Raw genomic sequence first — 144,179 nt, 5'->3', positions numbered from 1 at the left:
GAAAGGTTCTTTCCAGTTTTGAACGGAATATATTTCCTTTTTCACCATAGTCCTCTATGGGCTTCCAAATATCCCTTTGCCAATTCCACAAGAACAGCTTTAGCAAAAGGCTTCTTGAAGGGAAAGATGTAACTCGGTGAGATGAATTATCAGAACACAGAACAGTTTCTCAGAAAGCTTCTTTCCTGTTTTGAACGGAAGATATTTCCTTTTTCACCATAGCCCTCTATGGGCTTCCAAATATCCCTTTGCCAATTCCACGAGAACAGCCTTAGCGAAAGGCTTGTTGAAGGGAAAGATGTAACTCTGTGAGATGAATTAACAGAACACAGAGCAGTTTCTCAGAAAGGTTCTTTCCAGTTTTGAACGGAAGTTATTTCCTTTTTCACCATAGCCCTCTATGGGCTTCCAAATATCACTTTGCCAATTCCACAAGAACAGCCTTAGCGAAAGGATTCTTCAAGTGAAATATGTAACTCTGTGAGATGAATTAAGAGAACACAGAGCAGTTTCTCAGAAAGCTTCTTTCCAGTTTTGAACGGAAGATATTTCCTTTTTCACCATAGGCCTCTATGGGGTTCCAAATATCCCTTTGCCAATTCCACAAGAACAGCCTTAGCGAAAGGCTTCTTGAAGGGAAAGATGTAACTCTGTGAGATGAATTAACAGAACACAGAGCAGTTTCTCAGAAAGCTTCTTTCCAGTTTTGAACTTAAGATATTTCCTTTTTCACCATAGCCCTCTATGGGCTTCCAAATATCCCTTTGCCAATTCCACAAGAACAGCCTTAGCGAAAGGCTTCTTGAAGGGAAAGATGTAACTCTGTGAGATGCATTAACAGAACACAGAGCAGTTTCTCAGAAAGCTTCTTTCCAGTTTTGAACGGAAGATATTTCCTTTTTCACCATAGGTCTCTATGAGGTTCCAAATATCCCTTTGCCAATTCCACAAGAACAGTCTTAGCGAAAGCTTTCTTTAAATGAAAGATGTAACTCTGTGAGATGAATTAACAGAACACAGAGCAGTTTCTCAGAAAGCTTCTTTCCACTTTTGAACGGAAGATATTTCCTTTTTCACCATAGCCCTCTATGGGTTTCCAAATATCACTTTGCCAATTCCACAAGAACAGCCTTAGCGAAAGGCTTCTTGAAGGGAGAGATGTAACTCTGTGAGATGAATTAACAGAATACAGAGCAGTTTCTCAGAAAGCTTCTTTCAAGTTTTGAACGGAAGATATTTCCTTTTTCACCATAGCCCTCTATGGGCTTCCAAATATCCCTTTGCCAATTCCACAAGAAGAGCCTTAGCGAAAGGCTTTTGAAGGGAAAGATGTAACTCGGTGAGATGAATTAACAGAACACAGAGCAGTTTCTCAGAAAGCTTCTTTCCACTTTTGAACGGAAGATATTTCCTTTTTCACCATAGCCCTCTATTTGCTTCCAAATATCCCTTTGCCAATTCCACAAGAACAGCCTTAGCGAAAGGCTTCTTGAAGGGAAAGATGTAACTCCGAGAGATGAATTAACAGAACACAGAGCAGTTTCTCAGAAAGCTTCTTTCCAGTTTTGAACGGAAGATATTTCCTTTTTCACCATAGCCCTCTATGGGCTTCCAAATATCACTTTGCCAATTTCACAAGAACAGCCTTAGCGAAAGGCTTCTTGAAGGGAAAGATGTAACTCTGTGAGATGAATTAAGAGAACACCGAGCACTTTCTCAGAAAGCTTTCCAGTTTTGAACGGAAGATATTTCCTTTTTCACCATAGCCCTCTAAGGTCTTCCAAATATCCCTTTGCCAATTCCACAAGAACAGCCTTAGCGAAAGGCTTCTTGAAGGGAAAGATGTAACTCTGTGAGATGAATTAACAGAACACAGAGCAGTTTCTCAGAAAGCTTCTTTCCACTTTTGAACGGAAGATATTTCCTTTTTCACCATAGCCCTCTATGGGTTTCCAAATATCCCTTTGCCAATTCCACAAGAACAGCCTTAGCGAAACCCTTCTTGAAGGGAGAGATGTAACTCTGTGAGATGAATTAACAGAATACAGAGCAGTTTCTCAGAAAGTTTCTTTCCAGTTTTGAACGGAAGATATTTCCTTTTTCACCATAGTCCTCTATGGGCTTCCAAATATCCCTTTGCCAATTCCACAAGAACAGCCTTAGCGAAAGGCTTCTTGAAGGGAAGATGTAACTCGGTGAGTTGAATTAACAGAACACAGAGCAGTTTCTCAGAAAGCTTCTTTCCACTTTTGAACGGAAGATATTTCCTTTTTCACCATAGCCCTCTATTTGCTTCCAAATATCCCTTTGCCAATTAGACAAGAACAGCCTTAGCGGAAGGCTTCCTGAAGGGAAACATGTAACTCTGTGAGATGAATTAACAGAACACAGAGCAGTTTCTCAGAAAGCTTCTTTCCAGTTTTGAACGGAAGATATTTCCTTTTTCACCATAGCCCTCTAAGGGCTTCCAAATATCCCTTTGCCAATTCCACAAGAACAGCCTCAGCAAAAGGCTTCTTGAAGGGAATGATGTAACTCCGTGAGATGAATTAAAAGAACACAGAGCAGTTTCTTAGAAAGCTTCTTTCCAGTTTTGAACGGAGGATATTTCCTTTTTCACCGTAGCGCTCTATGGGCTTCCAAATATCCCTTTGCCAATTCCACAAGAACAGCCTTAGCGAAAGGCTTGTTGAAGGGAAAGATGTAACTCGGTGAGAGGAATTAAGAGAACACAGAGCAGTTTCTCAGAAAGCTTCTTTCCAGTTTTGAACGGAAGATATTTCCTTTTTCACCATAGCCCTCTATGGGCTTCCAAATATCCCTTTGCCAAATCCACAAGAACAGCCTTAGCGAAAGGCTTCTTGAAGGGAAAGATGTAACTCTGTGAGATGAATTAACCGAACACAGAGCAGTTTCTCAGAAAGCTTCTTTCCAGTTTTGAACGGAAGATATTTCCTTTTTCACCATAGCCATCTAAGGGCTTCCAAATATCACTTTGCCAATTCCACAAGAACAGCCTTAGCGAAGGCTTCTTGAAGGGAAAGATGTGACTCTGTGAGATGAATTAACAGAACACAGAGCAGTTTCTCAGAAAGCTTCTTTCCAGTTTTGAACGGAAGGTATTTCCTTTTTCACCATAGCCCTCTATGGGCTTCCAAATATCCCTTTGCCTATTCCACAAGAACAGCCTTAGCGAAAGGCTTCTTGAAGGGAAAGATGTAACTCTGTGAGATGAATTAACAGAACACAGAGCAGTTTCTCAGAAAGCTTCTTTCCAGTTTTGAACGGAAGATATTTTCTTTTTCACCATAGCCCTCTATGGGCTTCCAAATATCCCTTTGCCAATTCCACAAGAACAGCCTTAGCGAAAGCCTTCTTGAAATGAAAGATGTAACTCTGTGAGATGAATTAAGAGAACACAGAGCAGTTTCTCAGAAAGCTTCTTTCCAGTTTTGAACGGAAGATATTTCCTTTTTCACCATAGCCCTCTATGGGCTTCCAAATATCCCTTTGCCAATTCCACAAGAACAGCCTTAGCGAAAGGTTTCTTGAAGGGAAAGATGTAACACTGTGAGATGAATTAACAGAACACAGAGCAGTTTCTCAGAAAGCTTCTTTCCAGTTTTGAACGGAAGATATTCCCTTTTTCACCATAGCCCTCTATGGGCTTCCAAATATCCCTTTGCCAAATCCACAAGAACAGCCTTAGCGAAAGGCTTCTTGAAGGGAAAGATGTAACTCGGTGAGATGAATTAACAGAACACAGAGCAGTTTCTCAGAAAGCTTCTTTCCAGTTTTGAACGGAAGATATTTCCTTTTTCACCAAAGGCCTCTATGGGGTTCCAAATATCCCTTTGCCAATTCCACAAGAACAGCCTTAGCGAAAGGCTTCATGAAGGAAAAGATGTAACTCTGTGAGATGAATTAACAGAACACAGAGCAGTTTATCAGAAAGCTTCTTTCCACTTTTGAACGGAAGATATTTCCTTTTTCACCATAGCCGTCTATGTGCTTCCAAATATACCTTTGCCAATTTCACAAGAACAGCCTTAGCGAAAGGCTTCTTGAAGGGAAAGATGTAACTCTGTGAGATGAATTAAGAGAACACCGAGCACTTTCTCAGAAAGCTTTCCAGTTTTGAACGGAAGATATTTCCTTTTTCACCATAGCCTTCTAAGGTCTTCCAAATATCCCTTTGCCAATTCCACAAGAACAGCCTTAGCGAAAGGCTTCTTGAAGGGAAAGATGTAACTCTGTGAGATGAATTAACAGAACACAGAGCAGTTTCTCAGAAAGCTTCTTTCCACTTTTGAACGGAAGATATTTCCTTTTTCGCCATAGCCCTCTATGGGTTTCCAAATATCACTTTGCCAATTCCACAAGAACAGCCTTAGCGAAACGCTTCTTGAAGGGAGAGATGTAACTCTGTGAGATGAATTAACAGAATACAGAGCAGTTTCTCAGAAAGCTTCTTTCCAGTTTTGAACGGAAGATATTTCCTTTTTCACCATAGTCCTCTATGGGCTTCCAAATATCCCTTTGCCAATTCCACAAGAACAGCCTTAGCGAAAGGCTTCTTGAAGGGAAGATGTAACTCGGTGAGATGAATTAACAGAACACAGAGCAGTTTCTCAGAAAGCTTCTTTCCACTTTTGAACGGAAGATATTTCCTGTTTCACCATAGCCCTCTATTTGCTTCCAAATATCCCTTTGCCAATTAGACAAGAACAGCCTTAGCGGAAGGCTTCCTGAAGGGAAACATGTAACTCTGTGAGATGAATTAACAGAACACAGAGCAGTTTCTCAGAAAGCTTCTTTCCACTTTTGAACGGAAGATATTTCCTTTTTCACCATAGCCCTCTAAGGGCTTCCAAATATCCCTTTGCCAATTCCACAAGAACAGCCTCAGCAAAAGGCTTCTTGAAGGGAATGATGTAACTCCGTGAGATGAATTAAAAGAACACAGAGCAGTTTCTTAGAAAGCTTCTTTCCAGTTTTGAACGGAAGATATTTCCTTTTTCACCATAGCCGTCTATGTGCTTCCAAATATACCTTTGCCAATTTCACAAGAACAGCCTTAGCGAAAGGCTTCTTGAAGGGAAAGATGTAACTCTGTGAGATGAATTAAGAGAACACCGAGCACTTTCTCAGAAAGCTTTCCAGTTTTGAACGGAAGATATTTCCTTTTTCACCATAGCCTTCTAAGGTCTTCCAAATATCCCTTTGCCAATTCCACAAGAACAGCCTTAGCGAAAGGCTTCTTGAAGGGAAAGATGTAACTCTGTGAGATGAATTAACAGAACACAGAGCAGTTTCTCAGAAAGCTTCTTTCCACTTTTGAACGGAAGATATTTCCTTTTTCGCCATAGCCCTCTATGGGTTTCCAAATATCACTTTGCCAATTCCACAAGAACAGCCTTAGCGAAACGCTTCTTGAAGGGAGAGATGTAACTCTGTGAGATGAATTAACAGAATACAGAGCAGTTTCTCAGAAAGCTTCTTTCCAGTTTTGAACGGAAGATATTTCCTTTTTCACCATAGTCCTCTATGGGCTTCCAAATATCCCTTTGCCAATTCCACAAGAACAGCCTTAGCGAAAGGCTTCTTGAAGGGAAGATGTAACTCGGTGAGATGAATTAACAGAACACAGAGCAGTTTCTCAGAAAGCTTCTTTCCACTTTTGAACGGAAGATATTTCCTGTTTCACCATAGCCCTCTATTTGCTTCCAAATATCCCTTTGCCAATTAGACAAGAACAGCCTTAGCGGAAGGCTTCCTGAAGGGAAACATGTAACTCTGTGAGATGAATTAACCGAACACAGAGCAGTTTCTCAGAAAGCTTCTTTCCAGTTTTGAACGGAAGATATTTCCTTTTTCACCATAGCCATCTAAGGGCTTCCAAATATCACTTTGCCAATTCCACAAGAACAGCCTTAGCGAAGGCTTCTTGAAGGGAAAGATGTGACTCTGTGAGATGAATTAACAGAACACAGAGCAGTTTCTCAGAAAGCTTCTTTCCAGTTTTGAACGGAAGGTATTTCCTTTTTCACCATAGCCCTCTATGGGCTTCCAAATATCCCTTTGCCAATTCCACAAGAACAGCCTTAGCGAAAGGCTTCTTGAAGGGAAAGATGTAACTCTGTGAGATGAATTAACAGAACACAGAGCAGTTTCTCAGAAAGCTTCTTTCCAGTTTTGAACGGAAGATATTTTCTTTTTCACCATAGCCCTCTATGGGCTTCCAAATATCCCTTTGCCAATTCCACAAGAACAGCCTTAGCGAAAGGCTTCTTGAAATGAAAGATGTAACTCTGTGAGATGAATTAAGAGAACACAGAGCAGTTTCTCAGAAAGCTTCTTTCCAGTTTTGAACGGAAGATATTTCCTTTTTCACCATAGCCCTCTATGGGCTTCCAAATATCCCTTTGCCAATTCCACAAGAACAGCCTTAGCGAAAGGTTTCTTGAAGGGAAAGATGTAACACTGTGAGATGAATTAACAGAACACAGAGCAGTTTCTCAGAAAGCTTCTTTCCAGTTTTGAACGGAAGATATTTCCTTTTTCACCATAGCCCTCTATGGGCTTCCAAATATCCCTTTGCCAAATCCACAAGAACAGCCTTAGCGAAAGGCTTCTTGAAGGGAAAGATGTAACTCGGTGAGATGAATTAACAGAACACAGAGCAGTTTCTCAGAAAGCTTCTTTCCAGTTTTGAACGGAAGATATTTCCTTTTTCACCAAAGGCCTCTATGGGGTTCCAAATATCCCTTTGCCAATTCCACAAGAACAGCCTTAGCGAAAGGCTTCATGAAGGAGAAGATGTAACTCTGTGAGATGAATTAACAGAACACAGAGCAGTTTATCAGAAAGCTTCTTTCCACTTTTGAACGGAAGATATTTCCTTTTTCACCATAGCCGTCTATGTGCTTCCAAATATACCTTTGCCAATTTCACAAGAACAGCCTTAGCGAAAGGCTTCTTGAAGGGAAAGATGTAACTCTGTGAGATGAATTAAGAGAACACCGAGCACTTTCTCAGAAAGCTTTCCAGTTTTGAACGGAAGATATTTCCTTTTTCACCATAGCCTTCTAAGGTCTTCCAAATATCCCTTTGCCAATTCCACAAGAACAGCCTTAGCGAAAGGCTTCTTGAAGGGAAAGATGTAACTCGGTGAGATGAATTAACAGAACACAGAGCAGTTTCTCAGAAAGCTTCTTTCCACTTTTGAACGGAAGATATTTCCTTTTTCACCATAGCCCTCTATGGGTTTCCAAATATCACTTTGCCAATTCCACAAGAACAGCCTTAGCGAAACGCTTCTTGAAGGGAGAGATGTAACTCTGTGAGATGAATTAACAGAATACAGAGCAGTTTCTCAGAAAGCTTCTTTCCAGTTTTGAACGGAAGATATTTCCTTTTTCACCATAGTCCTCTATGGGCTTCCAAATATCCCTTTGCCAATTCCACAAGAACAGCCTTAGCGAAAGGCTTCTTGAAGGGAAGATGTAACTCGGTGAGATGAATTAACAGAACACAGAGCAGTTTCTCAGAAAGCTTCTTTCCACTTTTGAACGGAAGATATTTCCTGTTTCACCATAGCCCTCTATTTGCTTCCAAATATCCCTTTGCCAATTAGACAAGAACAGCCTTAGCGGAAGGCTTCCTGAAGGGAAAGATGTAACTCTGTGAGATGAATTAAGAGAACACAGAGCAGTTTCTCAGAAAGCTTCTTTCCAGTTTTGAAGGGAAGATATTTCCTTTTTCACCGTAGCCCTCTATGGGGTTCCAAATATCCCTTTGCCAATTCCACCAGAACAGCCTTAGCGAAAGGCTTCTTGAAGGGAAAGATGTAACTCGGTGAAATGAATTAACAGAACACAGAGCAGTTTCTCAGAAAGCTTCTTTCCAGTTTTGAACGGAAGATATTTCCTTTTTCACCATAGGTCTCTATGAGGTTCCAAATATCCCTTTGCCAATTCCACAAGAACAGCCTTAGCGAAAGCCTTCTTGAAATGAAAGATGTAACTCTGTGAGCTGAATTAACAGAACACAGAGCAGTTTCTCAGAAAGCTTCTTTCCACTTTTGAACGGAAGATATTTCCTTTTTCACCATAGCCCTCTATGGGTTTCCAAATATCACTTTGCCAATTCCACAAGAACAGCCTTAGCGAAAGGCTTCTTGAAGGGAGAGATGTAACTCTGTGAGATGAATTAACAGAATACAGAGAAGTTTCTCAGAAAGCTTCTTTTCAGTTTTGAACGGAAGATATTTTCTTTTTCACCATTGCCCTCTATGGGCTTCCAAATATCCCTTTGCCAATTCCACAAGAACAGCCTTAGCGAAAGGCTTCTTGAATGGAAAGATGTAACTCTGAGAGATGAATTAACAGAACACAGAGCAGTTTCTCAGAAAGCTTCTTTCCACTTTTGAACGGAAGATATTTCCTTTTTCACCATAGCCCTCTAAGGGCTTCCAAATATCCCTTTGCCAATTCCACAAGAACAGCCTTACCGAAAGGCTTCTTGAAGGGAAAGATGTAACTCGGTGAGATGAATTAACAGAACACAGAGCAATTTCTCAGAAAGCTTCTTTCCAGTTTTGAAAGGAAGATATTTCCTTTTTCACCATAGCCCTCTATGGGCTTCCAAATATCCCTTTGCCAATTCCACAAGAACAGCCTTAGCGAATGGCTTCTTGAAGGGAAAGATATAACTCTGTGAGATGAATTAAGAGAACACAGAGCAGTTTCTCAGAAAGCTTCTTTCCAATTTTGAACGGAAGATATTTCCTTTTTCACCATAGGCCCCTATGGGCTTCCAAATAACCCTTTGCCAATTCCACAAGAACAGCCTTAGCGAAAGGCGTCTTGAAGGGAAAGATGTAACTCGGTGAGATGAATTAACAGAACACAGAGCAGATTCTCAGAAAGCTTCTTTCCAGTTTTGAACGGAAGATATTTCCTTTTTCACCATAGGCCTCTATGGTGTTCCAAATATCCCTTTGCCAATTCCAGAAGAACAGCCGTAGCGAAAGGCTTCTTGAAGGGAAAGATGTAACTCTGTGAGATGAATTAACAGAACACAGAGCAGTTTCTCAGAAAGCTTCTTTCCACTTTTGAACGGAAGATATTTCCTTTTTCACCATAGCCCTCTATGGGCTTCCAAATATCCCTTTGCGAATTCCACAACAACAGCCTTAGCGAAAGGCTTCTTGAAGGGAAAGATGTAACTCTGTGAGATGAATTAAGAGAACACAGAGCAGTTTCTCAGAAAGCTTCTTTCCAGTTTTTAACGGAAGATATTTCCTTTTTCACCCTAGGCCTCTATGGGCTTCCAAATATCCCTTTGCCAATTCCACAATAACAGCCTTAGCGAAAGGCTACTTGAAGGGAAAGATGTCACTCGGTGAGATGAATGAACAGAACACAGAGCAGTTTCTTAGAAAGCTTCTTTCCAGTTTTGAACGGAAGAAATTTCCTTTTTCACCATAGCCCTCTATGGGCTTCCAAATATCCCTTTGCCAATTCCACAAGAATAGCCTTAGCGAAAGGCTTCTTGAAGGGAAAGATGTAACTCTGTGAGATGAATTAACACAACACAGAGCTGTTTCTCAGAAAGCTTCTTTCCAGTTTTGAACGGAAGATATTTCCTTTTTCACCGTAGCCCTCTATGGGCTTCCAAATATCCCTTGCGAATTCCACAAGAACAGCCTTAGCGAAAGGCTTCTTGAAGGGAAAGATGTAACTCTGTGAGATGAATTAACAGAACTCAGAGCCGTTTCTCAGAAAGCTTCTTTCCACTTTTGAACGGAAGATATTTCCTTTTTCACCATAGCCCTCTATGGGCTTCCTAATATCACTATGCCAATGCCAAAAGAACAGCCTTAGCGAAAGACTTCTTGAAGGGAAACATGTAACTCTGTGAGATGAATTAACAGAAGACAGAGCAGTTTCTCAGAAAGCTTCTTTCCAGTTTTGAACGGAAGATATTTCCTTTTTCACCATAGCCCTCTATGGGCTTCCAAATATCCCTTTGCCAATTCCACAAGAACAGCCTTAGCGAAAGGCTCCTTGAAGGGAAAGATGTAACTCTGTGAGATGAATTAACAGAACACAGAGCAGTTTCTCAGAAAGCTTCTTTCCAGTTTTGAACGGAAGATATTTTCTTTTTCACCATAGCCCTCTATGGGCTTCCAAATATCCCTTTGCCAATTCCACAAGAACAGCCTTAGCGAAAGCCTTCTTGAAATGAAAGATGTAACTCTGTGAGATGAATTAAGAGAACACAGAGCAGTTTCTCAAAAAGCTTCTTTCCAGTTTTGAACGGAAGATATTTCCTTTTTCACCATAGCCCTCTATGGGCTTCCAAATATCCCTTTGCCAATTCCACAAGAACAGCCTTAGCGAAAGGTTTCTTGAAGGGAAAGATGTAACACTGTGAGATGAATTAACAGAACACAGAGCAGTTTCTCAGAAAGCTTCTTTCCAGTTTTGAACGGAAGATATTTCCTTTTTCACCATAGCCCTCTATGGGCTTCCAAATATCCCTTTGCCAAATCCACAAGAACAGTCTTAGCGAAAGGCTTGTTGAACGGAAAGATGTAACTCGGTGAGATGAATTAACAGAACACAGAGCAGTTTCTCAGAAAGCTTCTTTCCAGTTTTGAACGGAAGATATTTCCTTTTTCACCATAGCCCTCTATGGGCTTCCAAATATCCCTTTGCCAATTCCACAAGAACAGCCTTAGCGAAAGGCTTCTTGAAGGGAAAGATGTAACTCTGTGAGATGAATTAAGAGAACACAGAGCAGTTTCTCAGAAAGCTTCTTTCCAGTTTTGAACGGAAGATATTTCCTTTTTCACCGTAGCCCTCTATGGGGTTCCAAATATCCCTTTGCCAATTCCACAAGAACAGCCTTAGCGAAAGGCTTCTTGAAGGGAAAGATGTAACTCGGTGAAATGAATTAACAGAACACAGAGCAGTTTCTCAGAAAGCTTCTTTCCAGTTTTGAACGGAAGATATTTCCTTTTTCACCATAGGTCTCTATGAGGTTCCAAATATCCCTTTGCCAATTCCACAAGAACAGCCTTAGCGAAAGCCTTCTTGAAATGAAAGATGTAACTCTGTGAGCTGAATTAACAGAACACAGAGCAGTTTCTCAGAAAGCTTCTTTCCACTTTTGAACGGAAGATATTTCCTTTTTCACCATAGCCCTCTATGGGTTTCCAAATATCACTTTGCCAATTCCACAAGAACAGCCTTAGCGAAAGGCTTCTTGAAGGGAGAGATGTATCTCTGTGAGATGAATTAACAGAATACAGAGCAGTTTCTCAGAAAGCTTCTTTCCAGTTTTGAACGGAAGATATTTCCTTTTTCACCATAGCCCTCTATGGGCTTCCAAATATCCCTTTGCCAATTCCACAAGAACAGCCTAAGCGAAAGGCTTCTTGAAGGGAAAGATGTAACTCGGTGAGATGAATTAACAGAACACAGAGCAGTTTCTCAGAAAGCTTCTTTCCACTTTTGAACGGAAGATATTTCCTTTTTCACCATAGCCCTCTATTTGCTTCCAAATATCCCTTTGCCAATTCCACAAGAACAGCCTTAGCGAAAGGCTTCTTGAATGGAAAGATGTAACTCTGAGAGATGAATTAACAGAACACAGAGCAGTTTCTCAGAAAGCTTCTTTCCACTTTTGAACGGAAGATATTTCCTTTTTCACCATAGCCCTCTAAGGGTTTCCAAATATCCCTTTGCCAATTCCACAAGAACAGCCTTACCGAAAGGCTTCTTGAAGGGAAAGATGTAACTCGGTGAGATGAATTAACAGAACACAGAGCAATTTCTCAGAAAGCTTCTTTCCAGTTTTGAACGGAAGATATTTCCTTTTCCACCATAGGCCCCTATGGGCTTCCAAATAACCCTTTGCCAATTCCACAAGAACAGCCTTAGCGAATGGCTTCTTGAAGGGAAAGATATAACTCTGTGAGATGAATTAAGAGAACACAGAGCAGTTTCTCAGAAAGCTTCTTTCCAGTTTTGAACGGAAGATATTTCCTTTTTCACCATAGCCCTCTATGGGCTTCCAAATATCCCTTTGCCAATTCCACAAGAACAGCCTTAGCGAATGGCTTCTTGAAGGGAAAGATATAACTCTGTGAGATGAATTAAGAGAACACAGAGCAGTTTCTCAGAAAGCTTCTTTCCAGTTTTGAACGGAAGATAATTCCTTTTCCACCATAGGCCCCTATGGGCTTCCAAATAACCCTTTGCCAATTACACAAGAACAGCCTTAGCGAAAGGCGTCTTGAAGGGAAAGATGTAACTCGGTGAGATGAATTAACAGAACAGAGAGCAGATTCTCAGAAAGCTTCTTTCCAGTTTTGAACGGAAGATATTTCCTTTTTCACCATAGGCCTCTATGGTGTTCCAAATATCCCTTTGCCAATTCCAGAAGAACAGCCTTAGCGAAAGGCTTCTTGAAGGGAAAGATGTAACTCTGTGAGATGAATTAACAGAACACAGAGCAGTTTCTCAGAAAGCTTCTTTCCACTTTTGAACGGAATATATTTCCTTTTTCACCGTAGCCCTCTGTGGGCTTCCTAATATCACTTTGCCAATTCCACAAGAACAGCCTTAGCGAAAGGCTTCTTGAAGGGAAAGTTGTAACTCTGTGAGATGAATTAACAGAACACAGAGCAGTTTCTCAGAAAGCTTCTTTCCAGTTTTTAACGGAAGATATTACCTTTTTCACCATAGCCCTCTAAGGGCTTCCAAATATCCCTTTGCCAATTCCACAAGAACAGCCTTAGCGAAAGGCTTCTTGAAGAGAAAGATGTAACTGTGTGAGATGAATTAACAGAACACAGAGCATTTTCTCAGAAAGCTTCTTTCCATTTTTGAACGAAAGATATTTCCTTATTCACCATAGCCCTCTATGGGCTTCCAAATATCCCTTTGCCAATTCCACAAGAACAGCAATAGCGAAAGGCTTGTGGAAGGGAAAGATGTATCTCGGTGACATGAATTAACAGAACACAGAGCAGTTTCTCAGAAAGCTTCTTTCCAGTTTTGAACGGAAGATATTTCCTTTTTCACCATAGCCCTCTATGGGCTTCCAAATATCCCTTTGCCAATTCCACAAGAACAGCCTTAGCGAAAGGCTTCTTGAAGGGAAAGATGTAACTCTGTGAGATGAATTAAGAGAACACAGAGCAGTTTCTCAGAAAGCTTCTTTCAAGTTTTGAACGGAAGATATTTCCTTTTTCACCCTAGGCCTCTATGGGCTTCCAAATATCCCTTTGCCAATTCCACAATAACAGCCTTAGCGAAAGGCTTCTTGAAGGGAAAGATGTCACTCGGTGAGATGAATGAACAGAACACAGAGCAGTTTCTTAGAAAGCTTCTTTCCAGTTTTGAACGGCAGATATTTCCTTTTTCACCATAGCCCTCTATGGGCTTCCAAATATCCCTTTGCCAATTCCACAAGAACAGCCTTAGCGAAAGGCTTCTTGAAGGGAGAGATGTAACTCTGTGAGATGAATTAAGAGAACACACAGCAGTTTCTCAGAAAGCTTCTTTCCAGTTTTGAACGGAAGAAATTTCCTTTTTCACCATAGCCCTCTATGGGCTTCCAAATATCCCTTTGCCAATTCCACAAGAATAGCCTTAGCGAAAGGCTTCTTGAAGGGAAAGATGTAACTCTGTGAGATGAATTAACACAACACAGAGCTGTTTCTCAGAAAGCTTCTTTCCAGTTTTGAACGGAAGATATTTCCTTTTTCACCGTAGCCCTCTATGGGCTTCCAAATATCCCTTGCGAATTCCACAAGAACAGCCTTAGCGAAAGGCTTCTTGAAGGGAAAGATGTAACTCTGTGAGATGAATTAACAGAACTCAGAGCCGTTTCTCAGAAAGCTTCTTTCCACTTTTGAACGGAAGATATTTCCTTTTTCACCATAGCCCTCTATGGGCTTCCTAATATCACTATGCCAATGCCAAAAGAACAGCCTTAGCGAAAGACTTCTTGAAGGGAAACATGTAACTCTGTGAGATGAATTAACAGAAGACAGAGCAGTTTCTCAGAAAGCTTCTTTCCAGTTTTGAACGGAAGATATTTCCTTTTTCACCATAGCCCTCTATGGGCTTCGAAATATCCCTTTGCCAATTCCACAAGAACAGCCTTAGCGAAAGGCTTCTTGAAGGGAAAGATGTAACTCTGTGAGATGAATTAACAGAACACAGAGCACTTTCTCAGAAAGATTCTTTCCAGTTTTGAACGGAAGATATTTCCTTTTTCACCGTAGCCCTCTATGGGCTTCCAAATATCCCTTTGCCAATTCCACAAGAACAGCCTTAGCGAAAGGCTTGTTGAGCGGAAAGATGTAACTCGGTGAGATGAATTAACAGAACACAGAGCAGTTTCTCAGAAAGCTTCTTTCCAGTTTTGAACGGAAGATATTTCCTTTTTCACCATAGCCCTCTATGGGCTTCCAAATATCCCTTTGCCAATTCCACAAGAACAGCCTTAGGGAAAGACTTCTTGAAGGGAAAGATGTAACTCTGTGAGATGAATTAAGAGAACACAGAGCAGTTTCTCAGAAAGCTTCTTTCCAGTTTTGAACGGAAGATATTTCCTTTTTCACCATAGCCCTCTATGGGCTTCCAAATATCCCTTTGCCAATTCCACAAGAACAGCCTTAGCGAAAGGCATCTTGAAGGGAAAGATGTAACGCGGTGAGATGAATTAACAGAACACAGAGCACTTTCTCAGAAAGCTTCTTTCCAGTTTTGAACGGAAGATATTTCCTTTTTCACCATAGCCCTCTAAGGGCTTCCTAATATCCCTTTGCCAATTCCACAAGAACAGCCTTAGCGAAAGGCTTGTTGAACGAAAGATGTAACTCGGTGAGATAAATTAACAGACCAGAGAAGTTTCTCAGAAAGCTTCTTTCCAGTTTTGACCGGAAGATGTTTCCTTTTTCACCATAGGCCTCTATGAGGTTCCAAATATCCCTTTGCCAATTCCACAAGAACAGCCTTAGCGAAAGGCTTCTTGAAATGAAAGATGTAACACTGTGAGATGAATTAACAGAACACAGAGCAGTTTCTCAGAGAGCTTCTTTCCACTTTTGAACGGAAGATATTTCCTATTTCACCATAACCCTCTATGGGCTTCCAAATATCCCTTTGCCAATTCCACAAGAACAGCCTTAGCGAATGGCTTCTTGAAGGGAAAGATATAACTCTGTGAGATGAATTAAGAGAACACAGAGCGGTTTCTCAGAAAGCTTCTTTCCAGTTTTGAACGGAAGATATTTCCTTTTTCACCATAGGCCCCTATGGGCTTCCAAATAACCCTTTGCCAATTCCACAAGAACAGTCTTAGCGAAAGGCGTCTTGAAGGGAAAGATGTAACTCGGTGAGATGAATTAACAGAACACAGAGCAGATTCTCAGAGAGCTTCTTTCCAGTTTTGAACGGAAGATATTTCCTTTTTCACCATAGCCCTCTATGGGCTTACAAATATCCCTTTGCGAATTCCACAACAACAGCCTTAGCGAAAGGCTCCTTGAAGGGAAAGATGTAACTCTGTGAGATGAATTAACAGAACACAGAGCATTTTCTCAGAAAGCTTCTTTCCATTTTTGAACGAAAGATATTTCCTTTTTCACCATAGCCCTCTATGGGCTTCCAAATATCCCTTTGCCAATTCCACAAGAACAGCAATAGCGAAAGGCTTGTGGAAGGGAAAGATGTAACTCGGTGACATGAATTAACAGAACACAGAGCAGTTTCTCAGAAAGCTTCTTTCCAGTTTTGAACGGAAGATATTTCCTTTTTCACCATAGCCCTCTATGGGCTTCCAAATATCCCTTTGCCAATTCCACAAGAACAGCCTTAGCGAAAGGCTTCTTGAAGGGAAAGATGTAACTCTGTGAGATGAATTAAGAGAACACAGAGCAGTTTCTCAGAAAGCTTCTTTCAAGTTTTGAACGGAAGTTATTTCCTTTTTCACCCTAGGCCTCTATGGGCTTCCAAATATCCCTTTGCCAATTCCACAAGAACAGCCTTAGCGAAAGGCTTCTTGAAGGGAAAGATGTCACTCGGTGAGATGAATGAACAGAACACAGAGCAGTTTCTTAGAAAGCTTCTTTCCAGTTTTGAACGGAAGATATTTCCTTTTTCACCATAGCCCTCTATGGGCTTCCAAATATCCCTTTGCCAATTCCACAAGAACAGCCTTAGCGAAAGGCTTCTTGAAGGGAAAGATGTAACTCTGTGAGATGAATTAACAGAACACAGAGCACTTTCTCAGAAAGATTCTTTCCAGTTTTGAACGGAAGATATTTCCTTTTTCACCATAGCCCTCTATGGGCTTCCAAATATCCCTTTGCCAATTCCACAAGAACAGCCTTAGCGAAAGGCTTGTTGAGCGGAAAGATGTAACTCGGTGAGATGAATTAAGAGAACACAGATCAGTTTCTCAGAAAGCTTCTTTCCAGTTTTGAACGGAAGATATTTCCTTTTTCACCATAGCCCTCTATGGGCTTCCAAATATCCCTTTGCCAATTCCACAAGAACAGCCTTAGGGAAAGACTTCTTGAAGGGAAAGATGTAACTCTGTGAGATGAATTAAGAGAACACAGAGCAGTTTCTCAGAAAGCTTCTTTCCAGTTTTGAACGGAAGATATTTCCTTTTTCACCATAGCCCTCTATGGGCTTCCAAATATCCCTTTGCCAATTCCACAAGAACAGCCTTAGCGAAAGGCTTCTTGAAGGGAAAGATGTAACGCGGTGAGATGAATTAACAGAACACAGAGCACTTTCTCAGAAAGCTTCTTTCCAGTTTTGAACGGAAGATATTTCCTTTTTCACCATAGCCCTCTATGGGCTTCCAAATATCCCTTTGCCAATTCAACAAGAACAGCCTTAGCAAATGGCTTCTTGAAGGGAAAGATGTAACTCTGTGAGATGAACTAGGAGAACACAGAGCAGTTTCTCAGAAAGCTTCTTTCCAGTTTTGAACGGATGATATTTCCTTTTTCACCATAGCCCTCTATGGGCTTCCAAATATCCCTTTGCCAATTCCACAAGAATAGCCTTAGCGAAAGGCTTCTTGAAGGGAAAGATGTAACTCTGTGAGATGAATTAACACAACACAGAGCAGTTTCTCAGAAAGCTTCTTTCCAGTTTTGAACGGAAGATATTTCCTTTTTCACCGTAGCCCTCTATGGGCTTCCAAATATCCCTTTGCCAATTCCACAAGAACAGCCTTAGCGAAAGGCTTCTTGAAGGGAAAGATGTAACTCGGTGAGATAAATTAACAGACCAGAGAAGTTTCTCAGAAAGCTTCTTTCCAGTTTTGACCGGAAGATGTTTCCTTTTTCACCATAGGCCTCTATGAGGTTCCAAATATCCCTTTGCCAATTCCACAAGAACAGCCTTAGCGAAAGGCTTCTTGAAGGGAAAGATGTAACTCGGTGAGATGAATTAAGAGAACACAGAGCAGTTTCTCCGAAAGCTTCTTTCCACTTTTGAACGGAAGATATTTCCTTTTTCACCATAGCCCTCTATGGGCTTCCAAATATCCCTTTGCCAATTCCACAAGAACAGCCTTAGTGAAAGGCTTCTTGAAGGGAAAATGTAACTCTGTGAGATGAATTAACAGAACACAGAGCAGTTTCTCAGAAAGCTTCTTTCCAGTTTTGAACGGAAGTTATTTCCTTTTTCACCGTAGCCCTCTATGGGCTTCCAAATATCCCTTTGCCAATTCCACAAGAACAGCCTTAGAGAAAGGCTTCTTGAAGGGAAAGGTGTAACTCTGTGAGATGAATTAACACAACACAGAGCAGTTTCTCAGAAAGCTTCTTTCCAGTTTTGAACGGAAGATATTTCCTTTTTCACCATAGCCCTCTATGGGCTTCCAAATATCCCTTTGCCAATTCCAAAAAAACAGCCTTAGCGAAAGGCTTCTTGAAGGGAAAGATGTAACTCTGTGAGATGAATTAAGAGAACACAGAGCAGTTTCTCAGAAAGCTTCTTTCCAGTTTTGAACGGAAGATATTTATTTTTCACCATAGCCCTCTATGGGCTTCCAAATATCCCTTTGCCAATTCCACAAGAACAGCCTTACCGAAAGACTTCTTGAAGGGAAAGATGTAACTCTGTGAGATGAATTAAGAGAACACAGAGCAGTTTCTCAGAAAGCTTCTTTCCGGTTTTGAACGGAAGATATTTCCTTTTTCACCATAGACCTCTATGGGCTTCCAAATATCCCTTTGCCAATTCCACAAGAACAGCCTTAGCGAAAGGCTTCTTGAAGGGAAAGATGTAACTCGGTGAGATGAATGAATAGAACACAGAGCAGTTTCTCAGAAAGCTTCTTTCCAGTTTTGAACGGAAGATATTTCCTTTTTCACCATAGCCCTCTATGGGCTTCCAAATATCCCTTTGCCAATTCCACAAGAACAGCCTTAGCGAAAGGCTTCTAGAAGGGAAATATGTAACTCTGTGAGATGAATTAAGAGAACACAGAGCAGTTTCTTAGAAAGCTTCCTTCCAGTTTTGAACGGAAGATATTTCCTTTTTCACCATAGCCCTCTAAGGGCTTCAAAATATCCCTTTGCCAATTCCACAAGAACAGCCTTATCGAAAGGCTTCTTGAAGGGAAAATGTATCTCTGTGAGATGAATTAACAGAACACAGAGCAGTTTCTCAGAAAGCTACTTTCCAGTTTTGAACGGAAGATATTTCCTTTTTCACCGTAGCCCTCTATGGGCTTCCAAATATCCCCTTGCCAATTCCACAAGAACAGCCTTAGCGAAAGGCTTCTTGAAGGGAAAGATGTAACTCTGTGAGATGAATGAACAGAGCACAGAGCAGTTTCTCAGAAAGCTTCTTTCCAGTTTTGAACGGAAGATTTTTCCTTTTTCACCGTAGCTCTCTATGGGCTTCCAAATATCCCTTTGCCAATTCCACAAGAACAGCCTTAGCGAAAGGCTTCTTGAAGGGAAAGATGTAACGGTGTGAGATGAATTAACAGAACACAGAGCACTTTCTCAGAAAGCTTCTTTCCACTTTTGAACGGAAGATATTTCGTTTTTCACCATAGCCCTCTATGGGCTTCCAAATATCCCTTTGCCAATTCCAAAAGAACAGCCTTAGCGAAAGGCTTGTTGAACGGAAAGATGTAACTCGGTGAGATGAATTAACAGAACACAGAGCAGTTTCTCAGAAACGTTCTTTCCAGTTTTGAACGGAAGATATTTCCTTTTTCACCATAGCCCTCTATGGGGTCCCAAATATCCCATTGCCAATTCCACAATAACAGCCTTAGCGAAAGGCTTCTTGAAGGGAAAGATGTATCTCTGTGAGATGAATTAATGAACACAGAGCAGTTTCTCAGAAAGCTTCTTTCCAGTTTTGAACGGAAGATATTTCCTTTTTCACCATAGCCCTCTATGGGCTTCCAAATATCCCTTTGCCAATTCCTCAAGAACAGCCTTAGCGAAAGGCTTCTTGAAAGGAAAGATGTAACTCTGTGAGATGAATGAACAGAACACAGAGCAGTTTCTCAGAAAGCATCTTTCCAGTTTGGAACGGAAGATATTTCCTTTTTCACCATAGCCCTCTATGGGCTTCCAAATATCCCTTTGCGAATTCCACAGGAACAGCCTTAGCGAAAGGCTTCTTGAAGGGAAAGATGTAACTCTGTGAGATGAATTAACAGAACACAGAGCAGTTTCTCAGAAAGCTTCTTTAAAGTTTTGAACGGAAGATATTTCCTTTTTCACCATAGCTCTCTATGGGCTTCCAAATATCCCTTTGCCAATTCCACAAGAACAGCCTTAGCGAAAGGCTTCTTGAAGGGAAAGATGTAACTCTGTGAGATGAATTAAGAGAACACAGAGCAGTTTCTCAGAAAGCTTCTTTCCAGTTTTGAACGGAAGATATTTCCTTTTTCACCATAGCCCTCTATGGGCTTCCAAATATCCCTTTGCCAATTCCACAAGAACAGCCTTAGCGAAAGGCTTCTTGAAGGGAAAGATGTAACTCGGTGAGATGAATTAACAGAACACAGAGCAGTTTCTCAGAAAGCTTCTTTCCAGTTTTGAACGAAAGATATTTCCTTTTTCACCATAGGCCTCTATGGGGTTCCAAATATCCCTTTGCCAATTCCACAAGAACAGCCTTAGCGAAAGGCTTCTTGAAGGAAAAGATGTAACTCTGTGAGATGAATTAAGAGAACACAGAGGAGTTTCTCAGAAAGCTTCTTTCCACTTTTGAACGGAAGATACTTCCTTTTTCACCATAGCCCTCTATTTGCTTCCAAATATCCCTTTGCCAATTCCACAAGAACAGCCTTAGCGAAAGGCTTCTTCAATGGAAAGATGTTACTCTGTGAGATGAATGAACAGAACACAGAGCAGTTTCTCAGAAAGCTTCTTTCCAGTTTTGAACGGAAGATATTTCCTTTTTCACCATAGCCCTCTATGGGCTTCCAAATATCACTTTGCCAATTCCTTAAGAACAGCCTTAGCGAAAGGTTTTTGAAGGGAAAGATGTAACTCTGTGAGATGAATTAACAGAACACAGAGCAGTTTCTCTGAAAAGTTCTTTCCACTTTTGAACTTAAGATATTTCCTTTTTCACCATAGCCCTATAGGGGCTTCCAAATATCCCTTTGCCAATTCCACAAGAACAGCCTTAGCGAAAGGCATGTTGAAGGGAAAGATGTAACTCGGTGAGATGAATTAACAGAACACAGAGCAGTTTCTCAGAAAGCTTCTTTCCAGTTTTGAACGGAAGATATTTCCTTTTTCACCATAGCCCTCTACGGGCTTCCAAATATCCCTTTGCCAATTCCACAAGAACAGCCTTAGCGAAAGGCTTCTTGACGGGAAAGATGTAACTCTGTGAGATGAATTAAGAGAACACAGAGCAGTTTCTCAGAAAGCTTCTTTCCAGTTTTGAACGGAAGATATTTCCTTTTTCACCATAGCCTTCTATGGGCTTCCAAATATCCCTTTGCCAATTCCACAAGAACAGCCTTAGCGAAAGGATTATTGAAGGGAAAGATGTAACTCGGTGAGATGAATTAACAGAACACAGAGCAGTTTCTCAGAAAGCTTCTTTCCAGTTTTGAACGGAAGATATTTCCTTTTTCACCATAGGTCTCTATGAAGTTCCAAATATCCCTTTGCCAATTCCACAAGAACAGCCTTAGCGAAAGCCTTCTTGAAATGAAAGATGTAACTCGGTGAGATGAATTAACAGAACACAGAGCAGTTTCTCAGAAAGTTCTTTCCACTTTTGAACGGAAGATATTTCTTTTTTCACCATAGCCCTCTATGGGTTTCCAAATATCACTTTGCCAATTCCACAAGAACAGCCTTAGCGAAAGGCTTCTTGAAGGGAAAGATGTAACTCTGTGAGATGAATTAACAGAACACAGAGCAGTTTCTCAGAAAGCTTCTTTCCAGTTTTGAACGGAAGATATTTCCTTTTTCACCATAGCCCTCTATGGGCTTCCAAATATCCCTTTGCCATTTCCACAAGAATAGCCTTAGCGAAAGGCTTCTTGAAGGGAAAGATGTAACTCTGTGAGATGAATTAACACAACACAGAGCAGTTTCTCAGAAAGCTTCTTTTCAGTTTTGAACGGAAGGTATTTCCTTTTTCACCGTAGCCCTCTATGGGGTTCCAAATATCCCTTTGCCAATTCCACAAGAACAGCCTTAGCGAAAGGCTTCTTGAAGGGAAAGATGTAACTCGGTGAGATGAGTTAACAGAACACAGAGCAGTTTCTCAGAAAGCTTCTTTCCACTTTTGAAGGGAAGATATTTCCTTTTTCACCATAGCCCTGTATTTGCTTCCAAATATACCTTTGCCAATTTCACAAGAGCAGCCTTAACGAAAGGCTTCTTGAAGGGAAAGATGTAACTCTGAGAGATGAATTAACAGAACACAGAGCAGTTTCTCAGAAAGCTTCTTTCCACTTTTGAACGGAAGATATTTCCTTTTTCACCATAGCCCTCTATGGGCTTCCAAATATCACTTTGCCAATTCCTTAAGAACAGCCTTAGCGAAAGGCTTGTTGAAGGGAAAGATGTAACTCTCTGAGATGAATTAACAGAACACAGAGCAGTTTCTCTGAAAGCTTCTTTCCACTTTTGAACGGAAGATATTTCCTTTTTCACCATAGCCCTCTATGGGCTTCCAAATATCCCTTTGCCAATTTCACAAGAACAGCCTTAGCGAAAGGCTTCTTGAAGGGAAAGATGTAACTCTGTGTGATGAATTAAGAGAACACCGAGCACTTTCTCAGAAAGCTTTCCAGTTTTGAACGGAAGATATTTCCTTTTTCACCATAGCCTTCTAAGGTCTTCCAAATATCCCTTTGCCAATTCCACAAGAACAGCCTTAGCGAAAGCCTTCCTGAAGGGAAAGATGTAACTCTGTGAGATGAATTAACAGAACACAGAGCAGTTTCTCAGAAAGCTTCTTTGCAGTTTTGAACGGAAGATATTTCCTTTTTCACCGTAGCCCTCTATGGTCTTCCAAATATCACTTTGCCAATTAAACAAGAACAGCCTTAGCGAAAGGCTTCTTGAAGTGAAAGATGTAACTCTGTGAGATGAATTAACAAAACACAGAGCACTTTTTCAGAAAGCTTCTTTCCAGTTTTGAACGGAAGATATTTCCTTTTTCACCATAGCCCTCTATGGGCTTCCAAATATCCCTTTGCCAATTCCACAAGAACAGCCTAAGCGAAAGGCTTCTTGAAGGGAAAGATGTAACTCGGTGAGATGAATTAACAGACCAGAGAAGTTTCTCAGAAAGCTTCTTTCCAGTCTTGACCGGAAGATGTTTCTTTTTTCACCGTAGGCCTCTTTGAGGTTCCAAATATCCCTTTGCCAATTCCACAAGAACAGCCTTAGCGAAAGGCTTCTTGAAATGAAAGATGTAACTCTGTGAGATGAATTAACAGAACACAGAGCAGTTTTTCAGAAAGCTTCTTTCCACTTTTGAACGGAAGATATTTCCTTATTCACCATAAACCTCTATGGGCTTCCAAATATCACTTTGCCAATTCCACAAGAACAGCCTTAGCAAAAGGCTTCTTGAAGGGAGAGAGGTAACTCTGTGAGATGAATTAACAGAACACAGAGCAGTTTCTCAGAAAGCTTCTTTCCAGTTTTGAACGGAAGATATTTCCTTTTTCACCATAGCCCTCAAAGGGCTTCCAAATATCCCTTTGCCAATTCCACAAGAACAGCCTTAGTGAAAGGCTTCTTGAAGGGAAAATGTAACTCTGTGAGATGAATTAACAGAACACAGAGCAGTTTCTCAGAAAGCTTCTTTCCACTTTTGAACGGAAGATATTTCCTTTTTCACCGTAGCCCTCTACGGGCTTCCAAATATCCCTTTGCCAATTCCACAAGAACAGCCTTAGCGAAAGGCTTCTTGAAGGGAAAGATGTAACTCTGTGAGATGAATTAACAAAACACAGAGCACTTTCTCAGAAAGCTTCTTTCCAGTTTTGAATGTAAGATATTTCCTTTTTCACCATAGCCCTCTATGGGCTTCCAAATATCCCTTTGCCAATTCCACAAGAACAGCCTTAGCGAAAGGCTTCTTGAAGGGAAAGATGTAACTCGGTGAGATGAATTAACAGAACACAGAGCAGTTTCTCAGAAAGCTTCCTTCCAGTTTTGAATGGAAGATATTTCCTTTTTCACCATAGCCCTCTATGGGCTTCCAAATATCCCTTTGCCAATTCCACAAGAACAGCCTTAGCGAAAGGCTTCTTGAAGGGAAAGATGTAACTCTGTGAGATGAATTAACAGAACACAGAGCAGTTTCTCCGAAAGCTTCTTTCCACTTTTGAACGGAAGATATTTCCTTTTTCACCATAGCCCTCTATGGGCTTCCAAATATCCCTTTGCGAATTCCACAACAACAGCCTTAGCGAAAGGCTTCTTGAAGGGAAAGATGTAACTCTGTGAGATGAATTAAGAGAACACAGAGCAGTTTCTCAGAAAGCTTCTTTCCAGTTTTTAACGGAAGATATTACATTTTTCACCATAGTCCTCTAAGGGCTTCCAAATATCCCTTTGCCAATTCCACAAGAACAGCCTTAGCGAAAGGCTTCTTGAAGAGAAAGATGTAACTCTGTGAGATGAATTAAGAGAACACAGAGCATTTTCTCAGAAAGCTTCTTTCCATTTTTGAACGAAAGATATTTCCTTTTTCACCATAGCCCTCTATGGGCTTCCAAATATCCCTTTGCCAATTCCACAAGAACAGCAATAGCGAAAGGCTTGTGGAAGGGAAAGATGTAACTCGGTGACATGAATTAACAGAACACAGAGCAGTTTCTCAGAAAGCTTCTTTCCAGTTTTGAACGGAAGATATTTCCTTTTTCACCATAGCCCTCTATGGGCTTCCAAATATCCCTTTGCCAATTCCACAAGAACAGCCTTAGCGAAAGGCTTCTTGAAGGGAAAGATGTAACTCTGTGAGATGAATTAAGAGAACACAGAGCAGTTTCTCAGAAAGCTTCTTTCAAGTTTTGAACGGAAGTTATTTCCTTTTTCACCCTAGGCCTCTATGGGCTTCCAAATATCCCTTTGCCAATTCTACAAGAACAGCCTTAGCGAAAGGCTTCTTGAAGGGAAAGATGTCACTCGGTGAGATGAATGAACAGAACACAGAGCAGTTTCTTAGAAAGCTTCTTTCCAGTTTTGAACGGAAGATATTTCCTTTTTCACCTAAGCCCTCTATGGGCTTCCAAATATCCCTTTGCCAATTCCACAAGAACAGCCTTAGCGAAAGGCTTCTTGAAGGGAAAGATGTAACTCTGTGAGATGGATTAACAGAACACAGAGCACTTTCTCAGAAAGATTCTTTCTAGTTTTGAACGGAAGATATTTCCTTTTTCACCATAGCCCTCCATGGGCTTCCAAATATCCCTTTGCCAATTCCACAAGAACAGCCTTAGCGAAAGGCTTGTTGAGCGGAAAGATGTAACTCGGTGAGATGAATTAAGAGAACACAGATCAGTTTCTCAGAAAGCTTCTTTCCAGTTTTGAACGGAAGATATTTCCTTTTTCACCATAGCCCTCTATGGGCTTCCAAATATCCCTTTGCCAATTTCACAAGAACAGCCTTAACGAAAGGCTTCTTGAAGGGAAAGATGTAACTCTGAGAGATGAATTAACAGAACACAGAGCAGTTTCTCAGAAAGCTTCTTTCCACTTTTGAACGGAAGATATTTCCTTTTTCACCATAGCCCTCTATGGGCTTCCAAATATCACTTTGCCAATTCCTTAAGAACAGCCTTAGCGAAAGGCTTGTTGAAGGGAAAAATGTAACTCTCTGAGATGAATTAACAGAACACAGAGCAGTTTCTCTGAAAGCTTCTTTCCACTTTTGAACGGAAGATATTTCCTTTTTCACCATAGCCCTCTATGGGCTTCCAAATATCCCTTTGCCAATTTCACAAGAACAGCCTTAGCGAAAGGCTTCTTGAAGGGAAAGATGTAACTCTGTGTGATGAATTAAGAGAACACCGAGCACTTTCTCAGAAAGCTTTCCAGTTTTGAACGGAAGATATTTCCTTTTTCACCATAGCCTTCTAAGGTCTTCCAAATATCCCTTTGCCAATTCCACAAGAACAGCCTTAGCGAAAGCCTTCCTGAAGGGAAAGATGTAACTCTGTGAGATGAATTAACAGAACACAGAGCAGTTTCTCAGAAAGCTTCTTTCCAGTTTTGAACGGAAGATATTTCCTTTTTCACCGTAGCCCTCTATGGTCTTCCAAATATCACTTTGCCAATTAAACAAGAACAGCCTTAGCGAAAGGCTTCTTGAAGTGAAAGATGTAACTCTGTGAGATGAATTAACAAAACACAGAGCACTTTTTCAGAAAGCTTCTTTCCAGTTTTGAACGGAAGATATTTCCTTTTTCACCATAGCCCTCTATGGGCTTCCAAATATCCCTTTGCCAATTCCACAAGAACAGCCTAAGCGAAAGGCTTCTTGAAGGGAAAGATGTAACTCGGTGAGATGAATTAACAGACCAGAGAAGTTTCTCAGAAAGCTTCTTTCCAGTCTTGACCGGAAGATGTTTCTTTTTTCACCGTAGGCCTCTATGAGGTTCCAAATATCCCTTTGCCAATTCCACAAGAACAGCCTTAGCGAAAGGCTTCTTGAAATGAAAGATGTAACTCTGTGAGATGAATTAACAGAACACAGAGCAGTTTTTCAGAAAGCTTCTTTCCACTTTTGAACGGAAGATATTTCCTTATTCACCATAAACCTCTATGGGCTTCCAAATATCACTTTGCCAATTCCACAAGAACAGCCTTAGCAAAAGGCTTCTTGAAGGGAGAGATGTAACTCTGTGAGATGAATTAACAGAACACAGAGCAGTTTCTCAGAAAGCTTCTTTCCAGTTTTGAACGGAAGATATTTCCTTTTTCACCATAGCCCTCAAAGGGCTTCCAAATATCCCTTTGCCAATTCCACAAGAACAGCCTTAGTGAAAGGCTTCTTGAAGGGAAAATGTAACTCTGTGAGATGAATTAACAGAACACAGAGCAGTTTCTCAGAAAGCTTCTTTCCACTTTTGAACGGAAGATATTTCCTTTTTCACCGTAGCCCTCTACGGGCTTCCAAATATCCCTTTGCCAATTCCACAAGAACAGCCTTAGCGAAAGGCTTCTTGAAGGGAAAGATGTAACTCTGTGAGATGAATTAACAAAACACAGAGCACTTTCTCAGAAAGCTTCTTTCCAGTTTTGAAGGGAAGATATTTCCTTTTTCACCATAGCCCTCTATGGGCTTCCAAATATCCCTTTGCCAATTCCACAAGAACAGCCTTAGCGAAAGGCTTCTTGAAGGGAAAGATGTAACTCGGTGAGATGAATTAACAGAACACAGAGCAGTTTCTCAGAAAGCTTCCTTCCAGTTTTGAATGGAAGATATTTCCTTTTTCACCATAGCCCTCTATGGGCTTCCAAATATCCCTTTGCCAATTCCACAAGAACAGCCTTAGCGAAAGGCTTCTTGAAGGGAAAGATGTAACTCTGTGAGATGAATTAACAGAACACAGAGCAGTTTCTCCGAAAGCTTCTTTCCACTTTTGAACGGAAGATATTTCCTTTTTCACCATAGCCCTCTATGGGCTTCCAAATATCCCTTTGCGAATTCCACAACAACAGCCTTAGCGAAAGGCTTCTTGAAGGGAAAGATGTAACTCTGTGAGATGAATTAAGAGAACACAGAGCAGTTTCTCAGAAAGCTTCTTTCCAGTTTTTAACGGAAGATATTACATTTTTCACCATAGCCCTCTAAGGGCTTCCAAATATCCCTTTGCCAATTCCACAAGAACAGCCTTAGCGAAAGGCTTCTTGAAGAGAAAGATGTAACTCTGTGAGATGAATTAAGAGAACACAGAGCATTTTCTCAGAAAGCTTCTTTCCATTTTTGAACGAAAGATATTTCCTTTTTCACCATAGCCCTCTATGGGCTTCCAAATATCCCTTTGCCAATTCCACAAGAACAGCAATAGCGAAAGGCTTGTGGAAGGGAAAGATGTAACTCGGTGACATGAATTAACAGAACACAGAGCAGTTTCTCAGAAAGCTTCTTTCCAGTTTTGAACGGAAGATATTTCCTTTTTCACCATAGCCCTCTATGGGCTTCCAAATATCCCTTTGCCAATTCCACAAGAACAGCCTTAGCGAAAGGCTTCTTGAAGGGAAAGATGTAACTCTGTGAGATGAATTAAGAGAACACAGAGCAGTTTCTCAGAAAGCTTCTTTCAAGTTTTGAACGGAAGTTATTTCCTTTTTCACCCTAGGCCTCTATGGGCTTCCAAATATCCCTTTGCCAATTCTACAAGAACAGCCTTAGCGAAAGGCTTCTTGAAGGGAAAGATGTCACTCGGTGAGATGAATGAACAGAACACAGAGCAGTTTCTTAGAAAGCTTCTTTCCAGTTTTGAACGGAAGATATTTCCTTTTTCACCATAGCCCTCTATGGGCTTCCAAATATCCCTTTGCCAATTCCACAAGAACAGCCTTAGCGAAAGGCTTCTTGAAGGGAAAGATGTAACTCTGTGAGATGAATTAACAGAACACAGAGCACTTTCTCAGAAAGATTCTTTCCAGTTTTGAACGGAAGATATTTCCTTTTTCACCATAGCCCTCTATGGGCTTCCAAATATCCCTTTGCCAATTCCACAAGAACAGCCTTAGCGAAAGGCTTGTTGAGCGGAAAGATGTAACTCGGTGAGATGAATTAAGAGAACACAGATCAGTTTCTCAGAAAGCTTCTTTCCAGTTTTGAACGGAAGATATTTCCTTTTTCACCATAGCCCTCTATGGGCTTCCAAATATCCCTTTGCCAATTCCACAAGAACAGCCTTAGGGAAAGACTTCTTGAAGGGAAAGATGTAACTCTGTGAGATGAATTAAGAGAACACAGAGCAGTTTCTCAGAAAGCTTCTTTCCAGTTTTGAACGGAAGATATTTCCTTTTTCACCATAGCCCTCTATGGGCTTCCAAATATCCCTTTGCCAATTCCACAAGAACAGCCTTAGCGAAAGGCTTCTTGAAGGGAAAGATGTAACGCGGTGAGATGAATTAACAGAACACAGAGCACTTTCTCAGAAAGCTTCTTTCTAGTTTTGAACGGAAGATATTTCCTTTTTCACCATAGCCCTCTAAGGGCTTCCTAATATCCCTTTGCCAATTCCACAAGAACAGCCTTAGCGAAAGGCTTGTTGAACGAAAGATGTAACTCGGTGAGATGAATTAACAGAACACAGAGCAATTTCTCAGAAAGCTTCTTTCCAGTTTTGAACGGAAGATATTTCCTTTTTCACCATAGCCCTCTATGGGCTTCCAAATATCCCTTTGCCAATTCAACAAGAACAGCCTTAGCAAATGGCTTCTTGAAGGGAAAGATGTAACTCTGTGAGATGAACTAGGAGAACACAGAGCAGTTTCTCAGAAAGCTTCTTTCCAGTTTTGAACGGAAGATATTTCCTTTTTCACCATAGCCCTCTATGGGCTTCCAAATATCCCTTTGCCAATTCCACAAGAATAGCCTTAGCGAAAGGCTTCTTGAAGGGAAAGATGTAACTCTGTGAGATGAATTAACACAACACAGAGCAGTTTCTCAGAAAGCTTCTTTCCAGTTTTGAACGGAAGATATTTCCTTTTTCACCCTAGCCCTCTATGGGCTTCCAAATATCCCTTTGCCAATTCCACAAGAACAGCCTTAGCGAAAGGCTTCTTGAAGGGAAAGATGTAACTCGGTGAGATAAATTAACAGACCAGAGAAGTTTCTCAGAAAGCTTCTTTCCAGTTTTGACCGGAAGATGTTTCCTTTTTCACCATAGGCCTCTATGAGGTTCCAAATATCCCTTTGCCAATTCCACAAGAACACCCTTAGCGAAAGGCTTCTTGAAATGAAAGATGTAACTCTGTGAGATGAATTAACAGAACACAGAGCAGTTTCTCAGAAAGCTTCTTTTCACTTTTGAACGGAAGATATTTCCTATTTCACCATAACCCTCTATGGGCTTCCAAATATCACTTTGCCAATTCCACAAGAACAGCCTTAGCGAAAGGCTTCTTGAAGGGAGAGATGTAACTCTGTGAGATGAATTAACAGAACACAGGGCAGTTTCTCAGAAAGCTTCTTTCCAGTTTTGAACGGAAGATATTTCCTTTTTCACCATAGCCCTATATGGGCTTCCATATATCCCTTTGCCAATTCCACAAGAACAGCCTTAGCGAAAGGCTTCTTGAAGGGAAAGATGTAACTCGGTGAGATGAATTAAGAGAACACAGAGCAGTTTCTCCGAAAGCTTCTTTCCACTTTTGAACGGAAGATATTTCCTTTTTCACCATAGCCCTCTATGGGCTTCCAAATATCCCTTTGCCAATTCCACAAGAACAGCCTTAGTGAAAGGCTTCTTGAAGGGAAAATGTAACTCTGTGAGATGAATTAACAGAACACAGAGCAGTTTCTCAGAAAGCTTCTTTCCAGTTTTGAACGGAAGATATTTCCTTTTTCACCGTAGCCCTCTATGGGCTTCCAAATATCCCTTTGCCAATTCCACAAGAACAGCCTTAGCGAAAGGATTCTTGAAGGGAAAGATGTAACTCTGTGAGATGAATTAACACAACACAGAGCAGTTTCTCAGAAAGCTTCTTTCCAGTTTTGAACGGAAGATATTTCCTTTTTCACCATAGCCCTCTATGGGCTTCCAAATATCCCTTTGCCAATTCCAAAAAAACAGCCTTAGCGAAAGGCTTCTTGAAGGGAAAGATGTAACTCTGTGAGATGAATTAAGAGAACACAGAGCAGTTTCTCAGAAAGCTTCTTTCCAGTTTTGAACGGAAGATATTTATTTTTCACCATAGCCCTCTATGGGCTTCCAAATATCCCTTTGCCAATTCCACAAGAACAGCCTTACGGAAAGGCTTCTTGAAGGGAAAGATGTAACTCTGTGAGATGAATTAAGAGAACACAGAGCAGTTTCTCAGAAAGCTTCTTTCCGGTTTTGAACGGAAGATATTTCCTTTTTCACCATAGACCTCTATGGGCTTCCAAATATCCCTTTGCCAATTCCACAAGAACAGCCTTAGCGAAAGGCTTCTTGAAGGGAAAGATGTAACTCTGTGAGATGAATTAAGAGAACACAGAGCAGTTTCTCAGAAAGCTTCTTTCCAGTTTTTAACGGAAGATATTACATTTTTCACCATAGCCCTCTAAGGGCTTCCAAATATCCCTTTGCCAATTCCACAAGAACAGCCTTAGCGAAAGGCTTCTTGAAGAGAAAGATGTAACTCTGTGAGATGAATTAAGAGAACACAGAGCATTTTCTCAGAAAGCTTCTTTCCATTTTTGAACGAAAGATATTTCCTTTTTCACCATAGCCCTCTATGGGCTTCCAAATATCCCTTTGCCAATTCCACAAGAACAGCAATAGCGAAAGGCTTGTGGAAGGGAAAGATGTAACTCGGTGACATGAATTAACAGAACACAGAGCAGTTTCTCAGAAAGCTTCTTTCCAGTTTTGAACGGAAGATATTTCCTTTTTCACCATAGCCCTCTATGGGCTTCCAAATATCCCTTTGCCAATTCCACAAGAACAGCCTTAGCGAAAGGCTTCTTGAAGGGAAAGATGTAACTCTGTGAGATGAATTAAGAGAACACAGAGCAGTTTCTCAGAAAGCTTCTTTCAAGTTTTGAACGGAAGTTATTTCCTTTTTCACCCTAGGCCTCTATGGGCTTCCAAATATCCCTTTGCCAATTCTACAAGAACAGCCTTAGCGAAAGGCTTCTTGAAGGGAAAGATGTCACTCGGTGAGATGAATGAACAGAACACAGAGCAGTTTCTTAGAAAGCTTCTTTCCAGTTTTGAACGGAAGATATTTCCTTTTTCACCATAGCCCTCTATGGGCTTCCAAATATCCCTTTGCCAATTCCACAAGAACAGCCTTAGCGAAAGGCTTATTGAAGGGAAAGATGTAACTCTGTGAGATGTATTAACAGAACACAGAGCACTTTCTCAGAAAGATTCTTTCCAGTTTTGAACGGAAGATATTTCCTTTTTCACCATAGCCCTCTATGGGCTTCCAAATATCCCTTTGCCAATTCCACAAGAACAGCCTTAGCGAAAGGCTTGTTGAGCGGAAAGATGTAACTCGGTGAGATGAATTAAGAGAACACAGATCAGTTTCTCAGAAAGCTTCTTTCCAGTTTTGAACGGAAGATATTTCCTTTTTCACCATAGTCATCTATGGGCTTCCAAATATCCCTTTGCCAATTCCACAAGAACAGCCTTAGGGAAAGACTTCTTGAAGGGAAAGATGTAACTCTGTGAGATGAATTAAGAGAACACAGAGCAGTTTCTCAGAAAGCTTCTTTCCAGTTTTGAACGGAAGATATTTCCTTTTTCACCATAGCCCTCTATGGGCTTCCAAATATCCCTTTGCCAATTCCAAAAGAACAGCCTTAGCGAAAGGCTTCTTGAAGGGAAAGATGTAACGCGGTGAGATGAATTAACAGAACACAGAGCACTTTCTCAGAAAGCTTCTTTCTAGTTTTGAACGGAAGATATTTCCTTTTTCACCATAGCCCTCTAAGTTCTTCCTAATATCCCTTTGCCAATTCCACAAGAACAGCCTTAGCGAAAGGCTTGTTGAACGAAAGATGTAACTCGGTGAGATGAATTAACAGAACACAGAGCAATTTCTCAGAAAGCTTCTTTCCAGTTTTGAACGGAAGATATTTCCTTTTTCACCATAGCCCTCTAAGGGCTTCCAAATATCCCTTTGCCAATTCAACAAGAACAGCCTTAGCAAATGGCTTCTTGAAGGGAAAGATGTAACTCTGTGAGATGAACTAGGAGAACACAGAGCAGTTTCTCAGAAAGCTTCTTTCCAGTTTTGAACGGAAGATATTTCCTTTTTCACCATAGCCCTCTATGGGCTTCCAAATATCCCTTTGCCAATTCCACAAGAATAGCCTTAGCGAAAGGCTTCTTGAAGGGAAAGATGTAACTCTGTGAGATGAATTAACACAACACAGAGCAGTTTCTCAGAAAGCTTCTTTCCAGTTTTGAACGGAAGATATTTCCTTTTTCACCGTAGCCCTCTATGGGCTTCCAAATATCCCTTTGCCAATTCCACAAGAACAGCCTTAGGGAAAGGCTTCTTGAAGGGAAAGATGTAACTCGGTGAGATAAATTAACAGACCAGAGAAGTTTCTCAGAAAGCTTCTTTCCAGTTTTGACCGGAAGATGTTTCCTTTTTCACCATAGGCCTCTATGAGGTTCCAAATATCCCTTTGCCAATTCCACAAGAACACCCTTAGCGAAAGGCTTCTTGAAATGAAAGATGTAACTCTGTGAGATGAATTAACAGAACACAGAGCAGTTTCTCAGAAAGCTTCTTTCCACTTTTGAACGGAAGATATTTCCTATTTCACCATAACCCTCTATGGGCTTCCAAATATCACTTTGCCAATTCCACAAGAACAGCCTTAGCAAAAGGCTTCTTGAAGGGAGAGATGTAACTCTGTGAGATGAATTAACAGAACACAGGGCAGTTTCTCAGAAAGCTTCTTTCCAGTTTTGAACGGAAGATATTTCCTTTTTCACCATAGCCCTATATGGGCTTCCATATATCCCTTTGCCAATTCCACAAGAACAGCCTTAGCGAAAGGCTTCTTGAAGGGAAAGATGTAACTCGGTGAGATGAATTAAGAGAACACAGAGCAGTTTCTCCGAAAGCTTCTTTCCACTTTTGAACGGAAGATATTTCCTTTTTCACCATAGCCCTCTATGGGCTTCCAAATATCCCTTTGCCAATTCCACAAGAACAGCCTTAGTGAAAGGCTTCTTGAAGGGAAAATGTAACTCTGTGAGATGAATTAACAGAACACAGAGCAGTTTCTCAGAAAGCTTCTTTCCAGTTTTGAACGGAAGATATTTCCTTTTTCACCGTAGCCCTCTATGGGCTTCCAAATATCCCTTTGCCAATTCCACAAGAACAGCCTTAGCGAAAGGATTCTTGAAGGGAAAGATGTAACTCTGTGAGATGAATTAACACAACACAGAGCAGTTTCTCAGAAAGCTTCTTTCCAGTTTTGAACGGAAGATATTTCCTTTTTCACCATAGCCCTCTATGGGCTTCCAAATATCCCTTTGCCAATTCCAAAAAAACAGCCTTAGCGAAAGGCTTCTTGAAGGGAAAGATGTAACTCTGTGAGATGAATTAAGAGAACACAGAGCAGTTTCTCAGAAAGCTTCTTTCCAGTTTTGAACGGAAGATATTTATTTTTCACCATAGCCCTCTATGGGCTTCCAAATATCCCTTTGCCAATTCCACAAGAACAGCCTTACGGAAAGGCTTCTTGAAGGGAAAGATGTAACTCTGTGAGATGAATTAAGAGAACACAGAGCAGTTTCTCAGAAAGCTTCTTTCCGGTTTTGAACGGAAGATATTTCCTTTTTCACCATAGACCTCTATGGGCTTCCAAATATCCCTTTGCCAATTCCACAAGAACAGCCTTAGCGAAAGGCTTCTTGAAGGGAAAGATGTAACTCGGTGAGATGAATGAATGGAACACAGAGCAGTTTCTCAGAAAGCTTCTTTCCAGTTTTGAACGGAAGATATTTCCTTTTTCACCATAGCCCTCTATGGGCTTCCAAATATCCCTTTGCCAATTCCACAATAACAGCCTTAGCGAAAGGCTTCTTGAAGGGAAAGATGTAACTCTGTGAGATGAATTAACACAACACAGAGCAGTTTCTCAGAAAGCTTCTTTCCAGTTTTAAACGGAAGATATTTCCTTTTTCACCATAGGCCTCTATAGGCTTCCAAATATCCCTTTGCCAATTCCACAAGAATAGCCTTAGGGAAAGGCTTCTTGAAGGGAAAGATGTAACTCTGTGAGATGAATTAACACAACACAGAGCAGTTTCTCAGAAAGCTTCTTTCCAGTTTTGAACGGAAGATATTTTCTTTTTCACCGTAGCCCTCTATGGGCTACCAAATATCCCTTTGCCAATTCCACAAGGACAGCCTTAGCGAAAGGCTTCTTGAAGGGAAAGATGAAACTCGGTGAGATGAATTAACAGAACACAGAGCAGTTTCTCAGAAAGCTTCTTTCCAGTTTTGAACGGAAGATGTTTCCTTTTTCACCATAGGTCTCTATGAGGTTCCAAATATCCCTTTGCCAATTCCACAAGTACAGCCTTAGCAAAAGGCTTCTTGAAACGAAAGATGTAACTCTGTGAGATGAATTAACAGAACACAGAGCAGTTTCTCAGAAAGCTTCTTTCCACTTTTGAACGGAAGATATTTCCTTTTTCACCATAGCCCTCTATGGGCTTCCAATTGTCACCTTGCCAATTCCACAAGAACAGCCTTAGCGAAAGGCTTCTTGAAGGGAGAGATGTAACTCTGTGAGATGAATTAACAGAACGCAGAGCAGTTTCTCAGAAAGCTTCTTTCCAGTTTTGAACGGAAGATATTTCCTTTTTCACCATAGCCCTCTATGGGCTTCCAAATATCCCTTTGCCAATTCCACAAGAACAGCCTTAGCGAAAGGCTTCTTGAAGGGAAAGATGTAACTCGGTGAGATGAATTAACAGAACACAGAGCAGTTTCTCCGAAAGCTTCTTTCCACTTTTGAACGGAAGATATTTCCTTCTTCACCATAGCCCTCTATGGGCTTCCAAATATCCCTTTGCCAATTCCACAAGAACAGCCTTAGCGAAAGGCTTCTAGAAGGGAAATATGTAACTCTGTGAGATGAATTAAGAGAACACAGAGCAGTTTCTTAGAAAGCTTCCTTCCAGTTTTGAACGGAAGATATTTCCTTTTTCACCATAGCCCTCTAAGGGCTTCAAAATATCCCTTTGCCAATTCCACAAGAACAGCCTTATCGAAAGGCTTCTTGAAGGTAAAATGTATCTCTGTGAGATGAATTAACAGAACACAGAGCAGTTTCTCAGAAAGCTACTTTCCAGTTTTGAACGGAAGATATTTCCTTTTTCACCGTAGCCCTCTATGGGCTTCCAAATATCCCCTTGCCAATTCCACAAGAACAGCCTTAGCGAAAGGCTTCTTGAAGGGAAAGATGTAACTCTGTGAGATGAATGAACAGAGCACAGAGCAGTTTCTCAGAAAGCTTCTTTCCAGTTTTGAACGGAAGATTTTTCCTTTTTCACCATAGCTCTCTATGGGCTTCCAAATATCCCTTTGCCAATTCCACAAGAACAGCCTTACCGAAAGGCTTCTTGAAGGGAAAGATGTAACAGTGTGAGATGAATTAACAGAACACAGAGCACTTTCTCAGAAAGCTTCTTTCCACTTTTGAACGGAAGATATTTCCTTTTTCACCATAGCCCTCTATGGGCTTCCAAATATCCCTTTGCCAATTCCAAAAGAATAGCCTTAGCGAAAGGCTTGTTGAACGGAAAGATGTAACTCGGTGAGATGAATTAACAGAACACAGAGCAGTTTCTCAGAAACGTTCTTTCCAGTTTTGAACGGAAGATATTTCCTTTTTCACCATAGCCCTCTATGGGGTTCCAAATATCCCATTGCCAATTCCACAAGAACAGCCTTAGCGAAAGGCTTCTTGAAGGGAAAGATGTATCTCTGTGAGATGAATTAATGAACACAGAGCAGTTTCTCAGAAAGCTTCTTTCCAGTTTTGAACGGAAGATATTTCCTTTTTCACCATAGCCCTCTATGGGCTTCCAAATATCCCTTTGCCAATTCCTCAAGAACAGCCTTAGCGAAAGGCTTCTTGAAAGGAAAGATGTAACTCTGTGAGATGAATGAACAGAACACAGAGCAGTTTCTCAGAAAGCATCTTTCCAGTTTTGAACGGAAGATATTTCCTTTTTCACCATAGCCCTCTATGGGCTTCCAAATATCCCTTTGCCAATTCCACAGGAACAGCCTTAGCGAAAGGCTTCTTGAAGGGAAAGATGTAACTCTGTGAGATGAATTAACAGAACACAGAGCAGTTTCTCAGAAAGCTTCTTTAAAGTTTTGAACGGAAGATATTTCCTTTTTCACCATGGCTCTCTATGGGCTTCCAAATATCCCTTTGCCAATTCCACAAGAACAGCCTTAGCGAAAGGCTTCTTGAAGGGAAAGATGTAACTCTGTGAGATGAATTAAGAGAACGCAGAGCAGTTTCTCAGAAAGCTTCTTTCCAGTTTTGAACGGAAGATATTTCCTTTTTCACCATAGCCCTCTATGGGCTTCCAAATATCCCTTTGCCAATTCCACAAGAACAGCCTTAGCGAAAGGCTTCTTGAAGGGAAAGATGTAACTCGGTGAGATGAATTAACAGAACACAGAGCAGTTTCTCAGAAAGCTTCTTTCCAGTTTTGAACGAAAGATATTTCCTTTTTCACCATAGGCCTCTATGGGGTTCCAAATATCCCTTTGCCAATTCCACAAGAACAGCGTTAGCGAAAGGCTTCTTGAAGGAAAAGATGTAACTCTGTGAGATGAATTAAGAGAACACAGAGGAGTTTCTCAGAAAGCTTCTTTCCACTTTTGAACGGAAGATATTTCCTTTTTCACCATAGCCCTCTATTTGCTTCCAAATATCCCTTTGCCAATTCCACAAGAACAGCCTTAGCGAAAGGCTTCTTCAATGGAAAGATGTAACTCTGTGAGATGAATGAACAGAACACAGAGCAGTTTCTCAGAAAGCTTCTTTCCAGTTTTGAACGGAAGATATTTCCTTTTTCACCGTAGCCCTCTATGGGCTTCCAAATATCACTTTGCCAATTCCTTAAGAACAGCCTTAGCGAAAGGTTTTTGAAGGGAAAGATGTAACTCTGTGAGATGAATTAACAGAACACAGAGCAGTTTCTCTGAAAAGTTCTTTCCACTTTTGAACGGAAGATATTTCCTTTTTCACCATAGCCCTCTAGGGGCTTCCAAATATACCTTTGCCAATTCCACAAGAACAGCCTTAGCGAAAGGCATGTTGAAGGGAAAGATGTAACTCGGTGAGATGAATTAACAGAACACAGAGCAGTTTCTCAGAAAGCTTCTTTCCAGTTTTGAACGGAAGATATTTCCTTTTTCACCATAGCCCTCTACGGGCTTCCAAATATCCCTTTGCCAATTCCACAAGAACAGCCTTAGCGAAAGGCTTCTTGAAGGGAAAGATGTAACTCTGTGAGATGAATTAAGAGAACACAGAGCAGTTTCTCAGAAAGCTTCTTTCCAGTTTTGAACGGAAGATATTTCCTTTTTCACCATAGCCTTCTATGGGCTTCCAAATATCCCTTTGCCAATTCCACAAGAACAGCCTTAGCGAAAGGATTCTTGAAGGGAAAGATGTAACTCGGTGAGATGAATTAAGAGAACACAGAGCAGTTTCTCAGAAAGCTTCTTTCCAGTTTTGAACGGAAGATATTTCCTTTTTCACCATAGAACTGTATTTGCTTCCAAATATACCTTTGCCAATTTCACAAGAACAGCCTTAGCGAAAGGCTTCTTGAAGGGAAAGATGTAACTCTGTGAGATGAATTAAGAGAACACAGAGCAGTTTCTCAGAAAGCTTCTTTCCAGTTTTGAACGGAAGATATTTCCTTTTTCACCATAGCCTTCTATGGGCTTCCAAATATCCCTTTGCCAATTCCACAAGAACAGCCTTAGCGAAAGGCTTCTTGAAGGGAAAGATGTAACTCTGAGAGATGAATTAACAGAACACAGAGCAGTTTCTCAGAAAGCTTCTTTCCACTTTTGAACGGAAGATATTTCCTTTTTCACCATAGCCCTCTATGGGCTTCCAAATATCACTTTGCCAATTCCTAAAGAACAGCCTTAGCGAAAGGCTTGTTGAAGGGAAAGATGTAACTCTCTGAGTTGAATTAACAGAACACAGAGCAGTTTCTCTGAAAGCTTCTTTCCACTTTTGAACGGAAGATATTTCCTTTTTCACCATAGCCCTCTATGGGCTTCGAAATATCCCTTTGCCAATTCCACAAGAACAGCCTTAGCGAAAGGCTTCTTGAAGGGAAAGATGTAACTCTGTGTGATGAATTAAGAGAACACCGAGCACTTTCTCAGAAAGCTTTCCAGTTTTGAACGGAAGATATTTCCTTTTTCACCGTAGCCTTCTAAGGTCTTCCAAATATCCCTTTGCCAATTCCACAAGAACAGCCTTAGCGAAAGCCTTCCTGAAGGGAAAGATGTAACTCTGTGAGATGAATTAACAGAACACAGAGCAGTTTCTCAGAAAGCTTCTTTCCAGTTTTGAACGGAAGATATTTCCTTTTTCACCATAGCCCTCTATGGTCTTCCAAATATCACTTTGCCAATTAAACAAGAACAGCCTTAGCGAAAGGCTTCTTGAAGTGAAAGATGTAACTCTGTGAGATGAATTAACAAAACACAGAGCACTTTTTCAGAAAGCTTCTTTCCAGTTTTGAACGGAAGATATTTCCTTTTTCACCATAGCCCTCTATGGGCTTCCAAATATCCCTTTGCCAATTCCACAAGAACAGCCTAAGCGAAAGGCTTCTTGAAGGGAAAGATGTAACTCGGTGAGATGAATTAACAGACCAGAGAAGTTTCTCAGAAAGCTTCTTTCCAGTTTTGAACGGAAGATATTTCCTTTTTCACCATAGCCCTCTAAGGGCTTCCAAATATCCCTTTGCCAATTCCACAAGAACAGCCTTAGTGAAAGGCTTCTTGAAGGGAAAATGTAACTCTGTGAGATGAATTAACAGAACACAGAGCAGTTTCTCAGAAAGCTTCTTTCCACTTTTGAACGGAAGATATTTCCTTTTTCACCGTAGCCCTCTACGGGCTTCCAAATATCCCTTTGCCAATTCCACAAGAACAGCCTTAGCGAAAGGCTTCTTGAAGGGAAAGATGTAACTCTGTGAGATGAATTAACAAAACACAGAGCACTTTCTCAGAAAGCTTCTTTCCAGTTTTGAATGGAAGATATTTCCTTTTTCACCATAGCCCTCTATGGGCTTCCAAATATCCCTTTGCCAATTCCACAAGAACAGCCTTAGCGAAAGGCTTCTTGAAGGGAAAGATGTAACTCGGTGAGATGAATTAACAGAACACAGAGCAGTTTCTCAGAAAGCTTCCTTCCAGTTTTGAATGGAAGATATTTCCTTTTTCACCATAGCCCTCTATGGGCTTCCAAATATCCCTTTGCCAATTCCACAAGAACAGCCTTAGCGAAAGGCTTCTTGAAGGGAAAGATGTAACTCTGTGAGATGAATTAACAGAACACAGAGCAGTTTCTCAGAAAGCTTCTTTCCAGTTTTGAACGGAAGATATTTCCTTTTTCACCATAGCCCTCTAAGGGCTTCCAAATATCCCTTTGCCAATTCCACAAGAACAGCCTTAGCGAAAGGCTTCTTGAAGGGAAAGATGTAACTCTGTGAGATGAATTAACACAACACAGAGCAGTTTCTCAGAAAGCTTCTTTCCAGTTTTGAACGGAAGATATTTCCTTTTTCACCGTAGACCTCTATGGGCTTCCAAATATCCCTTTGCCAATTCCACAAGAACAGCCTTAGCGAAAGGCTTCTTGAAGGGAAAGATGTAACTCTGTGAGATGAATGAACAGAACACAGAGCAGTTTCTCAGAAAGCTTCTTTCCACTATTGAACGGAAGATATTTCCTTTTTCACCATAGCCCTCTATGGGCTTCCAAATATCCCTTTGCCAATTCCACAAGAACAGCCTTAGCGAAAGGCTTCTTGAAGGGAAAGATGTAACTCTGTGAGATGAATTAAGAGAACACCGAGCAGTTTCTCAGAAAGCTTCTTTCCAGTTTTGAACGGAAGATATTTCCTTTTTCACCATAGCCCTCTAAGGGCTTCCAAATATCCCTTTGCCAATTCCACAAGAACAGCCTTAGCGAAAGGCTTCTTGAAGGGAAAGATGTAACTCTGTGAGATGAATTAACACAACACAGAGCAGTTTCTCAGAAAGCTTCTTTCCAGTTTTGAACGGAAGATATTTCCTTTTTCACCGTAGACCTCTATGGGCTTCCAAATATCCCTTTGCCAATTCCACAAGAACAGCCTTAGCGAAAGGCTTCTTGAAGGGAAAGATGTAACTCTGTGAGATGAATGAACAGAACACAGAGCAGTTTCTCAGAAAGCTTCTTTCCAGTTTTGAACGGAAGATATTTCCTTTTTCACCATAGCCCTCTATGGGCTTCCAAATATCCCTTTGCCAATTCCACAAGAACAGCCTTAGCGAAAGGCTTCTTGAAGGGAAAGATGTAACTCGGTGAGATGAATGAACAGAACACAGAGCAGTTTCTCAGAAAGCTTCTTTCCAGTTTTGAACGAAAGATATTTCCTTTTTCACCATAGGCCTCTATGGGGTTCCAAATATCCCTTTGCCAATTCCACAAGAACAGCCTTAGCGAAAGGCTTCTTGAAGGAAAAGATGTAACTCTGTGAGATGAATTAAGAGAACACAGAGCAGTTTCTCAGAAAGCTTCTTTCCACTTTTGAACGGAAGATATTTCCTTTTTCACCATAGCCCTCTATTTGCTTCCAAATATCCCTTTGCCAATTCCACAAGAACAGCCTTAGCGAAAGGCTTCTTGAAATGAAAGATGTAACTCTGTGAGATGAATTAACAGAACACAGAGCAGTTTCTCAGAAAGCTTCTTTACAGTTTTGAACGGAAGATATTTCCTTTTTCACCATAGCCCTCTATGGGCTTCCAAATATCACTTTACCAATTCCTTAAGAACAGCCTTAGCGAAAGGCTTTTGAAGGGAAAGATGTAACTCTGTGAGATGAATTAACAGAACACAGAGCAGTTTCTCTGAAAAGTTCTTTCCACTTTTGAACGGAAGATATTTCCTTTTTCACCATAGCCCTCTATTTGCTTCCAAATATCCCTTTGCCAATTCCACAAGAACAGCCTTAGCGAAAGGCTTCTTGAAGGGAAAGATGTAACTCTGGGAGATGAATTAAGAGAACACCGAGCAGTTTCTCAGAAAGCTTCTTTCCAGTTTTGAACGGAAGATATTTCCTTTTTCACCATAGCCCTCTAAGGGCTTCCAAATATCCCTTTGCCAATTCCACAAGAACAGCCTTAGCGAAAGGCTTCTTGAAGGGAAAGATGTAACTCTGTGAGATGAATTAACACAACACAGAGCAGTTTCTCAGAAAGCTTCTTTCCAGTTTTGAACGGAAGATATTTCCTTTTTCACCGTAGACCTCTATGGGCTTCCAAATATCCCTTTGCCAATTCCACAAGAACAGCCTTAGCGAAAGGCTTCTTGAAGGGAAAGATGTAACTCTGTGAGATGAATGAACAGAACACAGAGCAGTTTCTCAGAAAGCTTCTTTCCAGTTTTGAACGGAAGATATTTCCTTTTTCACCATAGCCCTCTATGGGCTTCCAAATATCCCTTTGCCAATTCCACAAGAACAGCTTTAGCGAAAGGCTTCTTGAAGGGAAAGATGTAACTCGGTGAGATGAATGAACAGAACACAGAGCAGTTTCTCAGAAAGCTTCTTTCCAGTTTTGAACGAAAGTTATTTCCTTTTTCACCATAGGCCTCTATGGGGTTCCAAATATCCCTTTGCCAATTCCACAAGAACAGCCTTAGCGAAAGGCTTCTTGAAGGAAAAGATGTAACCCTGTGAGATGAATTAAGAGAACACAGAGCAGTTTCTCAGAAAGCTTCTTTCCACTTTTGAACGGAAGATATTTCCTTTTTCACCATAGCCCTCTATTTGCTTCCAAATATCCCTTTGCCAATTCCACAAGAACAGCCTTAGCGAAAGGCTTCTTGAAATGAAAGATGTAACTCTGTGAGATGAATTAACAGAACACAGAGCAGTTTCTCAGAAAGCTTCTTTACAGTTTTGAACGGAAGATATTTCCTTTTTCACCATAGCCCTCTATGGGCTTCCAAATATCACTTTGCCAATTCCTTAAGAACAGCCTTAGCGAAAGGCTTTTGAAGGGAAAGATGTAACTCTGTGAGATGAATTAACAGAACACAGAGCAGTTTCTCTGAAAAGTTCTTTCCACTTTTGAACGGAAGATATTTCCTTTTTCACCATAGCCCTCTAGGGGCTTCCAAATATCCCTTTGCCAATTCCACAAGAACAGCCTTAGCGAAAGGCTTGTTGAAGGGAAAGATGTAACTCTGTGAGATGAATTAAGAGAACACCGAGCAGTTTCTCAGAAAGCTTGTTTCCACTTTTGAACGGAAGATATTTCCCTTTTCACCATAGCCCTCTAAGGGCTTCCAAATATCCCTTTCCAATTCCACAAGAACAGCCTTAGCGAAAGGCTTCTTGAAGGGAAAGATGTAAAACTGTGAGATGAATGAACAGAACACAGAGCAGTTTCTCAGAAAGCTTCTTTCCAGTTTTGAACGGAAGTTATTTCCTTTTTCACCATAGCCCTCTATGGGCTTCCAAATATCCCTTTGCCAATTCCACAAGAACAGACTTAGCGAAAGGCTTCTTGAAGGGAAACATGTAACTCTGTGAGATGAATTAACAGAACACAGAGCAGTTTCTCAGAAAGCTTCTTTCCAGTTTTGAACGGAAGATATTTCCTTTTTCACCATAGCCCTCTATGGGCTTCCAAATATCCCTTTGCCAATTCCACAAGAACAGCCTTAGCGAAAGGCTTCTTGAAGGGAAAGATGTAACTCTGTGAGATGAATTAACAGAACACAGAGCAGTTTCTCAGAAAGCTTCTTTCCAGTTTTGAACGGAAGATATTTCGTTTTTCACCATAGCCCTCTATGGGCTTCCAAATATCCATTTGCCATTTCCACAAGAATAGCCTTAGCGAAAGGCTTCTTGAAGGGAAAGATGTAACACTGTGAGATGAATTAACAGAACACAGAGCAGTTTCTCAGAAAGCTTCTTTCCAGTTTTGAACGGAAGTTATTTCCTTTTTCACCGTAGCCCTCTATGGGCTTCCAAATATCCCTTTGCCAATTCCACAAGAACAGACTTAGCGAAAGGCTTCTTGAAGGGAAACATGTAACTCGGTGAGATGAATTAACAGAACACAGAGCACTTTCTCAGAAAGCTTCTTTCCAGTTTTGAACGAAAGATATTTCCTTTTTCACCATAGCCCTCTAAGGGCTTCCTAATATCCCTTTGCCAATTCCACAAGAACAGCCTTAGCGAAAGGCTTGTTGAACGAAGGATGTAACTCGGTGAGATGAATTAACAGAACACAGAGCAATTTCTCAGAAAGCTTCTTTCCAGTTTTGAACGGAAGATATTTCCTTTTTCACCATAGCCCTCTAGGGGCTTCCAAATATCCCCTTGCCAATTCCACAAGAACAGCCTTAGCGAATGGCTTCTTGAAGGGAAAGATGTAACTCTGTGAGATGAACTAGGAGAACACAGAGCAGTTTCTCAGAAAGCTTCTTTCCAGTTTTGAACGGAAGATATTTCCTTTTTCACCATAGCCCTCTATGGGCTTCCAAATATCCCTTTGCCAATTCCACAAGAACAGCCTTAGCGAAAGGCTTCTTGAAGGGAACGATGTAACTCGGTGAGATGAATGAACAGAACACAGAGCAGTTTCTCAGAAAGCTTCTTTCCAGTTTTGAACGGAAGATATTTCCTTTTTCACCATAGCCCTCTATGGGCTTCCAATTATCCCTTTGCCAATTCCACAAGAACAGCCTTAGCGAAAGGCTTCTTGAAGGGAAAGATGTAACTCTGTGAGATGAATTAACACAACACAGAGCAGTTTCTCAGAAAGCTTCTTTCCAGTTTTGAACGGAAGATATTTCCTTTTTCACCATAGCCCTCTATGGGCTTCCAGATATCCCTTTGCCAATTCCACAAGAATAGCCTTAGCGAAAGGCTTCTTGAAGGGAAAGATGTAACTCTGTGAGATGAATTAACACAACACAGAGCAGTTTCTAAGAAAGCTTCTTTCCAGTTTTGAACGGAAGATATTTCCTTTTTCACCGTAGCCCTCTATAGGCTTCCAAATATCCCTTTGCCAATTCCACAAGAACAGCCTTAGCGAAAGGCTTCTTGAAGGGAAAGATGTAACTCGGTGAGATGAATTAACAGACCAGAGAAGTGTCTCAGAAAGCTTCTCTCCAGTTTTGACCGGAAGATGTTTCTTTTTTCACCGTAGGCCTCTATGAGGTTCCAAATATCCCTTTGCCAATTCCACAAGAACAGCCTTAGCGAAAGGCTTCTTGAAATGAAAGATGTAACTCTGTGAGATGAATTAACAGAACACAGAGCAGTTTTTCAGAAAGCTTCTTTCCCCTTTTGAACGGAAGATATTTCCTTATTCACCATAACCCTCTATGGGCTTCCAAATATCACTTTGCCAATTCCACAAGAACAGCCTTAGCGAAAGGCTTCTTGAAGGGAGAGATGTAACTCTGTGAGATGAATTAACAGAACACAGAGCAGTTTCTCAGAAAGCTTCTTTCCAGTTTTGAACGGAAGATATTTCCTTTTTCACCATAGCCCTCTAAGGGCTTCCAAATATCCCTTTGCCAATTCCACAAGAACAGCCTTAGCGAAAGGCTTCTTGAAGGGAAAGATGTAACTCTGTGAGATGAATTAACAAAACACAGAGCACTTTCTCAGAAAGCTTCTTTCCAGTTTTGAACGGAAGATATTTCCTTTTTCACCATAGCCCTCTATGGGCTTCCAAATATCCCTTTGCCAATTCCACAAGAACAGCCTTAGCGAAAGGCTTGTTGAACGGAAAGATGTAACTCGGTGAGATAAATTAACAGAACACAGAGCAGTTTCTCAGAAAGCTTCTTTCCAGTTTTGAACGGAAGATATTTCCTTTTTCACCATAGCCCTCTATGGGCTTCCAAATATCCCTTTGCCAATTCAACAAGAACAGCCTTAGCGAAAGGCTTCTTGAAGGGAAAGATGTAACTCTGTGAGATGAATTAACAGAACACAGAGCAGTTTCTCAGAAAGCTTCTTTCCAGTTTTGAACGGAAGATATTTCCTTTTTCACCATAGCCCTCTATGGGCTTCCAAATATCCCTTTGCCAATTCCACAAGAACAGACTTAGCGAAAGGCTTCTTGAAGGGAAAGATGTAACTCTGTGAGATGCATTAACAGAACACAGAGCAGTTTCTCAGAAAGCTTCTTTCCAGTTTTGAACCGAAGATATTTCCTTTTTCACCATAGCCCTCTATGGGCTTCCAAATATCCCTTTGCCATTTCCACAAGAATAGCCTTAGCGAAAGGCTTCTTGAAGGGAAAGATGTAACTCTGTGAGATGAATTAACACCACACAGAGCAATTTCTCAGAAAGCTTCTTTCCAGTTTTGAACGGAAGATATTTCCTTTTTCACCGTAGCCCTCTAAGGGGTTCCAAATATCCCTTTGCCAATTCCACAAGAACAGCCTTAGCGAAAGGCTCCTTGAAGGGAAAGATGTAACTCGGTGAGATGAATTAACAGAACACAGAGCAGTTTCTCAGAAAGCTTCTTTCCAGTTTTGAACGGAAGATATTTCCTTTTTCACCATAGGTCTCTATGAGGTTCCAAATATCCCTTTGCCAATTCCACAAGAACAGCCTTAGCGAAAGGCTTCTTGAAGGTAGAGATGTAACTCTGTGAGATGAATTAACAGAATACAGAGCAGTTTCTCAGAAAGCTTCTTTCCAGTTTTGAACGGAAGATATTTCCTTTTTCACCATAGCCCTCTATGGGCTTCCAAATATCCCTTTGCCAATTCCACAAGAACAGCCTTAGCGATAGGCTTCTTGAAGGGAAAGATGTAACTCGGTGAGATGAATTAACAGGACATAGAGCAGTTTCCCCGAAAACTTCTTTCCAGTTTTGAACGGAAGATATTTCCTTTTTCACCATAGCCCTCTATGGGCTTCCAAATATCCCTTTGCCAATTCCACAAGAACAGCCTTAGCGAAAGGCTTCTTGAAGGGAAAGATGTAACTCTGTGAGATGAATTAACAGAACACAGAGCAGTTTCTCAGAAAGCTTCTTTCCAGTTTTGAACGGAAGATATTTCCTTTTTCACCATAGCCCTCTAAGGGCTTCCAAATATCCCTTTGCCAATTCCACAAGAACAGCCTTAGCGAAAGGCTTCTTGAAGGGAAAGATGTAACTCTGTGAGATGAATTAACACAACACAGAGCAGTTTCTCAGAAAGCTTCTTTCCAGTTTTGAACGGAAGATATTTCCTTTTTCACCGTAGACCTCTATGGGCTTCCAAATATCCCTTTGCCAAATCCACAAGAACAGCCTTAGCGAAAGGCTTCTTGAAGGGAAAGATGTAACTCGTTGAGATGAATGAACAGAACACAGAGCAGTTTCTCAGAAAGCTTCTTTCCAGTTTTGAACGGAAGATATTTCCTTTTTCACCATAGCCCTCTATGGGCTTCCAAATATCCCTTTGCCAATTCCACAAGAACAGCCTTAGCGAAAGGCTTCTTGAAGGGAAAGATGTAACTCGGTGAGATGAAGTAAGAGAACACAGAGCAGTTTCTCAGAAAGCTTCTTTCCAGTTTTGAACGGAAGATATTTCCTTTTTCACCATAGGCCTCTATGGGGTTCCTAATATCCCTTTGCCAATTCCACAAGAACAGGCTTAGCGAAAGGCTTCTTGAAGGAAAAGATGTAACTCTGTGAGATGAATTAGCAGAACACAGAGCAGTTTCCCAGAAAGCTTCTTTCCAGTTTTGAACGGAAGATATTTCCTTTTTCACCATAGCCCTCTATGGGCTTCCAAATATCACTTTGCCAATTCCACAAGAACAGCCTTAGCGAAAGGCATGTTGAAGGGAAAGATGTAACTCGGTGAGATGAATTAACAGAACACAGAGCAGTTTCTCAGAAAGCGTCTTTCCACTTTTGAACGGAAGATATTTCCTTTTTCACCATAGCCCTCTATGGGCTTCCAAATATCCCTTTGCCAATTCCACAAGAACAGCCTTAGCGAAAGGCTTCTTGAAGGGAAAGATGTAACACTGTGAGATGAATTAACAGAACACAGAGCAGTTTCTCAGAAAGCTTCTTTCCAGTTTTGAACGGAAGATATTTCCTTTTTCACCATAGCCCTCTATGGGCTTACAAATATCCCTTTGCAAAATCCACAAGAACACCCTTAGCGAAAGGCTTCTTGAATGGAAAGATGTAACTCGGTGAGATGAATTAACAGAACACAGAGAAGTTTCTCAGAAAGCGTCTTTCCAGTTTTGAACGGAAGATATTTCCTTTTTCACCATAGGCCTCTATGGGGTTCCAAATATCCCTTTGCCAATCCCACAAGAACAGCCGTGGCGAAAGGCTTCTTGAAGGAAAAGATGTAACTCTGTGAGATGAATTAACAGAACACAGAGCAGTTTCTCAGAAAGCTTCTTTCCAGTTTTGAACGGAAGATATTTCCTTTTTCACCATAGCCCTCTATTGGCTCCCAAATATCACTTTTCCAATTCCTTAAGAACAGCCTTAGCGAAAGGCTTGTTGAAGGGAAAGATGTAACTCGGTGAGATGAATTAACAGAACACAGAGCAGTTTCTCCGAAAGCTTCTTTCCAGTTTTGAACGGAAGATATTTCCTTTTTCACCATAGCCCTCTATTTGCTTCCAAATATCCCTTTGCCAATTCCACAAGAACAGCCTTAGCGAAAGGCTTCTTGAAGGGAAAGATGTAACTCTGTGAGATGAATTAACAGAACACAGAGCAGTTTCTCAGAAAGCTTCTTTCCAGTTTTGAACGGAAGATATTTCCTTTTTCACCATAGGCCTCTATGGGCTTCCAAATATCCCTTTGCCATTTCCACAAGAATAGCCTTGGCGAAAGGCTTCTTGAAGGGAAAGATGTAACTCTGTGAGATGAATTAACACAACACAGAGCAGTTTCTCAGAAAGCTTCTTTTCAGTTTTGAACGGAAGATATTTCCTTTTTCACCGTAGCCCTCTATGGGGTTCCAAATATCCCTTTGCCAATTCCACAAGAACAGCCTTAGCGAAAGCCTTCTTGAATTGAAGGATGTAACTCTGTTAGATGAATTAACAGAACACAGAGCAGTTTCTCAGAAAGCTTCTTTCCACTTTTGAACGGAAGATATTTCCTTTTTCACCATAGCCCTCTATGGGTTTCCAAATATCACTTTGCCAATTCCACAAGAACAGCCTTAGCGATAGGCTTCTTGAAGGGAGAGATGTAACTCTGTGAGATGAATTAACAGAATACAGAGCAGTTTCTCAGAAAGCTTCTTTCCAGTTTTGAACGGAAGATATTTCCTTTTTCACCATAGCCCTCTATGGGCTTCCAAATATCCCTTTGCCAATTCCACAAGAACAGCCTTAGCGAAAGGCTTCTTGAAGGGAAAGATGTAACTCTGTGAGATGAATTAAGAGAACACAGAGCAGTTTCTCAGAAAGCTTGTTTCCAGTTTTCAACGGAAGATATTTCCTTTTTCACCATACCCCTCTATGGGCTTCCAAATATCCCTTTGCCAATTCCACAAGAACAGCCTTAGCGAAAGGCTTCTTGAAGGGAAAGATGTAACTCTGTGAGATGAATGAACAGAACACAGAGCAGTTTCTCAGAAAGCTTCTTTTCAGTTTTGAACGGAAGATATTTCCTTTTTCACCATAGCCCTCTATGGGCTTCCAAATATCCCTTTGCCAATTCCACAAGAACAGCCTTAGCGAAAGGCTTCTTGAAGGGAAAGATGTAACTCTGTGAGATGAATTAACCGAACACAGAGCAGTTTCTCAGAAAGCTTGTTTCCAGTTTTCAACGGAAGATATTTCCTTTTTCACCATAGCCCTCTATGGGCTTCCAAATATCCCTTTGCCAATTCCACAAGAACAGCCTTAGCGAAAGGCTTCTTGAAGGGAACGATGTAACTCTGTGAGATGAATGAACAGAACACAGAGCAGTTTCTCAGAAAGCTTCTTTCCAGTTTTGAACGGAAGATATTTCCTTTTTCACCGTAGCCCTCTATGGGCTTCCAAATATCCCTTTGCCAATTCCACAAGAACAGCCTTAGCGAAAGGCTTCTTGAAGGGAAAGATGTAACTCGGTGAGATGAAGTAAGAGAACACAGAGCAGTTTCTCAGAAAGCTTCTTTCCAGTTTTGAACGGAAGATATTTCCTTTTTCACCATAGGCCTCTATGGGGTTCCAAATATCTCTTTGCCAATTCCACAAGAACAGCCTTAGCGAAAGGCTTCTTGAAGGGAAAGATGTAACTCGGTGAGATGAATTAACAGAACACAGAGCAGTTTCTCAGAAAGCTTCTTTCCAGTTTTGAACGGAAGATATTTCCTTTTTCACCATAGGTCTCTATGAGGTTCCAAATATCCCTTTGCCAATTCCACCAGAACAGCCTTAGCGAAAGCCTTCTTGAAATGAAGGATGTAACTCTGTTAGATGAATTAACAGAACACAGAGCAGTTTCTCAGAAAGCTTCTTTCCAGTTTTGAACGAAAGATATTTCCTTTTTCACCATAGGCCTCTATGGGGTTCCAAATATCCCTTTGCCAATTCCACAAGAACAGCGTTAGCGAAAGGCTTCTTGAAGGAAAAGATGTAACTCTGTGAGATGAATTAAGAGAACACAGAGGAGTTTCTCAGAAAGCTTCTTTCCACTTTTGAACGGAAGATATTTCCTTTTTCACCATAGCCCTCTATTTGCTTCCAAATATCCCTTTGCCAATTCCACAAGAACAGCCTTAGCGAAAGGCTTCTTCAATGGAAAGATGTAACTCTGTGAGATGAATGAACAGAACACAGAGCAGTTTCTCAGAAAGCTTCTTTCCAGTTTTGAACGGAAGATATTTCCTTTTTCACCGTAGCCCTCTATGGGCTTCCAAATATCACTTTGCCAATTCCTTAAGAACAGCCTTAGCGAAAGGTTTTTGAAGGGAAAGATGTAACTCTGTGAGATGAATTAACAGAACACAGAGCAGTTTCTCTGAAAAGTTCTTTCCACTTTTGAACGGAAGATATTTCCTTTTTCACCATAGCCCTCTAGGGGCTTCCAAATATACCTTTGCCAATTCCACAAGAACAGCCTTAGCGAAAGGCATGTTGAAGGGAAAGATGTAACTCGGTGAGATGAATTAACAGAACACAGAGCAGTTTCTCAGAAAGCTTCTTTCCAGTTTTGAACGGAAGATATTTCCTTTTTCACCATAGCCCTCTACGGGCTTCCAAATATCCCTTTGCCAATTCCACAAGAACAGCCTTAGCGAAAGGCTTCTTGAAGGGAAAGATGTAACTCTGTGAGATGAATTAAGAGAACACAGAGCAGTTTCTCAGAAAGCTTCTTTCCAGTTTTGAACGGAAGATATTTCCTTTTTCACCATAGCCTTCTATGGGCTTCCAAATATCCCTTTGCCAATTCCACAAGAACAGCCTTAGCGAAAGGATTCTTGAAGGGAAAGATGTAACTCGGTGAGATGAATTAAGAGAACACAGAGCAGTTTCTCAGAAAGCTTCTTTCCAGTTTTGAACGGAAGATATTTCCTTTTTCACCATAGAACTGTATTTGCTTCCAAATATACCTTTGCCAATTTCACAAGAACAGCCTTAGCGAAAGGCTTCTTGAAGGGAAAGATGTAACTCTGTGAGATGAATTAAGAGAACACAGAGCAGTTTCTCAGAAAGCTTCTTTCCAGTTTTGAACGGAAGATATTTCCTTTTTCACCATAGCCTTCTATGGGCTTCCAAATATCCCTTTGCCAATTCCACAAGAACAGCCTTAGCGAAAGCCTTCCTGAAGGGAAAGATGTAACTCTGTGAGATGAATTAACAGAACACAGAGCAGTTTCTCAGAAAGCTTCTTTCCAGTTTTGAACGGAAGATATTTCCTTTTTCACCATAGCCCTCTATGGTCTTCCAAATATCACTTTGCCAATTAAACAAGAACAGCCTTAGCGAAAGGCTTCTTGAAGTGAAAGATGTAACTCTGTGAGATGAATTAACAAAACACAGAGCACTTTTTCAGAAAGCTTCTTTCCAGTTTTGAACGGAAGATATTTCCTTTTTCACCATAGCCCTCTATGGGCTTCCAAATATCCCTTTGCCAATTCCACAAGAACAGCCTAAGCGAAAGGCTTCTTGAAGGGAAAGATGTAACTCGGTGAGATGAATTAACAGACCAGAGAAGTTTCTCAGAAAGCTTCTTTCCAGTTTTGAACGGAAGATATTTCCTTTTTCACCATAGCCCTCTAAGGGCTTCCAAATATCCCTTTGCCAATTCCACAAGAACAGCCTTAGTGAAAGGCTTCTTGAAGGGAAAATGTAACTCTGTGAGATGAATTAACAGAACACAGAGCAGTTTCTCAGAAAGCTTCTTTCCACTTTTGAACGGAAGATATTTCCTTTTTCACCGTAGCCCTCTACGGGCTTCCAAATATCCCTTTGCCAATTCCACAAGAACAGCCTTAGCGAAAGGCTTCTTGAAGGGAAAGATGTAACTCTGTGAGATGAATTAACAAAACACAGAGCACTTTCTCAGAAAGCTTCTTTCCAGTTTTGAATGGAAGATATTTCCTTTTTCACCATAGCCCTCTATGGGCTTCCAAATATCCCTTTGCCAATTCCACAAGAACAGCCTTAGCGAAAGGCTTCTTGAAGGGAAAGATGTAACTCGGTGAGATGAATTAACAGAACACAGAGCAGTTTCTCAGAAAGCTTCCTTCCAGTTTTGAATGGAAGATATTTCCTTTTTCACCATAGCCCTCTATGGGCTTCCAAATATCCCTTTGCCAATTCCACAAGAACAGCCTTAGCGAAAGGCTTCTTGAAGGGAAAGATGTAACTCTGTGAGATGAATTAACAGAACACAGAGCAGTTTCTCAGAAAGCTTCTTTCCAGTTTTGAACGGAAGATATTTCCTTTTTCACCATAGCTCTCTAAGGGCTTCCAAATATCCCTTTGCCAATTCCACAAGAACAGCCTTAGCGAAAGGCTTCTTGAAGGGAAAGATGTAACTCTGTGAGATGAATTAACACAACACAGAGCAGTTTCTCAGAAAGCTTCTTTCCAGTTTTGAACGGAAGATATTTCCTTTTTCACCGTAGACCTCTATGGGCTTCCAAATATCCCTTTGCCAATTCCACAAGAACAGCCTTAGCGAAAGGCTTCTTGAAGGGAAAGATGTAACTCTGTGAGATGAATGAACAGAACACAGAGCAGTTTCTCAGAAAGCTTCTTTCCACTATTGAACGGAAGATATTTCCTTTTTCACCATAGCCCTCTATGGGCTTCCAAATATCCCTTTGCCAATTCCACAAGAACAGCCTTAGCGAAAGGCTTCTTGAAGGGAAAGATGTAACTCTGTGAGATGAATTAAGAGAACACCGAGCAGTTTCTCAGAAAGCTTCTTTCCAGTTTTGAACGGAAGATATTTCCTTTTTCACCATAGCCCTCTAAGGGCTTCCAAATATCCCTTTGCCAATTCCACAAGAACAGCCTTAGCGAAAGGCTTCTTGAAGGGAAAGATGTAACTCTGTGAGATGAATTAACACAACACAGAGCAGTTTCTCAGAAAGCTTCTTTCCAGTTTTGAACGGAAGATATTTCCTTTTTCACCGTAGACCTCTATGGGCTTCCAAATATCCCTTTGCCAATTCCACAAAAACAGCCTTAGCGAAAGGCTTCTTGAAGGGAAAGATGTAACTCTGTGAGATGAATGAACAGAACACAGAGCAGTTTCTCAGAAAGCTTCTTTCCAGTTTTGAACGGAAGATATTTCCTTTTTCACCATAGCCCTCTATGGGCTTCCAAATATCCCTTTGCCAATTCCACAAGAACAGCCTTAGCGAAAGGCTTCTTGAAGGGAAAGATGTAACTCGGTGAGATGAATGAACAGAACACAGAGCAGTTTCTCAGAAAGCTTCTTTCCAGTTTTGAACGAAAGATATTTCCTTTTTCACCATAGGCCTCTATGGGGTTCCAAATATCCCTTTGCCAATTCCACAAGAACAGCCTTAGCGAAAGGCTTCTTGAAGGAAAAGATGTAACTCTGTGAGATGAATTAAGAGAACACAGAGCAGTTTCTCAGAAAGCTTCTTTCCACTTTTGAACGGAAGATATTTCCTTTTTCACCATAGCCCTCTATTTGCTTCCAAATATCCCTTTGCCAATTCCACAAGAACAGCCTTAGCGAAAGGCTTCTTGAAATGAAAGATGTAACTCTGTGAGATGAATTAACAGAACACAGAGCAGTTTCTCAGAAAGCTTCTTTACAGTTTTGAACGGAAGATATTTCCTTTTTCACCATAGCCCTCTATGGGCTTCCAAATATCACTTTACCAATTCCTTAAGAACAGCCTTAGCGAAAGGCTTTTGAAGGGAAAGATGTAACTCTGTGAGATGAATTAACAGAACACAGAGCAGTTTCTCTGAAAAGTTCTTTCCACTTTTGAACGGAAGATATTTCCTTTTTCACCATAGCCCTCTATTTGCTTCCAAATATCCCTTTGCCAATTCCACAAGAACAGCCTTAGCGAAAGGCTTCTTGAAGGGAAAGATGTAACTCTGTGAGATGAATTAAGAGAACACCGAGCAGTTTCTCAGAAAGCTTCTTTCCAGTTTTGAACGGAAGATATTTCCTTTTTCACCATAGCCCTCTAAGGGCTTCCAAATATCCCTTTGCCAATTCCACAAGAACAGCCTTAGCGAAAGGCTTCTTGAAGGGAAAGATGTAACTCTGTGAGATGAATTAACACAACACAGAGCAGTTTCTCAGAAAGCTTCTTTCCAGTTTTGAACGGAAGATATTTCCTTTTTCACCGTAGACCTCTATGGGCTTCCAAATATCCCTTTGCCAATTCCACAAGAACAGCCTTAGCGAAAGGCTTCTTGAAGGGAAAGATGTAACTCTGTGAGATGAATGAACAGAACACAGAGCAGTTTCTCAGAAAGCTTCTTTCCAGTTTTGAACGGAAGATATTTCCTTTTTCACCATAGCCCTCTATGGGCTTCCAAATATCCCTTTGCCAATTCCACAAGAACAGCTTTAGCGAAAGGCTTCTTGAAGGGAAAGATGTAACTCGGTGAGATGAATGAACAGAACACAGAGCAGTTTCTCAGAAAGCTTCTTTCCAGTTTTGAACGAAAGATATTTCCTTTTTCACCATAGGCCTCTATGGGGTTCCAAATATCCCTTTGCCAATTCCACAAGAACAGCCTTAGCGAAAGGCTTCTTGAAGGAAAAGATGTAACTCTGTGAGATGAATTAAGAGAACACAGAGCAGTTTCTCAGAAAGCTTCTTTCCACTTTTGAACGGAAGATATTTCCTTTTTCACCATAGCCCTCTATTTGCTTCCAAATATCCCTTTGCCAATTCCACAAGAACAGCCTTAGCGAAAGGCTTCTTGAAATGAAAGATGTAACTCTGTGAGATGAATTAACAGAACACAGAGCAGTTTCTCAGAAAGCTTCTTTACAGTTTTGAACGGAAGATATTTCCTTTTTCACCATAGCCCTCTATGGGCTTCCAAATATCACTTTGCCAATTCCTTAAGAACAGCCTTAGCGAAAGGCTTTTGAAGGGAAAGATGTAACTCTGTGAGATGAATTAACAGAACACAGAGCAGTTTCTCTGAAAAGTTCTTTCCACTTTTGAACGGAAGATATTTCCTTTTTCACCATAGCCCTCTAGGGGCTTCCAAATATCCCTTTGCCAATTCCACAAGAACAGCCTTAGCGAAAGGCTTGTTGAAGGGAAAGATGTAACTCTGTGAGATGAATTAAGAGAACACCGAGCAGTTTCTCAGAAAGCTTGTTTCCACTTTTGAACGGAAGATATTTCCCTTTTCACCATAGCCCTCTAAGGGCTTCCAAATATCCCTTTCCAATTCCACAAGAACAGCCTTAGCGAAAGGCTTCTTGAAGGGAAAGATGTAAAACTGTGAGATGAATGAACAGAACACAGAGCAGTTTCTCAGAAAGCTTCTTTCCAGTTTTGAACGGAAGTTATTTCCTTTTTCACCATAGCCCTCTATGGGCTTCCAAATATCCCTTTGCCAATTCCACAAGAACAGACTTAGCGAAAGGCTTCTTGAAGGGAAACATGTAACTCTGTGAGATGAATTAACAGAACACAGAGCAGTTTCTCAGAAAGCTTCTTTCCAGTTTTGAACGGAAGATATTTCCTTTTTCACCATAGCCCTCTATGGGCTTCCAAATATCCCTTTGCCAATTCCACAAGAACAGCCTTAGCGAAAGGCTTCTTGAAGGGAAAGATGTAACTCTGTGAGATGAATTAACAGAACACAGAGCAGTTTCTCAGAAAGCTTCTTTCCAGTTTTGAACGGAAGATATTTCGTTTTTCACCATAGCCCTCTATGGGCTTCCAAATATCCATTTGCCATTTCCACAAGAATAGCCTTAGCGAAAGGCTTCTTGAAGGGAAAGATGTAACACTGTGAGATGAATTAACAGAACACAGAGCAGTTTCTCAGAAAGCTTCTTTCCAGTTTTGAACGGAAGTTATTTCCTTTTTCACCGTAGCCCTCTATGGGCTTCCAAATATCCCTTTGCCAATTCCACAAGAACAGACTTAGCGAAAGGCTTCTTGAAGGGAAACATGTAACTCGGTGAGATGAATTAACAGAACACAGAGCACTTTCTCAGAAAGCTTCTTTCCAGTTTTGAACGAAAGATATTTCCTTTTTCACCATAGCCCTCTAAGGGCTTCCTAATATCCCTTTGCCAATTCCACAAGAACAGCCTTAGCGAAAGGCTTGTTGAACGAAGGATGTAACTCGGTGAGATGAATTAACAGAACACAGAGCAATTTCTCAGAAAGCTTCTTTCCAGTTTTGAACGGAAGATATTTCCTTTTTCACCATAGCCCTCTAGGGGCTTCCAAATATCCCCTTGCCAATTCCACAAGAACAGCCTTAGCGAATGGCTTCTTGAAGGGAAAGATGTAACTCTGTGAGATGAACTAGGAGAACACAGAGCAGTTTCTCAGAAAGCTTCTTTCCAGTTTTGAACGGAAGATATTTCCTTTTTCACCATAGCCCTCTATGGGCTTCCAAATATCCCTTTGCCAATTCCACAAGAACAGCCTTAGCGAAAGGCTTCTTGAAGGGAACGATGTAACTCGGTGAGATGAATGAACAGAACACAGAGCAGTTTCTCAGAAAGCTTCTTTCCAGTTTTGAACGGAAGATATTTCCTTTTTCACCATAGCCCTCTATGGGCTTCCAATTATCCCTTTGCCAATTCCACAAGAACAGCCTTAGCGAAAGGCTTCTTGAAGGGAAAGATGTAACTCTGTGAGATGAATTAACACAACACAGAGCAGTTTCTCAGAAAGCTTCTTTCCAGTTTTGAACGGAAGATATTTCCTTTTTCACCATAGCCCTCTATGGGCTTCCAGATATCCCTTTGCCAATTCCACAAGAATAGCCTTAGCGAAAGGCTTCTTGAAGGGAAAGATGTAACTCTGTGAGATGAATTAACACAACACAGAGCAGTTTCTAAGAAAGCTTCTTTCCAGTTTTGAACGGAAGATATTTCCTTTTTCACCGTAGCCCTCTATAGGCTTCCAAATATCCCTTTGCCAATTCCACAAGAACAGCCTTAGCGAAAGGCTTCTTGAAGGGAAAGATGTAACTCGGTGAGATGAATTAACAGACCAGAGAAGTGTCTCAGAAAGCTTCTCTCCAGTTTTGACCGGAAGATGTTTCTTTTTTCACCGTAGGCCTCTATGAGGTTCCAAATATCCCTTTGCCAATTCCACAAGAACAGCCTTAGCGAAAGGCTTCTTGAAATGAAAGATGTAACTCTGTGAGATGAATTAACAGAACACAGAGCAGTTTTTCAGAAAGCTTCTTTCCCCTTTTGAACGGAAGATATTTCCTTATTCACCATAACCCTCTATGGGCTTCCAAATATCACTTTGCCAATTCCACAAGAACAGCCTTAGCGAAAGGCTTCTTGAAGGGAGAGATGTAACTCTGTGAGATGAATTAACAGAACACAGAGCAGTTTCTCAGAAAGCTTCTTTCCAGTTTTGAACGGAAGATATTTCCTTTTTCACCATAGCCCTCTAAGGGCTTCCAAATATCCCTTTGCCAATTCCACAAGAACAGCCTTAGTGAAAGGCTTCTTGAAGGGAAAATGTAACTCTGTGAGATGAATTAACAGAACACAGAGCAGTTTCTCAGAAAGCTTCTTTCCACTTTTGAACGGAAGATATTTCCTTTTTCACCGTAGCCCTCTACGGGCTTCCAAATATCCCTTTGCCAATTCCACAAGAACAGCCTTAGCGAAAGGCTTCTTGAAGGGAAAGATGTAACTCTGTGAGATGAATTAACAAAACACAGAGCACTTTCTCAGAAAGCTTCTTTCCAGTTTTGAACGGAAGATATTTCCTTTTTCACCATAGCCCTCTATGGGCTTCCAAATATCCCTTTGCCAATTCCACAAGAACAGCCTTAGCGAAAGGCTTGTTGAACGGAAAGATGTAACTCGGTGAGATAAATTAACAGAACACAGAGCAGTTTCTCAGAAAGCTTCTTTCCAGTTTTGAACGGAAGATATTTCCTTTTTCACCATAGCCCTCTATGGGCTTCCAAATATCCCTTTGCCAATTCAACAAGAACAGCCTTAGCGAAAGGCTTCTTGAAGGGAAAGATGTAACTCTGTGAGATGAATTAACAGAACACAGAGCAGTTTCTCAGAAAGCTTCTTTCCAGTTTTGAACGGAAGATATTTCCTTTTTCACCATAGCCCTCTATGGGCTTCCAAATATCCCTTTGCCAATTCCACAAGAACAGACTTAGCGAAAGGCTTCTTGAAGGGAAAGATGTAACTCTGTGAGATGCATTAACAGAACACAGAGCAGTTTCTCAGAAAGCTTCTTTCCAGTTTTGAACCGAAGATATTTCCTTTTTCACCATAGCCCTCTATGGGCTTCCAAATATCCCTTTGCCATTTCCACAAGAATAGCCTTAGCGAAAGGCTTCTTGAAGGGAAAGATGTAACTCTGTGAGATGAATTAACACCACACAGAGCAATTTCTCAGAAAGCTTCTTTCCAGTTTTGAACGGAAGATATTTCCTTTTTCACCGTAGCCCTCTAAGGGGTTCCAAATATCCCTTTGCCAATTCCACAAGAACAGCCTTAGCGAAAGGCTCCTTGAAGGGAAAGATGTAACTCGGTGAGATGAATTAACAGAACACAGAGCAGTTTCTCAGAAAGCTTCTTTCCAGTTTTGAACGGAAGATATTTCCTTTTTCACCATAGGTCTCTATGAGGTTCCAAATATCCCTTTGCCAATTCCACAAGAACAGCCTTAGCGAAAGGCTTCTTGAAGGTAGAGATGTAACTCTGTGAGATGAATTAACAGAATACAGAGCAGTTTCTCAGAAAGCTTCTTTCCAGTTTTGAACGGAAGATATTTCCTTTTTCACCATAGCCCTCTATGGGCTTCCAAATATCCCTTTGCCAATTCCACAAGAACAGCCTTAGCGATAGGCTTCTTGAAGGGAAAGATGTAACTCGGTGAGATGAATTAACAGGACATAGAGCAGTTTCCCCGAAAACTTCTTTCCAGTTTTGAACGGAAGATATTTCCTTTTTCACCATAGCCCTCTATGGGCTTCCAAATATCCCTTTGCCAATTCCACAAGAACAGCCTTAGCGAAAGGCTTCTTGAAGGGAAAGATGTAACTCTGTGAGATGAATTAACAGAACACAGAGCAGTTTCTCAGAAAGCTTCTTTCCAGTTTTGAACGGAAGATATTTCCTTTTTCACCATAGCCCTCTAAGGGCTTCCAAATATCCCTTTGCCAATTCCACAAGAACAGCCTTAGCGAAAGGCTTCTTGAAGGGAAAGATGTAACTCTGTGAGATGAATTAACACAACACAGAGCAGTTTCTCAGAAAGCTTCTTTCCAGTTTTGAACGGAAGATATTTCCTTTTTCACCGTAGACCTCTATGGGCTTCCAAATATCCCTTTGCCAAATCCACAAGAACAGCCTTAGCGAAAGGCTTCTTGAAGGGAAAGATGTAACTCGTTGAGATGAATGAACAGAACACAGAGCAGTTTCTCAGAAAGCTTCTTTCCAGTTTTGAACGGAAGATATTTCCTTTTTCACCATAGCCCTCTATGGGCTTCCAAATATCCCTTTGCCAATTCCACAAGAACAGCCTTAGCGAAAGGCTTCTTGAAGGGAAAGATGTAACTCGGTGAGATGAAGTAAGAGAACACAGAGCAGTTTCTCAGAAAGCTTCTTTCCAGTTTTGAACGGAAGATATTTCCTTTTTCACCATAGGCCTCTATGGGGTTCCTAATATCCCTTTGCCAATTCCACAAGAACAGGCTTAGCGAAAGGCTTCTTGAAGGAAAAGATGTAACTCTGTGAGATGAATTAGCAGAACACAGAGCAGTTTCCCAGAAAGCTTCTTTCCAGTTTTGAACGGAAGATATTTCCTTTTTCACCATAGCCCTCTATGGGCTTCCAAATATCACTTTGCCAATTCCACAAGAACAGCCTTAGCGAAAGGCATGTTGAAGGGAAAGATGTAACTCGGTGAGATGAATTAACAGAACACAGAGCAGTTTCTCAGAAAGCGTCTTTCCACTTTTGAACGGAAGATATTTCCTTTTTCACCATAGCCCTCTATGGGCTTCCAAATATCCCTTTGCCAATTCCACAAGAACAGCCTTAGCGAAAGGCTTCTTGAAGGGAAAGATGTAACACTGTGAGATGAATTAACAGAACATAGAGCAGTTTCTCAGAAAGCTTCTTTCCAGTTTTGAACGGAAGATATTTCCTTTTTCACCATAGCCCTCTATGGGCTTACAAATATCCCTTTGCAAAATCCACAAGAACACCCTTAGCGAAAGGCTTCTTGAATGGAAAGATGTAACTCGGTGAGATGAATTAACAGAACACAGAGAAGTTTCTCAGAAAGCGTCTTTCCAGTTTTGAACGGAAGATATTTCCTTTTTCACCATAGGCCTCTATGGGGTTCCAAATATCCCTTTGCCAATCCCACAAGAACAGCCGTGGCGAAAGGCTTCTTGAAGGAAAAGATGTAACTCTGTGAGATGAATTAACAGAACACAGAGCAGTTTCTCAGAAAGCTTCTTTCCAGTTTTGAACGGAAGATATTTCCTTTTTCACCATAGCCCTCTATTGGCTCCCAAATATCACTTTTCCAATTCCTTAAGAACAGCCTTAGCGAAAGGCTTGTTGAAGGGAAAGATGTAACTCGGTGAGATGAATTAACAGAACACAGAGCAGTTTCTCCGAAAGCTTCTTTCCAGTTTTGAACGGAAGATATTTCCTTTTTCACCATAGCCCTCTATTTGCTTCCAAATATCCCTTTGCCAATTCCACAAGAACAGCCTTAGCGAAAGGCTTCTTGAAGGGAAAGATGTAACTCTGTGAGATGAATTAACAGAACACAGAGCAGTTTCTCAGAAAGCTTCTTTCCAGTTTTGAACGGAAGATATTTCCTTTTTCACCATAGGCCTCTATGGGCTTCCAAATATCCCTTTGCCATTTCCACAAGAATAGCCTTGGCGAAAGGCTTCTTGAAGGGAAAGATGTAACTCTGTGAGATGAATTAACACAACACAGAGCAGTTTCTCAGAAAGCTTCTTTTCAGTTTTGAACGGAAGATATTTCCTTTTTCACCGTAGCCCTCTATGGGGTTCCAAATATCCCTTTGCCAATTCCACAAGAACAGCCTTAGCGAAAGCCTTCTTGAATTGAAGGATGTAACTCTGTTAGATGAATTAACAGAACACAGAGCAGTTTCTCAGAAAGCTTCTTTCCACTTTTGAACGGAAGATATTTCCTTTTTCACCATAGCCCTCTATGGGTTTCCAAATATCACTTTGCCAATTCCACAAGAACAGCCTTAGCGATAGGCTTCTTGAAGGGAGAGATGTAACTCTGTGAGATGAATTAACAGAATACAGAGCAGTTTCTCAGAAAGCTTCTTTCCAGTTTTGAACGGAAGATATTTCCTTTTTCACCATAGCCCTCTATGGGCTTCCAAATATCCCTTTGCCAATTCCACAAGAACAGCCTTAGCGAAAGGCTTCTTGAAGGGAAAGATGTAACTCTGTGAGATGAATTAAGAGAACACAGAGCAGTTTCTCAGAAAGCTTGTTTCCAGTTTTCAACGGAAGATATTTCCTTTTTCACCATACCCCTCTATGGGCTTCCAAATATCCCTTTGCCAATTCCACAAGAACAGCCTTAGCGAAAGGCTTCTTGAAGGGAAAGATGTAACTCTGTGAGATGAATGAACAGAACACAGAGCAGTTTCTCAGAAAGCTTCTTTTCAGTTTTGAACGGAAGATATTTCCTTTTTCACCATAGCCCTCTATGGGCTTCCAAATATCCCTTTGCCAATTCCACAAGAACAGCCTTAGCGAAAGGCTTCTTGAAGGGAAAGATGTAACTCTGTGAGATGAATTAACCGAACACAGAGCAGTTTCTCAGAAAGCTTGTTTCCAGTTTTCAACGGAAGATATTTCCTTTTTCACCATAGCCCTCTATGGGCTTCCAAATATCCCTTTGCCAATTCCACAAGAACAGCCTTAGCGAAAGGCTTCTTGAAGGGAACGATGTAACTCTGTGAGATGAATGAACAGAACACAGAGCAGTTTCTCAGAAAGCTTCTTTCCAGTTTTGAACGGAAGATATTTCCTTTTTCACCGTAGCCCTCTATGGGCTTCCAAATATCCCTTTGCCAATTCCACAAGAACAGCCTTAGCGAAAGGCTTCTTGAAGGGAAAGATGTAACTCGGTGAGATGAAGTAAGAGAACACAGAGCAGTTTCTCAGAAAGCTTCTTTCCAGTTTTGAACGGAAGATATTTCCTTTTTCACCATAGGCCTCTATGGGGTTCCAAATATCCCTTTGCCAATTCCACAAGAACAGCCTTAGCGAAAGGCTTCTTGAAGGGAAAGATGTAACTCGGTGAGATGAATTAACAGAACACAGAGCAGTTTCTCAGAAAGCTTCTTTCCAGTTTTGAACGGAAGATATTTCCTTTTTCACCATAGGTCTCTATGAGGTTCCAAATATCCCTTTGCCAATTCCACCAGAACAGCCTTAGCGAAAGCCTTCTTGAAATGAAGGATGTAACTCTGTTAGATGAATTAACAGAACACAGAGCAGTTTCTCAGAAAGCTTCTTTCCAGTTTTGAACGGAAGATATTTCCTTTTTCACCATAGCCCTCTATGGGCTTCCAAATATCCCTTTGCCAATTCCACAAGAACAGACTTAGCGAAAGGCTTCTTGAAGGGAAAGATGTAACTCGGTGAGATGAATTAACAGAACACAGAGCAGTTTCTCAGAAAGCTTCTTTCCAGTTTTGAACGGAAGATATTTCCTTTTTCACCATAGCCCTCTACGGGCTTCCAAATATCCCTTTGCCAATTCCACAAGAACAGTCTTAGCGAAAGGCTTCTTGAAGGGAAAGATGTAACTCTGTGAGATGAATGAACAGAACACAGAGCAGTTTCTCAGAAAGCTTCTTTCCAGTTTTGAACGGAAGATATTTCCTTTTTCACCATAGCCCTCTATGGGCTTCCAAATATCCCTTTGCCAATTCCACAAGAACAGCCTTAGCGAAAGGCTTCTTGAAGGGAAAGATGTAACTCGGTGAGATGAAGTAAGAGAACACAGAGCAGTTTCTCAGAAAGCTTCTTTCCAGTTTTGAACGGAAGATATTTCCTTTTTCACCATAGGCCTCTATGGGGTTCCAAATATCCCTTTGCCAATTCCACAAGAACAGCCTTAGCGAAAGGCTTCTTGAAGGAAAAGATGTAACTCCGTGAGATGAATTAATAGAACACAGAGCAGTTTCTCAGAAAGCTTCTTTCCACTCTTGAACGGAAGATATTTCCTTTTTCACCATAGCCCTCTATGGGCTTCCAAATATCACTTTGCCAATTCCTTAAGAACAGCCTTAGCGAAGGGCTTGTTGAAGGGAAAGATATAACTCTGTTAGATGAATTAACAGAACACAGAGCAGTTTCTCAGAAAGCTTCTTTCCACTTTTGAACGGAAGATATTTCCATTTTCACCATAGCCCTCTATGGGTTTCCAAATATCACTTTGCCAATTCCACAAGAACAGCCTTAGCGATAGGCTTCTTGAAGGGAGAGATGTATCTCTGTGAGATGAATTAACAGAATACAGAGCAGTTTCTCAGAAAGCTTCTTTCCAGTTTTGAACGGAAGATATTTCCTTTTTCACCATAGCCCTCTATGGGCTTCCAAATATCCCTTTGCCAATTCCACAAGAACAGCCTTAGCGAAAGGCTTCTTGAAGGGAAAGATGTAACTCGGTGAGATGAAGTAAGAGAACACAGAGCAGTTTCTCAGAAAGCTTCTTTCCAGTTTTGAACGGAAGATATTTCCTTTTTCACCATAGGCCTCTATGGGGTTCCAAATATCCCTTTGCCAATTCCACAAGAACAGCCTTAGCGAAAGGCTTCTTGAAGGAAAAGATGTAACTCTGTGAGATGAATTAATAGAACACAGAGCAGTTTCTCAGAAAGCTTCTTTCCACTTTTGAACGGAAGATATTTCCTTTTTCACCATAGCCCTCTATGGGCTTCCAAATATCACTTTGCCAATTCCTTAAGAACAGCCTTAGCGAAAGGCTTGTTGAAGGGAAAGATGTAACTCTGTGAGATGAATTAACAGAACACAGAGCAGTTTCTCTGAAAGCTTCTTTCCACTTTTGAACGGAAGATATTTCCTATTTCACCATAGACCTCTATGGGCTTCCAAATATCCCATTGCCAATTCTACAAGAACAGCCTTAGCGAAAAGCTTCTTGAAGGGAAAGATGTAACTCGGTGAGATGAATTAACAGGACATAGAGCAGTTTCTCCGAAAACTTCTTTCCACTTTTGAACGGAAGATATTTCCTTTTTCACCATAGCCCTCTATGGGCTTCCAAATATCCCTTTGCCAAATCCACAAGAACAGCCTTAGCGAAAGGCTTCTTGAAGGGAAAGATGTAACTCTGTGAGATGAATTAACCGAACACAGAGCAGTTTCTCAGAAAGCTTTTTCCAGTTTTGAACGGAAGTTATTTCCTTTTTCACTGTAGCCCTCTATGGGCTTCCAAATATCCCTTTGCCAAATCCACAAGAACAGCCTTAGCGAAAGGCTTCTTGAAGGGAAAGATGTAACTCGGTGAGATGAATTAACAGAACACAGAGCAGTTTCTTAGAAAGCTTCTTTCCAGTTTTGAACGGAAGATATTTCCTTTTTCACCATAGGCCTCTATGGGGTTCCAAATATCCCTTTGCCAATTCCACAAGAACAGCCTTAGCGAAAGGCTTCATGAAGGAAAAGATGTAACTCTGTGAGATGAATTAACAGAACACAGAGCAGTTTCTCAGAAAGCTTCTTTCCACTTTTGAACGGAAGATATTTCCTTTTTCACCATAGCCGTCTATGTGCTTCCTAATATACCTTTGCCAATTCCACAAGAACAGCCTTAGCGAAATGCTTCTTGAAGGGAAAGATGTAACTCTGTGAGATGAATTAACAGAACACAGTGCAGTTTTTCACAAAGCTTCTTTCCAGTTTTGAACCGAAGATATTTCCTTTTTCACCATAGACTTCTATGGGCTTCCAAATATCACTTTTCCAATTCCTTAAGAACAGCCTTAGCGAAAGGCTTGTTGAAGGGAAAGATGTAACTCTGTGAGATGAATTAACAGAACACAGAGCAGTTTCTCTGAAAGCTTCTTTCCACTTTTGAACGGAAGATATTTCCTTTTTCACCATAGCCCTCTAGGGGCTTCCAAATATCCCTTTGCCAATTCCACAAGAACAGCCTTAGCGAAAGGCTTCTTGAAGGGAAAGATGTAACTCTGTGAGATGAATTAAGAGAACACAGAGCAGTTTCTCAGAAAGCTGCTTTCCACTTTTGAAAGGAAGATATTTCCTTTTTCACCATAGCCCTCTATTTGCTTCCAAATATCCCTTTGCCAATTCCACTAGAACAGCCTTAGCGAAAGGCTTCTTGAATGGAAAGATGTAACTCTGTGAGATGAATGAACAGAACACAGAGCAGTTTCTCAGAAAGCTTCTTTCCAGTTTTGAACGGAAGATATTTCCTTTTTCACCATAGCCCTCTATGGGCTTCCAAATATCACTTTGCCAATTCCTTAAGAACAGCCTTAGCGAAAGGCTTTTGAAGGGAAAGATGTAACTCTGTGAGATGAATTAACAGAACACAGAGCAGTTTCTCTGAAAAGTTCTTTCCACTTTTGAACGGAAGATATTTCCTTTTTCACCATAGCCCTCTAGGGGCTTCCAAATATCCCTTTGCCAATTCCACAAGAACAGCCTTAGCGAAAGGCTTCTTGAAGGGAAAGATGTAACTCTGTGAGATGAATTAAGAGAACACCGAGCAGTTTCTCAGAAAGCATCTTTCCAGTTTTGAACGGAAGATATTTCCCTTTTCACCATAGCCTTCTAAGGGCTTCCAAATATGCCTTTGCCAATTCCACAAGAACAGCCTTAGCGAAAGGCTTCTTGAAGGGAAAGATGTAACACTGTGAGATGAATTAACAGAACACAGAGCAGTTTCTCAGAAAGCTTTTTCCAGTTTTGAAAGGAAGTTATTTCCTTTTTCACCGTAGCCCTCTATGGGCTTCCAAATATCCCTTTGCCAATTCCACAAGAACAGCCTTAGCGAAAGGCTTCTTGAAGGGAAACATGTAACTCTGTGAGATGAATTAACAGAACACAGAGCAGTTTCTCAGAAAGCTTCTTTCCAGTTTTGAACGGAAGATATTTCCTTTTTCACCATAGCCCTCTATGGGCTTCGAAATATCCCTTTGCCAATTCCACAAGAACAGACTTAGCGAAAGGCTTCTTGAAGGGAAAGATGTAACTCTGTGAGATGCATTAACAGAACACAGAGCAGTTTCTCAGAAAGCTTCTTTCCAGTTTTGAACCGAAGATATTTCCTTTTTCACCATAGCCCTCTAGGGGCTTCCAAATATCCCTTTGCCATTTCCACAAGAATAGCCTTAGCGAAAGGCTTGTTGAAGGGAAAGATGTAACTCTGTGAGATGAATTAACAGAACACAGAGCAGTTTCTCTGAAAGCTTCTTTCCACTTTTGAACGGAAGATATTTCCTTTTTCACCATAGCCCTCTATGGGTTTCCAAATATCCCTTTGCGAATTCCACAAGAACAGCCTTAGCGAAAGGCTTCTTGAAGGGAAAGATGTAACTCTGTGAGATGAATTAAGAGAACACCGAGCACTTTCTCAGAAAGCTTCTTTCCAGTTTTGAACGGAAGATATTTCCTTTTTCACCATAGCCCTCTAAGGGCTTCCAAATATCCCTTTGCCAATTCCACAAGAACAGCCTTAGCGAAAGGCTTCTTGAAGGGAAAGATGTAACTCTGTGAGATGAATTAACAGAACACAGATCCGTTTCTCAGAAAGCTTCTTTCCACTTTTGAACGGAAGATATTTCCTTTTTCACCATAGCCCTCTATGGGCTTCCAAATATCCCTTTGCCAATTACACAAAACAGCGTTAGCGAAAGGCTTCTTGAAGGGAAAGATGTAACTCGGTGAGATGAATTAACAGAACACAGAGCAGTTTCTCAGAAAGCTTGTTTCCAGTTTTGAACGGAAGATATTTCCTTTTTCATCATAGCCCTCTATGGGCTTCCAAATATCACTTTGCCAATTCCAGAAGAATAGCCTTAGCGAAAGGCTTCTTGAAGGGAAAGATGTAACTCTGTGAGATGAATTAACAGAACACAGAGCAGTTTCTCAGAAAGCTTCTTTCCAGTTTTGAACGGAAGATATTTCCTTTTTCACCATAGTCCTCTATGGGCTTCCAAATATCCCTTTGCCATTTCCACAAGAATAGCCTTAGCGAAAGGCTTCTTGAAGGGAAAGATGTAACTCTGTGAGATGAATTAACACAACACAGAGCAGTTTCTCAGAAAGCTTCTTTCCAGTTTTGAACGGAAGATATGTCCTTTTTCACCGTAGCCCTCTATGGGGTTCCAAATGTCCCTTTGCCAATTCCACAAGAACAGCCTTAGCGAAAGGCTTCTTGAAGGGAAAGATGTAACTCGGTGAGATGAATTAACTAGAACACAGAGCAGTTTCTCAGAAAGCTTCTTTCCAGTTTTGAACGGAAGATATTTCCTTTTTCACCATAGGTCTCTATGAGGTTCCAAATATCCCTTTGCCAATTCCACAAGAACAGTCTTAGCGAAAGCCTTCTTTAAATGAAAGATGTAACTCTGTGAGATGAATTAACAGAACACAGAGCAGTTTCTCAGAAAGCTTCTTTCCACTTTTGAACGGAAGATATTTCCTTTTTCACCATAGCCCTCTATGGGTTTGCAAATATCACTTTGCCAATTCCACAAGAACAGCCTTAGCGAAAGGCTTCTTGAAGGGAGAGATGTAACTCTGTGAGATGAATTAACAGAATACAGAGCAGTTTCTCAGAAAGCTTCTTTCAAGTTTTGAAAGGAAGATATTTCCTTTTTCACCATAGCCCTCTATGGGCTTCCAAATATCCCTTTGCCAAATCCACAAGAACAGCCTTAGCGAAAGGCTTTTGAAGGGAAAGATGTAACTCGGTGAGATGAATTAACAGAACACAGAGCAGTTTCTCAGAAAGCTTCTTTCCACTTTTGAACGGAAGATATTTCCTTTTTCACCATAGCCCTCTATTTGCTTCCAAATATCCCTTTGCCAATTCCACAAGAACAGCCTTAGCGAAAGGCTTCTTGAAGGGAAAGATGTAACTCCGAGAGATGAATTAACAGAACACAGAGCAGTTTCTCAGAAAGCTTCTTTCCAGTTTTGAACGGAAGATATTTCCTTTTTCACCATAGCCTTCTATGGGCTTCCAAATATCACTTTGCCAATTTCACAAGAACAGCCTTAGCGAAAGGCTTCTTGAAGGGAAAGATGTAACTCTGTGAGATGAATTAAGAGAACACCGAGCACTTTCTCAGAAAGCTTTCCAGTTTTGAACGGAAGATATTTCCTTTTTCACCATAGCCCTCTAAGGTCTTCCAAATATCCCTTTGCCAATTCCACAAGAACAGCCTTAGCGAAAGGCTTCTTGAAGGGAAAGATGTAACTCTGTGAGATGAATTTACAGAACACAGAGCAGTTTCTCAGAAAGCTTCTTTCCACTTTTGAACGGAAGATATTTCCTTTTTCACCATAGCCCTCTATGGGTTTCCAAATATCCCTTTGCCAATTCCACAAGAACAGCCTTAGCGAAACGCTTCTTGAAGGGAGAGATGTAACTCTGTGAGATGAATTAACAGAATACAGAGCAGTTTCTCAGAAAGCTTCTTTCCAGTTTTGAACGTAAGATATTTCCTTTTTCACCATAGTCCTCTATGGGCTTCCAAATATCCCTTTGCCAATTCCACAAGAACAGCCTTAGCGAATGGCTTCTTGAAGGGAAGATGTAACTCGGTGAAATGAATTAACAGAACACAGAGCAGTTTGTCAGAAAGCTTCTTTCCACTTTTGAACGGAAGATATTTCCTTTTTCACCATAGCCCTCTATTTGCTTCCAAATATCCCTTTGCCAATTAGACAAGAACAGCCTTAGCGGAAGGCTTCCTGAAGGGAAACATGTAACTCTGTGAGATGAATTAACAGAACACAGAGCAGTTTCTCAGAAAGCTTCTTTCCAGTTTTGAACGGAAGATATTTCCTTTTTCACCATAGCCCTCTAAGGGCTTCCAAATATCCCTTTGCCAATTCCACAAGAACAGCCTCAGCAAAAGGCTTCTTGAAGGGAATGATGTAACTCCGTGAGATGAATTAAAAGAACACAGAGCAGTTTCTTAGAAAGCTTCTTTCCAGTTTTGAACGGAGGATATTTCCTTTTTCACCGTAGCGCTCTATGGGCTTCCAAATATCCCTTTGCCAATTCCACAAGAACAGCCTTAGCGAAAGGCTTGTTGAAGGGAAAGATGTAACTCGGTGAGATGAATTAAGAGAACACAGAGCAGTTTCTCAGAAAGCTTCTTTCCAGTTTTGAACGGAAGATATTTCCTTTTTCACCATAGCCTTCTATGGGCTTCCAAATATCCCTTTGCCAATTCCACAAGAACAGCCTTAGCGAAAGCCTTCTTGAAATGAAAGATGTAACTCTGTGAGATGAATTAAGAGAACACAGAGCAGTTTCTCAGAAAGCTTCTTTCCAGTTTTGAACGGAAGATATTTCCTTTTTCACCATAGCCCTCTATGGGCTTCCAAATATCCCTTTGCCAATTCCACAAGAACAGCCTTAGCGAAAGGTTTCTTGAAGGGAAAGATGTAACACTGTGAGATGAATTAACAGAACACAGAGCAGTTTCTCAGAAAGCTTCTTTCCAGTTTTGAACGGAAGATATTTCCTTTTTCACCATAGCCCTCTATGGGCTTCCAAATATCCCTTTGCCAAATCCACAAGAACAGCCTTAGCGAAAGGCTTCTTGAAGGGAAAGATGTAACTCGGTGAGATGAATTAACAGAACACAGAGCAGTTTCTCAGAAAGCTTCTTTCCAGTTTTGAACGGAAGATATTTCCTTTTTCACCAAAGGCCTCTATGGGGTTCCAAATATCCCTTTGCCAATTCCACAAGAACAGCCTTAGCGAAAGGCTTCATGAAGGAAAATATGTAACTCTGTGAGATGAATTAACAGAACACAGAGCAGTTTATCAGAAAGCTTCTTTCCACTTTTGAACGGAAGATATTTCCTTTTTCACCATAGCCGTCTATGTGCTTCCAAATATACCTTTGCCAATTTCACAAGAACAGCCTTAGCGAAAGGCTTCTTGAAGGGAAAGATGTAACTCTGTGAGATGAATTAAGAGAACACCGAGCACTTTCTCAGAAAGCTTTCCAGTTTTGAACGGAAGATATTTCCTTTTTCACCATAGCCCTCTAAGGTCTTCCAAATATCCCTTTGCCAATTCCACAAGAACAGCCTTAGCGAAAGGCTTCTTGAAGGGAAAGATGTAACTCTGTGAGATGAATTAACAGAACACAGAGCAGTTTCTCAGAAAGCTTCTTTCCACTTTTGAACGGAAGATATTTCCTTTTTCACCATAGCCCTCTATGGGTTTCCAAATATCACTTTGCCAATTCCACAAGAACAGCCTTAGCGAAACGCTTCTTGAAGGGAGAGATGTAACTCTGTGAGATGAATTAACAGAATACAGAGCAGTTTCTCAGAAAGCTTCTTTCCAGTTTTGAACGGAAGATATTTCCTTTTTCACCATAGTCCTCTATGGGCTTCCAAATATCCCTTTGCCAATTCCACAAGAACAGCCTTAGCGAAAGGCTTCTTGAAGGGAAGATGTAACTCGGTGAGATGAATTAACAGAACACAGAGCAATTTCTCAGAAAGCTTCTTTCCACTTTTGAACGGAAGATATTTCCTGTTTCACCATAGCCCTCTATTTGCTTCCAAATATCCCTTTGCCAATTAGACAAGAACAGCCTTAGCGGAAGACTTCCTGAAGGGAAACATGTAACTCTGTGAGATGAATTAACAGAACACAGAGCAGTTTCTCAGAAAGCTTCTTTCCAGTTTTGAACGGAAGATATTTCCTTTTTCACCATAGCCCTCTAAGGGCTTCCAAATATCCCTTTGCCAATTCCACAAGAACAGCCTCAGCAAAAGGCTTCTTGAAGGGAATGATGTAACTCCGTGAGATGAATTAAAAGAACACAGAGCAGTTTCTTAGAAAGCTTCTTTCCAGTTTTGAACGGAGGATATTTCCTTTTTCACCGTAGCGCTCTATGGGCTTCCAAATATCCCTTTGCCAATTCCACAAGAACAGCCTTAGCGAAAGGCTTGTTGAAGGGAAAGATGTAACTCGGTGAGGTGAATTAAGAGAACACAGAGCAGTTTCTCAGAAAGCTTCTTTCCAGTTTTGAACGGAAGATATTTCCTTTTTCACCATAGCCCTCTATGGGCTTCCAAATATCCCTTTGCCAAATCCACAAGAACAGCCTTAGCGAAAGGCTTCTTGAAGGGAAAGATGTAACTCTGTGAGATGAATTAACAGAACACAGAGCAGTTTCTCAGAAAGCTTCTTTCCAGTTTTGAACGGAAGATATTTCCTTTTTCACAATAGCCATCTAAGGGCTTCCAAATATCACTTTGCCAATTCCACAAGAACAGCCTTAGCGAAGGCTTCTTGAAGGGAAAGATGTGACTCTGTGAGATGAATTAACAGAACACAGAGCAGTTTCTCAGAAAGCTTCTTTCCAGTTTTGAACGGAAGGTGTTTCCTTTTTCACCATAGCCCTCTATGGGCTTCCAAATATCCCTTTGCCAATTCCACAAGAACAGCCTTAGCGAAAGGTTTCTTGAAGGGAAAGATGTAACACTGTGAGATGAATTAACAGAACACAGAGCAGTTTCTCAGAAAGCTTCTTTCCAGTTTTGAACGGAAGATATTTCCTTTTTCACCATAGCCCTCTATGGGCTTCCAAATATCCCTTTGCCAAATCCACAAGAACAGCCTTAGCGAAAGGCTTCTTGAAGGGAAAGATGTAACTCGGTGAGATGAATTAACAGAACACAGAACAGTTTCTCAGAAAGCTTCTTTCCAGTTTTGAACGGAAGATATTTCCTTTTTCACCAAAGGCCTCTATGGGGTTCCAAATATCCCTTTGCCAATTCCACAAGAACAGCCTTAGCGAAAGGCTTCATGAAGGAAAAGATGTAACTCTGTGAGATGAATTAACAGAACACAGAGCAGTTTATCAGAAAGCTTCTTTCCACTTTTGAAGGGAAGATATTTCCTTTTTCACCATAGCCGTCTATGTGCTTCCAAATATACCTTTGCCAATTTCACAAGAACAGCCTTAGCGAAAGGCTTCTTGAAGGGAAAGATGTAACTCTGTGAGATGAATTAACAGAACACAGTGCAGTTTTTCACAAAGCTTCTTTCCAGTTTTGAACGGAAGATATTTCCTTTTTCACCATAGCCCTCTATGGGCTTCCAAATATCACTTTTCCAATTCCTTAAGAACAGCCTTAGCGAAAGGCTTGTTGAAGGGAAGGATGTAACTCTGTGAAATGAATTAACAGAAGTCAGAGCAGTTTCTCTGAAAGCTTCTTTCCACTTTTGAACGGAAGATATTTCCTTTTTCACCATAGCCCTCTAGGGGCTTCCAAATATCCCTTTGCCAATTCCACAAGAACAGCCTTAGCGGAAGGCTTCCTGAAGGGAAACATGTAATTCTGTGAGATGAATTAACAGAACACAGAGCAGTTTCTCAGAAAGATTCTTTCCAGTTTTGAACGGAAGATATTTCCTTTTTCACCATAGCCCTCTATGGGCTTCCAAATATCACTTTGCCAATTCCACAAGAACAGCCTTAGCGAAAGGCTTCTTGAAGGGAAAGATGTAACTCTGTGAGATGAATTAACAGAACACAGAGCAGTTTCTCAGAAAGCTTCTTTCCTGTTTGAAACGGAAGATATTTCCTTTTTCACCATAGCCCTCTATGGGCTTCCAAATATCCCTTTGCCAATTCCACAAGAACAGCCTTAGCGAAAAGCTTCCTGAAGGGAAAGATGTATCTCGGTGAGATGAATTAACAGAACACAGAGCAGTTTCTCAGAAAGCTTCTTTCCAGTTTTGAACGGAAGATATTTCCTTTTTCACCATAGCCCTCTATGGGCTTCCAAATATCCCTTTGCCAATTCCACAAGAACAGCCTCAGCGAAAGGCTTCTTGAAGGGAATGATGTAACTCCGTAAGATGAATTAACAGAACACAGAGCAGTTTCTCAGAAAGCTTCTTTCCAGTTTTGAACGGAGGATATTTCCTTTTTCACCGTAGCCCTCTATGGGCTTCCAAATATCCCTTTGCCAATTCCACAAGAACAGCCTTAGAGGAAGGCTTCCTGAAGGGAAACATGTAATTCTGTGAGATGAATTAACAGAACACAGAGCAGTTTCTCAGAAAGATTCTTTCCAGTTTTGAACGGAAGATATTTCCTTTTTCACCATAGCCCTCTATGGGCTTCCAAATATCACTTTGCCAATTCCACAAGAACAGCCTTAGCGAAAGGCTTCTTGAAGGGAAGATGTAACTCGGTGAGATGAATTAAGAGAACACAGAGCAGTTTCTCAGAAAGCTTCTTTCCAGTTTTGAACGGAAGATATTTCCTTTTTCACCATAGCCCTCTAAGGGCTTCCAAATATCACTTTGCAAATTCCACAAGAACAGCCTTAGCAAAAGGCTTCTTGAAGGGAAAGATGTGACTCTGTGAGATGAATTAACAGAACACAGAGCAGTTTCTCAGAAAGCTTCTTTCCAGTTTTGAACGGAAGATATTTCCTTTTTCACCGAAGCCCTCTATGGGCTTCCAAATATCCCTTTGCCAATTCCACAAGAACAGCCTTAGCGAAAGGCTTCTTGAAGGGAAAGATGTAACTCTGTGAGATGAATTAAGAGAACACAGAGCAGTTTCTCAGAAAGCTTCTTTCCAGTTTTGAACGGAAGATATTTCCTTCTTCACCATAGCCCTCTATGGGCTTCCAAATATCCCTTTGCCAATTCCACAAGAACAGCCTCAGCAAAAGGCTTCTTGAAGGGAATGATGTAACTCCGTGAGATGAATTAAAAGAACACAGAGAAGTTTCTTAGAAAGCTTCTTTCCAGTTTTGAACGGAGGATATTTCCTTTTTCACCGTAGCGCTCTATGGGCTTCCAAATATCCCTTTGCCAATTCCACAAGAACAGCCTTAGCGAAAGGCTTGTTGAAGGGAAAGATGTAACTCGGTGAGATGAATTAAGAGAACACAGAGCAGTTTCTCAGAAAGCTTCTTTCCACTTTTGAACGGAAGATATTTCCTTTTTCACCATAGCCGTCTATGTGCTTCCAAATATACCTTTGCCAATTCCACAAGAACAGCCTTAGCGAAAGGCTTCTTGAAGGGAAAGATGTAACTCTGTGAGATGAATTAACAGAACACAGTGCAGTTTTTCACAAAGCTTCTTTCCAGTTTTGAACGGAAGATATTTCCTTTTTCACCATAGCCCTCTATGGGCTTCCAAATATCACTTTTCCAATTCCTTAAGAACAGCCTTAGCGAAAGGCTTGTTGAAGGGAAAGATGTAACTCTGTGAAATGAATTAACAGAAGTCAGAGCAGTTTCTCTGAAAGCTTCTTTCCACTTTTGAACGGAAGATATTTCCTTTTTCACCGTAGCCCTCTAGGGGCTTCCAAATATCCCTTTGCCAATTCCACAAGAACAGCCTTAGCGGAAGGCTTCCTGAAGGGAAACATGTAATTCTGTGAGATGAATTAACAGAACACAGAGCAGTTTCTCAGAAAGATTCTTTCCAGTTTTGAACGGAAGATATTTCCTTTTTCACCATAGCCCTCTATGGGCTTCCAAATATCACTTTGCCAATTCCACAAGAACAGCCTTAGCGAAAGGCTTCTTGAAGGGAAAGATGTAACTCTGTGAGATGAATTAACAGAACACAGAGCAGTTTCTCAGAAAGCTTCTTTCCTGTTTGAAACGGAAGATATTTCCTTTTTCACCATAGCCCTCTATGGGCTTCCAAATATCCCTTTGCCAATTCCACAAGAACAGCCTTCGCGAAAAGCTTCCTGAAGGGAAAGATGTATCTCGGTGAGATGAATTAACAGAACACAGAGCAGTTTCTCAGAAAGCTTCTTTCCAGTTTTGAACGGAAGATATTTCCTTTTTCACCATAGCCCTCTATGGGCTTCCAAATATCCCTTTGCCAATTCCACAAGAACAGCCTCAGCGAAAGGCTTCTTGAAGGGAATGATGTAACTCCGTAAGATGAATTAACAGAACACAGAGCAGTTTCTCAGAAAGCTTCTTTCCAGTTTTGAACGGAGGATATTTCCTTTTTCACCGTAGCCCTCTATGGGCTTCCAAATATCCCTTTGCCAATTCCACAAGAACAGCCTTAGCGAAAGGCTTGTTGAAGGGAAAGATGTAACTCGGTGAGATGAATTAAGAGAACACAGAGCAGTTTCTCAGAAAGCTTCTTTCCAGTTTTGAACGGAAGATATTTCCTTTTTCACCATAGCCCTCTAAGGGCTTCCAAATATCACTTTGCAAATTCCACAAGAACAGCCTTAGCGAAAGGCTTCTTGAAGGGAAAGATGTGACTCTGTGAGATGAATTAACAGAACACAGAGCAGTTTCTCAGAAAGCTTCTTTCCAGTTTTGAACGGAAGATATTTCCTTTTTCACCGAAGCCCTCTATGGGCTTCCAAATATCCCTTTGCCAATTCCACAAGAACAGCCTTAGCGAAAGGCTTCTTGAAGGGAAAGATGTAACTCTGTGAGATGAATTAAGAGAACACAGAGCAGTTTCTCAGAAAGCTTCTTTCCACTTTTGAACGGAAGATATTTCCTTTTTCACCATAGCCCTCTATGGGTTTCCAAATATCCCTTTGCGAATTCCACAAGAACAGCCTTAGCGAAAGGCTTCTTGAAGGGAAAGATGTAACTCTGTGAGATGAATTAAGAGAACACCGAGCACTTTCTCAGAAAGCTTCTTTCCAGTTTTGAACGGAAGATATTTCCTTTTTCACCATAGCCCTCTAAGGGCTTCCAAATATCCCTTTGCCAATTCCACAAGAACAGCCTTAGCGAAAGGCTTCTTGAAGGGAAAGATGTAACTCTGTGAGATGAAATAACAGAACACAGAGCAGTTTCTCAGAAAGGTTCTTTCCAATTTTGAACGGAAGTTATTTCCTTTTTCACCGTAGCCCTCTATGGGCTTCCAAATATCCCTTTGCCAATTCCACAAGAACAGCCTTAGCGAAAGGCTTCTTGAGGTGAAACATGTAACTCTGTGAGATGAATTAACAGAACACAGAGCAGTTTCTCAGAAAGCTTCTTTCCAGTTTTGAACGGAAGATATTTCCTTTTTCACCGTAGCCCTCTATGGCCTTCCAAATATCCCTTTGCCAATTCCACAAGAACAGCCTTAGCGAAAGGCTTCTTGAAGGGAAAGATGTAACTCTGTGAGATGAATTAACAGAACACAGAGCAGTTTCTCAGAAAGCTTCTTTCAAGTTTTCAACGGAAGATATTTCCTTTTTCACCATAGCCCTCTATGGGCTTCCAAATATCACTTTACCAATTACTTCAGAACAGCCTTAGCGAAAGGCTTGTTGAAGGGAAAGATGTAACTCTGTGAGATGAATTAACAGAACACAGAGCAGTTTCTCCGAAAGCTTCTTTCCACTTTTGAACGGAAGATATTTCCTTTTTCACCATAGCTCTCAAAGGGCTTCCAAATATCCCTTTGCCAATTTCACAAGAACAGACTTAGCGAAAGGCTTCTTGAACGGAAAGATGTAACTCTGTGAGATGAATTAACAGAACACAGAGCAGTTTCTCAGAAAGCTTCTTTCCAGTTTTGAACGGAAGATATTTCCTTTTTCAACGTAGCCCTCTATGGGCTTCCAAATATCCCTTTGCCAATTCCACAAGAACAGCCTTAGCGAAAGGCTTCTTGAATTGAAAGATGTAACTCTGTGAGATGAATTAACAGAACACAGAGCAGTTTCTCAGAAAGCTTCTTTCCACTTTTGAACGGAAGATATTTCCTTTTTCAACGTAGCCCTCTATGGGCTTCCAAATATCCTTTTGCCAATTCCACAAGAACAGCCTTAGCGAAAGGCTTCTTGAATTGAAAGATGTAACTCTGTGAGATGAATTAACAGAACACAGAGCAGTTTCTCAGAAAGCTTCTTTCCAGATTTGAACGGAAGATATTTCCTTTTTCACCATAGCCCTCTATGGGATTCCAAATATCCCTTTGCCAATTCCACAAGAACAGCCTTAGCGAAAGGCTTGTTGAACGGAAAGATGTAACTCGGTGAGATGAATTAACAGAACACAGAGCAGTTTCTCAGAAAGGTTCTTTCCAGTTTTGAACGGAAGATATTTCCTTTTTCACCATAGTCCTCTATGGGCTTAAAAATATCCTTTTGCCAATTCCACAAGAACAGCTTTAGCTAAAGGCTTCTTGAAGGGAAAGATGTAACTCGGTGAGATGAATTAACAGAACACAGAACAGTTTCTCAGAAAGCTTCTTACCAGTTTTGAACGGAAGATATTTCCTATTTCACCATAGCCCTCTATGGGCTTCCAAATATACCTTTGCCAATTCCACAAGAACAGCCTTAGCGAAAGGCTTCTTGAAGTGAAATATGTAACTCTGTGAAATGAATTAAGAGAACACAGAGCAGTTTCTCAGAAAGCTTCTTTCCAGTTTTGAACGGAAGATATTTCCTTTTTCACCATAGGCCTCTATGGGCTTCCAAATATCCCTTTGCCAATTCCACAAGAACAGCCTTAGCGAAAGGCTTCTTGAAGGGAAAGATGTAACTCTGTGAGATGAATTAACAGAACACAGAGCAGTTTCTCAGAAAGCTTCTTTCCAGTTTTGAACGGAAGATATTTCCTTTTTCACCATAGCCCTCTATGGGCTTCCAAATATCCCTTTGCCAATTCCACAAGAACAGCCTTAGCGAAAGGCTTCTTGACGGGAAAGATGTAACTCTGTGAGATGAATTAACAGAACACAGAGCAGTTTCTCAGAAAGCTTCTTTCCAGATTTGAACGGAAGATATTTCCTTTTTCAACATAACCCTCTATGGGATTCCAAATATCCCTTTGCCAATTCCACAAGAACAGCCTTAGCGAAAGGCTTGTTGAACGGAAAGATGTAACTCGGTGAGATGAATTAACAGAACACAGAGCAGTTTCTCAGAAAGGTTCTTTCCAGTTTTGAACGGAAGATATTTCCTTTTTCACCATAGTCCTCTATGGGCTTAAAAATATCCCTTTGCCAATTCCACAAGAACAGCTTTAGCTAAAGGCTTCTTGAAGGGAAAGATGTAACTCGGTGAGATGAATTAACAGAACACAGAGCAGTTTCTCAGAAAGCTTCTTTCCAGTTTTGAACGGAAGATATTTCCTTTTTCACCATAGCCCTCTATGGGCTTCCAAATATCACTTTGCCAATTACTTAAGAACAGCCTTAGCGAAAGGCTTGTTGAAGGGAAAGATGTAACTCGGTGAGATGAATTAACAGAACACAGAACAGTTTCTCAGAAAGCTTCTTACCAGTTTTGAACGGAAGATATTTCCTTTTTCACCATAGCCCTCTATGGGCTTCCAAATATCCCTTTGCCAATTCCACAAGAACAGCCTTAGCGAAAGGCTTCTTGAAGTGAAATATGTAACTCTGTGAGATGAATTAAGAGAACACAGAGCAGTTTCTCAGAAAGCTTCTTTCCAGTTTTGAACGGAAGATATTTCCTTTTTCACCATAGGCCTCTATGGGCTTCCAAATATCCCTTTGCCAATTCCACAAGAACAGCCTTAGCGAAAGGCTTCTTGAAGGGAAAGATGTAACTCTGTGAGATGAATTAACAGAACACAGAGCAGTTTCTCAGAAAGCTTCTTTCCAGTTTTGAACGGAAGATATTTCCTTTTTCACCATAGCCCTCTATGGGCTTCCAAATATCCCTTTGCCAATTCCACAAGCACAGCCTTAGCGAAAGGCTTCTTGACGGGAAAGATGTAACTCTGTGAGATGAATTAACAGAACACAGAGCAGTTTCTCAGAAAGCTTCTTTCCAGTTTTGAACGGAAGATATTTCCTTTTTCAACGTAGCCCTCTATGGGCTTCCAAATATCCCTTTGCCAATTCCACAAGAACAGAATTAGCGAAAGGCTTCTTGAATTGAAAGATGTAACTCTGTGAGATGAATTAACAGAACACAGAGCAGTTTCTCAGAAAGCTTCTTTCCAGATTTGAACGGAAGATATTTCCTTTTTCAACATAACCCTCTATGGGATTCCAAATATCCCTTTGCCAATTCCACAAGAACAGCCTTAGCGAAAGGCTTTCTGAACGGAAAGATGTAACTCGGTGAGATGAATTAACAGAACACAGAGCAGTTTCTCAGAAAGGTTCTTTCCAGTTTTGAACGGAAGATATTTCCTTTTTCACCATAGTCCTCTATGGGCTTAAAAATATCCCTTTGCCAATTCCACAAGAACAGCTTTAGCTAAAGGCTTCTTGAAGGGAAAGATGTAACTCGGTGAGATGAATTAACAGAACACAGAGCAGTTTCTCAGAAAGCTTCTTTCCAGTTTTGAACGGAAGATATTTCCTTTTTCACCATAGCCCTCTATGGGCTTCCAAATATCACTTTGCCAATTACTTAAGAACAGCCTTAGCGAAAGGCTTGTTGAAGGGAAAGATGTAACTCTGTGAGATGAATTAACAGAACACAGAGCAGTTTCTCAGAAAGCTTCTTTCCAGTTTTGAACGGAAGGTATTTCCTTTTTGAACGTAGCCCTCTATGGGCTTCCAAATATCCCTTTGCCAATTCCACAAGAACAGCCTTAGCGAAAGGCTTCTTGAATTGAAAGATGTAACTCTGTGAGATGAATTAACAGAACACAGAGCAGTTTCTCAGAAAGCTTCTTTCCAGTTTTGAACGGAAGATATTTTCTTTTTCACCGTAGCCCTCTATGGGCTTCCAAATATCCCTTTGCCAATTCCACAAGAACAGCCTCAGCGAAAGGCTTGTTGAAGGGAAAGATGTAACTCTGTGAGATGAATTAAGAGAACACAGAGCAGTTTCTCAGAAAGCTTCTTTCCAGTTTTGAACGGAAGATATTTCCTTTTTCACCATAGCCCCCTATGGGCTTCCAAATATCCCTTTGCCAATTCCACAAGAACAGCCTTAGCGAAAGGCTTCTTGAAGGGAAAGATGTAACACTGTGAGATGAATTAACAGAACACAGAGCAGTTTCTCAGAAAGTTTCTTTCCAGTTTTGAACGGAAGATATTTCCTTTTTCACCATAGCCCTCTATGGGCTTCCAAATATCCCTTTGCCAAATCCACAAGAACAGCCTTAGCGAAAGGCTTCTTGAAGGGAAAGATGTAACTCGGTGAGATGAATTAACAGTACACAGAGCAGTTTCTCTGAAAGCTTCTTTCCACTTTTGAACGGAAGATATTTCCTTTTTCACCATAGGCCTCTATGGGGTTCCAAATATCCCATTGCCAATTCCACAAGAACAGCCTTAGCGAAAGGCTTCATGAAGGAAAAGATGTAACTCTGTGTGATGAATTAACAGAACAGAGAGCAGTTTCTCAGAAAGCTTCTTTCCACTTTTGAACGGAAGATATTTCCTTTTTCGCCATAGCCATCTATTTGCTTCCAAATATCCCTTTGCCAATTCCACAAGAACAGCCTTAGCGAAAGGCTTCTTGAAGGGAAAGATGTAACTCTGTGAGATGAATTAACAGAACACAGAGCTGTTTCTCAGAAAGCTTCTCTCCAGTTGTGAACGGAAGATATTTCCCTTTTCACCATAGTCCTCTATGGTCTTCCAAATATCCCTTTGCCATTTCCACAAGAATAGCCTTAGCGAAAGGCTTCTTGAAGGGAAAGATGTAACTCTGTGAGATGAATTAACAGAACACAGAGCAGTTTCTCAGAAAGCTTCTTTAAAGTTTTGAACGGAAGATATTTCCTTTTTCACCATAGGTCTCTATGAAGTTCCAAATATCCCTTTTCGAATTCCAGAAGAACAGCCTTAGCGAAAGCCTTCTTGAAATGAAAGATGTAACTCTGTGAGATGAATTAACAGAACACAGAGCAGTTTCTCAGAAAGCTTCTTTCCAGTTTTGAACGGAAGATATTTCCTTTTTCACCATAGCCCTCTACGGGCTTCCAAATATCACTTTGCCAATTCCACAAGAACAGCCTTAGCGAAAGGCTTCTTGAAGGGAAAGATGTAACTGTGTGAGATGAATTAACAGAACACAGAGCAGTTTCTCAGAAAGCTTCTTTCCAGTTTTAAACGCAAGATATTTCCTTTTTCAACATAGCCCTCTATGGGCTTAAAAATATCCCTTTGCCAATTCCACAAGAACAGCTTTAGCTAAAGGCTTCTTGAAGGGAAAGATGTAACTCGGTGAGATGAATTAACAGAACACAGAACAGTTTCTCAGAAAGCTTCTTTCCAGTTTTGAACGGAAGATATTTCCCTTTTCACCATAGCCCTCTAAGGGCTTCCAAATATCCCTGTGCCAATTCCACAAGAACAGCCTTAGCGAAAGGCTTCTTGAAGGGAAAGATGTAACACTGTGAGATGAATTAACAGAACACAGAGCAGTTTCTTAGAAAGCTTCTTTCCAGTTTTGAACGGAAGTTATTTCCTTTTTCACCATAGCCCTCTATGGGCTTCCAAATATCCCTTTGCCAATTCCACAAGAACAGCCTTAGCGAAAGGCTTCTTGAAGGGAAAGATGTAACTCTGTGAGATGAATTAACAGAACACAGAGCAGTTTCTCAGAAAGCTTCTTTCCAGTTTTGAACGGAAGATATTTCCTTTTTCACCATAGCCCTCTATGGGCTTCCAAATATCCCTTTGCCAATTCCACAAGAACAGACTTAGCGAAAGGCTTCTTGAAGGGAAAGATGTAACTCTGTGAGATGCATTAACAGAACACAGAGCAGTTTCTCAGAAAGCTTCTTTCCAGTTTTGAACCGAAGATATTTCCTTTTTCACCATAGCCCTCTATGGGCTTCCAAATATCCTTTGCCATTTCCACAAGAATAGCCTTACCGAAAGGTTTCTTGAAGGGAAAGATGTAACTCTGTAAGATGAATTAACACAACACAGAGCAGTTTCTCAGAAAGCTTCTTTCCAGTTTTGAACGGAAGATATTTCCTTTTTCACCGTAGCCCTCTATGGGGTTCCAAATATCCCTTTGCCAATTCCACAAGAACAGCCTTAGCGAAAGGCTTCTTGAAGGGAAAGATGTAACTCGGTGAGATGAATTAACAGAACACAGAGCAGTTTCTCAGAAAGCTTCTTTCCACTTTTGAACGGAAGATATTTCCTTTTTCACCATAGGTCTCTATGAGGTTCCAAATATTCCTTTGCCAATTCCACAAGAACAGCCTTAGCGAAAGCCTTCTTGAAATGAAAGATGTAACTCTGTGAGATGAATTAACAGAACACAGAGCAGTTTCTCAGAAAGCTTCTTTCCACTTTTGAACGGAAGATATTTCCTTTTTCACCATAGCCCTCTAAGGGCTTCCAAATATCCCTTTGCCAATTCCACTAGAACAGCCTTAGCGAAAGGCTTCTTGAAGGGAAAGATGTAACTCTGTGAGATGAATGAACAGAACACAGAGCAGTTTCTCAGAAAGCTTCTTTCCAGTTTTGAACGGAAGATATTTCCTTTTTCACCATAGCCCTCTATGGGCTTCCAAATATCACTTTGCCAATTCCTTAAAACAGCCTTAGCGAAAGGCTTTTGAAGGGAAAGATGTAACTCTGTGAGATGAATTAACAGAACACAGAGCAGTTTCTCTGAAAAGTTCTTTCCACTTTTGAACGGAAGATATTTCCTTTTTCACCATAGCCCTCTAGGGGCTTCCAAATATCCCTTTGCCAATTCCACAAGAACAGCCTTAGCGAAAGGCTTCTTGAAGGGAAAGATGTAACTCTGTGAGATGAATTAAGAGAACACCGAGCAGTTTCTCACAAAGCTTCTTTCCAGTTTTGAACGGAAGATATTTCCCTTTTCACCATAGCCCTCTAAGGGCTTCCAAATATCCCTTTGCCAATTCCACAAGAACAGCCTTAGCGAAAGGCTTCTTGAAGGGAAAGATGTAACACTGTGAGATGAATTAACAGAACACAGAGCAGTTTCTCAGAAAGCTTTTTCCAGTTTTGAACGGAAGTTATTTCCTTTTTCACTGTAGCCCTCTATGGGCTTCCAAATATCCCTTTGCCAATTCCACAAGAACAGCCTTAGCGAAAGGCTTCTTGAAGGGAAAGATGTAACTCTGTGAGATGCATTAACCGAACACAGAGCAGTTTCTCAGAAAGCTTCTTTCCAGTTTTGAACCGAAGATATTTCCTTTTTCACCATAGCCCTCTATGGGCTTCCAAATATCCCTTTGCCATTTCCACAAGAATAGCCTTAGCGAAAGGCTTCTTGAAGGGAAAGATGTACCTCTGTGAGATGAATTATCACAACACAGAGCAGTTTCTCAGAAAGCTTCTTTCCAGTTTTGAACGGAAGATATTTCCTTTTTCACCGTAGCCCTCTATGGGGTACCAAATATCCCTTTGCCAATTCCACAAGAACAGCCTTAGCGAAAGGCTTCTTGACGGGAAAGATGTAACTCGGTGAGATGAATTAACAGAACACAGAGCAGTTTCTCAGAAAGCTTCTTTCTAGTTTTGAACGGAAGATATTTCCTTTTTCACCATAGGTCTCTATGAGGTTCCAAATATCCCTTTGCCAATTCCACAAGAACAGCCTTAGCGAAAGGCTTCTTGAAGGGAGAGATGTAACTCTGTGAGATGAATTAACAGAATACAGAGCAGTTTCTCAGAAAGCTTCTTTCCAGTTTTGAACGGAAGATATTTCCTTTTTCACCCTAGCCCTCTATGGGCTTCCAAATATCCCTTTGCGAATTCCACAAGAACAGCCTTAGCGAAAGGCTTCTTGAAGGGAAAGATGGAACTCGGTGAGATGAATTAACAGAACACAGAGCAGTTTCCCAGAAACTTCTTTCCACTTTTGAACGGAAGATATTTCCTTTTTCACCATAGCCCTCTATTTGCTTCCAAATATCCCTTTGCCAATTCCACAAGAACAGCCTTAGGGAAAGGCTTCTTGAATGGAAAGATGTAACTCTGAGAGATGAATTAACAGAACACAGAGCAGTTTCTCAGAAAGCTTCTTTCCACTTTTGAACGGAAGATATTTCCTTTTTCACCATAGCCCTCAATGGGCTTCCAAATATCACTTTGCCAATTCCTTAAGAACTGCCTTAGCGAAAGGCTTGTTGAAGGGAAAGATGTAACTCTGTGAGATGAATTAACAGAACACAGAGCAGTTTCTCTGAAAGCTTCTTTCCACTTTTGAACGGAAGATATTTCCTTTTTCACCATAGCCCTCTATGGGTTTCCAAATATCCCTTTGCGAATTCCACAAGAACAGCCTTAGCGAAAGGCTTCTTGAAGGGAAAGATGTAACTCTGTGAGATGAATTAAGAGAACACCGAGCACTTTCTCAGAAAGCCTCTTTCCAGTTTTGAACGGAAGATATTTCCTTTTTCACCATAGCCCTCTAAGGGCTTCCAAATATCCCTTTGCCAATTCCACAAGAACAGCCTTAGCGAAAGGCTTCTTGAAGGGAAAGATGTAACTCTGTGAGATGAAATAACAGAACACAGAGCAGTTTCTCAGAAAGGTTCTTTCCAGTTTTGAACGGAAGTTATTTCCTTTTTCACCGTAGCCCTCTATGCGCTTCCAAATATCCCTTTGCCAATTCCACAAGAACAGCGTTAGCGAAAGGCTTCTTGAGGGGAAAGATGTAACTGTGTGAGATGAATTAACAGAACACAGAGCAGTTTCTCAGAAAGCTTCTTTCCAGTTTTGAACGCAAGATATTTCCTTTTTCAACATAGCCCTCTATGGGCTTAAAAATATCCCTTTGCCAATTCCACAAGAACAGCTTTAGCTAAAGGCTTCTTGAAGGGAAAGATGTAACTCGGTGAGATGAATTAACAGAACACAGAACAGTTTCTCAGAAAGCTTCTTTCCAGTTTTGAACGGAAGATATTTCCCTTTTCACCATAGCCCTCTAAGGGCTTCCAAATATCCCTGTGCCAATTCCACAAGAACAGCCTTAGCGAAAGGCTTCTTGAAGGGAAAGATGTAACACTGTGAGATGAATTAACAGAACACAGAGCAGTTTCTTAGAAAGCTTCTTTCCAGTTTGGAACGGAAGTTATTTCCTTTTTCACCATAGCCCTCTATGGGCTTCCAAATATCCCTTTGCCAATTCCACAAGAACAGCCTTAGCGAAAGGCTTCTTGAAGGGAAAGATGTAACTCTGTGAGATGAATTAACAGAACACAGAGCAGTTTCTCAGAAAGCTTCTTTCCAGTTTTGAACGGAAGATATTTCCTTTTTCACCATAGCCCTCTATGGGCTTCCAAATATCCCTTTGCCAATTCCACAAGAACAGACTTAGCGAAAGGCTTCTTGAAGGGAAAGATGTAACTCTGTGAGATGAATTAACAGAACACAGAGCAGTTTCTCAGAAAGCTTTTTCCAGTTTTGAACGGAAGTTATTTCCTTTTTCACTGTAGCCCTCTATGGGCTTCCAAATATCCCTTTGCAAATTCCACAAGAACAGCCTTAGCGAAAGGCTTCTTGAAGAGAAAGATGTAACTCTGTGAGATGCATTAACCGAACACAGAGCAGTTTCTCAGAAAGCTTCTTTCCAGTTTTGAACCGAAGATATTTCCTTTTTCACCATAGCCCTCTATGGGCTTCCAAATATCCCTTTGCCATTTCCACAAGAATAGCCTTAGCGAAAGGCTTCTTGAAGGGAAAGATGTAACTCTGTGAGATGAATTAACACAACACAGAGCAGTTTCTCAGAAAGCTTCTTTCCAGTTTTGAACGGAAGATATTTCCTTTTTCACCGTAGCCCTCTATGGGGTACCAAATATCCCTTTGCCAATTCCACAAGAACAGCCTTAGCGAAAGGCTTCTTGAAGGGAAAGATGTAACTCGGTGAGATGAATTAACAGAACACAGAGCAGTTTCTGAGAAAGCTTCTTTCTAGTTTTGAACGGAAGATATTTCCTTTTTCACCATAGGTCTCTATGAGGTTCCAAATATCCCTTTGCCAATTCCACAAGAACAGCCTTAGCGAAAGGCTTCTTGAAGGGAGAGATGTAACTCTGTGAGATGAATTAACAGAATACAGAGCAGTTTCTCAGAAAGCTTCTTTCCAGTTTTGAACGGAAGATATTTCCTTTTTCACCCTAGCCCTCTATGGGCTTCCAAATATCCCTTTGCGAATTCCACAAGAACAGCCTTAGCGAAAGGCTTCTTGAAGGGAAAGATGGAACTCGGTGAGATGAATTAACAGAACACAGAGCAGTTTCCCAGAAACTTCTTTCCACTTTTGAACGGAAGATATTTCCTTTTTCACCATAGCCCTCTAAGGGCTTCCAAATATCCCTTTGCCAATTCCACAAGAACAGCCTTAGCGAAAGGCTTCTTGAAGGGAAAGATGTAACTCTGTGAGATGAAATAACAGAACACAGAGCAGTTTCTCAGAAAGGTTCTTTCCAGTTTTGAACGGAAGTTATTTCCTTTTTCACCGTAGCCCTCTATGCGCTTCCAAATATCCCTTTGCCAATTCCACAAGAACAGCGTTAGCGAAAGGCTTCTTGAGGGGAAACATGTAACTCTGTGAGATGAATTAACAGAACACAGAGCAGTTTCTCAGAAAGCTTCTTTCCAGTTTTGAACGGAAGATATTTCCTTTTTCACCGTAGCCCTCTATGGCCTTCCAAATATCCCTTTGCCAATTCCACAAGAACAGCTTTAGCTAAAGGCTTCTTGAAGGGAAAGATGTAACTGTGTGAGATGAATTAACAGAACACAGAGCAGTTTCTCAGAAAGCTTCTTTCCAGTTTTGAACGGAAGATATTTCCTTTTTCACCATAGCCCTCTATGGGCTTCCAAATATCACTTTGCCAATTACTTAAGAACAGCCTTAGCGAAAGGCTTGTTGAAGGGAAAGATGTAACTCTGTGAGATGAATTAACAGAACACAGAGCAGTTTCTCCGAAAGCTTCTTTCCACTTTTGAACGGAAGATATTTCCTTTTTCACCATAGCTCTCAAAGGGCTTCCAAATATCCCTTTGCTAATTCCACAAGAACAGACTTATCGAAAGGCTTCTTGAAGGAAAAGATGTAACTCTGTGAGATGAATTAACAGAACACAGAGCAGTTTCTCAGAAAGCTTCTTTCCAGTTTTGAACGGAAGGTATTTCCTTTTTCAACGTAGCCCTCTATGGGCTTCCAAATATCCCTTTGCCAATTCCACAAGAACAGCCTTAGCGAAAGGCTTCTTGAATTGAAAGATGTAACTCTGTGAGATGAATTAACAGAACACAGAGCAGTTTCTCAGAAAGCTTCCTTCCAGTTTTGAACGGAAGATATTTTCTTTTTCACCGTAGCCCTCTATGGGCTTCCAAATATCCCTTTGCCAATTCCACAAGAACAGCCTCAGCGAAAGGCTTGTTGAAGGGAAAGATGTAACTCTGTGAGATGAATTAAGAGAACACAGAGCAGTTTCTCAGAAAGCTTCTTTCCAGTTTTGAACGGAAGATATTTCCTTTTTCACCATAGCCCCCTATGGGCTTCCAAATATCCCTTTGCCAATTCCACAAGAACAGCCTTAGCGAAAGGCTTCTTGAAGGGAAAGATGTAACACTGTGAGATGAATTAACAGAACACAGAGCAGTTTCTCAGAAAGGTTCTTTCCAGTTTTGAACGGAAGATATTTCCTTTTTCACCATAGCCCTCTATGGGCTTCCAAATATCCCTTTGCCAAATCCACAAGAACAGCCTTAGCGAAAGGCTTCTTGAAGGGAAAGATGTAACTCGGTGAGATGAATTAACAGAACACAGAGCAGTTTCTCAGAAAGCTTCTTTCCACTTTTGAACGGAAGATATTTCCTTTTTCACCATAGGCCTCTATGGGCTTCCAAATATCCCTTTGCCAATTCCACAAGAACAGCCTTAGCGAAAGGCTTCATGAAGGAAAAGATGTAACTCTGTGTGTTGAATGAACAGAACACAGAGCAGTTTCTCAGAAAGCTTCTTTCCACTTTTGAACGGAAGATATTTCCTTTTTCGCCATAGCCATCTATTTGCTTCCAAATATCCCTTTGCCAATTCCACAAGAACAGCCTTAGCGAAAGGCTTCTTGAAGGGAAAGATGTAACTCTGTGAGATGAATTAACAGAACACAGAGCAGTTTTTCACAAAGCTTCTTTCCAGTTTTGAACGGAAGATATTTCCTTTTTCACCATAGCCCTCTAGGGATTCCAAATATCACTTTTCCAATTCCTTAAGAACAGCCTTAGCGAAAGGCTTGTTGAAGGGAAAGATGTAACTCTGTGAGATGAATTAAAAGAACACAGAGCAGTTTCTCTGAAAGCTTCTTTCCACTTTTGAACGGAAGATATTTCCTTTTTTACCATAGCCCTCTAGGGGCTTCCAAATATCCCTTTGCCAATTCCACAAGAACAGCCTTAGCGAAAGGCTTCTTGAAGGGAAAGATGTAACTCTGTGAGATGAATTAAGAGAACACAGAGCAGTTTCGCAGAAAGCTTCTTTCCAGTTTTGAACGGAAGGTATTTCCTTTTTTACCATAGTCCTCTAAGGGCTTCCAAATATCCCTTTGCCAATTCCACAAGAACAGACTTGGCGAAAGGCTTCTTGAAGGGAAAGATGTAACTCTGTGAGATGAATTAACAGAACACAGAGCAGTTTCTCAGAAAGCTTCTTTCCAGTTTTGAACGGAAGTTATTTCCTTTTTCACCGTAGCCCTCTATGGGCTTCCAAATATCCCTTTGCCAATTCCACAAGAACAGCCTTAGCGGAAGGCTTCCTGAAGGGAAAGATGTAACTCTGTGAGATGAATTAACAGAACACAGAGCAGTTTCTCAGAAAGATTCTTTCCAGTTTTGAACGGAAGATATTTCCTTTTTCACCATAGCCCTCTATGGGCTTCCAAATATCCCTTTGCCAATTCCACAAGAAAATCCTTAGCGAAAGGCTTCTTGAAGGGAAATATGTAACTCTGTGAGATGAATTAAGAGAACACAGAGCAGTTTCTCAGAAAGCTTCTTTCCAGTTTTGAACGGAAGATATTTCCTTTTTCACCATAGCCCTCTATGGGCTTCCAAATATCCCTTTGCCATTTCCACAAGAATAGCCTTAGCGAAAGGCTTCTTGAAGGGAAAGATGTAACTCTGTGAGATGAATTAACACAACACAGAGCAGTTTCTCAGAAAGCTTCTTTTCAGTTTTGAACGGAAGATATTTCCTTTTTCACCGTAGCCCTCTATGGGGTTCCAAATATCCCTTTGCCAATTCCACAAGAACAGCCTTAGCGAAAGGCTTCTTGAAGGGAAAGATGTAACTCTGTGAGATGAATTAACAGAACACAGAGCAGTTTCTCAGAAAGCTTCTTTCCAGTTGTGAACGGAAGATATTTCCTTTTTCACCATAGCCCTCTATGGGCTTCCAAATATCCCTTTGCCATTTCCACAAGAATAGCCTTAGCGAAAGGCTTCTTGAAGGGAAAGATGTAACTCTGTGAGATGAATTAACAGAACACAGAGCAGTTTCTCAGCAAGCTTCTTTAAAGTTTTGAACGGAAGATATTTCCTTTTTCACCATAGGTCTCTATGAAGTTCCAAATATCCCTTTGCCAATTCCAGAAGAACAGCCTTAGCGAAAGCGTTCTTGAAATGAAAGATGTAACTCTGTGAGATGAATTAACAGAACACAGAGCAGTTTCTCAGAAAGCTTCTTTCCAGTTTTGAACGGAAGATATTTCCTTTTTCACCATAGCCCTCTACGGGCTTCCAAATATCACTTTGCCAATTCCACAAGAACAGCCTTAGCGAAAGGCTTCTTGAAGGGAAAGATGTAACTGTGTGAGATGAATTAACAGAACACAGAGCAGTTTCTCAGAAAGCTTCTTTCCAGTTTTGAACGCAAGATATTTCCTTTTTCAACATAGCCCTCTATGGGCTTAAAAATATCCCTTTGCCAATTCCACAAGAACAGCTTTAGCTAAAGGCTTCTTGAAGGGAAAGATGTAACTCGGTGAGATGAATTAACAGAACACAGAACAGTTTCTCAGAAAGCTTCTTTCCAGTTTTGAACGGAAGATATTTCCCTTTTCACCATAGCCCTCTAAGGGCTTCCAAATATCCCTGTGCCAATTCCACAAGAACAGCCTTAGCGAAAGGCTTCTTGAAGGGAAAGATGTAACACTGTGAGATGAATTAACAGAACACAGAGCAGTTTCTTAGAAAGCTTCTTTCCAGTTTTGAACAGAAGTTATTTCCTTTTTCACCATAGCCCTCTATGGGCTTCCAAATATCCCTTTGCCAATTCCACAAGAACAGACTTAGCGAAAGGCTTCTTGAAGGGAAAGATGTAACTCTGTGAGATGCATTAACAGAACACAGAGCAGTTTCTCAGAAAGCTTCTTTCCAGTTTTGAACCGAAGATATTTCCTTTTTCACCATAGCCCTCTATGGGCTTCCAAATATCCCTTTGCCATTTCCACAAGAATAGCCTTACCGAAAGGCTTCTTGAAGGGAAAGATGTAACTCTGTAAGAAGAATTAACACAACACAGAGTAGTTTCTCAGAAAGCTTCTTTCCAGTTTTGAACGGAAGATATTTCCTTTTTCACCGTAGCCCTCTATGGGGTTCCAAATATCCCTTTGCAAATTCCACAAGAACAGCCTTAGCGAAAGGCTTCTTGAAGGGAAAGATGTAACTCGGTGAGATGAATTAACAGAACACAGAGCAGTTTCTCAGAAAGCTTCTTTCCACTTTTGAACGGAAGATATTTCCTTTTTCACCATAGGTCTCTATGAGGTTCCAAATATTCCTTTGCCAATTCCACAAGAACAGCCTTAGCGAAAGCCTTCTTGAAATGAAAGATGTAACTCTGTGAGATGAATTAACAGAACACGGAGCAGTTTCTCAGAAAGCTTCTTTCCACTTTTGAACGGAAGATATTTCCTTTTTCACCATAGCCCTCTAAGGGCTTCCAAATATCCCTTTGCCAATTCCACTAGAACAGCCTTAGCGAAAGGCTTCTTGAATGGAAAGATGTAACTCTGTGAGATGAATGAACAGAACACAGAGCAGTTTCTCAGAAAGCTTCTTTCCAGTTTTGAACGGAAGATATTTCCTTTTTCACCATAGCCCTCTATGGGCTTCCAAATATCACTTTGCCAATTCTTTAAGAACAGCCTTAGCGAAAGGCTTTTGAAGGGAAAGATGTAACTCTGTGAGATGAATTAACAGAATACAGAGCAGTTTCTCTGAAAAGTTCTTTCCACTTTTGAACGGAAGATATTTCCTTTTTCACCATAGCCCTCTAGGGGCTTCCAAATATCCCTTTGCCAATTCCACAAGAACAGCCTTAGCGAAAGGCTTCTTGAAGGGAAAGATGTAACTCTGTGAGATGAATTAAGAGAACACCGAGCAGTTTCTCAGAAAGCTTCTTTCCAGTTTTGAACGGAAGATATTTCCCTTTTCACCATAGCCCTCTAAGGGCTTCCAAATATGCCTTTGCCAATTCCACAAGAACAGCCTTAGCGAAAGGCTTCTTGAAGGGAAAGATGGAACTCGGTGAGATGAATTAACAGAACACAGAGCAGTTTCCCAGAAACTTCTTTCCACTTTTGAACGGAAGATATTTCCTTTTTCACCATAGCCCTCTATTTGCTTCCAAATATCCCTTTGCCAATTCCACAAGAACAGCCTTAGGGAAAGGCTTCTTGAATGGAAAGATGTAACTCTGAGAGATGAATTAACAGAACACAGAGCAGTTTCTCAGAAAGCTTCTTTCCACTTTTGAACGGAAGATATTTCCTTTTTCACCATAGCCCTCAATGGGCTTCCAAATATCACTTTGCCAATTCCTTAAGAACTGCCTTAGCGAAAGGCTTGTTGAAGGGAAAGATGTAACTCTGTGAGATGAATTAACAGAACACAGAGCAGTTTCTCTGAAAGCTTCTTTCCACTTTTGAACGGAAGATATTTCCTTTTTCACCATAGCCCTCTATGGGTTTCCAAATATCCCTTTGCGAATTCCACAAGAACAGCCTTAGCGAAAGGCTTCTTGAAGGGAAAGATGTAACTCTGTGAGATGAATTAAGAGAACACCGAGCACTTTCTCAGAAAGCCTCTTTCCAGTTTTGAACGGAAGATATTTCCTTTTTCACCATAGCCCTCTAAGGGCTTCCAAATATCCCTTTGCCAATTCCACAAGAACAGCCTTAGCGAAAGGCTTCTTGAAGGGAAAGATGTAACTCTGTGAGATGAAATAACAGAACACAGAGCAGTTTCTCAGAAAGGTTCTTTCCAGTTTTGAACGGAAGTTATTTCCTTTTTCACCGTAGCCCTCTATGCGCTTCCAAATATCCCTTTGCCAATTCCACAAGAACAGCGTTAGCGAAAGGCTTCTTGAGGGGAAAGATGTAACTGTGTGAGATGAATTAACAGAACACAGAGCAGTTTCTCAGAAAGCTTCTTTCCAGTTTTGAACGCAAGATATTTCCTTTTTCAACATAGCCCTCTATGGGCTTAAAAATATCCCTTTGCCAATTCCACAAGAACAGCTTTAGCTAAAGGCTTCTTGAAGGGAAAGATGTAACTCGGTGAGATGAATTAACAGAACACAGAACAGTTTCTCAGAAAGCTTCTTTCCAGTTTTGAACGGAAGATATTTCCCTTTTCACCATAGCCCTCTAAGGGCTTCCAAATATCCCTGTGCCAATTCCACAAGAACAGCCTTAGCGAAAGGCTTCTTGAAGGGAAAGATGTAACACTGTGAGATGAATTAACAGAACACAGAGCAGTTTCTTAGAAAGCTTCTTTCCAGTTTGGAACGGAAGTTATTTCCTTTTTCACCATAGCCCTCTATGGGCTTCCAAATATCCCTTTGCCAATTCCACAAGAACAGCCTTAGCGAAAGGCTTCTTGAAGGGAAAGATGTAACTCTGTGAGATGAATTAACAGAACACAGAGCAGTTTCTCAGAAAGCTTCTTTCCAGTTTTGAACGGAAGATATTTCCTTTTTCACCATAGCCCTCTATGGGCTTCCAAATATCCCTTTGCCAATTCCACAAGAACAGACTTAGCGAAAGGCTTCTTGAAGGGAAAGATGTAACTCTGTGAGATGAATTAACAGAACACAGAGCAGTTTCTCAGAAAGCTTTTTCCAGTTTTGAACGGAAGTTATTTCCTTTTTCACTGTAGCCCTCTATGGGCTTCCAAATATCCCTTTGCAAATTCCACAAGAACAGCCTTAGCGAAAGGCTTCTTGAAGAGAAAGATGTAACTCTGTGAGATGCATTAACCGAACACAGAGCAGTTTCTCAGAAAGCTTCTTTCCAGTTTTGAACCGAAGATATTTCCTTTTTCACCATAGCCCTCTATGGGCTTCCAAATATCCCTTTGCCATTTCCACAAGAATAGCCTTAGCGAAAGGCTTCTTGAAGGGAAAGATGTAACTCTGTGAGATGAATTAACACAACACAGAGCAGTTTCTCAGAAAGCTTCTTTCCAGTTTTGAACGGAAGATATTTCCTTTTTCACCGTAGCCCTCTATGGGGTACCAAATATCCCTTTGCCAATTCCACAAGAACAGCCTTAGCGAAAGGCTTCTTGAAGGGAAAGATGTAACTCGGTGAGATGAATTAACAGAACACAGAGCAGTTTCTGAGAAAGCTTCTTTCTAGTTTTGAACGGAAGATATTTCCTTTTTCACCATAGGTCTCTATGAGGTTCCAAATATCCCTTTGCCAATTCCACAAGAACAGCCTTAGCGAAAGGCTTCTTGAAGGGAGAGATGTAACTCTGTGAGATGAATTAACAGAATACAGAGCAGTTTCTCAGAAAGCTTCTTTCCAGTTTTGAACGGAAGATATTTCCTTTTTCACCCTAGCCCTCTATGGGCTTCCAAATATCCCTTTGCGAATTCCACAAGAACAGCCTTAGCGAAAGGCTTCTTGAAGGGAAAGATGGAACTCGGTGAGATGAATTAACAGAACACAGAGCAGTTTCCCAGAAACTTCTTTCCACTTTTGAACGGAAGATATTTCCTTTTTCACCATAGCCCTCTAAGGGCTTCCAAATATCCCTTTGCCAATTCCACAAGAACAGCCTTAGCGAAAGGCTTCTTGAAGGGAAAGATGTAACTCTGTGAGATGAAATAACAGAACACAGAGCAGTTTCTCAGAAAGGTTCTTTCCAGTTTTGAACGGAAGTTATTTCCTTTTTCACCGTAGCCCTCTATGCGCTTCCAAATATCCCTTTGCCAATTCCACAAGAACAGCGTTAGCGAAAGGCTTCTTGAGGGGAAACATGTAACTCTGTGAGATGAATTAACAGAACACAGAGCAGTTTCTCAGAAAGCTTCTTTCCAGTTTTGAACGGAAGATATTTCCTTTTTCACCGTAGCCCTCTATGGCCTTCCAAATATCCCTTTGCCAATTCCACAAGAACAGCTTTAGCTAAAGGCTTCTTGAAGGGAAAGATGTAACTGTGTGAGATGAATTAACAGAACACAGAGCAGTTTCTCAGAAAGCTTCTTTCCAGTTTTGAACGGAAGATATTTCCTTTTTCACCATAGCCCTCTATGGGCTTCCAAATATCACTTTGCCAATTACTTAAGAACAGCCTTAGCGAAAGGCTTGTTGAAGGGAAAGATGTAACTCTGTGAGATGAATTAACAGAACACAGAGCAGTTTCTCCGAAAGCTTCTTTCCACTTTTGAACGGAAGATATTTCCTTTTTCACCATAGCTCTCAAAGGGCTTCCAAATATCCCTTTGCTAATTCCACAAGAACAGACTTATCGAAAGGCTTCTTGAAGGAAAAGATGTAACTCTGTGAGATGAATTAACAGAACACAGAGCAGTTTCTCAGAAAGCTTCTTTCCAGTTTTGAACGGAAGATATTTCCTTTTTCACCATAGCCCTCTATGGGCTTCCAAATATCCCTTTGCCAAATCCACAAGAACAGCCTTAGCGAAAGGCTTCTTGAAGGGAAAGATGTAACTCGGTGAGATGAATTAACAGAACACAGAGCAGTTTCTCAGAAAGCTTCTTTCCACTTTTGAACGGAAGATATTTCCTTTTTCACCATAGGCCTCTATGGGGTTCCAAATATCCCTTTGCCAATTCCACAAGAACAGCCTTAGCGAAAGGCTTCATGAAGGAAAAGATGTAACTCTGTGTGATGAATGAACAGAACACAGAGCAGTTTCTCAGAAAGCTTCTTTCCACTTTTGAACGGAAGATATTTCCTTTTTCGCCATAGCCATCTATTTGCTTCCAAATATCCCTTTGCCAATTCCACAAGAACAGCCTTAGCGAAAGGCTTCTTGAAGGGAAAGATGTAACTCTGTGAGATGAATTAACAGAACACAGAGCAGTTTTTCACAAAGCTTCTTTCCAGTTTTGAACGGAAGATATTTCCTTTTTCACCATAGCCCTCTAGGGATTCCAAATATCACTTTTCCAATTCCTTAAGAACAGCCTTAGCGAAAGGCTTGTTGAAGGGAAAGATGTAACTCTGTGAGATGAATTAAAAGAACACAGAGCAGTTTCTCTGAAAGCTTCTTTCCACTTTTGAACGGAAGATATTTCCTTTTTTACCATAGCCCTCTAGGGGCTTCCAAATATCCCTTTGCCAATTCCACAAGAACAGCCTTAGCGAAAGGCTTCTTGAAGGGAAAGATGTAACTCTGTGAGATGAATTAAGAGAACACAGAGCAGTTTCGCAGAAAGCTTCTTTCCAGTTTTGAACGGAAGGTATTTCCTTTTTTACCATAGTCCTCTAAGGGCTTCCAAATATCCCTTTGCCAATTCCACAAGAACAGACTTGGCGAAAGGCTTCTTGAAGGGAAAGATGTAACTCTGTGAGATGAATTAACAGAACACAGAGCAGTTTCTCAGAAAGCTTCTTTCCAGTTTTGAACGGAAGTTATTTCCTTTTTCACCGTAGCCCTCTATGGGCTTCCAAATATCCCTTTGCCAATTCCACAAGAACAGCCTTAGCGGAAGGCTTCCTGAAGGGAAAGATGTAACTCTGTGAGATGAATTAACAGAACACAGAGCAGTTTCTCAGAAAGATTCTTTCCAGTTTTGAACGGAAGATATTTCCTTTTTCACCATAGCCCTCTATGGGCTTCCAAATATCCCTTTGCCAATTCCACAAGAAAATCCTTAGCGAAAGGCTTCTTGAAGGGAAATATGTAACTCTGTGAGATGAATTAAGAGAACACAGAGCAGTTTCTCAGAAAGCTTCTTTCCAGTTTTGAACGGAAGATATTTCCTTTTTCACCATAGCCCTCTATGGGCTTCCAAATATCCCTTTGCCATTTCCACAAGAATAGCCTTAGCGAAAGGCTTCTTGAAGGGAAAGATGTAACTCTGTGAGATGAATTAACACAACACAGAGCAGTTTCTCAGAAAGCTTCTTTTCAGTTTTGAACGGAAGATATTTCCTTTTTCACCGTAGCCCTCTATGGGGTTCCAAATATCCCTTTGCCAATTCCACAAGAACAGCCTTAGCGAAAGGCTTCTTGAAGGGAAAGATGTAACTCTGTGAGATGAATTAACAGAACACAGAGCAGTTTCTCAGAAAGCTTCTTTCCAGTTGTGAACGGAAGATATTTCCTTTTTCACCATAGCCCTCTATGGGCTTCCAAATATCCCTTTGCCATTTCCACAAGAATAGCCTTAGCGAAAGGCTTCTTGAAGGGAAAGATGTAACTCTGTGAGATGAATTAACAGAACACAGAGCAGTTTCTCAGCAAGCTTCTTTAAAGTTTTGAACGGAAGATATTTCCTTTTTCACCATAGGTCTCTATGAAGTTCCAAATATCCCTTTGCCAATTCCAGAAGAACAGCCTTAGCGAAAGCGTTCTTGAAATGAAAGATGTAACTCTGTGAGATGAATTAACAGAACACAGAGCAGTTTCTCAGAAAGCTTCTTTCCAGTTTTGAACGGAAGATATTTCCTTTTTCACCATAGCCCTCTACGGGCTTCCAAATATCACTTTGCCAATTCCACAAGAACAGCCTTAGCGAAAGGCTTCTTGAAGGGAAAGATGTAACTGTGTGAGATGAATTAACAGAACACAGAGCAGTTTCTCAGAAAGCTTCTTTCCAGTTTTGAACGCAAGATATTTCCTTTTTCAACATAGCCCTCTATGGGCTTAAAAATATCCCTTTGCCAATTCCACAAGAACAGCTTTAGCTAAAGGCTTCTTGAAGGGAAAGATGTAACTCGGTGAGATGAATTAACAGAACACAGAACAGTTTCTCAGAAAGCTTCTTTCCAGTTTTGAACGGAAGATATTTCCCTTTTCACCATAGCCCTCTAAGGGCTTCCAAATATCCCTGTGCCAATTCCACAAGAACAGCCTTAGCGAAAGGCTTCTTGAAGGGAAAGATGTAACACTGTGAGATGAATTAACAGAACACAGAGCAGTTTCTTAGAAAGCTTCTTTCCAGTTTTGAACAGAAGTTATTTCCTTTTTCACCATAGCCCTCTATGGGCTTCCAAATATCCCTTTGCCAATTCCACAAGAACAGACTTAGCGAAAGGCTTCTTGAAGGGAAAGATGTAACTCTGTGAGATGCATTAACAGAACACAGAGCAGTTTCTCAGAAAGCTTCTTTCCAGTTTTGAACCGAAGATATTTCCTTTTTCACCATAGCCCTCTATGGGCTTCCAAATATCCCTTTGCCATTTCCACAAGAATAGCCTTACCGAAAGGCTTCTTGAAGGGAAAGATGTAACTCTGTAAGAAGAATTAACACAACACAGAGTAGTTTCTCAGAAAGCTTCTTTCCAGTTTTGAACGGAAGATATTTCCTTTTTCACCGTAGCCCTCTATGGGGTTCCAAATATCCCTTTGCAAATTCCACAAGAACAGCCTTAGCGAAAGGCTTCTTGAAGGGAAAGATGTAACTCGGTGAGATGAATTAACAGAACACAGAGCAGTTTCTCAGAAAGCTTCTTTCCACTTTTGAACGGAAGATATTTCCTTTTTCACCATAGGTCTCTATGAGGTTCCAAATATTCCTTTGCCAATTCCACAAGAACAGCCTTAGCGAAAGCCTTCTTGAAATGAAAGATGTAACTCTGTGAGATGAATTAACAGAACACGGAGCAGTTTCTCAGAAAGCTTCTTTCCACTTTTGAACGGAAGATATTTCCTTTTTCACCATAGCCCTCTAAGGGCTTCCAAATATCCCTTTGCCAATTCCACTAGAACAGCCTTAGCGAAAGGCTTCTTGAATGGAAAGATGTAACTCTGTGAGATGAATGAACAGAACACAGAGCAGTTTCTCAGAAAGCTTCTTTCCAGTTTTGAACGGAAGATATTTCCTTTTTCACCATAGCCCTCTATGGGCTTCCAAATATCACTTTGCCAATTCTTTAAGAACAGCCTTAGCGAAAGGCTTTTGAAGGGAAAGATGTAACTCTGTGAGATGAATTAACAGAATACAGAGCAGTTTCTCTGAAAAGTTCTTTCCACTTTTGAACGGAAGATATTTCCTTTTTCACCATAGCCCTCTAGGGGCTTCCAAATATCCCTTTGCCAATTCCACAAGAACAGCCTTAGCGAAAGGCTTCTTGAAGGGAAAGATGTAACTCTGTGAGATGAATTAAGAGAACACCGAGCAGTTTCTCAGAAAGCTTCTTTCCAGTTTTGAACGGAAGATATTTCCCTTTTCACCATAGCCCTCTAAGGGCTTCCAAATATGCCTTTGCCAATTCCACAAGAACAGCCTTAGCGAAAGGCTTCTTGAAGGGAAAGATGGAACTCGGTGAGATGAATTAACAGAACACAGAGCAGTTTCCCAGAAACTTCTTTCCACTTTTGAACGGAAGATATTTCCTTTTTCACCATAGCCCTCTATTTGCTTCCAAATATCCCTTTGCCAATTCCACAAGAACAGCCTTAGGGAAAGGCTTCTTGAATGGAAAGATGTAACTCTGAGAGATGAATTAACAGAACACAGAGCAGTTTCTCAGAAAGCTTCTTTCCACTTTTGAACGGAAGATATTTCCTTTTTCACCATAGCCCTCAATGGGCTTCCAAATATCACTTTGCCAATTCCTTAAGAACTGCCTTAGCGAAAGGCTTGTTGAAGGGAAAGATGTAACTCTGTGAGATGAATTAACAGAACACAGAGCAGTTTCTCTGAAAGCTTCTTTCCACTTTTGAACGGAAGATATTTCCTTTTTCACCATAGCCCTCTATGGGTTTCCAAATATCCCTTTGCGAATTCCACAAGAACAGCCTTAGCGAAAGGCTTCTTGAAGGGAAAGATGTAACTCTGTGAGATGAATTAAGAGAACACCGAGCACTTTCTCAGAAAGCCTCTTTCCAGTTTTGAACGGAAGATATTTCCTTTTTCACCATAGCCCTCTAAGGGCTTCCAAATATCCCTTTGCCAATTCCACAAGAACAGCCTTAGCGAAAGGCTTCTTGAAGGGAAAGATGTAACTCTGTGAGATGAAATAACAGAACACAGAGCAGTTTCTCAGAAAGGTTCTTTCCAGTTTTGAACGGAAGTTATTTCCTTTTTCACCGTAGCCCTCTATGCGCTTCCAAATATCCCTTTGCCAATTCCACAAGAACAGCGTTAGCGAAAGGCTTCTTGAGGGGAAAGATGTAACTGTGTGAGATGAATTAACAGAACACAGAGCAGTTTCTCAGAAAGCTTCTTTCCAGTTTTGAACGCAAGATATTTCCTTTTTCAACATAGCCCTCTATGGGCTTAAAAATATCCCTTTGCCAATTCCACAAGAACAGCTTTAGCTAAAGGCTTCTTGAAGGGAAAGATGTAACTCGGTGAGATGAATTAACAGAACACAGAACAGTTTCTCAGAAAGCTTCTTTCCAGTTTTGAACGGAAGATATTTCCCTTTTCACCATAGCCCTCTAAGGGCTTCCAAATATCCCTGTGCCAATTCCACAAGAACAGCCTTAGCGAAAGGCTTCTTGAAGGGAAAGATGTAACACTGTGAGATGAATTAACAGAACACAGAGCAGTTTCTTAGAAAGCTTCTTTCCAGTTTGGAACGGAAGTTATTTCCTTTTTCACCATAGCCCTCTATGGGCTTCCAAATATCCCTTTGCCAATTCCACAAGAACAGCCTTAGCGAAAGGCTTCTTGAAGGGAAAGATGTAACTCTGTGAGATGAATTAACAGAACACAGAGCAGTTTCTCAGAAAGCTTCTTTCCAGTTTTGAACGGAAGATATTTCCTTTTTCACCATAGCCCTCTATGGGCTTCCAAATATCCCTTTGCCAATTCCACAAGAACAGACTTAGCGAAAGGCTTCTTGAAGGGAAAGATGTAACTCTGTGAGATGAATTAACAGAACACAGAGCAGTTTCTCAGAAAGCTTTTTCCAGTTTTGAACGGAAGTTATTTCCTTTTTCACTGTAGCCCTCTATGGGCTTCCAAATATCCCTTTGCAAATTCCACAAGAACAGCCTTAGCGAAAGGCTTCTTGAAGAGAAAGATGTAACTCTGTGAGATGCATTAACCGAACACAGAGCAGTTTCTCAGAAAGCTTCTTTCCAGTTTTGAACCGAAGATATTTCCTTTTTCACCATAGCCCTCTATGGGCTTCCAAATATCCCTTTGCCATTTCCACAAGAATAGCCTTAGCGAAAGGCTTCTTGAAGGGAAAGATGTAACTCTGTGAGATGAATTAACACAACACAGAGCAGTTTCTCAGAAAGCTTCTTTCCAGTTTTGAACGGAAGATATTTCCTTTTTCACCGTAGCCCTCTATGGGGTACCAAATATCCCTTTGCCAATTCCACAAGAACAGCCTTAGCGAAAGGCTTCTTGAAGGGAAAGATGTAACTCGGTGAGATGAATTAACAGAACACAGAGCAGTTTCTGAGAAAGCTTCTTTCTAGTTTTGAACGGAAGATATTTCCTTTTTCACCATAGGTCTCTATGAGGTTCCAAATATCCCTTTGCCAATTCCACAAGAACAGCCTTAGCGAAAGGCTTCTTGAAGGGAGAGATGTAACTCTGTGAGATGAATTAACAGAATACAGAGCAGTTTCTCAGAAAGCTTCTTTCCAGTTTTGAACGGAAGATATTTCCTTTTTCACCCTAGCCCTCTATGGGCTTCCAAATATCCCTTTGCGAATTCCACAAGAACAGCCTTAGCGAAAGGCTTCTTGAAGGGAAAGATGGAACTCGGTGAGATGAATTAACAGAACACAGAGCAGTTTCCCAGAAACTTCTTTCCACTTTTGAACGGAAGATATTTCCTTTTTCACCATAGCCCTCTAAGGGCTTCCAAATATCCCTTTGCCAATTCCACAAGAACAGCCTTAGCGAAAGGCTTCTTGAAGGGAAAGATGTAACTCTGTGAGATGAAATAACAGAACACAGAGCAGTTTCTCAGAAAGGTTCTTTCCAGTTTTGAACGGAAGTTATTTCCTTTTTCACCGTAGCCCTCTATGCGCTTCCAAATATCCCTTTGCCAATTCCACAAGAACAGCGTTAGCGAAAGGCTTCTTGAGGGGAAACATGTAACTCTGTGAGATGAATTAACAGAACACAGAGCAGTTTCTCAGAAAGCTTCTTTCCAGTTTTGAACGGAAGATATTTCCTTTTTCACCGTAGCCCTCTATGGCCTTCCAAATATCCCTTTGCCAATTCCACAAGAACAGCTTTAGCTAAAGGCTTCTTGAAGGGAAAGATGTAACTGTGTGAGATGAATTAACAGAACACAGAGCAGTTTCTCAGAAAGCTTCTTTCCAGTTTTGAACGGAAGATATTTCCTTTTTCACCATAGCCCTCTATGGGCTTCCAAATATCACTTTGCCAATTACTTAAGAACAGCCTTAGCGAAAGGCTTGTTGAAGGGAAAGATGTAACTCTGTGAGATGAATTAACAGAACACAGAGCAGTTTCTCCGAAAGCTTCTTTCCACTTTTGAACGGAAGATATTTCCTTTTTCACCATAGCTCTCAAAGGGCTTCCAAATATCCCTTTGCTAATTCCACAAGAACAGACTTATCGAAAGGCTTCTTGAAGGAAAAGATGTAACTCTGTGAGATGAATTAACAGAACACAGAGCAGTTTCTCAGAAAGCTTCTTTCCAGTTTTGAACGGAAGGTATTTCCTTTTTCAACGTAGCCCTCTATGGGCTTCCAAATATCCCTTTGCCAATTCCACAAGAACAGCCTTAGCGAAAGGCTTCTTGAATTGAAAGATGTAACTCTGTGAGATGAATTAACAGAACACAGAGCAGTTTCTCAGAAAGCTTCCTTCCAGTTTTGAACGGAAGATATTTTCTTTTTCACCGTAGCCCTCTATGGGCTTCCAAATATCCCTTTGCCAATTCCACAAGAACAGCCTCAGCGAAAGGCTTGTTGAAGGGAAAGATGTAACTCTGTGAGATGAATTAAGAGAACACAGAGCAGTTTCTCAGAAAGCTTCTTTCCAGTTTTGAACGGAAGATATTTCCTTTTTCACCATAGCCCCCTATGGGCTTCCAAATATCCCTTTGCCAATTCCACAAGAACAGCCTTAGCGAAAGGCTTCTTGAAGGGAAAGATGTAACACTGTGAGATGAATTAACAGAACACAGAGCAGTTTCTCAGAAAGGTTCTTTCCAGTTTTGAACGGAAGATATTTCCTTTTTCACCATAGCCCTCTATGGGCTTCCAAATATCCCTTTGCCAAATCCACAAGAACAGCCTTAGCGAAAGGCTTCTTGAAGGGAAAGATGTAACTCGGTGAGATGAATTAACAGAACACAGAGCAGTTTCTCAGAAAGCTTCTTTCCACTTTTGAACGGAAGATATTTCCTTTTTCACCATAGGCCTCTATGGGGTTCCAAATATCCCTTTGCCAATTCCACAAGAACAGCCTTAGCGAAAGGCTTCATGAAGGAAAAGATGTAACTCTGTGTGATGAATGAACAGAACACAGAGCAGTTTCTCAGAAAGCTTCTTTCCACTTTTGAACGGAAGATATTTCCTTTTTCGCCATAGCCATCTATTTGCTTCCAAATATCCCTTTGCCAATTCCACAAGAACAGCCTTAGCGAAAGGCTTCTTGAAGGGAAAGATGTAACTCTGTGAGATGAATTAACAGAACACAGAGCAGTTTTTCACAAAGCTTCTTTCCAGTTTTGAACGGAAGATATTTCCTTTTTCACCATAGCCCTCTAGGGATTCCAAATATCACTTTTCCAATTCCTTAAGAACAGCCTTAGCGAAAGGCTTGTTGAAGGGAAAGATGTAACTCTGTGAGATGAATTAAAAGAACACAGAGCAGTTTCTCTGAAAGCTTCTTTCCACTTTTGAACGGAAGATATTTCCTTTTTTACCATAGCCCTCTAGGGGCTTCCAAATATCCCTTTGCCAATTCCACAAGAACAGCCTTAGCGAAAGGCTTCTTGAAGGGAAAGATGTAACTCTGTGAGATGAATTAAGAGAACACAGAGCAGTTTCGCAGAAAGCTTCTTTCCAGTTTTGAACGGAAGGTATTTCCTTTTTTACCATAGTCCTCTAAGGGCTTCCAAATATCCCTTTGCCAATTCCACAAGAACAGACTTGGCGAAAGGCTTCTTGAAGGGAAAGATGTAACTCTGTGAGATGAATTAACAGAACACAGAGCAGTTTCTCAGAAAGCTTCTTTCCAGTTTTGAACGGAAGTTATTTCCTTTTTCACCGTAGCCCTCTATGGGCTTCCAAATATCCCTTTGCCAATTCCACAAGAACAGCCTTAGCGGAAGGCTTCCTGAAGGGAAAGATGTAACTCTGTGAGATGAATTAACAGAACACAGAGCAGTTTCTCAGAAAGATTCTTTCCAGTTTTGAACGGAAGATATTTCCTTTTTCACCATAGCCCTCTATGGGCTTCCAAATATCCCTTTGCCAATTCCACAAGAAAATCCTTAGCGAAAGGCTTCTTGAAGGGAAATATGTAACTCTGTGAGATGAATTAAGAGAACACAGAGCAGTTTCTCAGAAAGCTTCTTTCCAGTTTTGAACGGAAGATATTTCCTTTTTCACCATAGCCCTCTATGGGCTTCCAAATATCCCTTTGCCATTTCCACAAGAATAGCCTTAGCGAAAGGCTTCTTGAAGGGAAAGATGTAACTCTGTGAGATGAATTAACACAACACAGAGCAGTTTCTCAGAAAGCTTCTTTTCAGTTTTGAACGGAAGATATTTCCTTTTTCACCGTAGCCCTCTATGGGGTTCCAAATATCCCTTTGCCAATTCCACAAGAACAGCCTTAGCGAAAGGCTTCTTGAAGGGAAAGATGTAACTCTGTGAGATGAATTAACAGAACACAGAGCAGTTTCTCAGAAAGCTTCTTTCCAGTTGTGAACGGAAGATATTTCCTTTTTCACCATAGCCCTCTATGGGCTTCCAAATATCCCTTTGCCATTTCCACAAGAATAGTCTTAGCGAAAGGCTTCTTGAAGGGAAAGATGTAACTCTGTGAGATGAATTAACAGAACACAGAGCAGTTTCTCAGCAAGCTTCTTTAAAGTTTTGAACGGAAGATATTTCCTTTTTCACCATAGGTCTCTATGAAGTTCCAAATATCCCTTTGCCAATTCCAGAAGAACAGCCTTAGCGAAAGCGTTCTTGAAATGAAAGATGTAACTCTGTGAGATGAATTAACAGAACACAGAGCAGTTTCTCAGAAAGCTTCTTTCCAGTTTTGAACGGAAGATATTTCCTTTTTCACCATAGCCCTCTACGGGCTTCCAAATATCACTTTGCCAATTCCACAAGAACAGCCTTAGCGAAAGGCTTCTTGAAGGGAAAGATGTAACTGTGTGAGATGAATTAACAGAACACAGAGCAGTTTCTCAGAAAGCTTCTTTCCAGTTTTGAACGCAAGATATTTCCTTTTTCAACATAGCCCTCTATGGGCTTAAAAATATCCCTTTGCCAATTCCACAAGAACAGCTTTAGCTAAAGGCTTCTTGAAGGGAAAGATGTAACTCGGTGAGATGAATTAACAGAACACAGAACAGTTTCTCAGAAAGCTTCTTTCCAGTTTTGAACGGAAGATATTTCCCTTTTCACCATAGCCCTCTAAGGGCTTCCAAATATCCCTGTGCCAATTCCACAAGAACAGCCTTAGCGAAAGGCTTCTTGAAGGGAAAGATGTAACACTGTGAGATGAATTAACAGAACACAGAGCAGTTTCTTAGAAAGCTTCTTTCCAGTTTTGAACAGAAGTTATTTCCTTTTTCACCATAGCCCTCTATGGGCTTCCAAATATCCCTTTGCCAATTCCACAAGAACAGACTTAGCGAAAGGCTTCTTGAAGGGAAAGATGTAACTCTGTGAGATGCATTAACAGAACACAGAGCAGTTTCTCAGAAAGCTTCTTTCCAGTTTTGAACCGAAGATATTTCCTTTTTCACCATAGCCCTCTATGGGCTTCCAAATATCCCTTTGCCATTTCCACAAGAATAGCCTTACCGAAAGGCTTCTTGAAGGGAAAGATGTAACTCTGTAAGAAGAATTAACACAACACAGAGTAGTTTCTCAGAAAGCTTCTTTCCAGTTTTGAACGGAAGATATTTCCTTTTTCACCGTAGCCCTCTATGGGGTTCCAAATATCCCTTTGCAAATTCCACAAGAACAGCCTTAGCGAAAGGCTTCTTGAAGGGAAAGATGTAACTCGGTGAGATGAATTAACAGAACACAGAGCAGTTTCTCAGAAAGCTTCTTTCCACTTTTGAACGGAAGATATTTCCTTTTTCACCATAGGTCTCTATGAGGTTCCAAATATTCCTTTGCCAATTCCACAAGAACAGCCTTAGCGAAAGCCTTCTTGAAATGAAAGATGTAACTCTGTGAGATGAATTAAGAGAACACAGAGCAGTTTCTCAGAAAGCTTCTTTCCAGTTTTGAACGGAAGATATTTCCTTTTTCACCATAGCCCCCTATGGGCTTCCAAATATCCCTTTGCCAATTCCACAAGAACAGCCTTAGCGAAAGGCTTCTTGAAGGGAAAGATGTAACACTGTGAGATGAATTAACAGAACACAGAGCAGTTTCTCAGAAAGGTTCTTTCCAGTTTTGAACGGAAGATATTTCCTTTTTCACCATAGCCCTCTATGGGCTTCCAAATATCCCTTTGCCAAATCCACAAGAACAGCCTTAGCGAAAGGCTTCTTGAAGGGAAAGATGTAACTCGGTGAGATGAATTAAGAGAACACAGAGCAGTTTCTCTGAAAGCTTCTTTCCACTTTTGAACGGAAGATATTTCCTTTTTCACCATAGGCCTCTATGGGGTTCCAAATATCCCTTTGCCAATTCCACAAGAACAGCCTTAGCGAAAGGCTTCATGAAGGAAAAGATGTAACTCTGTGTGATGAATTAACAGAACACAGAGCAGTTTCTCAGAAAGCTTCTTTCCACTTTTGAACGGAAGATATTTCCTTTTTCGCCATAGAAATCTATTGGCTTCCAAATATCCCTTTGCCAATTCCACAAGAACAGCCTTAGCGAAAGGCTTCTTGAAGGGAAAGATGTAACACTGTGAGATGAATTAACAGAACACAGAGCAGTTTTTCACAAAGCTTCTTTCCAGTTTTGAACGGAAGATATTTCCTTTTTCACCATAGCCCTCTAGGGATTCCAAATATCACTTTTCCAATTCCTTAAGAACAGCCTTAGCGAAAGGCTTGTTGAAGGGAAAGATGTAACTCTGTGAGATGAATTAAAAGAACACAGAGCAGTTTCTCTGAAAGCTTCTTTCCACTTTTGAACGGAAGATATTTCCTTTTTTACCATAGCCCTCTAGGGGCTTCCAAATATCCCTTTGCCAATTCCACAAGAACAGCCTTAGCGAAAGGCTTCTTGAAGGGAAAGATGTAACTCTGTGAGATGAATTAAGAGAACACAGAGCAGTTTCTCAGAAAGCTTCTTTCCAGTTTTGAACGGAAGATATTTCCTTTTTCACCATAGCCCTCTATGGGCTTCCAAATATCCCTTTGCCAATTCCACAAGAACAGCCTTAGCGAAAGGCTTCTTGAAGGGAAAGATGTAACTCGGTGAGATGAATTAACAGAACACAGAGCAGTTTCTCAGAAAGCTTCTTTCCAGTTTTGAACGGAAGATATTTCCTTTTTCACCATAGCCCTCTATGGGCTTCCAAATATCCCTTTGCCAATTCCACAAGAACAGCCTCAGCGAAAGGCTTCTTGAAGGGAATGATGTAACTCCGTGAGATGAATTAACAGAACACAGAGCAGTTTCTCAGAAAGCTTCTTTCCAGTTTTGAACGGAGGATATTTCCTTTTTCACCGTAGCCCTCTATGGGCTTCCAAATATCCCTCTGCCAATTCCACAAGAACAGCCTTAGCGAAAGGCTTGTTGAAGGGAAAGATGTAACTCGGTGAGATGAATTAAGAGAACACAGAGCAGTTTCTCAGAAAGCTTCTTTCCAGTTTTGAACGGAAGATATTTCCTTTTTCACCATAGCCATCTAAGGGCTTCCAAATATCACTTTGCCAATTCCACAAGAACAGCCTTAGCCAAAGGCTTCTTGAAGGGAAAGATGTGACTCTGTGAGATGAATTAACAGAACACAGAGCAGATTCTCAGAAAGCTTCTTTCCAGTTTTGAACGAAAGATATTTCCTTTTTCACCGTAGCACTCTATGGGCTTCCAAATATCATTTTGCCAATTCCACAAGAACAGCCTTAGCGAAAGGCTTCTTGAAGGGAAAGATGTAATTCTGTGAGGTGAATTAACAGAACACAGAGCAGTTTCTCAGAGGGCTTCTTTCCAGTTTTGAACGGAAGATATTTCCTTTTTCACCATAGCCCTCTATGGGCTTCCAAATATCCCTTTGCCAATTCCACAAGAACAGCCTTAGCGAAAGGCTTCTTGAAGTGAAAGATGTAACTCTGTGAGATGAATTAACAGAACACCGAGCAGTTTCTCAGAAAGCTTCTTTCCAGTTTTGAACGGAAGATATTTCCTTTTTCACCATAGCCCCTCTGGGGTTCCCAATATCCCTTTGCCAATTCCACAAGAACAGCCTTAGCGAAAGGCTTCTTGAAGGGAAAGATGTAACTCTGTGAGATGAATTAACAGAACACAGAGCAGTTTCTCAGAAAGCTTCTTTCCAGTTTTGAACGGAAGATATTTCCTTTTTCACCATAGAACTCTATGGGCTTCCAAATATCCCTTTGCCAAATCCACAAGAACAGCCTTAGCGAAAGGCTTCTTGAAGGGAAAGATGTAACTCGGTGAGATGAATTAACAGAACACAGAGCAGTTTCTCAGAAAGCTTCTTTCCAGTTTTGAACGGAAGGTATTTCCTTTTTCACTGTAGCCCTCTATGGGCTTCGAAATATCCCTTTGCCAATTCCACAAGAACAGCCTTAGCGAAAGGCTTCTGGAAGGGAAAGATGTAACTCTGTGAGATGAATGAACAGAACACAGAGCAGTTTCTCAGAAAGCTTCTTTCCTGTTTTGAACGGAAGATATTTCCTTTTTCACCATAGCCCTCTATGGGCTTCCAAGTATCCCTTTGCCAATTCCAGAAGAACAGCTTTAGCAAAAGGCTTCTTGAAGGGAAAGATATAACTCTGTGAGATGAATTAACAGAACACAGAGCAGTTTCTCAGAAAGCTTCTTTCCAGTTTTGAACGGAAGGTATTTCCTTTTTCACCATAGCCCTCTATGGGCTTCCAAATATCCCTTTGCCAATTCCACAAGAACAGCCTTAGCGAAAGGCTTCTTGAAGGGAAAGATGTAACTCTGTGAGAAGAATTAACAGAACATCGAGCAGATTCTCAGAAAGCTTCTTTCCAGTTTTGAACGGAAGATATTTCCTTTTTCACCATAGCCCTCTAGGGGTTCCAAATATCCCTTTGCCAATTCCACAAGAACAGCCTTAGCGAAAGGCTTCTTGAAGGGAAAAATATAACTCTGTGAGATGAATTAACAGAACACAGAGCAGTTTCTTAGAAAGCTTCTTTCCAGTTTTCAACGGAAGATATTTCCTTTTTCACCATAGGCCTCTATGGGCTTCCAAATATCCCTTTTCCAATTCTACAAGAACAGCCTTAGCGAAATGCTTCTTGAAGGGAAAGATGTAAATCTGTGAGATGAATTAACAGAACACAGAGCAGTTTCTCAGAAAACTTCTTTCCAGTTTTGAACGAAAGATATTTCCTTTTTCACCGTAGCACTCTGTGGGCTTCCAATATCATTTTGCCAATTCCACAAGAACAGCCTTAGCGAAAGGCTTCTTGAAGGGAAAGATGTAACTCTGTGAGATGAATTAACAGAATACAGAGCAGTTTCTCAGAAAGCTTCTTTCCAGTTTTGAACGGAAGATATTTCATTTTCACCATAGCCCTCTATGGGCTTCCAAATATCCCTTTGCCAATTCCACAAGAACAGCCTTAGCGAAAGGCTTCTTGAATTGAAAGATGTAACTCTGTGAGATGAATTAACAGAACACAGAGCAGTTTCTCAGAAAGCTTCTTTCCAGTTTTGAACGGAAGATATTTTCTCTTTCACCGTAGCCCTCTATGGGCTTCCAAATATCCCTTTGCCAATTCCACAAGAACAGCCTCAGCGAAAGGCTTGTTGAAGGGAAAGATGTAACTCTGTGAGATGAATTAAGAGAACACAGAGCAGTTTCTCAGAAAGCTTCTTTCCAGTTTTGAACGGAAGATATTTCCTTTTTCACCATAGCCCCCTATGGGCTTCCAAATATCCCTTTGCCAATTCCACAAGAACAGCCTTAGCGAAAGGCTTCTTGAAGGGAAAGATGTAACACTGTGAGATGAATTAACAGAACACAGAGCAGTTTCTCAGAAAGGTTCTTTCCAGTTTTGAACGGAAGATATTTCCTTTTTCACCATAGCCCTCTATGGGCTTCCAAATATCCCTTTGCCAAATCCACAAGAACAGCCGTAGCGAAAGGCTTCTTGAAGGGAAAGATGTAACTCGGTGAGATGAATTAAGAGAACACAGAGCAGTTTCTCTGAAAGCTTCTTTCCACTTTTGAACGGAAGATATTTCCTTTTTCACCATAGGCCTCTATGGGGTTCCAAATATCCCTTTGCCAATTCCACAAGAACAGCCTTAGCGAAAGGCTTCATGAAGGAAAAGATGTAACTCTGTGTGATGAATTAGCAGAACACAGAGCAGTTTCTCAGAAAGCTTCTTTCCACTTTTGAACGGAAGATATTTCCTTTTTCGCCATAGCCATCTATTTGCTTCCAAATATCCCTTTGCCAATTCCACAAGAACAGCCTTAGCGAAAGGCTTCTTGAAGGGAAAGATGTAACACTGTGAGATGAATTAACAGAACACAGAGCAGTTTTTCACAAAGCTTCTTTCCAGTTTTGAACGGAAGATATTTCCTTTTTCACCATAGCCCTCTAGGGATTCCAAATATCTCTTTTCCAATTCCTTAAGAACAGCCTTAGCGAAAGGCTTGTTGAAGGGAAAGATGTAACTCTGTGAGATGAATTAAAAGAACACAGAGCAGTTTCTCTGAAAGCTTCTTTCCACTTTTGAACGGAAGATATTTCCTTTTTTACCATAGCCCTCTAGGGGTTTCCAAATATCCCTTTGCCAATTCCACAAGAACAGCCTTAGCGAAAGGCTTCTTGAAGGGAAAGATGTAACTCTGTGAGATGAATTAAGAGAACACAGAGCAGTTTCGCAGAAAGCTTCTTTCCAGTTTTGAACGGAAGATATTTCCTTTTTCACCATAGTCCTCTAAGGGCTTCCAAATATCCCTTTGCCAATTCCACAAGAACAGACTTGGCGAAAGGCTTCTTGAAGGGAAAGATTTAACTCTGTGAGATGAATTAAGAGAACACAGAGCAGTTTCTCAGAAAGCTTCTTTCCAGTTTTGAACGGAAGTTATTTCCTTTTTCACCGTAGCCATCTAAGGGCTTCCAAATATCACTTTGCCAATTCCACAAGAACAGCCTTAGCGAAGGCTTCTTGAAGGGAAAGATGTGACTCTGTGAGATGAATTAACAGAACAGAGAGCAGTTTCTCAGAAAGCTTGTTTCCAGTTTTGAACGGAAGGTATTTCCTTTTTCACTGTAGCCCTCTATGGGCTTCGAAATATCCCTTTGCCAATTCCACAAGAACAGCCTTAGCGAAAGGCTTCTGGAAGGGAAAGATGTAACTCTGTGAGATGAATGAACAGAACACAGAGCAGTTTCTCAGAAAGCTTCTTTCCTGTTTTGAACGGAAGATATTTCCTTATTCACCATAGCCCTCTATGGGCTTCCAAGTATCCCTTTGCCAATTCCACAAGAACAGCTTTAGCAAAAGGCTTCTTGAATGGAAAGATGTAACTCTGAGAGATGAATTAACAGAACACAGAGCAGTTTCTCAGAAAGCTTCTTTCCACGTTTGAACGGAAGATATTTCCTTTTTCACCATAGCCCTCTATGGGCTTCCAAATATCACTTTGCCAATTCCTTAAGAACAGCCTTAGCGAAAGGCTTGTTGAAGGGAAAGATGTAACTCTGTGAGATGAATTAACAGAACACAGAGTAGTTTCTCTGAAAGCTTCTTTCCACTTTTGAACGGAATATATTTCCTTTTTCACCATAGCCCTCTATGGGCTTCCAAATATCCCTTTGCCAATTCCACAAGAACAGCCTTAGCGAAAGGCTTCTTGAAGGGAAAGATGTAACTCTGTGAGATGAATTAAGAGAACACCGAGCACTTTCTCATAAAGCTTTCCAGTTTTGAACGGAAGATATTTCCTTTTTCACCATAGCCCTCTCAGGGCTTCCAAATATCCCTTTGCCTATTCCACAAGAACAGCCTTAGCGAAAGGCTTCTTGAAGGGAAAGATGTAACTCTGTGAGATGAATTAACAGAACACAGAGCAGTTTCTCAGAAAGCTTCTTTCCAGTTTTGAACAGAAGTTATTTCCTTTTTCACCATAGCCATCTATGGGCTCCCAAATATCACTTTTCCAATTCCTTAAGAACAGCCTTAGCGAAAGGCTTGTTGAAGGGAAAGATGTAACTCTGTGAGAAGAATTAACAGAACACAGAGCAGTTTCTCAGAAAGCTTCTTTCCAGTTTTGAACGGAAGATATTTCCTTTTTCACCATAGCCATCTAAGGGCTTCCAAATATCACTTTGCCAATTCCACAAGAACAGCCTTAGCCAAAGGCTCCTTGAAGGGAAAGATGTGACTCTGTGAGATGAATTAACAGAACACTGAGCAGTTTCTCAGAAAGCTTCTTTCCCGTTTTGAACGGAAGATATTTCCTTTTTCACCATAGCCCTCTAAGGGCTTCCAAATATTACTTTGCAAATTCCACAAGAACAGCCTTAGCGAAAGGCTTCTTGAAGGGAAAGGTGTGACTCTGTGAGATGAATTAACAGAACACAGAGCAGTTTCTCTGAAAGCTTCTTTCCAGTTTTGAACGGAAGATATTTCCTTTTTCACCATAGCCCTCTATGGGCTTCCAAATATCCCTTTGCCAATTCCTCATGAACATCCTTAGCGAAAGGCTTCTTGAAGGGAAAGATGTAACTCTGTGAGATGAATTAACAGAACGCAGAGCAGTTTCTCCGAAAGCTTCTTTCAAGTTTTGAACGGAAGATATTTCCTTTTTCACCATAGCCCTCTAAGGGCTTCCAAATATTACTTTGCAAATTCCACAAGAACAGCCTTAGCGAAAGGCTTCTTGAAGGGAAAGATGTGACTCTGTGAGATGAATTACCAGAACACATAGCAGTTTCTCAGAAAGCTTCTTTCCAGTTTGAACGGAAGATATTTCCTTTTTCACCATAGCCCTCTAAGGGCTTCCAAATATCACTTTGCAAATTCCACAAGAACAGCCTTAGCGAAAGGCTTCTTGAAGGGAAAGATGTGACTCTGTGAGATGAATTAACAGAACACAGAGCAGTTTCTCAGAAATCTTCTTTCCAGTTTTGAACGGAAGATATTTCCTTTTTCACCATAGCCCTCTATGGGCTTCCAAATATCCCTTTGCCAATTCCACAAGAACAGCCTTAGCGAAAGGCTTCTTGAAGGGAAAGATGTAACTCTGTGAGATGAATGAACAGAACACAGAGCAGTTTCTCAGAAAGCTTCTTTCCAGTTTTGAACGGAAGATATTTCCTTTTTCACCATTGCCCCCTATGGGCTTCCAAATATCCCTTTGCCAATTCCACAAGAACAGCCTTAGCGAAAGGCTTCTTGAAGGGAAAGATGTAACTCTGTGAGTTAAATTAAGAGAACACAGAGCAGTTTCTCAGAAAGCTTCTTTCCACTTTTGAACGGAAGATATTTCCTTTTTCACCATAGCCCTCTAAGGGCTTCCAAATATCCCTTTGCCAATTCCACAAGAACAGCCTTAGCGAAAGGCTTGTTGAAGGGAAAGATTTAACTCTGTGAGATGAATTAACAGAACACAGAGTAGTTTCTCCGAAAGCTTCTTTCCACTTTTGAACGGAAGATATTTCCTTTTTCACCATAGCCCTCTAAGGGCTTCCAAATATCCCTTTGCCAATTCCACAAGAACAGCCTTAGCGAAAGGCTTCTTGAAGGGAAAGATGTAACTCTGTGAGATGTATTAAGAGAATACAGAGCAGTTTCTCAGAAAGCTTCTTTCCAGTTTTGAACGGAAGATATTTCCTTTTTCACCATAGCCCTCTATGGGCTTCCAAATATCCCTTTGCCAAATCCACAAGAACAGCCTTAGCGAAAGGCTTCTTGAAGGGAAAGATGTAACTCTGTGAGATGAATTAACCGAAAACAGAGCAGTTTCTCAGAAACCTTCTTTCCAGTTTTGAACGGAAGATATTTCCTTTTTCTCCATAGCCATCTAAGGGCTTCCAAATATCACTTTGCCAATTCCACAAGAACAGCCTTAGCGAAGACTTCTTGAAGGGAAAGATGTGACTCTGTGAGATGAATTAACAGAACACAGAGCAGTTTCTCAGAAAGCTTCTTTCCAGTTTTGAACGGAAGGTATTTCCTTTTTCACCATAGCCCTCTATGGGCTTCCAAATATCTCTTTGCCAATTCTACAAGAACAGCCTTAGCGAAAGGCTTCTTGAAGGGAAAGATGTAACTCTGTGAGATGAATTAACAGAACACAGAGCAGTTTCTCACAAAGCTTCTTTCCAGTTTTGAACGGAAGATATTTTCTTTTTCACCATAGCAATCTATGGGATTCCAAATATCCCTTTGCCAATTCCACAAGAACAGCCTTAGCGAAAGGCTTGTTGAAGGGAAAGATTTAACTCTGTGAGATGAATTAACAGAACACAGAGCAGTTTCTCCGAAAGCTTCTTTCCACTTTTGAACGGAAGATATTTCCATTTTCACCATAGCCCTCTAAGGGCTTCCAAATATCCCTTTGCCAATTCCACAGGAACAGCCTTAGCGAAAGGCTTCTTGAAGGGAAAGATGTAACTCTGTGAGATGATTTAAGAGAACACAGAGCAGTTTCTCAGAAAGCTTCTTTCCAGTTTTGAACGGAAGATATTTCCTTTTTCACCATAGCCCTCTATGGGCTTCCAAATATCCCTTTGCCAATTCCACAAGAACAGCCTTAGCGAAAGGCTTCTGGAAGGGAAAGATGTAACTCTGTGAGATGAATGAACAGAACACAGAGCAGTTTCTCAGAAATCTTCTTTCCTGTTTTGAACGGAAGATATTTCCTTTTTCACCATAGCCCTCTATGGGCTTCCAACTATCCCTTTGCCAATTCCACAAGAACAGCTTTAGCAAAAGTCTTCTTGAAGGGAAAGATGTAACTCTGTGAGATGAATTAACAGAACACAGAGCAGTTTCTCAGAAAGCTTCTTTCCAGTTTTGAACGGAAGATATTTCCTTTTTCACCATAGCCCTGTATTTGCTTCCAAATATCCCTTTGCCAATTCCACAAGAACAGCCTTAGCGAAATGCTTCTTGAAGGGAAAGATGTAAATCTGTGAGATGAATTAACAGAACACAGAGCAGTTTCTCAGAAAGCTTCTTTCCAGTTTTGAACGAAAGATATTTCCTTTTTCACCGTAGCACTCTATGGGCTTCCAAATATCATTTTGCCAATTCCACAAGAACAGCCTTAGCGAAAGGCTTCTTGAAGGGAAAGATGTAACTCTGTGAGGTGAATTAACAGAACACAGAGCAGTTTCTCAGAGGGCTTCTTTCCAGTTTTGAACGGAAGATATTTCCTTTTTCACCATAGCCCTCTATGGGCTTCCAAATATCCCTTTGCCAATTCCACAAGAACAGCCTTAGCGAAAGGCTTCTTGAAGTGAAAGATGTAACTCTGTGAGATGAATTAACAGAACACAGAGCAGTTTCTCAGAAAGATTCTTTCCAGTTTTGAACGGAAGATATTTCCTTTTTCACCATAGCCCTCTCTGGGGTTCCCAATATCCCTTTGCCAATTCCACAAGAACAGCCTTAGCGAAAGGCTTCTTGAAGGGAAAGATGTAACTCTGTGAGATGAATTAACAGAACACAGAGCAGTTTCTCAGAAAGCTTCTTTCCAGTTTTGAACCAAAGATATTTCCTTTTTCACCATAGCCCTCTAAGGGCTTCCAAATATCCCTTTGCCAATTCCACAAGAATAGCCTTAGCGTAAGGCTTTTTGAAGGGAAAGATGTAACTCTGTGAGATGAATTAACAGAACACAGAGCAGTTTCTCCGAAAGCTTCTTTCCACTTTTGAACGGAAGATATTTCCTTTTTCACCATAGCCCTCTATGGGCTTCCAAATATCCCTTTGCCAAATCCACAAGAACAGCTTTAGCGAAAGGCTTCTTGAAGGGAAAGATGTATCTCTGTGAGATGAATTAAGAGAACACAGAGCAGTTTTTCAGAAAGCTTCTTTCCAGTTTTGAACGGAGGATATTTCCTTTTTCACCGTAGCCCTCTATGGGCTTCCAAATATCCCTTTGCCAATTCCACAAGAACAGCCTTAGCCAAAGGCTTCTTGAAGGGAAAGATGTAACTCTGTGGGATGAATGAACAGAACACAGAGCAGTTTCTCAGAAAGCTTCTTTCCAGTTTTGAACGGAAGATATTTCCTTTTTCACCATAGCCCTCTATGGGCTTCCAAATATCCCTTTGCCAAATCCACAAGAACAGCCTTAGCGAAAGGCTTCTTGAAGGGAAAGATGTAACTCGGTGAGATGAATTAACAGAACACAGAGCAGTTTCTCAGAAAGCTTCTTTCCAGTTTTGAACGGAAGATATTTCCTTTTTCACCATAGGCCTCTATGGGCTTCCAAATATCCCTTTGCCAATTCCACAAGAACAGCCTTAGCGAAAGGCTTCTTGAAGGGAAAGATGTAACTCTGTGACATGAATTAAGAGAACACAGAGCAGTTTCTCAGAAAGCTTCTTTCCAGTTTTGAACGGAAGATATTTCCTTTTTCACCATAGCCCTCTATGGGCTTCCAAATATCCCTTTGCCAAATCCACAAGAACAGCCTTAGCGAAAGGCTTCTTGAAGGGAAAGATGTAACTCTGTGAGATGAATTATCCGAACACAGAGCAGTTTCTCAGAAAGCTTCTTTCCAGTTTTGAACGGAAGATATTTCCTTTTTCACCATAGCCATCTAAGGGCTTCCAAATATCACTTTGCCAATTCCACAAGAACAGCCTTAGCGAAGGCTTCTTGAAGGGAAAGATGTGACTCTGTGAGATGAATTAACAGAACACAGAGCAGTTTCTCAGAAAGCTTCTTTCCAGTTTTGAACGGAAGGTATTTCCTTTTTCACCATAGCTCTCTATGGGCTTCGAAATATCCCTTTGCCAATTCCACAAGAACAGCCTTAGCGAAAGGCTTCTGGAAGGGAAAGATGTAACTCTGTGAGATGAATGAACAGAACACAGAGCAGTTTCTCAGAAAGCTTCTTTCCTGTTTTGAACGGAAGATATTTCCTTTTTCACCATAGCCCTCTATGGGCTTCCAAGTATCCCTATGCCAATTCCACAAGAACAGCTTTAGCAAAAGGCTTCTTGAAGGGAAAGATATAACTCTGTGAGATGAATTAACAGAACACAGAGCAGTTTCTCAGAAAGCTTCTTTCCAGTTTTGAACGGAAGATATTTCCTTTTTCACCATAGCCCTCTATGGGCTTCCAAATATCCCTTTGCCATTTCCACAAGAACAGCCTTAGCGAAAGGCTTCTTGAAGGGAAAGATGTAACTCTGTGAGATGAATTAACAGAACACAGAGCAGATTCTCAGAAAGCTTCTTTCCAGTTTTGAACGGAAGATATTTCCTTTTTCACCATAGCCCTCTATGGGCTTCCAAATATCCCTTTGCCAATTCCACAAGAACAGCCTTAGCGAAAGGCTTCTTGAAGGGAAAAATGTAACTCTGTGAGATGAATTAACAGGACACAGAGCAGTTTCTTAGAAAGCTTCTTTCCAGTTTTGAACGGAAGATATTTCCTTTTTCACCATAGGCCTCTATGGGCTTCCAAATATCCCTTTTCCAATTCTACAAGAACAGCCTTAGCGAAATGCTTCTTGAAGGGAAAGATGTAAATCTGTGAGATGAATTAACAGAACACAGAGCAGTTTCTCAGAAAGCTTCTTTCCAGTTTTGAACGAAAGATATTTCCTTTTTCACCGTAGCACTCTATGGGCTTCCAAATATCATTTTGCCAATTCCACAAGAACAGCCTTAGCGAAAGGCTTCTTGAAGGGAAAGATGTAACTCTGTGAGATGAATTAACAGAACACAGAGCAGTTTCTCAGAGGGCTTCTTTCCAGTTTTGAACGGAAGATATTTCCTTTTTCACCATAGCCCTCTATGGGCTTCCAAATATCCCTTTGCCAATTCCAAAAGAACAGCCTTAGCGAAAGGCTTCTTGAAGTGAAAGATGTAACTCTGTGAGATGAATTAACAGAACACAGAGCAGTTTCTCAGAAAGCTTCTTTCCAGTTTTGAACGGAAGATATTTCCTTTTTCACCATAGCCCTCTCTGGGGTTCCCAATATCCCTTTGCCAATTCCACAAGAACAGCCTTAGCGAAAGGCTTCTTGAAGGGAAAGATGTAACTCTGTGAGATGAATTAACAGAACACAGAGCAGTTTCTCAGAAAGCTTCTTTCCAGTTTTGAACCAAAGATATTTCCTTTTTCACCATAGCCCTCTATGGGCTTCCAAATATCCCTTTGCCAATTCCACAAGAATAGCCTTAGCGAAAGGCTTTTTGAAGGGAAAGATGTAACTCTGTGAGATGAATTAACAGAACACAGAGCAGTTTCTCCGAAAGCTTCTTTCCACTTTTGAACGGAAGATATTTCCTTTTTCACCATAGCCCTCTATGGGCTTCCAAATATCCCTTTGCCAATTCCAAAAGAACAGCCTTAGCGAAAGGCTTCTTGAAGGGAAAAATGTAACTCTGTGAGATGAATTAACAGAACACAGAGCAGTTTCTTAGAAAGCTTCTTTCCAGTTTTGAACGGAAGATATTTCCTTTTTCACCATAGGCCTCTATGGGCTTCCAAATATCCCTTTTCCATTTCTACAAGAACAGCCTTAGCGAAATGCTTCTTGAAGGGAAAGATGTAAATCTGTGAGATGAATTAACAGAACACAGAGCAGTTTCTCAGAAAGCTTCTTTCCAGTTTTGAACGAAAGATATTTCCTTTTTCACCATAGCACTCTATGGGCTTCCAAATATCACTTTGCCAATTCCACAAGAACAGCCTTAGCGAAGGCTTCTTGAAGGGAAAGATGTGACTCTGTGAGATGAATTAACAGAACACAGAGCAGTTTCTCAGAAAGCTTCTTTCCAGTTTTGATCGGAAGATATTTCCTTTTTCACCATAGCCCTCTATGGGCTTCCAAATATCCCTTTGCCAATTCCAAAAGAACAGCCTTAGCGAAAGGCTTCTTGAAGTGAAAGATGTAACTCTGTGAGATGAATTAACAGAACACAGAGCAGTTTCTCAGAAAGCTTCTTTCCAGTTTTGAACGGAAGATATTTCCTTTTTCACCATAGCCCTCTCTGGGGTTCCAAATATCCCTTTGCCAATTCCACAAGAACAGCCTTAGCGAAAGGCTTCTTGAAGGGAAAGATGTAACTCTGTGAGATGAATTAACAGAACACAGAGCAGTTTCTCAGAAAGCTTCTTTCCAGTTTTGAACCAAAGATATTTCCTTTTTCACCATAGCCCTCTATGGGCTTCCAAATATCCTTTTGCCAATTCCACAAGAAGAGCCTTAGCGAAAGGCTTTTTGAAGGGAAAGATGTAACTCTGTGAGATGAATTAACAGAACACAGAGCAGTTTCTCCGAAAGCTTCTTTCCACTTTTGAACGGAAGATATTTCCTTTTTCACCATAGCCCTCTATGGGCTTCCAAATATCCCTTTGCCAAATCCACAAGAACAGCTTTAGCGAAAGGCTTCTTGAAGGGAAAGATGTATCTCTGTGAGATGAATTAAGAGAACACAGAGCAGTTTTTCAGAAAGCTTCTTTCCAGTTTTGAACGGAGGATATTTCCTTTTACACCGTAGCCCTCTATGGGCTTCCAAATATCCCTTTGCCAATTCCACAAGAACAGCCTTAGCCAAAGGCTTCTTGAAGGGAAAGATGTAACTCTGTGAGATGAATGAACAGAACACAGAGCAGTTTCTCAGAAAGCTTCTTTCCAGTTTTGAACGGAAGATATTTAATTTTTCACCATAGCCCTCTATGGGCTTCCAAATATCCCTTTGCCAAATCCACAAGAACAGCCTTAGCGAAAGGCTTCCTGAAGGGAAAGATGTAACTCTGTGAGATGAATTAACCGAACACAGAGCAGTTTCTCAGAAAGCTTCTTTCCAGTTTTGAACGGAAGATATTTCCTTTTTCACCATAGCCATCTAAGGGCTTCCAAATATCACTTTGCCAATTCCACAAGAACAGCCTTAGCGAAGGCTTCTTGAAGGGAAAGATGTGACTCTGTGAGATGAATTAACAGAACACAGAGCAGTTTCTCAGAAAGCTTCTTTCCAGTTTTGAACGGAAGGTATTTCCTTTTTCACCATAGCCCTCTATGGGCTTCGAAATATCCCTTTGCCAATTCCACAAGAACAGCCTTAGCGAAAGGCTTCTGGAAGGGAAAGATGTAACTCTGTGAGATGAATGAACAGAACACAGAGCAGTTTCTCAGAAAGCTTCTTTCCTGTTTTGAACGGAAGATATTTCCTTTTTCACCATAGCCCTCTATGGGCTTCCAAGTATCCCTATGCCAATTCCACAAGAACAGCTTTAGCAAAAGGCTTCTTGAAGGGAAAGATATAACTCTGTGAGATGAATTAACAGAACACAGAGCAGTTTCTCAGAAAGCTTCTTTCCAGTTTTGAACGGAAGATATTTCCTTTTTCACCATAGCCCTCTATGGGCTTCCAAATATCCCTTTGCCATTTCCACAAGAACAGCCTTAGCGAAAGCTTCTTGAAGGGAAAGATGTAACTCTGTGAGATGAATTAACAGAACACAGAGCAGATTCTCAGAAAGCTTCTTTCCAGTTTTGAACGGAAGATATTTCCTTTTTCACCATAGCCCTCTATGGGCTTCCAAATATCCCTTTGCCAATTCCACAAGAACAGCCTTAGCGAAAGGCTTCTTGAAGGGAAAAATGTAACTCTGTGAGATGAATTAACAGAACACAGAGCAGTTTCTCAGAAAGCTTCTTTCCAGTTTTGAACGAAAGATATTTCCTTTTTCACCGTAGCACTCTATGGGCTTCCAAATATCATTTTGCCAATTCCACAAGAACAGCCTTAGCGAAAGGCTTCTTGAAGGGAAAGATGTAACTCTGTGAGATGAATTAACAGAACACAGAGCAGTTTCTCAGAGGGCTTCTTTCCAGTTTTGAACGGAAGATATTTCCTTTTTCACCATAGCCCTCTATGGGCTTCCAAATATCCCTTTGCCAATTCCAAAAGAACAGCCTTAGCGAAAGGCTTCTTGAAGTGAAAGATGTAACTCTGTGAGATGAATTAACAGAACACAGAGCAGTTTCTCAGAAAGCTTCTTTCCAGTTTTGAACGGAAGATATTTCCTTTTTCACCATAGCCCTCTCTGGGGTTCCCAATATCCCTTTGCCAATTCCACAAGAACAGCCTTAGCGAAAGGCTTCTTGAAGGGAAAGATGTAACTCTGTGAGATGAATTAACAGAACACAGAGCAGTTTCTCAGAAAGCTTCTTTCCAGTTTTGAACCAAAGATATTTCCTTTTTCACCATAGCCCTCTATGGGCTTCCAAATATCCCTTTGCCAATTCCACAAGAATAGCCTTAGCGAAAGGCTTTTTGAAGGGAAAGATGTAACTCTGTGAGATGAATTAACAGAACACAGAGCAGTTTCTCCGAAAGCTTCTTTCCACTTTTGAACGGAAGATATTTCCTTTTTCACCATAGCCCTCTATGGGCTTCCAAATATCCCTTTGCCAATTCCAAAAGAACAGCCTTAGCGAAAGGCTTCTTGAAGGGAAAAATGTAACTCTGTGAGATGAATTAACAGAACACAGAGCAGTTTCTTAGAAAGCTTCTTTCCAGTTTTGAACGGAAGATATTTCCTTTTTCACCATAGGCCTCTATGGGCTTCCAAATATCCCTTTTCCATTTCTACAAGAACAGCCTTAGCGAAATGCTTCTTGAAGGGAAAGATGTAAATCTGTGAGATGAATTAACAGAACACAGAGCAGTTTCTCAGAAAGCTTCTTTCCAGTTTTGAACGAAAGATATTTCCTTTTTCACCATAGCACTCTATGGGCTTCCAAATATCACTTTGCCAATTCCACAAGAACAGCCTTAGCGAAGGCTTCTTGAAGGGAAAGATGTGACTCTGTGAGATGAATTAACAGAACACAGAGCAGTTTCTCAGAAAGCTTCTTTCCAGTTTTGATCGGAAGATATTTCCTTTTTCACCATAGCCCTCTATGGGCTTCCAAATATCCCTTTGCCAATTCCAAAAGAACAGCCTTAGCGAAAGGCTTCTTGAAGTGAAAGATGTAACTCTGTGAGATGAATTAACAGAACACAGAGCAGTTTCTCAGAAAGCTTCTTTCCAGTTTTGAACGGAAGATATTTCCTTTTTCACCATAGCCCTCTCTGGGGTTCCAAATATCCCTTTGCCAATTCCACAAGAACAGCCTTAGCGAAAGGCTTCTTGAAGGGAAAGATGTAACTCTGTGAGATGAATTAACAGAACACAGAGCAGTTTCTCAGAAAGCTTCTTTCCAGTTTTGAACCGAAGATATTTCCTTTTTCACCATAGCCCTCTATGGGCTTCCAAATATCCTTTTGCCAATTCCACAAGAAGAGCCTTAGCGAAAGGCTTTTTGAAGGGAAAGATGTAACTCTGTGAGATGAATTAACAGAACACAGAGCAGTTTCTCCGAAAGCTTCTTTCCACTTTTGAACGGAAGATATTTCCTTTTTCACCATAGCCCTCTATGGGCTTCCAAATATCCCTTTGCCAAATCCACAAGAACAGCTTTAGCGAAAGGCTTCTTGAAGGGAAAGATGTATCTCTGTGAGATGAATTAAGAGAACACAGAGCAGTTTTTCAGAAAGCTTCTTTCCAGTTTTGAACGGAGGATATTTCCTTTTACACCGTAGCCCTCTATGGGCTTCCAAATATCCCTTTGCCAATTCCACAAGAACAGCCTTAGCCAAAGGCTTCTTGAAGGGAAAGATGTAACTCTGTGAGATGAATGAACAGAACACAGAGCAGTTTCTCAGAAAGCTTCTTTCCAGTTTTGAACGGAAGATATTTAATTTTTCACCATAGCCCTCTATGGGCTTCCAAATATCCCTTTGCCAAATCCACAAGAACAGCCTTAGCGAAAGGCTTCCTGAAGGGAAAGATGTAACTCTGTGAGATGAATTAACCGAACACAGAGCAGTTTCTCAGAAAGCTTCTTTCCAGTTTTGAACGGAAGATATTTCCTTTTTCACCATAGCCATCTAAGGGCTTCCAAATATCACTTTGCCAATTCCACAAGAACAGCCTTAGCGAAGGCTTCTTGAAGGGAAAGATGTGACTCTGTGAGATGAATTAACAGAACACAGAGCAGTTTCTCAGAAAGCTTCTTTCCAGTTTTGAACGGAAGGTATTTCCTTTTTCACCATAGCCCTCTATGGGCTTCGAAATATCCCTTTGCCAATTCCACAAGAACAGCCTTAGCGAAAGGCTTCTGGAAGGGAAAGATGTAACTCTGTGAGATGAATGAACAGAACACAGAGCAGTTTCTCAGAAAGCTTCTTTCCTGTTTTGAACGGAAGATATTTCCTTTTTCACCATAGCCCTCTATGGGCTTCCAAGTATCCCTATGCCAATTCCACAAGAACAGCTTTAGCAAAAGGCTTCTTGAAGGGAAAGATATAACTCTGTGAGATGAATTAACAGAACACAGAGCAGTTTCTCAGAAAGCTTCTTTCCAGTTTTGAACGGAAGATATTTCCTTTTTCACCATAGCCCTCTATGGGCTTCCAAATATCCCTTTGCCATTTCCACAAGAACAGCCTTAGCGAAAGCTTCTTGAAGGGAAAGATGTAACTCTGTGAGATGAATTAACAGAACACAGAGCAGATTCTCAGAAAGCTTCTTTCCAGTTTTGAACGGAAGATATTTCCTTTTTCACCATAGCCCTCTATGGGCTTCCAAATATCCCTTTGCCAATTCCACAAGAACAGCCTTAGCGAAAGGCTTCTTGAAGGGAAAAATGTAACTCTGTGAGATGAATTAACAGAACACAGAGCAGTTTCTCAGAAAGCTTCTTTCCAGTTTTGAACGAAAGATATTTCCTTTTTCACCGTAGCACTCTATGGGCTTCCAAATATCATTTTGCCAATTCCACAAGAACAGCCTTACCGAAAGGCTTCTTGAAGGGAAAGATGTAACTCTGTGAGATGAATTAACAGAACACAGAGCACTTTCTCAGAGGGCTTCTTTCCAGTTTTGAACGAAAGATATTTCCTTTTTCACCATAGCCCTCTATGGGCTTCCAAATATCCCTTTGCCAATTCCAAAAGAACAGCCTTAGCGAAAGGCTTCTAGAAGTGAAAGATGTAACTCTGTGAGATGAATCAACAGAACACAGAGCAGTTTCTCCGAAAGCTTCTTTCCACTTTTGAACGGAAGATATTTCCTTTTTCACCATGGCCCTCTAGGGGCTTCCAAATATCCCTTTGCCACATCCACAAGAACAGCTTTAGCGAAAGGCTTCTTGAAGGGAAAGATGTATCACTGTGAGATGAATTAAGAGAACACAGAGCAGTTTTTCAGAAAGCTTCTTTCCAGTTTTGAACGGAGGATATTTCCTTTTTCAGCGTAGCCCTCTATGGGCTTCCAAATATCCCTTTGCCAATTCCACAAGAACAGCCTTAGCGAAAGGCTTCTTGAAGGGAAAGATGTAACTCTGTGAGATGAATTAACAGAACACAGAGCAGTTTCTCAGAGGGCTTCTTTCCAGTTTTGAACGGAAGATATTTCCTTTTTCACCATAGCCCTCTATGGGCTTCCAAATATCCCTTTGCCAATTCCACAAGAACAGCCTTTGCGAAAGGCTTCTTGAAGGGAAAGATGTAACTCTGTGAGATGAATTAAGAGAACACAGAGCAGTTTCTCAGAAAGCTTCTTTCCAGTTTTGAGCCAAAGATATTTCCTTTTTCACCATAGCCCTTTATGGGCTTCCAAATATCCCTTTGCCAATTCCACAAGAATAGCCTTAGCGAAAGGCTTTTTGAAGGGAAAGATGTAACTCTGTGAGATGAATTAACAGAACACAGAGTAGTTTCTCCGAAAGCTTCTTTCCACTTTTGAACGGAAGATATTTCCTTTTTCACCATGGCCCTCTAGGGGCTTCCAAATATCCCTTTGCCAAATCCACAAGAACAGCTTTAGCGAAAGGCTTCTTGAAGGGAAAGATGTATCACTGTGAGATGAATTAAGAGAACACAGAGCAGTTTTTCAGAAAGCTTCTTTCCAGTTTTGAACGGAGGATATTTCCTTTTTCACCGTAGCCCTCTATGGGCTTCCAAATATCCCTTTGCCAATTCCACAAGAACAGCCTTATCGAAAGGCTTCTTGAAGGGAAAGATGTTAACTCTGTGAGATGAATTAACAGAACACAGAGCAGTTTCTCAGAAAGCTTCTTTCCAGTTTTGAACGGAAGATATTTCCTTTTTCACCATAGCCCTCTATGGGCTTCCAAATATCCCTTTGCCATTTCCACAAGAACAGCCTTAGCAAAAGGCTTCTTCACGGGATAGATGTAACTCTGTGAGATGAATGAACAGAAAACGAGGAGTTTCTCAGAAAGCTTCTTTCCAGTTTTGAACGGAAGATATTTCCTTTTTCACCATAGCCCTCTATGGGCTTCCAAATATCCCTTTGCCAATTCCACAAGAACAGCCTTAGCGAAAGGCTTCTTGAAGGGAAAGATGTAACTCTGTGAGATGAATTAACAGAACACAGAGCAGTTTCCCAGAAAGCTTCTTTCCAGTTTTGAACGGAAGATATTTCCTTTTTCAGCGTAGCACTCTATGGGCTTCCAAATATCCCTTTGCCAATTCCACAAGAACAGCCTTAGCGAAAGGCTTCTTGAAGGGAAAGATGTGACTCTGTGAGATGAATTAACAGAACACAGAGCAGTTTCTCAGAAAGCTTCTTTCCACTTTTGAACGGAAGATATTTCCTTTTTCACCATAGCCCTCTATGGGCTTCCTAATATTCCTTTGCCAATTCCACAAGAACAGCCTTAGCGAAAGGCTTCTTGAAGGGAAAGATGTAACTCTGTGAGATGAATTAACAGAACACAGAGCAGCTTCTCAGAAAGCTTCTTTCCAGTTTTGAACGGAAGATATTTCCTTTTTCACCATAGCCCTCTAAGGGCTTCCAAATATCACTTTGCAAATTCCACAAGAACAGCCTTAGCGAAAGGCTTCTTGAAGGGAAAGATGTGACTCTGTGAGATGAATTAACAGAACACAGAGCAGCTTCTCAGAAAGCTTCTTTCCAGTTTTGAACGGAAGATATTTCCTTTTTCACCATAGCCCTCTATGGGCTTCCAAATATCCCTTTGCCATTTCCACAAGAACAGCCTTAGCGAAAGGCATCTTCAAGGGAAAGATGTAACTCTGTGAGATGAATGAACAGAACACAGAGCAGTTTCTCAGAAAGCTTCTTTCCAGTTTTGAACGGAAGATATTTCCTTTTTCACCATAGCCCTCTATGGGCTTCCAAGTATCCCTTTGCCAATTCCACAAGAACAGCTTTAGCAAAAGGCTTCTTGAAGGGAAAGATGTAACTCGTGAGAAGAATTAACAGAACACAGAGCAGTTTCTCAGAAAGCTTCTTTCCACTTTTGAACGGAAGATATTTCCTTTTTCACCGCAGCCCTCTATGGGCTTCCAAATATCCCTTTGCCAATTCCACAAGAACAGCCTTAGCGAAAGGCTTCTTGAAGGGAAAGATGTAACTCTGTGAGATGAATTAAGAGAACACAGAGCAGTTTCTCAGAAAGCTTCTTTCCAGTTTTGAACGGAAGATATTTCCTTTTTCACCGCAGCCCTCTATGGGCTTCCAAATATCCCTTTGCCAATTCCACAAGAACAGCCTTAGCGAAAGGCTTCTTGAAGGGAAAGATGTAACTCTGTGAGATGAATTAAGAGAACACAGAGCAGTTTCTCAGAAAGCTTCTTTCCAGTTTTGAACGGAAGATATTTCCTTTTTCACCATAGCCCTCTATGGGCTTCCAAATATCCCTTTGCCAATTCCACAAGAACAGCCTTAGCGAAATTCTTCTTGAAAGGAAAGATGTAACTCTGTGAGATGAATTAAGAGAACACAGAGCAGTTTCTCAGAAAGCTTCTTTCCAGTTTTGAACCGAAGATATTTCCTTTTTCACCATAGCCCTCTATGGGCTTCCAAATATCCCTTTGCCAAATCCACAAGAACAGCCTTAGTGAAAGGCTTCTTGAAGGGAAAGATGTAACTCTATGAGATGAATTAACCGAACACAGAGCAGTTTCTCAGAAACCTTCTTTACAGTTTTGAACGGAAGATATTTCCTTTTTCTCCATAGCCATCTAAGGGCTTCCAAATATCACTTTGCCAATTCCACAAGAACAGCCTTAGCGAAGGCTTCTTGAAGGGAAAGATGTGACTCTGTGAGATGAATTAACAGAACACAGAGCAGTTTCTCAGAAAGCTTCTTTCCAGTTTTGAACGGAAGGTATTTCCTTATTCACCATAGCCCTCTATGGGCTTCCAAATATCCCTTTGCCAATTCCACAAGAACAGCCTTAGCGAAAGGCTTCTGGAATGGAAAGATGTAACTCTGTGAGATGAATGAACAGAACACAGAGCAGTTTCTCAGAAAGCTTCTTTCCTGTTTTGAACGGAAGATATTTCCTTTTTCACCATAGCCCTCTATTTGCTTCCATGTATCCCTTTTCCAATTCCACAAGAACAGCTTTAGCAAAAGGCTTCTTGAAGGGAAAGATGTAACTCTGTGAGATGAATTAAGAGAACACAGAGCAGTTTCTCAGAAAGATTCTTTCCAGTTTTGAACGGAAGATATTTAATTTTTCACCATAGCCCTCTATGGGCTTCCAAATATCACTTTGCCAATTCCACAAGAACAGCCTTAGCGAAAGGCTTCTTGAAGGGAAAGATGTAACTCTGTGAGATGAATTAACAGAACACAGGGCAGTTTCTCAGAAAGCTTCTTTCCAGTTTTGAACGGAAGATATTTCCTTTTTCACCGTAGCCCTCTATGGGCTTCGAAATATCCCTTTGCCAATTCCACAAGAACAGCCTTAGCGAAAGGCTTCTTGAAGGGAAAGATGTAACTCTGTGAGATGAATGAACAGAACACAGAGCAGTTTCTCAGAAAGCTTCTTTCCTGTTTTGAACGGAAGATATTTCCTTTTTCACCATAGCCCTCTATGGGCTTCCAAGTATCCCTTTGCCAATTCCACAAGAACAGCTTTAGCAAAAGGCTACTTGAAGGGAAAGATGTAACTCTGTGAGATGAATTAAGAGAACACAGAGCAGTTTCTCAGAAAGCTTCTTTCCAGTTTTGAACGGAAGATATTTCCTTTTTCACCATAGCCCTCTATGGGCTTCCAAATATCCCATTGCCATTTCCACAAGAACAGCCTTAGCGAAAGGCTTCTTGAAGGGAAAGATGTAACTCTGTGAGATGAATGAACAGAACACAGAGCAGTTTCTCAGAAAGCTTCTTTCCAGTTTTGAACGGAAGATATTTCCTTTTTCACCATAGCCCTCTATGGGCTTCCAAATATCCCTTTGCCATTTCCACAAGAACAGCCTTAGCAAAAGGCTTCTTCACGGGATAGATGTAACTCTGTGAGATGAATGAACAGAAAACGAGGAGTTTCTCAGAAAGCTTCTTTCCAGTTTTGAACGGAAGATATTTCCTTTTTCACCATAGCCCTCTATGGGCTTCCAAATATCCCTTTGCCAATTCCACAAGAACAGCCTTAGCGAAAGGCTTCTTGAAGGGAAAGATGTAACTCTGTGAGATGAATTAACAGAACACAGAGCAGTTTCCCAGAAAGCTTCTTTCCAGTTTTGAACGGAAGATATTTCCTTTTTCAGCGTAGCACTCTATGGGCTTCCAAATATCCCTTTGCCAATTCCACAAGAACAGCCTTAGCGAAAGGCTTCTTGAAGGGAAAGATGTGACTCTGTGAGATGAATTAACAGAACACAGAGCAGTTTCTCAGAAAGCTTCTTTCCACTTTTGAACGGAAGATATTTCCTTTTTCACCATAGCCCTCTATGGGCTTCCTAATATTCCTTTGCCAATTCCACAAGAACAGCCTTAGCGAAAGGCTTCTTGAAGGGAAAGATGTAACTCTGTGAGATGAATTAACAGAACACAGAGCAGCTTCTCAGAAAGCTTCTTTCCAGTTTTGAACGGAAGATATTTCCTTTTTCACCATAGCCCTCTAAGGGCTTCCAAATATCACTTTGCAAATTCCACAAGAACAGCCTTAGCGAAAGGCTTCTTGAAGGGAAAGATGTGACTCTGTGAGATGAATTAACAGAACACAGAGCAGCTTCTCAGAAAGCTTCTTTCCAGTTTTGAACGGAAGATATTTCCTTTTTCACCATAGCCCTCTATGGGCTTCCAAATATCCCTTTGCCATTTCCACAAGAACAGCCTTAGCGAAAGGCATCTTCAAGGGAAAGATGTAACTCTGTGAGATGAATGAACAGAACACAGAGCAGTTTCTCAGAAAGCTTCTTTCCAGTTTTGAACGGAAGATATTTCCTTTTTCACCATAGCCCTCTATGGGCTTCCAAGTATCCCTTTGCCAATTCCACAAGAACAGCTTTAGCAAAAGGCTTCTTGAAGGGAAAGATGTAACTCGTGAGAAGAATTAACAGAACACAGAGCAGTTTCTCAGAAAGCTTCTTTCCACTTTTGAACGGAAGATATTTCCTTTTTCACCGCAGCCCTCTATGGGCTTCCAAATATCCCTTTGCCAATTCCACAAGAACAGCCTTAGCGAAAGGCTTCTTGAAGGGAAAGATGTAACTCTGTGAGATGAATTAAGAGAACACAGAGCAGTTTCTCAGAAAGCTTCTTTCCAGTTTTGAACGGAAGATATTTCCTTTTTCACCGCAGCCCTCTATGGGCTTCCAAATATCCCTTTGCCAATTCCACAAGAACAGCCTTAGCGAAAGGCTTCTTGAAGGGAAAGATGTAACTCTGTGAGATGAATTAAGAGAACACAGAGCAGTTTCTCAGAAAGCTTCTTTCCAGTTTTGAACGGAAGATATTTCCTTTTTCACCATAGCCCTCTATGGGCTTCCAAATATCCCTTTGCCAATTCCACAAGAACAGCCTTAGCGAAATTCTTCTTGAAAGGAAAGATGTAACTCTGTGAGATGAATTAAGAGAACACAGAGCAGTTTCTCAGAAAGCTTCTTTCCAGTTTTGAACCGAAGATATTTCCTTTTTCACCATAGCCCTCTATGGGCTTCCAAATATCCCTTTGCCAAATCCACAAGAACAGCCTTAGTGAAAGGCTTCTTGAAGGGAAAGATGTAACTCTATGAGATGAATTAACCGAACACAGAGCAGTTTCTCAGAAACCTTCTTTACAGTTTTGAACGGAAGATATTTCCTTTTTCTCCATAGCCATCTAAGGGCTTCCAAATATCACTTTGCCAATTCCACAAGAACAGCCTTAGCGAAGGCTTCTTGAAGGGAAAGATGTGACTCTGTGAGATGAATTAACAGAACACAGAGCAGTTTCTCAGAAAGCTTCTTTCCAGTTTTGAACGGAAGGTATTTCCTTATTCACCATAGCCCTCTATGGGCTTCCAAATATCCCTTTGCCAATTCCACAAGAACAGCCTTAGCGAAAGGCTTCTGGAATGGAAAGATGTAACTCTGTGAGATGAATGAACAGAACACAGAGCAGTTTCTCAGAAAGCTTCTTTCCTGTTTTGAACGGAAGATATTTCCTTTTTCACCATAGCCCTCTATTTGCTTCCATGTATCCCTTTTCCAATTCCACAAGAACAGCTTTAGCAAAAGGCTTCTTGAAGGGAAAGATGTAACTCTGTGAGATGAATTAAGAGAACACAGAGCAGTTTCTCAGAAAGATTCTTTCCAGTTTTGAACGGAAGATATTTAATTTTTCACCATAGCCCTCTATGGGCTTCCAAATATCACTTTGCCAATTCCACAAGAACAGCCTTAGCGAAAGGCTTCTTGAAGGGAAAGATGTAACTCTGTGAGATGAATTAACAGAACACAGGGCAGTTTCTCAGAAAGCTTCTTTCCAGTTTTGAACGGAAGATATTTCCTTTTTCACCGTAGCCCTCTATGGGCTTCGAAATATCCCTTTGCCAATTCCACAAGAACAGCCTTAGCGAAAGGCTTCTTGAAGGGAAAGATGTAACTCTGTGAGATGAATGAACAGAACACAGAGCAGTTTCTCAGAAAGCTTCTTTCCTGTTTTGAACGGAAGATATTTCCTTTTTCACCATAGCCCTCTATGGGCTTCCAAGTATCCCTTTGCCAATTCCACAAGAACAGCTTTAGCAAAAGGCTACTTGAAGGGAAAGATGTAACTCTGTGAGATGAATTAAGAGAACACAGAGCAGTTTCTCAGAAAGCTTCTTTCCAGTTTTGAACGGAAGATATTTCCTTTTTCACCATAGCCCTCTATGGGCTTCCAAATATCCCTTTGCCAATTCCACAAGAACAGCCTTAGCGAAATGCTTCTTGAAGGGAAAGATGTAAATCTGTGAGATGAATTAACAGAACACAGAGCAGTTTCTCAGAAAGCTTCTTTCCACTTTTGAACGAAAGATAATTCCTTTTTCACCGTAGCACTCTATGGGCTTCCAAATATCATTTTGCCAATTCCACAAGAACAGCCTTAGCGAAAGGCTTCTTGAAGGGAAAGATGTAACTCTGTGAGATGAATTAACAGAACACAGAGCAGTTTCTCAGAGGGCTTCTTTCCAGTTTTGAACGGAAGATATTTCATTTTTCACCATAGCCCTCTATGGGCTTCCAAATATCCCTTTGCCAATTCCAAAAGAACAGCCTTAGCGAAAGGCTTCTTGAAGTGAAAGATGTAACTCTGTGAGATGAATTAACAGAACACAGAGCAGTTTCTCAGAAAGCTTCTTTCCAGTTTTGAACGGAAGATATTTCCCTTTTCACCATAGCCCTCTCTGGGGTTCCAAATATCCCTTTGCCAATTCCACAAGAATAGCCTTAGCGAAAGGCTTTTTGAAGGGAAAGATGTAACTCTGTGAGATGAATTAACAGAACACAGAGCAGTTTCTCCGAAAGCTTCTTTCCACTTTTGAACGGAAGATATTTCCTTTTTCACCATAGCCCTCTATGGGCTTCCAAATATCCCTTTGCCAAATCCACAAGAACAGCTTTAGCGAAAGGCTTCTTGAAGGGAAAGATGTATCTCTGTGTGATGAATTAAGAGAACACAGAGCAGTTTTTCAGAAAGCTTCTTTCCAGTTTTGAACGGAGGATATTTCCTTTTTCACCGTAGCCCTCTATGGGCTTCCAAATATCCCTTTGCCAATTCCACAAGAACAGCCTTAGCGAAAGGCTTCTTGAAGGGAAAGATGTAACTCTGTGAGATGAATGAACAGAACACAGAGCAGTTTCTCAGAAAGATTCTTTCCAGTTTTGAATGGAAGATATTTCCTTTTTCACCGTAGCCCTCTATGGGCTTCCAAATATCCCTTTGCCAAATCCACAAGAACAGCCTTAGCGAAAGGCTTCTTGAAGGGAAAGATGTAACTCTGTGAGATGAATTAACAGAACACAGAGCAGTTTCTCAGAAAGCTTGTTTCCAGTTTTGAAGGGAAGATATTTCCTTTTTCACCATAGGCCTCTATGGGCTTCCAAATATCCCTTTGCCAATTCCACAAGAACAGCCTTAACGAAAGGCTTCTTGAAGAGCAAGATGTAACTCTGTGAGATGAATTAAGAGAACACAGAGCAGTTTCTCAGAAAGCTTCTTTCCAGTTTTGAACGGAAGATATTTCCTTTTTCACCATAGCCCTCTATGGGCTTCCAAATATCCCTTTGCCAAATCCACAAGAACAGCCTTACCGAAAGGCTTCTTGAAGGGAAAGATGTAACTCTGTGAGATGAATTAACCGAACACAGAGCAGTTTCTCAGAAACCTTCTTTCCAGTTTTGAACGGAAGATATTTCCTTTTTCACCATAGCCATCTAAGGGCTTCCAAATATCACTTTGCCAATTCCACTAGAACAGCCTTAGCGAAGGCTTCTTGAAGGGAAAGATGTGACTCTGTGAGATGAATTAACAGAACACAGAGCAGTTTCTCAGAAAGCTTCTTTCCAGTTTTGAACGGAAGGTATTTCCTTTTTCACCATAGCCCTCTATGGGCTTCCAAATATCCCTTTGCCAATTCCACAAGAACAGCCTTAGCGAAATTCTTCTTGAAATGAAAGATGTAACTCTGTGAGATGAATTAAGAGAACACAGAGCAGTTTCTCAGAAAGCTTCTTTCCAGTTTTGAACGGAAGATATTTCCTTTTTCACCATAGCCCTCTATGGGCTTCCAAATATCCCTTTGCCAAATCCACAAGAACAGCCTTAGTGAAAGGCTTCTTGAAGGGAAAGATGTAACTCTATGAGATGAATTAACAGAACACAGGGCAGTTTCTCAGAAAGCTTCTTTCCAGTTTTGAACGGAAGATATTTCCTTTTTCACCGTAGCCCTCTATGGGCTTCGAAATATCCCTTTGCCAATTCCACAAGAACAGCCTTAGCGAAAGGCTTCTGGAAGGGAAAGATGTAACACTGTGAGATGAATGAACAGAACACAGAGCAGTTTCTCAGAAAGCTTCTTTCCTGTTTTGAACGGAAGATATTTCCTTTTTCACCATAGCCCTCTATGGGCTTCCAAATATCCCTTTGCCAATTCCACAAGAACAGCCTTTGCGAAAGGCTTCTTGAACGGAAAGATGTAACACTGTGAGATGAATTAAGAGAACACAGAGCAGTTTCTCAGAAAGCTTCTTTCCAGTTTTGAACGGAAGATATTTCCTTTTTCACCATAGCCCTCTAGGGATTCCAAATATCCCTTTGCCAATTCCACAAGAACAGCCTTAGCGAAGGCTTCTTGAAGGGAAAGATGTGACTCTGTGAGATGAATTAACAGAACACAGAGCAGTTTCTCAGAAAGCTTCTTTCCAGTTTTGAACGGAAGGTATTTCCTTTTTCACCATAGCCCTCTATGGGCTTCCAAATATCCCTTTGCCAATTCCACAAGAACAGCCTTAGCGAAAGGCTTCTGGAATGGAAAGATGTAACTCTGTGAGATGAATGAACAGAACACAGAGCAGTTTCTCAGAAAGCTTCTTTCCTGTTTTGAACGGAAGATATTTCCTTTTTCACCATAGCCCTCTATTTGCTTCCATGTATCCCTTTTCCAATTCCACAAGAACAGCTTTAGCAAAAGGCTTCTTGAAGGGAAAGATGTAACTCTGTGAGATGAATTAAGAGAACACAGAGCAGTTTCTCAGAAAGCTTCTTTCCAGTTTTGAACGGAATATATTTCCTTTTTCACCATAGCCCTCTATGGGCTTCCAAATATCCCTTTGCCAATTCAACAAGAACAGCCTTAGCCAAAGGCTTCTTGAAGGGAAAGATGTAACTCTGTGAGATGAATTAACAGAACACAGGGCAGTGTCTCAGAAAGCTTCTTTCCAGTTTTGAACGGAAGATATTTCCTTTTTCACCATAGCCCTCTATGGGCTTCGAAATATCCCTTTGCCAATTCCACAAGAACAGCCTTAGCGCAAGGCTTCTGGAAGGGAAAGATGTAACTCTGTGAGATGAATGAACAGAACACAGAGCAGTTTCTCAGAAAGCTTCTTTCCTGTTTTGAACGGAAGTTATTTCATTTTTCACCATAGCCCTCTATGGGCTTCCAAGTATCCCTTTGCCAATTCCACAAGAACAGCTTTAGCAAAAGGCTACTTGAAGGGAAAGATGTAACTCTGTGAGATGAATTAAGAGAACACAGAGCAGTTTCTCAGAAAGCTTCTTTCCAGTTTTGAACGGAAGATATTTCCTTTTTCACCATAGCAATCTATGGGCTTCCAAATATCCCTTTGCCAATTCCACAAGAACAGTCTTAGCGAAATGCTTCTTGAAGGGAAAGATGTAAATCTGTGAGATGAATTAACAGAACACAGAGCAGTTTCTCAGAAAGCTTCTTTCCACTTTTGAACGAAAGATAATTCCTTTTTCACCGTAGCACTCTATGGGCTTCCAAATATCATTTTGCCAATTCCACAAGAACAGCCAGAGCGAAAGGCTTCTTGAAGGGAAAGATGTAACTCTGTGAGATGAATTAACAGAACGCAGAGCAGTTTCTCAGAGGGCTTCTTTCCAGTTTTGAACGGAAGATATTTCCTTTTTCACCATAGCCCTCTATGGGCTTCCAAATATCCCTTTGCCAATTCCAAAAGAACAGCCTTAGCGAAAGGCTTCTTGAAGTGAAAGATGTAACTCTGTGAGATGAATTAACGGAACACAGAGCAGTTTCTCAGAAAGCTTCTTTCCAGTTTTGAACGGAAGATATTTCCTTTTTCACCATAGCCCTCTATGGGCTTCCAAATATCCCTTTGCCAATTCCACAAGAACAGCCTTAGCGAAAGGCTTCCTGAAGGGAAAGATGTAACTCTGTGAGATGAATTAACAGAACACCGAGCAGATTCTCAGAAAGCTTCTTTCCAGTTTTGAACGGAAGATATTTCCTTTCTCACCATAGCCCTCTATGGGCTTCCAAATATCCCTTTGCCAATTCCACAAGAACAGCCTTAGCGAAAGGCTTCCTGAAGGGAAAAATGTAACTCTGTGAGATGAATTAACAGAACACAGAGCAGTTTCTTAGAAAGCTTCTTTCCAGTTTTGAACGGAAGATATTTCCTTTTTCACCGTAGGCCTCTATGGGCTTCCAAATATCCCTTTTCCAATTCTACAAGAACAGCCTTAGCGAAATGCTTCTTGAAGGGAAAGATGTAAATCTGTGACATGAATTAACAGAACTCAGAGCAGTTTCTCAGAAAGCTTCTTTCCAGTTTTGAACGAAAGATATTTCCTTTTTCACCGTAGCACTCTATGGGCTTCCAAATATCATTTTTCCAATTCCACAAGAACCGCCTTAGAGAAAGGCTTCTTGAAGGGAAAGATGTAACTCTGTGAGATGAATTAACAGAACACAGAGCAGTTTCTCAGAGGGCTTCTTTCCAGTTTTGAACGGAAGATATTTCCTTTTTCACCATAGCCCTCTATGGGCTTCCAAATATCCCTTTGCCAATTCCAAAAGAACAGCCTTAGCGAAAGGCTTCTTGAAGTGAAAGATGTAACTCTGTGAGATGAATTAACAGAACACAGAGCAGTTTCTCAGAAACCTTCTTTCCACTTTTGAACGGAAGATATTTCCTTTTTCACCGCAGCCCTCTGTGTGCTTCCAAATATCCCTTTGCCAATTCCACAAGAACAGCCTTAGCGAAAGGCTTCTTGAAGGGAAAGATGTAACTCTGTGGGATGAATTAAGAGAACACAGAGCAGTTTCTCAGACAGCTTCTTTCCAGTTTTGAACGGAAGATATTTCCTTTTTCACCATAGCCATCTAAGGGCTTCCAAATATCACTTTGCCAATTCCACAAGAACAGCCTTAGCGAAGGCTTCTTGAAGGGAAAGATGTGACTCCGTGAGATGAATTAACAGAACACAGAGCAGTTTCTCAGAAAGCTTCTTTCCAGTTTTGAACGGAAGGTATTTCCTTTTTCACCATAGCCCTCTATGGGCGTCCAAATATCCCTTTGCCAATTCCACAAAACAGCCTTAGCGAAAGGCTTCTGGAATGGAAAGATGTAACTCTGTGAGATGAATTAACAGAACACCGAGCAGATTCTCAGAAAGCTTCTTTCCAGTTTTGAACTGAAGATATTTCCTTTCTCACCATAGCCCTCTATGGGCTTCCAAATATCCCTTTGCCAATTCCACAAGAACAGCCTTAGCGAAAGGCTTCCTGAAGGGAAAAATGTAACTCTGTGAGATGAATTAACAGAACACAGAGCAGTTTCTTAGAAAGCTTCTTTCCAGTTTTGAACGGAAGATATTTCCTTTTTCACCATAGGCCTCTATGGGCTTCCAAATATCCCTTTTCCAATTCTACAAGAACAGCCTTAGCGAAATGCTTCTTGAAGGGAAAGATGTAAATCTGTGACATGAATTAACAGAACTCAGAGCAGTTTCTCAGAAAGCTTCTTTCCAGTTTTGAACGAAAGATATTTCCTTTTTCACCATAGCCCTCTATGGGCTTCCAAATATCCCTTTGCCAATTCCACAAGAACAGCCTTATCGAAATGCTTCTTGAAGGGAAAGATGTAAATCCGTGAGATGAATTAACAGAACACAGAGCAGTTTCTCAGAAAGCTTCTTTCCACTTTTGAACGAAAGATATTTCCTTTTTCACCGTAGCACTCTATGGGCTTCCAAATATCATTTTGCCAATTCCACAAGAACAGCCTTAGCGAAAGGCTTCTTGAAGGGAAAGATGTAACTCTGTGAGATGAATTAACAGAACACAGAGCAGTTTCTCAGAAAGCTTCTTTCCAGTTTTGAACGGAAGATATTTCCTTTTTCACCATAGCCCTCTATGGGCTTCCAAATATCCCTTTGCCAATTCCACAAGAACAGCCATAGCGAAAGGCTTCCTGAAGGGAAAGATGTAACTCTGTGAGATGAATTAACAGAACACCGAGCAGATTCTCAGAAAGCTTCTTTCCAGTTTTGAACGGAAGATATTTCCTTTCTCACCATAGCCCTCTATGGGCTTCCAAATATCCCTTTGCCAATTCCACAAGAACAGCCTTAGCGAAAGGCTTCCTGAAGGGAAAAATGTAACTCTGTGAGATGAATTAACAGAACACAGAGCAGTTTCTTAGAAAGCTTCTTTCCAGTTTTGAACGGAAAATATTTCCTTTTTCACCGTAGGCCTCTATGGGCTTCCAAATATCCCTTTTCCAATTCTACAAGAACAGCCTTAGCGAAATGCTTCTTGAAGGGAAAGATGTAAATCTGTGACATGAATTAACAGAACTCAGAGCAGTTTCTCAGAAAGCTTCTTTCCAGTTTTGAACGAAAGATATTTCCTTTTTCACCGTAGCACTCTATGGGCTTCCAAATATCATTTTGCCAATTCCACAAGAACCGCCTTAGAGAAAGGCTTCTTGAAGGGAAAGATGTAACTCTGTGAGATGAATTAACAGAACACAGAGCAGTTTCTCAGAGGGCTTCTTTCCAGTTTTGAACGGAAGATATTTCCTTTTTCACCATAGCCCTCTATGGGCTTCCAAATATCCCTTTGCCAATTCCAAAAGAACAGCCTTAGCGAAAGGCTTCTTGAAGTGAAAGATGTAACTCTGTGAGATGAACTAACAGAACACAGAGCAGTTTCTCAGAAACCTTCTTTCCACTTTTGAACGGAAGATATTTCCTTTTTCACCGCAGCCCTCTGTGTGCTTCCAAATATCCCTTTGCCAATTCCACAAGAACAGCCTTAGCGAAAGGCTTCTTGACGGGAAAGATGTAACTCTGTGAGATGAATGAACAGAACACAGAGGAGTTTCTCAGAAAGCTTCTTTCCAGTTTTGAACGGAAGATATTTCCTTTTTCACCATAGCCCTCTATGGGCTTCCAAATATCCCTTTGCCAATTCCACAAGAACAGCCTTAGAGAAAGGCTTCTTGACGGGAAAGATGTAACTCTGTGAGATGAATTAAGAGAACACAGAGCAGTTTCTCAGAAAGCTTCCTTCCAGTTTTGAACGGAAGATATTTCCTTTTTCACCATAGCCCTCTATGGGCTTCCAAATATCACTTTGCCAATTCCACAACAACAGCCTTAGCGAAAGGCTTCTTGAAGGGAAAGATGTGACTCTGTGAGATGAATTAACAGAACACAGAGCAGTTTCTCAGAAAGCTTCTTTCCAGTTTTGAACGGAAGATATTTCCTTTTTCACCATAGCCCTCTATGGGCTTCCAAATATCCCTTTGCCAATTCCACAAGAACAGCCTTAGCGAAAGGCTTCTTGAAGGGAAAGATGTAACTCTGTGAGATGAATTAACAGAACACAGAGCAGTTTCTCAGAAAGCTTCTTTCCACTTTTGAACGGAAGATATTTCCTTTTTCACCATAGCCCTCTATGGGCTTCCAAATATTCCTTTGCCAATTCCACAAGAACAGCCTTAGCGAAAGGCTTGTAGAAGGGAAAGATGTAACTCTGTGAGATGAATTAACAGAACACAGAGCAGTTTCTCAGAAAGCTTCCTTCCAGTTTTGAACGGAAGATATTTCCTTTTTCACCATAGCCCTCTATGGGCTTCTTATATCACTTTGCCACTTCCACAAGAACAGCCTTAGCGAAAGGCTTCTTGAAGGGAAAGATGTGACTCTTTGAGATGAATTAACAGAACACAGAGCAGTTTCTCAGAAAGCTTCTTTCCAGTTTTGAACGGAAGATATTTCCTTTTTCACCATAGCCCTCTATGGGCTTCCAAATATCCCTTTGCCAATTCCACAAGAGGAGCCTTAGCGAAAGGCTTCTTGAAGGGAAAGATGTAACTCTGTGAGATGAATTAAGAGAACACAGAGCAGTTTCTCAGAAAGCTTCTTTCCAGTTTTGAACGGAAGATATTTCCTTTTTCACCATAGCCCTCTATGGGCTTCCAAATATCCCTTTGCCATTTCCACAAGAAGAGCCTTAGCGAAAGGCTTCTTGAAGGGAAAGATGTAACTCTGTGAGATGAATGAACAGAACACAGAGCAGTTTCTCAGAAAGCTTCTCTCCAGTTTTGAACGGAAGATATTTCCTTTTTCACCATAGCCCTCTATGGGCTTCCAAGTATCCCTTTGCCAATTCCACAAGAACAGCTTTAGCAAAAGGCTTCTTGAAGGGAAAGATGTAACTCGTGAGATGAATTAACAGAACACAGAGCAGTTTCTCAGAAAGCTTCTTTCCACTTTTGAACGGAAGATATTTCCTTTCTCACCGCAGCCCTCTAAGGGCTTCCAAATATCCCTTTGCCAATTCCACAAGAACAGCCTTAGGGAAAGGCTTCTTGAAGGGAAAGATGTAACTCTGTGAGATGAATTAAGAGAACACAGAGCAGTTTCTCAGAAAGCTTCTTTCCAGTTTTGAACGGAAGATATTTCCTATTTCACCGCAGCCCTCTATGGGCTATCAAATATCCCTTTGCCAATTCCACAAGAACAGCCTTAGCGAAAGGCTTCTTGAAGGGAAAGATGTAACTCTGTGAGATGAATTAAGAGAACACAGAGCAGTTTCTCAGAAAGCTTCTTTCCAGTTTTGAACTGAAGATATTTCCTTTTTCACCATAGCCCTCTATGGGCTTCCAAATATCCCTTTGCCAATTCCACAAGAACAGCCTTAGCGAAATTCTTCTTGAAAGGAAAGATGTAACTCTGTGAGATGAATTAAGAGAACACAGAGCAGTTTCTCAGAAAGCTTCTTTCCAGTTTTGAACGGAAGATATTTCCTTTTTCACCATAGCCCTCTATGGGCTTCCAAATATCCCTTTGCCAAATCCACAAGAACAGCCTTAGCGAAAGGCTTCTTGAAGGGAAAGATGTAACTCTATGAGATGAATTAACCGAACACAGAGCAGTTTCTCAGAAACCTTCTTTACAGTTTTGAACGGAAGATATTTCCTTTTTCACCATAGCCATCTAAGGGCTTCCAAATATCACTTTGCCAATTCCACAAGAACAGCCTTAGCGAAGGCTTCTTGAAGGGAAAGATGTGACTCTGTGAGATGAATTAACAGAACACAGAGCAGTTTCTCAGAAAGCTTCTTTCCAGTTTTGAACGGAAGGTATTTCCTTTTTCACCATAGCCCTCTATGGGCTTCCAAATATCCCTTTGCCAATTCCACAAAACAGCCTTAGCGAAAGGCTTCTGGAATGGAAAGATGTATCTCTGTGAGATGAATGAACAGAACACAGAGCAGTTTCTCAGAAAGCTTCTTTCCAGTTTTGAACGGAAGATATTTCCTTTTTCACCATAGCCCTCTAGGGATTCCTAATATCCCTTTGCCAATTCCACAAGAACAGCCTTAGCGAAAGGCTTCTTGAAGGGAAAGATGTAACTCTGTGAGATGAATTAACAGAACACAGAGCAGTTTCTCAGAGGGCTTCTTTCCAGTTTTGAACGGAAGATATTTCCTTTTTCACCATAGCCCTCTATGGGCTTCCAAATATCCCTTTGCCAATTCCAAAAGAACAGCCTTAGCGAAAGGCTTCTTGAAGTGAAAGATGTAACTCTGTGAGATGAATTAACAGAACACAGAGCAGTTTCTCAGAAAGCTTCTTTCCAGTTTTGAACGGAAGATATTTCCTTTTTCACCATAGCCCTCTCTGGGGTTCCAAATATCCCTTTGCCAATTCCACAAGAACAGCCTTAGCGAAAGGCTTCTTGAAGGGAAAGATGTAACTCTGTGAGATGAATTAAGAGAACACAGAGCAGTTTCTCAGTAAGCTTCTTTCCAGTTTTAAACGGAAGATATTTCCTTTTTCACCATAGCCCTCTACGGGCTTCCAAATATCACTTTGTCAATTCCACAAGAACAGCCTTAGCGAAAGGCTTCTTGAAGGGAAAGATGTAACTCTGTGAGATGAATTAACAGAACACAGAGCAGTTTCCCAGAAAGCTTTTTTCCAGTTTTGAACGGAAGATATTTCCTTTTTCAGCGTAGCCCTCTATGGGCTTCCAAATATCCCTTTGCCAATTCCACAAGAACAGCCTTAGCGAAAGGCTTCTTGAAGGGAAAGATGTAACTCGGTGAGACGAATTAAGAGAACACAGAGCAGGTTCTCAGAAAGCTTCTTTCCAGTTTTGAACGGAAGATATTTCCTTTTTCACCATAGCCATCTAAGGGCTTCCAAATATCACTTTGCCAATTCCACAACAACAGCCTTAGCGAAAGGCTTCTTGAAGGGAAAGATGTGACTCTGTGAGATGAATTAACAGAACACAGAGCAGTTTCTCAGAAAGCTTCTTTCCAGTTTTGAACGGAAGATATTTCCTTTTTCACCATAGCCCTCTATGGGCTTCCAAATATCCCTTTGCCAATTCCACAAGAACAGCCTTAGCGAAAGGCTTCTTGAAGGGAAAGATGTAACTCTGTGAGATGAATTAACAGAACACAGAGCAGTTTCTCAGAAAGCTTCTTTCGACTTTTGAACGGAAGATATTTCCTTTTTCACCATAGCCCTCTATGGGCTTCCAAATATCCCTTTGCCAATTCCACAAGAACAGCCTTAGCGAAAGGCTTCTTGAAGGGAAAGATGTAACTCTGTGAGATGAATTAACAGAACACAGAGCAGTTTCTCAGAAAGCTTCTTTCGACTTTTGAACGGAAGATATTTCCTTTTTCACCATAGCCCTCTATGGGCTTCCAAATATTCCTTTGCCAATTCCACAAGAACAACCTTAGCGAAAGGCTTGTTGAAGGGAAAGATGTAACTCTGTGAGATGAATTAACAGAACACAGAGCAGTTTCTCAGAAAGCTTCCTTACAGTTTTGAACGGAAGATATTTCCTTTTTCACCATAGCCGTCTATGGGCTTCTTATATCACTTTGCCACTTCCACAAGAACAGCCTTAGCGAAAGGCTTCTTGAAGGGAAAGATGTGACTCTGTGAGATGAATTAACAGAACACAGAGCAGTTTCTCAGAAAGCTTCTTTCCAGTTTTGAACGGAAGATATTTCCTTTTTCACCATAGCCCTCTATGGGCTTCCAAATATCCCTTTGCCAATTCCACAAGAGGAGCCTTAGCGAAAGGCTTCTTGAAGGGAAAGATGTAACTCTGTGAGATGAATTAAGAGAACACAGAGCAGTTTCTCAGAAAGCTTCTTTCCAGTTTTGAACGGAAGATATTTCCTTTTTCACCATAGCCCTCTATGGGCTTCCAAATATCCCTTTGCCATTTCCACAAGAACAGCCTTAGCGAAAGGCTTCTTGAAGGGAAAGATGTAACTCTGTGAGATGAATGAACAGAACACAGAGCAGTTTCTCAGAAAGCTTCTTTCCAGTTTTGAACGGAAGATATTTCCTTTTTCACCATAGCCCTCTATGGGCTTCCAAGTATCCCTTTGCCAATTCCACAAGAACAGCTTTAGCAAAAGGCTTCTTGAAGGGAAAGATGTAACTCTGTGAGATGAATTAACAGAACACAGAGCAGTTTCTCAGAGGGCTTCTTTCCAGTTTTGAACGGAAGATATTTCCTTTTTCACCATAGCCCTCTATGGGCTTCCAAATATCCCTTTGCCAATTCCAAAAGAACAGCCTTAGCGAAAGGCTTCTTGAAGTGAAAGATGTAACTCTGTGAGATGAATTAACAGAACACAGAGCAGTTTCTCAGAAACCTTCTTTCCACTTTTGAACGGAAGATATTTCCTTTTTCACCGCAGCCCTCTGTGTGCTTCCAAATATCCCTTTGCCAATTCCACAAGAACAGCCTTAGCGAAAGGCTTCTTGACGGGAAAGATGTAACTCTGTGAGATGAATGAACAGAACACAGAGGAGTTTCTCAGAAAGCTTCTTTCCAGTTTTGAACGGAAGATATTTCCTTTTTCACCATAGCCCTCTATGGGCTTCCAAATATCCCTTTGCCAATTCCACAAGAACAGCCTTAGAGAAAGGCTTCTTGACGGGAAAGATGTAACTCTGTGAGATGAATTAAGAGAACACAGAGCAGTTTCTCAGAAAGCTTCCTTCCAGTTTTGAACGGAAGATATTTCCTTTTTCACCATAGCCCTCTATGGGCTTCCAAATATCACTTTGCCAATTCCACAACAACAGCCTTAGCGAAAGGCTTCTTGAAGGGAAAGATGTGACTCTGTGAGATGAATTAACAGAACACAGAGCAGTTTCTCAGAAAGCTTCTTTCCAGTTTTGAACGGAAGATATTTCCTTTTTCACCATAGCCCTCTATGGGCTTCCAAATATCCCTTTGCCAATTCCACAAGAACAGCCTTAGCGAAAGGCTTCTTGAAGGGAAAGATGTAACTCTGTGAGATGAATTAACAGAACACAGAGCAGTTTCTCAGAAAGCTTCTTTCCACTTTTGAACGGAAGATATTTCCTTTTTCACCATAGCCCTCTATGGGCTTCCAAATATTCCTTTGCCAATTCCACAAGAACAGCCTTAGCGAAAGGCTTGTAGAAGGGAAAGATGTAACTCTGTGAGATGAATTAACAGAACACAGAGCAGTTTCTCAGAAAGCTTCCTTCCAGTT

This window comes from Chlorocebus sabaeus, chromosome 5 (genome assembly GCF_047675955.1).
Source record: "Chlorocebus sabaeus isolate Y175 chromosome 5, mChlSab1.0.hap1, whole genome shotgun sequence".
In the NCBI taxonomy this organism is placed as follows: Eukaryota; Metazoa; Chordata; class Mammalia; order Primates; family Cercopithecidae; genus Chlorocebus; species Chlorocebus sabaeus.
The sequence above is the reverse complement of the archived record's forward strand: the minus strand, read 5'-3'. Positions refer to the sequence as shown.